The sequence below is a fragment of the Sturnira hondurensis genome, unplaced genomic scaffold (assembly GCF_014824575.4).
Source record: "Sturnira hondurensis isolate 20B ecotype Veracruz unplaced genomic scaffold, ASM1482457v3 Scaffold0021795, whole genome shotgun sequence".
NCBI classification, from domain to species: domain Eukaryota; kingdom Metazoa; phylum Chordata; class Mammalia; order Chiroptera; family Phyllostomidae; genus Sturnira; species Sturnira hondurensis.
In genome coordinates this window covers 2,788,524-2,932,702 of record NW_028094426.1, presented here as the reverse complement: position 1 = coordinate 2,932,702, position 144,179 = coordinate 2,788,524, and the positions used below count along the sequence as shown (strand labels likewise).

The 144,179-nt window shown below is 39.3% G+C and overlaps 1 protein-coding gene across 1 annotated transcript; it reads right to left on the bottom strand.

Annotated features, from left to right (window-relative positions):
* Nucleotides 1-33,684: 33,684 nt before the first annotated feature.
* Nucleotides 33,685-126,301, bottom strand: LMNTD1 (lamin tail domain containing 1). Its single transcript, XM_037033856.1, has 9 exons — nt 126,187-126,301; nt 123,276-123,502; nt 120,163-120,367; nt 113,479-113,659; nt 112,808-112,927; nt 109,433-109,647; nt 108,624-108,791; nt 38,032-38,170; nt 33,685-34,095 (listed from the first exon to the last, which is right to left on the bottom strand). The coding sequence occupies exons 1-9, from the start codon at nt 126,273-126,275 to the stop codon at nt 33,685-33,687; spliced, it is 1,755 nt and encodes a 584-aa protein (XP_036889751.1). The 5' UTR covers nt 126,276-126,301.
* Nucleotides 126,302-144,179: the final 17,878 nt, after the last annotated feature.

The window sequence follows — 144,179 nt, the reverse complement described above, 5'->3', positions numbered from 1 at the left end:
GTGACACAACTGCTGCAGAGACATGTTCAAGAGACTGTTTAGTGTTCTATTTAGTTAACGAGCATTTATTGAACTCTTTTATGTGCAAAGGCATAAGGTCCCTCTCTACATGAAAAGGGAGACACAAAAATGAACAAATGTTGGTTCCTGCCCTGAAGGAATTTTTAGAAAACAAAAAAGACTTTGTGTGACATTTAGGTCAGTTTCTACTGAAAATAATACTGTGATGAAATCCTCGTGGTTGAATCTTTTGCCCATCCATAAATATTTCCTTGGGATACATTTTAGAAGGGGATTTGTAAGGTGTCACTTTGATGATCTCAGAACTTATGATGAAATAACCAGACAAATACATGAGACATAGGTAAAATTCAATGGATTATTAGTTTAATATCTGTATAAGAGTTAGGTGATTCTAAGACATTAAAAATATATGAAAAGAATGAAAGAGTTTGATGCAAAAGACATTTAAATATCTCAAAAGCCAAAGAAATACAAAGTCCAATCATATAAGGAAATTTCAAGAGTGGCTGTTACGGGTCTTAATGTGACTTGAAAATTAGGTAATAAAATGACTCACCCCTAAGGTCTGTGGCTATATGACCGCTGTGTGTTTTAAACTATGAACTCTCTGACAGAGGCTATAAATAGGTCTCTGTGGCAGAATGCCACTTCGGCGTCACCAACAAGGATCCAGTGTTACCTGTACCATGTGGTCCTCATGAAGCTTCAGCATGCTGAAAGGCGATATAAAAATCACGTGGGAAGGGAATCCCCCAAACTGTGACATATGACAGAATGACTTCCTTAGTGGCTAAGTATCTTTCAATTCTATGGTTTAGAAAGTTTTTCATGATGTTAACATATTTGTATTAGGAAATCTATGTCTCCTTAATAATTTGGGTACTTTCAGTGCCTGGAATTTGGCCTATTAGAGTTAACAGATCAGTTTTGTAGTTACAGTTAAAACATGAAATATGTAATTCATTTAGACTTGTGATTTAATTTGAAATCTTATTGAGTTGATATACATATAAGAATAGTTTAGAGATCTTCTAAGTTTATTGTACTTAGAAGTTTATTTTATTAGATTTATGGTCTACATCTAATATGGGGTTGATAGCCTACATTTATAAAGAACTTACAAAACTCAACACCCAAAATATCCAATTAAGAAATGGACAAAGGGCCTGAGTAGACACTTCTCCAAAGAGGGCATACAGATGGCCAATAGACATATGAAAAGATACTCAACATCACTAATCAAATACAAATTAAAAACACAATGAGATATTACGTCATACCTGTCAGAATGGCTATCATCAATAAATCAACAAACAACAAGTGCTGGAAAGGATGTGAAAAAAAAAGAATCCTTGTGTACTTTTGGTGGGAACACAGGTTGGTGTAGTCACTGTGGAAAGTAGTGTGGAGTTTTCTCAAAAAATTAAAAATGGAACTGCCTCATGACCCAGCAATTCCACTTATGGGAGTACATCCAAAGAAACCCAAAACACTAATTTGAAAGAATATATGCATCTTCATGTTCATTGCCACATTACTTACAATAGCTGAGATTTGAAAGCAGCCCAAGTGTCCATCAGTAGATGAGGATAAAAAGGTTGTGCTACATGATCATAATGGAATACTACTCAGCCATAAAAAGAAGAAAATCTTTCCCTTTGCAACAGCCTGGATGGACCTGGAGAACATTATGCTGAGTGAAAGAAGCCAGTCAGAGAAAGACAAATACCATATGATCTCACTCTTCTGTGGAATCTAATGAACAAAATAAATTAATGAGCAAAATAGAGGCAGACTCATAGAGAGCAGGCTGACAGCTGTCAGGGGCAGGGAGGTTGGGGGACTGGGTGGAGGTATGTGACAAGGAGCAAAAAAGAAAAAGAAAACAACTCACAGACATGGTCAACAGTGTGATGACTGTTGGGAAGGTGGGTAGAGGAAGGAGGAGGTACAGGGGCCATAAATGGTGATGGAAGGAGACTTGACTTGGGTGGTGAGCACACGATACAGCGTACAAATGATGTGTTGTGGAATTGTGCACCCGAAACCCGTATCATTTTGTTAACCACTGTCACCCCAATAAATTCAATAAAAAGAAAAAAAGATTTATAGTCTATTTGGTACCAGAACTGTTTTCTTTGTTAAATCAGAAAATTATAGTATTAAAAGAAAATGAATGTTTTACATTTATAAATATAGTTTCATATGTTCAAAGGAGTTCCTTTAACTGTAAATGAGAGAAAATATTAATTGATGGCCCTTAAATATGATTGAAAATATTTACCAAACATAGAATATTATTTGTAAATGGAATCTAACACCTTTATACAAAACTACTATTTAGAATTTGTATTTAATTTTGAAAGTTCTGAATAGTCTTTTCTACACATAAAATCCTCCCTCAAAGATAATTTTTAAAAAACTGAGTTTTAACACAGGATTAATATCCTAGACTTTTGATAACTATTGGGTTGTTTATGTTTTCTTCTTAAATTTTTTCTTTTTAAAATTTTCTTTCATAAGGGGTGTTTATGCTCAAAGTTTCAAATTCTTTATCCCTAATTAACCATATATAGTTATTCCTACTATACATTTAAAATATTTCTTTCTGTTTTCACTTCATTTTTCTTATTTAACTGAGTTTTGAACATTCTTGGTCACACATTTTGACATCAGTTGACTGACATAACAGATTATAGGTAAAAATCATAAATTATTTAAAGATACACAATTTTCTACTGCAAGTATATAAATGCATGTTTAGAATTCAGAGACTGAGAAGAAATCTACTGGTTGGAAAGTTTTCATATTATTAGGGAGAAAAAAAAGAAATGAGATGACTTTATGCAAGAACCAACAAAGCTAATTAAAGGCTTGTGAAATGGGCCCCATAGGAAAAAGCTTAAAGGTCTGAAATGTTTTAACTGAAGAGAACTGAGGTGAAGTGTCTAAACAAAGTGGTTTGGCTAAATTTGGCTTATAAATACTGGTTGCAGTCCTTGCGATGAACTCTCTCTCACCCTAAGCAAATCGAGCTGAACTTCCTTTTACTCTTCAGCTGGCCTGATGAGTACAGAATTTGAGGGTCTCTGAAAATCGAAATAGATATTCCATGAATTAAATGCTAAACAGACATTTTCTTTGCATTAGAGGTAGTGCAAAGAACAAACTAGCTAAAGCTTAAACTATAAAAAGATTATAGGTGAAGATTAGAAAAATGTTTTAGATCTCAGATGACATTATACAATGAATGTGTTATCTTTTCTTCTGGAAAAAGAAACCAAAATATATAGAGACCATCAGTTCTTGGATGGTAGAGACGACTATGAAAGGGTGCTAAGAAAACAAAGATGAACGGAAAGGAAGCGAGTATATGCAGCCCTCAGACATAGCAAGTCTGAGGCAAACATTGTAAACATCAAAGTCAGCCATGCTTCCTACATCCTCACCTCATATCCAGGTCCCAGGAAACCCGCTCCTCAGGACCCTCCATTTCACTGTTGCTGCTCTGAGCCATCCTCTCTACTCCAACGTGTCCCCATACCTCACAGCTTTGTTTTTGATTAGATAAAAACCTGCTCATCTGACAATTAGTAATTATTCAAGTGTTAATGGTACCCCTTGGCTAGGGTTATCTTTGCCCAAAAGCACATTTAGTTTATAATCAGATTCCCCTGAGTATATATAACTTACGTTACTCAAAGCAATGCCTTTAACAGCAGAACTCTGGAACCTTGTTAGGTCTGGGTAAGGTAAGCAGATTTTTAAGGACCTAAATGCTTCACGTATGTTCACTCATTCAACAAATAATTATTAAGCACTTCCTATATTCTAGACACTGTTCTGGGTATGATGACAACTGAGAACAAGATATGCAAGGTCCCTTTCTAATAGCATTGTATCCTGGTGGGATTTGTGGTGGGCAAACTATAATGCTGTCCAATGATAAGTGCTATGAAGAAAAGACAATAGGGTGACGAGTTAGTGACTGGGCAGGGTTGCGTGTGATGGAGGATGGGAGTGCGGGAATGGTGGGGAGAGCTGGGGCTACCTCAGCATTTTCCTATGACCCAAAGAGGGCAGCTTGGCTTCAAAGATAACTGGCTACCTATTTTCCACTAGCAACCTCACCCAGAAGACTAAACATTTCCTAGTTCCATCCCAATTAATTTAAAAGACCCTGCGGGAATACACTCAACAATACCGTCTTCGTTTACTGCAGTGGATGCTAGGACATGTGGGTCCTCCCCCAGGGGCAGTGTTTTGATCTATTTCATCTGCTCCGGAGGCCTTCCAGTGCGGCCACGTTTCAGGTGGAGCACGATGGGCTCCAGACAGCACTCAGTCCAGATTATGTCCAGTTCCTTGAGAGGTTATAAATAATGATTTCCTTACTGATAAACGACTTTCCTTTCCCCTAAAATAGGGATATAATAGCTACTTCACAAGATTATTTTGATGAAACAAAGCATCTAATACAGAATTTGGGCAGAGTGTAAAATTCATTTATTTCTTTTTTTCAGATACAATCTTGAAGATATTTTTAAAAAAATTTATGGGATAAAGCCCTGGCTGGTGTAGCTCAGTGGATTGAGCACAGGCCTGTGGACCAAAAGATCACAGTTCGATTCCCTGTCAGGGGACATCCCTGGGCTGCAGGCCAGTTCCCAGCAGGGGCCAGTTCCCAGCAGGGGATGCACGAGAAGCAACCATACATTGATATTTCTCATTGATATTTCTCTCCCTCTCTCCTTCCCTTCACAAGATAAATACATAAAAAAAAGAATTTTATGGGATGAAAGTATAAAGATACATTCCAGAAAAGTCACTCACTTGCACCTGCAATTATATCTTTTTTAAAAAAGAATGTGTGAGAATATTCCAAGCTTATCTTGGAATCATATGAAAAGATCAAATGCCCAACTTTTGTAATGTATAAAGAGGTATTGTAATGCTCTGAATCACCAAAACCAATTTTATGTATGGCTTAAATTGTATCAACAATAATATTAGCTACTTATGTGAATTTTGCAGGCTGGTAATAAAAATCTAGGCTTTTAGAAGAAAAAAAACTTTTCCAACTTCATGTTACATCACACGGGTAACGTGTTTCTTCTTATCTTAAGAAGATAAGCACTTCTTATCCACTGGTTACTACACATCACACACTAAAGGAGGTCCATGTATTCCTTTGACAGCTATTTTTTCAGGGACTGAACATGTACTGGGCAGTTTGTTAGCTCCTGGAAATCTGTTCATGAATACGGCACCACGTGTGCCCTCAAAGGACTCAATGTATGCTCAGACGGAAGAGTAAAGTGAAGTTTGGGCAATTGCATAACAGGAATACATTCAGTGCTTACCACGGGGGGACAAGAGTGCCATGGTTTCCCCCCAAACCTTCACTAACTTATTGGAGATTTCATTGATTGGGGGTCTACCTTCTGAGGTCACAATTCCACTTGACTAGTGGAATTTCAAATACAGGTTTGAAATGGAATACCTCATTATTGTAATTAGAGATTCCTTTTCCCTTTCAACAACCAGAAGTGTGAATATGAATGCCTAGTTCTAATCCAAGTGTGGCCAGCCACAAAAAGAATTGGTATTAATCCTTAATTTTGTATATCAAGCCTGAATAACAGTCTCAATATATAAATAATCGCTCAGCAGAAATTTTGGTAAAGGTGCAAATATATAAATGCTGAAGAACACCAACGCTATTTTTCTTCAGGAAAATCCTACCTCATAAAGGAATTTTTATTTTCTCCTGGACCATTTGCATTCTATGGTTCCCGGAAGCAAAATCTCCAGTTGTACACTTCCTGTGTGTGGTAACCTCTTAAACCATTCCTGCGGTTCTTTTTCTCTTGATTTCCCAGGAAGATTACGAGCCTCCCTTAATACTTATCGCATGCCTACATTTCTGATTTTGGGGGGGGGGGGGTGGTGAAAAATTTGTTAATATTTACCTTGCGCCTTTCTAGACATTGTGAATTCTCTTTGATCAATTTTCAATCAGGGGCCTCTACGATCTTCGTGGAGGCTTACCATTTGATGTTCACTAATGCAAAATAGAAACCATTTTTATAATTCAGTAATACGCCCAAATCACCGGGAAACGATCCACACCTAGTGGAAAGTAACATTACTCAAAATTCCTTGCCTAGTTACTAACACGTAACCTCAGAAAATATCCCTGAAAAAGCCAACAGTTTCTACGTTTGAAAACATTAGAGAATTCAAAAGGTTAAATTACGGTACAAATTTTGAGGAAATATTCATGGGTTTATTTTTTTTCTTCTCTTTTATGTAGATGTATACTCCAGTTTAGTAGGAAATGATTATTACAGTATTTACTTAAAGAAATCTTCTTTTAAAGTTATGCACATACCATGACGAATCATTTATCTTGTGTATGTTCCAATGGAAAATATTACTCTAACACTCACATTCCCCATCCCTTTTGTTGCCTCTTCATGCGCATCGTTGTGTGAGTGCTTATGCATGTTTGAGTGCATTTGCGTTTTGTAGAGAAGGACATACGCTTACAATTATGTTAATAAAGATAAAGCACATGCTAATTAGGTCGATTAGTATTGAAGGCTATGGATAAGAATTGGAATACAAATTAAAAATAAACTTAAAACTCTGGTCATGTATTTCTTTCAGAGATTGCTATGCCTTGGCACGAGACGAGTGCGTAGGATCGCGAAGGCTGGTGGGTAAAATGGGATGCGGACCTCCAAGGCAGCAATACCCTCTATGAGCAAACTAGTCTGAGAGGAGGATTTTTTTTCTGTTTTGGGTGGTTGTTATTTCTAGGACCTGCAATTAACGAACTGAACTGCCACATCCAATAATTTTCAGGGCTAATTGTCTATATAAAAGCCAAATATAGCAAGATTCTCAGAGCAGTGGGTTTTTAGAATAGTTTCGCTTCTTTCCTCTCTCAACAGCGGTGTGTCTGCATGTATGTGTGTGTGTGCTTATCACATCATTATTTATCTATTTTAAAAATTTAAATTTACTTATTGATTTCAGAGAGAGAGGAAGGGAGAAAGAGAGAGAAACACTGATTTGTTGTTCCACTTATTTATGCATTGGTTGGTTGATTCTTGCATGTGCCCTGACCAGGGATCAGACCTATAACCTTGGCATATGGGAACTTATAAAGGTGAGAAAATTGAGAATAATCACTGGAGGAATGAATTTAGCCTGACCTGACTAAAAATGTGAAAACAGAAATGAACCTGTTTTGATGAATCTTCTCTTGTCTCACTTTTAAGACATTAGTTCCATTTGGAAAATTTAAAAAACTTTAATTTAAAAGCTCCCCCCCCAAAACACATAATGTGAGAAGGAAGTATAATAAAGTCATACAATTAATGCAAGCCCTTTTGTTAGTACCAGATCCACATTAATGAACATGAGCTATCATCATGCAGAATCTCTCTCTTTAAAATGTTGGGCTTATTCCATCCTCTTGGCCCAAAGAATGAAACTGGGTGTGAGGGAAAGTCTTTTTAAAACAGCTCCTTTTCCAATTGTCTTCCTTTCATTAATCAGTCAAGTCCATAATTATTTATTGAGTGTTTACTAAGTATTCCCTGCACCAGGGGACACAAAGATGAATAAAAGTGGGTCCATCTTTTCAGCCAACAACAAAAGAGTTACAGCCATATGTAACAAAAGTTGGCTGGATGGGGGAGCCTTGTCACCTGCCAGGAGGAACTGGGGAAGGCTTCCCAGAATCGTCCTTCCAGCTGGATCTGGGAGGTAAAGTTGGAGTGTGGGGGAAGCAGGAAAGAGGGCCGTTGGAAGGAAGGCCCTTCATTTCAGGCTCGGTAGAACCACAGGAAAAAGGGCACAGGCAGCGAAGGACCTTATCTGTTTGGGAAGCGTTTGGAAGGGGCAGAGGTCAGAGAAGTAAACAGCCTTTGGATTTGAAGGCCTGGGGAAGGAATGTGTGCTTTGTTCTTAGACTTTAGACGGCTGCTTCTCAAACTGCTGTGTACGTGCTCACCCACTGGTGTTGGAGGCTTCAGGATAAACATAGTGCAGCTGCCCAGAGTACCAATTTAAGGTGAAGATTTCAGGAGGGGAAACCATTGTTTCTATGTAAAAATAAATGTGTGTATGTTACAGAAAGCAAAATTTGCTGCTTGACACAATTGCTTAGAGCTTTGCCTTAGTTCCTCGGGTTTCTTTTTCCTCCACCTCTTCAACCCTTAGGTGTCCTTCAACAATGTCTGGGAAGTCCTGGGACGTCATCGCTCAGTTGGCATGGAGCCTAGACCTGGGTATGGACACCCAATCCTAATTAAGAGCCCAGCACCATCACACTGGCTCCCCTTCGCCTCCAAAAGAAAACCACTTCTCCATGTTACATGCATTCCATCCTTCCTCCCTTCTGAGGTTTGTATTTGAGTAGGTGTTCAAAGTTTAGGGGAAAGAGTAATAATTATAACACCATTTATTAATACTACTATGTGCCATGCACTTTATATACATTATGACATTTAATCCTTACTCTCCTTCTAGGAATTGTGCTTGTTTTGCATATGAGAAAATTGAGATCTAAGGTCACAGAGTTGGAATCATGGGGTCAGAATTTGAAGTCAGGGTTATCTGACCCCAAAGCCCATTTTCTAAGCCCTTTCGTTTATGCAACTCTGCTTGAGAAAATAAAAATTGGACATAGTCCACCATTGGGGGTGGGTGGGGGCACAAAGTGAGTCCTCATGGTGCCCTAAATCCAGGGAGATAAAGCCATTCCTACAAACATAAGTCTGTGCACTGTGGACTCTCCTTCCTAGTTACCACACCTCTCTCAAAAACACAGGACCCAAAACAAACACTGGGGCTGGGGAGGCGAAATGTGGATGCCTGCAGCGGGGGTGGAGTGTGGACTCCACCACAGCTCCGCAAACTCGGGAGTGTATACATGGGAACTGAAACCAAAACAAAAGAGCTAACCCAAGCAATTTCACTGAGTACCCCTCTAGGCTTCAAAACCTCTGCTTCTCTCTATAAAGCCAGTGGGGTTCATTGGCGGATGTATGTAAATTGCACCTACTATCCTAGTTGATCCATGTTTGTTCTGCACTTTGTACTCACCCTACTGTAGAAAGCTTTTTATCTGGCAAAGTGTTAATTCACTAGAAACGTGCCCTTTGTTTTACAGAAACTTACAAATCACTTTACAAAACAGATATTTTCAGCATCTTACCTGCTTTTCTATTTTTGGATGAAAAAATTAGTAGTTGAAGGGCAAGGGAAATTAAATATATGACCAGAACCCCAAGTCTGGGATTTTAGTCTGGCTGAAGGGTTGCCTGGGAAGTTAGTTCAATGTCAGTTCTGAGTCCCACCCTCAGGATTCTGAGTTAGTACTTCTGGAGAGCCCATGAACTAGCAGAGTTAACAAGCAACCAGTAGATTCTGAAGCAGAAATAGGGTTCTGAAATAAGGTTCTGGAACACCATATAATCACTTTACTTGTTTTCTGTGGAAGAATAAAAAAGGTGGCTTCTCTGGAAAGTAACCTCACAGGGTGATCGGATCATAAATTCCTAACTGGGCAGGTAATTGTGGGTAGTCATGCCCCAGGCCTATACAACTTCTCCACTGAGAGGCTTCCAAGCCAGCCCTGTCCATTGTTCTTGAGCATCTAGGTTAATACACCTTCAAAATGCCAGAAGTAATTAGTACCCCTTGAATACTCACCATCAAGAGAGTACAGTCTTGTTAACTATCCCATAACCCAATTTCTGCCTTGCTTTCTCCCACTTTCACCTACAGTCCCTTCTTAATTTTAGATGCATAAAAGAAGCTGCAAAACTTATTCTCTGGAGCATTTCAGATCTCACTTCCCAGCACATGTCATCAGTTTGGCTCAAAAACACTCATAAAAATCCTCTATAGGTTTGGATGTTTCTTACATTTCTAGCTTTACCAGTTTTGAGAATATGTTATTTTTGTAATCAGAACCAAGCATCTAGTTTTGGCAGTAACAACAAAATCATTCCAGCTACTGCCTTAGGCTACCATAAATACTTTGCAAAATTCCCACCATATCCCAGGATGTCTTATAAAATTTTAGTCACTAAAAGGTATGCAACAGGCAGGTATGCAACTAGGAGCTGAGAGTTATGAGGAAATCACTGAATTCTAACTTATTAGTAATAAAACGGCAATGCTGTGTAAACACTTCATCAAGAACTAGGAGCAGAGCTCCGAGGGAGAGACCTAGAAGGGACAAGGATGTCTGCTGTGTCAGCCAGCACACAGGTCACACAAATCGGGATGGACAGAGCTTACTTTTCAGGCCTCCACACCTCCCAGTTTTCTCTAGGGACCCCTGCCCCCACCCCAAGGTTCCTGTGTTTTAGGGTTTATGGTTCCCAGGTTAAAAGTCCTGGACCAGCCTGTTGAGGTAGTTTGGGAAACTACCTCATCATCCAGGTATTTGCTGTCCTCCCAGGATTAAAAAAACAGAACAAACAAAGAAAAAACAACAAAACTCTGTCCTGAAAAGAGCTGGCCCAGTTTCAGGGACTCTGTGGAGAGACTCCGTAGCTCTGTGCAGGCCACCAGAGGTACGAGTGGGGCAGCAGGACTTCATATTTGATGAGCACCTGAACTCCAGACGAGATACTAAGGGGGAGCATTGTTTCCTCCCCCCCCAGATATGTTTTTATTGGGATAGTGATTGTTTTAAACTGATTAATTTTAAGAAACAAGAGACTCAGAAAGAACCTTTGACCTCCCCCTAACTGTCTGGAAGAATTTAGACAAGGATCTGCTCCAGGAAAGGACCTATCCCCAAAGGCAACTATAGTTTAACACAAGGTACGTGTGAGACGCTGGGAGGAACCAAGCAGAGTCTGCTTGTTCTCCTCTGGGATGCCCCGTGCTTTCTGGGTAGCCAGGCAAGAACCTGTTTACCACATACTTGTTCTTTCCGATGGACCTGTGGATTGCCTCCTTCCCTCTCAAGTCCAAACCACACCCCCTGTCCCCTTAGCTTGAGATGGCATGTGAGCCTCAACTGCCTTGAGGTTCCATATTTGATTTGTCCTTGGGTCCCATGTTCTTATGGAACTATCATTTGCGCACACATAATTCAATTTGGTTATTTTCTCTTGTTAATCTGCCTCTGTCAATTTATCAGACCAGCTATATTAACTAAGAGGGAAAAGAGGGGAGATTCCCCCCTCTTCCAGAATATTGTGTTAGGCTTTCACATATGTAGTCTCATGTAATTTTATCTAAATCTCCCAGTTACCCTACATCTTAGAAATGAGGCTTATTTAGGTTAACAACCCTCCCAAATTCACACAGCTGATAAGTGGTGTGTCCTAGTTTCAAATGATGACTCTCTGACTTCCAAGCCCAGAAGGCCTCACATCCATGGGGCTCTCAGGAAAAACCCGGAGTAAGATCTCACAAGGCACAAAAAATAATCTGGGGATGTTACAATCTTTGAGGCCCCCATAACACAGCACGGGGCAAATGAGAGACTGGGGAACTTGAGGAATGATGATGTGTGCTACAAGGTGAGTTCCAACTTTTTACTTTTGGACACTATGAAGCCTATTTGAAAGGATAGCTTGCACCCATCAAAGCTATGATGGAAAACATATTGAGGGAAGGAAGAAGGATTTATGCATATAGTTTCTAAGTAAAACTATGTAGTCAGCACCATCAGCAGCTGCATTAAGAAAAGAAGACGATTAAGGGGCAGATTTTCAATTAGGAAGAGCATTATTCAAAATCAGCTTAACTGATACCTGTTCTGCCATACTGAAAACATACAACTGCGGTACTGCGTTGTTTATAGAGAGCTTATATACAGGGAAAGATTTGTCCCATGTTGTTACATATTTAAATCATAAGTCTATAAAAAGTTGTGCTGGATAAGCAATGAAGAGATAGTAAATGTGTGTCTCCAAAAGCCTTTCCCTGACCAAGTCATCCCCATTGCCATACCAGTTTCTTTCATTATATGGGCCTGAATCCTTTTCTTCAGAGCACTTGGTACTACTGGAAATTATCTTATATGCTAATTGGGTCTTATCTGTGTCCTAGGATATAATCTCCACGAGAGCTGTCTGCTTCATCACTGTATACCCCGAGTACCCCATCTGTGCTCGGAACACTGTAGGGGCTTGTGACAAAGTCAAGGTGCTTGTGTCAGGGATTTTAAAAAGTGATACTGGCTGTTTATTTTTGGACCTGGTAGTAGAAGAATAGTTGTTGTATCTGAAACTGTTACCCCATTATTTGGATTTTTACTTACTATTCTGTATTTTTGAACAGAGTACCCTGAAAAAACGATATACTATGTATAAAATATACGTTACATATAAAAACCTACATTTATTGTGTGCTCAGTATGTGCCAGACACTGGTTAGCAACTCCTTTAATTTTGCTACAACACCATTAGCTGGGGCAGTGTCTTCATTCTGTAAATTTCAGAGATGATGAAATCGACACACAAGAAGCAAGGTAACATGCCAAGCTTTCCATCAGGAAAATGGTGGAACAGGGGTTCGAGCCCAAGGCATCCAACTCCAGAGTCAACAGACTCAATCATTACATTCTATTGGCTTTCTACTATGTATCAGTGTTGTGCCTGGGTATATTATATTTCACAACAAATATGGCAGAAGGTATTATATACTTAGGGAAAAATTAACTCTATGATGGTCCTGACATGTGAGGCAAACACTGGTTCCCCATAGATTGTGTATTAGTCACGAGGGGAAAGCCACAACTACACAGGGGAGCAAAAGGATTACGTTTTAACCATATACCCCCAAACCAAATTGTCAGTGAGAAGAAGAGGGAGGGACATCACACGCCCATCACGAATGGAATACCTTGAGAAGGACGTGGCATCACTTACGTAGTGATGTATAACCTGAATCTAATAACGAGAAAACACAAGACCAGGCAGAGGAATAGCCCGTACAAAAGGACAGCAGTACAACAATATCAACACAGCGACAGACAAAGGCAGGCGGGGGTGCCTGCTTCAGATTAGAGGAGAATGAGGAGAAGTGGTCACTAGACGCGATGCATGATCTTGGACAAAATCCTCTGCAGACGAGAAAAGAGCTATATAGCTCAGGATTGAATAAACTGACAAAATTTGAACCCGGGCTGTAGATTGAAGTATTCTAGCAGTATTGATTTCCTCCATCCGATAACTGTACTGTAATTCTTGTTCATAGGAAATACACATTGAAGCATAAATACAGACGATATATGCCACCCACTATTAAGATGTTCAAAAATAATGGAGTTAGGGAAGACTGGGTGCTCTCGGAGAGAGACAAGTGTGCCTCATCAGCCTCACCTGGGCTGGGGGAATAGCCCCTCAAGACTGGCTTCCTCCCCTGTTGCATTTCTTTTCCTCACTAAGTTCCCTTCGGTGTGTGGTTGCTCCAAGGGAGGGAATGCACTGAGCAGCGAGCTGGAAATTCTGTTCCATCTGTCAGCTATATTTCTCATTTAAATGAAAAATTTGTGACGCTGTTTAACACAGCAATCTCTCGCCAGTTTAGTTAGCAATATGAGACTCCTTGTTCCGTTGGTGCCTCGGCCGACTCTTCAAAGCTGGAGATCGGTATCTGAAAAGCCATGACCACGACCACGCCAGCCTGCTGTTGGAATAAAGGAGCTCCACCCCACAAACTCTCCTAACGTGGCGGTTCTTTCTCACAGCTCTCAAATCGTAATCATTGCAAAATACACCATGCTTCTCATTAACCATGATGAATGTTATCATCCTAGTTCCCCATCCTGCTGGTTTTAATGTTACTCAAAATACATGCAGGGACTGAAGCATGGCACCACCAAGGTGCAAAGGAGTACATCCTAACACCACCCCTCGCCCCCGGCTTCTCAGAGCTGACAGAGACTAGAGGTCTGGGGTGAGCAGTGGGGAGTTGAGGACAGGCTTTATCCGGCGGAATAAGCGCTGGCTTTCTAGGTTGCCAAAGGACCTTAGAAATGTTTTGAAGACCCTCCGGTAGCACAGACTGAGCAAGCCAAGAAGGCTGCAGGGAGTCTGAACTCCTCTTTTCCCACCCACAGGAAGGAGGGTCATCATGACTGCCCGCAACCTATCCTCCAGCAGTGCTCTGCCAGCTATTAATGGTCCCGATCTCACCATCTTTACAATCCTATTGTTTGCTATTAAAACTACATTATCCTCAATGAGGTTAGGCTATCTCATGACAGAGTAACAAAAATACAATTCAATTATTATCCACTGAGGGCCTAATATATGCTGGGCATTGTATTTCACATAATCGAGACTGCAAATTAATTGTTATGGAGTATTGGGTTGGCGAAAAAGTTTGCTTGTTTTTTTTCTGTAAGCTGGCCGCAGTAGCACTTAGCTGTTTTTAACTTCATTAGAAACAGTTTTATTAGATTGTATTGTGACAGCTGTTATATCAGCATGCATTTAAAAAATCTTACCAAAGTTGATGAATTTTTGTGCAGCCATTTTAATATTGAAGATGGAAGAAAATATGCAACACTTTTGGCATATTATGCTTTATTATTTCAAGAAAAATAAAAACACACTGAAACACAAAGATCTGTGCAGTGTGTGGAGAACATGTTGTGAAGTTTCACGCCGGAGATTTCCTCCTGGATGGTGCTCCACGGCCAGATAGACCTGTTGAAGTGGACAGCAATGAAATCAAGACATTAACTGAGAACAATCAATGTTATACCATGTGGGAGATAGCCAACATACTCGAAACATCCAAATCAATAAAGTTATTGGTGAAAATGAAAAATGTGTCTTTTATCTAATGGGGAAAAACAAACTTCTTGGCCCACCCAACACATATATTTAAATTTATTTTTAGGTACTTGAATATATATGCATATATATTTGAGTTTAGAGGCAGATATTAAGGCCTATGAAGATTACGCAACACAGGTCAAAAGTCACAAAGTAGGTAGAAGGACGAGACTGCAATGTACATGGGCCCATGTGCTTCCCCCGGCCCCACACTAGAACTGCACCCTTAGCACACACCCCCTCACCCACCAGAGCCCATCTCATCCTGGACCCAGGCTATTTCTGAGAAGCGTGCCTTAGATGTGCAAAAGTCCCTTCAGGATTTCAGGGATGAGACAGCTTTTCTAACTTAGCTACAGAGATCGCCATCTATGATGAAGATCATGGTGATGCTGCTGAATATTCAAGGGGGGCAAACATAATACTCTGTAAGTTGCCCTCTTTAATGTTTCAACGGTATGCGCTTTTCCCCTTCAGAGGGCTTTATATTTAATGCTATATCTTCCTACACACATGGCAGATATAGCTGATCTACGTCCTCTCAAATGTCCACAATTGTGAACACCGCTTACGTCTTCAAAATTTCAGTTGACTTCAGGGATAAGCTCTCCACTCACAAAAGACTGCAGTGTCCCTGAGCAGGAAACAGACTTCTGGCTGAAGAACTCACACGTCCTGAGAACACAGACCGTGTTTTGTGCCTTGTAAGGGATCTGGAACAAGTTGATGTTTAATAAATACTAATTAATATACCAGTTGAACTTAATTACCATTCAGCGTATCAGGCTAATTTTATACCTTAATGGAATGGATGCCATTTTCATAATAGTACAAAGAAAAGAATTAAAACTGCTACTTTGTAGATGGTATTTATAAGGTATTTAAGGTCTCTCTACCACATCCCTCCACTGTGGTATGTTTAAAACATTATAATATTACCATGTTACTTTCATTTTTTAATGAGAAAAGGAAATCAGAGAGACAACAATTTTTCCAAAGTAATTCAAGAACTGCAGATCAATTAATAGCGTCTGACTTAGTCAACTGTGCTTTTACGTCCCAACTGTTTCCAAGAATGGGTATTGTAACCCATTCCTCACATCATTGAAGATATGAAGATATTTTCGCTCCTGGTCCATGGCAACATAAGAGTAGTTTGCATTAGTATTATTGAAACCTGATGATTTCTAAAGTTTCATATAAATTTGATATTACTGGCACTTCTGGAGGAAAGCATTTAAAACTAAAAGCAAGTATATAATATAGATTAATTTCTTTTCCCATATTATCTGTTTGTTACAAAGACAGATGAACAATACAGAATGGGGAATACAAATATAAAAGTCTGACATCTACTGCCATTCTTAGAGTAATTTCCCTGAGGACCACGTCAGGGCCAGATTCTCTCTCTTTATGAAGAATGGTCCTTCCCCCTCACCCTAGTCATTGCTTCCAGATAGGGACTGCTGTGTTCTCACATGACTCTGCATCCCTGGCCACAGACGGGATCAAGGAGAAAAAGGCACATGAAGCAATTTGGGCAATGATAATACCTACAGAGTGGGCTCCAAAAATTGGTGCAGGAAGGGCATGTGACTGAAGCCAGGCCAATTGGAATCCTTTCCTGAGAGGTTTACTAACTCAAAATAAGGGAAGAAGAGCTTTCTTCTCAGATTGTATGATGCGTCAGCCCAGAATCTACCGGCAATGGCTATGTACCCCCTGGGTGAGAAAAGCAAGCCCACAGTTGAGGAATGAAGCTGAGATCCAGAAACAAAGAGAGAACAGAGTCTGATGGCATTTAGACTCTGGATTTGGGACGTTCCTCAGGCTGGCTTCCCCATGGCCATTCTACAGCTGGAAACAGGACCTAACAAACTCCCATCATTTGTTGCCAAAAAGTCTGATTAATGCATTTGATATAATTAATGTATATAATCTGATATAATTAATGTGTAAAGTTGAAAGTGGAATCCCCTAGTCCCTTCTCAAGAGGTACTAGTTAGAGTTTATGGACAGAAACTTAATTTGATCCATCTTAAACAAACAGAGATTGACTGTATTTTTCAGACTATAAGATGCGGGTTTTTTTACCACATTTTTTGCTTGAAAATTTTTTTCTATTTTCTTCCTCTAAAACCTAGGTGCATCTTATGGTGCGGACCTCAGACGCCCCTAGGTTTTAGAGGAGGAAAATAGGGGGAAAATTCAAAGCAAAAAATGTGGTAAAAAAAAAACAAACTGTGTCTTATGGTCCAAAAAATATGGTATGTGCTCCTATAACCAAGCCTTTGGAAGGACAAGTACATGAGCTGCCCTGAGGACTCTGGAACCAGAGACTTGTGACCAGCTTTGCCTCCGCCTCCATTTTCTGCGTATGCTCACTTTACTCTCTCAGACTAATTCTTCACCACTTGAAATAAAATTGGCCACCAGCAGCTCCAGAATCATCTTGTAACTGGAGAGGAAAGAGGTCTTTTTTCTTCTAAGAGGTCAGGGTTTTTTCTTCTAAAACCCCCAAGGGGCATCCTGACTAGTGTGGCATGGGTCACAGGCTACTCTCTGAACTAATGCCCGTGGCCAGGGCTCTGGGGTAGCACACTGGCCAATTCGCGCAGCCAGAGAGAGAATGGGAAAAGTGCCCGCAGCTTCCATGTGGAACAGTTGACAGAACAAGAAGATGAGAGGTTTACCAGGTAGAGAGGCTTGCTGTTTCAAGAGAAACAAACAAAAAAGATTTAAAGAAGATAAGCGGTTTGATGTATACCTTCTAGACTCTTCACTCTCGTGAACAAATATAGAAAGATAGGCAGGCCCAGGGTGTCTGAGTGTGCTGAGCACACCCCAACATTCAAAACACACCAGGGCTGAAATCCAGAGTCCTCTGTGAAAATGAGACAAGTCATGGTTTATCTGGTGTTCATATACAGGAGGATAAAAAGGTCCCTGTTTCTGGTAGGCCGCATTTTGCTTTCTTTCAAGACCCAAGAGAAAACTAGAATTTCCCCAAAGAACTTGGAGGTACAGGCATAACCCTGATGACTGGGGTTGAATGCCATGCCTAGCTTTTGGCAGAGGATGTCATTCTGAAAAGATGTTACAAAGATATCCTTTGGGTACAATTCTGAGATGACTTTGTCACACCTGCCATATCCCTTAACATAAGTTGGTAGCACAGATCTGGGCACATAGCTTATTCTCAATGAATACATGATTAATTGCCCTGGAATCAGAAATAGGTACGTATTTTCATCAGACTTCTCTCATTCACCGAGGGGATATAAATCTATCAATCTTTCCCCCACGGATTTCTATATTTGAAAAGAAATGAATGCCTTTGCATTTTGGTAAGGCTTAGAAATTTATCTGCAAGGCAATGGTATAAGCTTAAATAGCTAGTCTCTGAGAGGGGCCCCAGGGGTCTCACATCCTGGTGTTTATACCCTCGTGTAGTCTTTTCCACAACAAGTCTAGGCTGATCTGTGTGACCAATAAAGTGAGAAAAAATTGTTCTGAGGTGAGGTGATCTCTGGCTATGCTTGCTTGTCCTCTTGCATTATTCACTCTCGGAGAAGTCGGATTTCACAGCACGGATATTCACGTAGCTCTATGGACAGGCATATGCGAACGAAACGAAGGTTTCCTGGCAACAGCCACCCCCAGCTTTCCAACCATGTGAGTGGTTCATCCTTAGTCCCCAGAAAGCCTTTTCCCCAAAGTCCCCCTCAGGAGACACCTGGGAGAACCTCCTGAGAAGACCAAGCCTGAACCGTGCAGCTGAGCCATCCAATTCCTGGTCTCTGGGTTAATACTGTGGGAAACAACTCATGTGTACTGTTGTTTTACGCCACTGCATGTTGGGGTGGGGAGTATTTGTTACACAGCAATAAATAACTAATGTGTAAACCAACAAAAATAAATTTAACAAATATATCTCAGTACACGTAACAGCAACCTTTTTCTTCTGAAATACTAAGTCAACTTTACAATGTCGAATGAGACCACATTACCACAAATGGAATGAATATCTTTTCTGGTTTCTTCTTCCTGTTGAGTCTACTATTCTGAGAAGTGCATATATCTCTGAAGCACTCTTTTCCTAATAACTAAACATTTGCCTCCAGCCAATGAGATCTTTGTTGCAGACAAAACTGGAAATACTGTTTTCTGTACCAGTAATAAAAATTCAGGGGAGAGCTGAGGTCATTAGTAAAAGAATACAAAGTACCCGTTAGGCAATATCTTTCCACTCCACCCAACAGGTTTTCCTTTAACCGCTAAACAGATTTAAACCTTAAAAAACACACTTAACAAAAGCGCTGCTGTTCGTGTATTTTAAAATTTTTGTTGTTTACTTTTTCTAAGTAACTTGTTGAGAAAATGCATGTTACTGAAATATTTTTAGTTATGTACACTACCCGTTAATTGCTAAAGGAGAGGGCTTTTTGGAACCCCTCGTGCCAATATTTGCTTCCCTGAGCACCAACTGTCCCTTAGCTCCACATTCAAAGGATTCAAAGGAAGAGCTTTAAAAAGTACATCCAAGGAAGGAAGGGAATGATATATCTTTTTTTAAAAGAACTATTTTTAGAAAAATCCAAACTGACCCAGGCATTGTAACAATGGTAACAATGAATTGTCCTAAGTTCATGTCTAAAAAAGAAGAAAATTTTACCCTTTGCAACATCATAGATGGACCTGGAGAACATTATGCTAAGTGAAATAAGCCAGTGAGAGAAAGACAAGTACCCTATGACTTTACTCACATGCGGAATCTAATGAACAAACTGAACTAACAAGGAAAATATGGACAGACTCGTCAAAGCAGAGCTCAGGCAGGGCGGTTAGAGGCTGGAGGGACTGAGCAAAAAGAAAAAAGGACTCATGGATGCAGACACCAGGGTGGGGACTGCAGAGGGAGGAGGCATAAGGGGGACAAATGATAATGGGAAAAAATACAATAAATTTTTACCAATTAAAAAGTAATAAATAAAATCACAGAGTTTAACATAACTAAAATAAAAATGTGGCCTATCTTAAGCGACAGAGTTAAAAAGAAATCCTACCAAGTTAAAAATCATTGTCATTCAGAAAGTAGGTAAATGGTTGGCCTGGGGCTGAGGGTGAGGTTTCTTTTAGGCATGAGGAAAATGTTCTAAAACTAGATTGTGATAATGGTTACACAGCTCAGGAAACATACTCAAAGCCATTGAATCGCACACTAACAAGGGGTAAATTTTATAAAAATTATATCTTAATAAAAGTGTTTTTAAAAATTGTCCCTGATGACTGTGAAAATATTCCAAGGATTAGCAGTACACAAAAAAGTCACCAAAAGAATGGGTCTGCTTCAAATGTTGTTTTCCTCCTACTTCTACAGCTAAAGCTGAAATCAAATTTTAAGAGGCCTCAATCACACATTTAAAAACTTTCTAAAAAGAAATACAACAAATAGGCTTTTTTGTAGCTTAAAGGTAAGCTTCGCCCTGTGTTGGGACCATATAGTCGATAGACTTTGAACTTGCTGTCAGAGTGAACTGAGGAGGTAACAGCTGCAGTTGTTTGCAGTTACTATCAAGGCAAACTCACTGTGCAAAACCGAAACTCTTACCAGTAAGAAATGCAGGCTTTTCATAGACATTTCGGTAACCACAACAAAGTGTACCAGTTATTTTGCATTTTAACTCTTTCGCAAGGTTACAAGGAAATTGTTTTGCTATAGGGTACGTTGCAAATGTCACAGGTGCTCTAAAACATACAAGTGCATTTTTTGTTGTGGACTTCCGTCTTTCACTTCTGGCACTGTAACAACCACCCAAAAATCCTATTACCTAGATTTTGTTAACTGTCTATAGTAGAAAAATTTTCTGAGAGGGACAGTTTCAGTAGTTAAGTAAGGCCAAAGATAATGAACACTCTTTAACTATAATTCTACCTATACATTTTATAAATTAGTTAAAAGCTTATCAAATATCCCAGGCAGAGTTGTATATTTTATTTAAGAATATAAAATTTATAATGAAAGTGTAACATTAAAATAAAATATGATATTTATAAGGAAAGAAACCAGAAACAAAAGACTACGACTGCATGACTGCATTTATATCGTCTTCTGGAAAAACAAAGCCATGGGGACGGAAAACAGACGAATGGTCCCCAGGAGCTGGGGGAGAAGGGGCGCTGACGGTGGTCACGTGAGGGAGCTCTCTGGGCTGATGGAAATGTTCTACATCTTGAGTGTGGTTGTCATTACACAATTTTGTGCCCTTGCCAAACTTATTGAACTGTGCATCAAAAAGGATGAATTTTAACACCAGTGAACTATAGTTTGAAATCTGGTATAATTATATTAGAAATATTAGATTTGACTGTTTTGATCAGAGTATGCTGTTAAAGTTAATGATACAATGCTGAAAATACACTAGGGCATCAAACCAAAAGAAAAAGTGAGTCTATAGTTACTGGAGATTTTATGATTTCCCCAAATTTTTATTTTTACTGTAGGAAACTCGGTGACAAACAGTTTTAAAAATTAGTCTGGATGGAAATTATAAGTCTTTAGACTGGAATTAGCTTCTACAATGCAGATGATCAAATGTTTTATGGTTAACTTCAATTAGCAGTCACTTAATTATTAACTATACTCCCTCATAATTTTTGGAATGCTTTTATTATCACAACGACTTAATAGCTATAATTTAAAGGATCACTAAATTCTAGTCTATCTCTCTCTCTGAAATACTTATAGCAATTAAAAAGAATTCATTTGACTTAGTTCCCTTGATGTAGCACTTCTTTACTATTTGTTGAGGTAGCGGACCACCACATTACAAAGTAATTTTTCTTGATATAGGTACATATATGGCAATGTTATGTGTCTGATACATAGGAAAGATTCGAATCTAAATGTTCTTCAATTGGACAATCTATCTTTTCATATTTATTTCTGTTTCCCACTGTGACACGAGCTGTTTGCAGGACGGGGCAGTGAGATACGGTGTCTGCTCATTCGCAGTCTCTACTGCACCTACGTCGTGTGCTGTGATGCACGTAGCAGATGATCATACATGACTGCATACATTACTGAGCTGATTCACCAACAGTTATCACAGAGAGTTGTATACTACTGTAATATTACATTTTACACCGAAATCTTTTCGGAGGTGTATTTTTACTGGGTTGCAATGAAAGGCTTCTCCTCTTATCAATAACAAAATTAATTTACAATTCATCCTTGAGAATGGTGGTTGTTTCATTTTTTAAAGAGTGTTTCCACTGATGCAAGCCTGGGAGGCATGACTGTTTTCCATTCCGATGAATCTAAGATGCCATTTGATTGTGGTTGCGGTGGCTTTTCTAGATTGGTGCTCAGCATTCTATCATCCTTTTCATGGGTCTGCCTAGTCTGCGGAGGCTGGAAAGTCTCCCAGACTCCTTACAGCTGGGTCCCGGAGTTCATGCAGGCTCAGCCAGTGGTGAGATGCACTTCCATAAGAGCAAAGCAAACGTGTACTGCCTGTGCTGGCAAGCTCTTTGCGGAGGTGCTGGGCTTTTCTGTGGCAGCATCAGTCAAGTAGCCCCACTGCCCAGTCACTAAGTGTGTACCTGTCAAAGGTGGGGGAGTGGGGTGGGGCACTGGACTTGCAGGTTTGGACTGTAACAAGTACCCGTGGGTTCTGAAGGTGACAGCCATGGCAGTAACTCCTTGATTGTGCCAGTGGCGGTGTGTTCTGGACCTGCAACATCCTGACGGGAGGAGGTACTCGCTTGCGTGGTGGTCCCGTTCTATGGTGTGGTTTTGGGAGTTGTCCTGAAAGCTCAACCTTGAGTCTGTTTCTTTAGCCATTTCAAAGTTCTTAAAACCAGGCGATCGTGGTTCGATTCCCAGTCAGGGCACATGCCTGGGTTGCAGGCCAGTTCCCTGCAGGCCAACTCCCAGCAGGGGATGCCGAAAGGCAACCATACATTGATGTTTCTCTCCCTCTCTCCTTCCCTTCCCCTCTAAAGATAAATAAATAAAATATTTAAAAAAAAAGTTCTTAAGCCATTTAATACCCCATAATAAATCCTTTCCTGCTTGAACTATCTTGAGTAGATTTTATTTTCTGCAAATGAACCCTGACCAATATAGAAATAAAATGAATTATGGTCATCTATAGACAAAAATTAAATGGATGAGAGCACAATACCGTCAATCAATATAAGGACTGAAGTAACTCCTAGCCTAGTTAAAAGGAATGGATATATACATTGTAAGTTTAGATGGACATTCTTTGTCTATTGGTAATCTACTAAAGTCCAAACAGAAAGCCAAATATTCTGTGCAAATTAAACATTGCCTGAAATAAAAAGATATTGATCAGCCTCTGTAAATTTATGATATTTCCCTTTTGAAAGCACTATTTAAAAGTGATATTAGGCATGATTAAGTAGAAGTGGGGAGGGAAATAAGTGATTGAATCATGTGAAAAATAATATTTTTAATAGAAACTTTCAAAGATGTGCTGATTTTTTTCAATCATGAGAAGTCTTCCGCAAAGCCTGTGAAAAGTCAAAACCCCACAGAAAGGTGGACCCCCCAGAACGAATGGGAAAAGTATTTGAGAGTCGTGGATGAAAAGGGAAGCCTTCATGAAAAGTTGTGCTTTAGGGTCTAAAACTACACACAGGATAAAAGGTGTACATTTTTACCTGAAACCATGTAATTAATCGGTGCTAGGCAACTTAGTGCAAAGGATTTTGAACGTGTAGAAGGTAAAAGAGCCTTAAATGTAGACTAGGATGATGATGGTCTATTTAGAAGGATATTTCTCTGGAGGGGTGTTTACAGCCACGGTAACGACTGCCATGTTGCTTTAACTTAAAATAGAAGGAAGCCTCAGGGTGCCGGGCGCTCAGGTGACCCCACTGCGTGTGTGTCGGCAATGGGGAACTGCTGCTTGAAAAGGGCTGACGTGATCTTACAGTATGTTCACCGAAACACGACACGCGAAAACCACAAAGCAATTTTCCCAATATACGCAGGGTTGGTCAAGCTCATATTAGAAACTCACATCCAGCCTGACTGAGGTTTCATATTTTAAAAGAATGTGGAGAAACTAGAAAGGGAACAGAACACAGCACAAAGGGCTTATTAAAGAGCTAGAAAGCAGGGCATAAAAATGGTAAGAAAGGAAATTGGTTTTATTTAGCCATAAGAAAGCTAAATGGTCTTAATATGTAACTTAGGGTTCTTTGCTGTAAAAATAAAACACAAGTTACACCTAGAAGGCCTAACCACCCAGATAGTAACAACGTAAGATTAAATAAATAGGAGCATAAGACTTGCAACAATCCCTTAAGTGAGGACTGGTTTTACCTTCTCATTCCCAAAAACCTAGCCCGATCAGCTGAAAGAATCCCCACAATGTGACAGTACCAGGGAAATGGGGCCCCAGGTGAATGACGGAACTCCTGTGGTAAATTGCTACTTAAATATTTCCTTTCAAGAAGAAATACACCAACTACTATTTATTATGGGGAAAACCATTAGTGGGAAGGATAGCATACTGTAACAGCTGCAGAAATTTTCAGACACAGAATAGTTCATTCACATAGGCATCTAGCTAGCTATATTAGCAAGTTATAGCAAGTTTTATGAATAGTTATATGGGACAAACTTAACATGTAGTGACAGATTTGAATCTCCATCAGTAACACTTATGCTTTAAAGCTGGGCTGCATGCCAACAGGAAAAACAAAAGAAACAATTGGCTCTTGGGTCCCCATCTACTTTCTGTGAGGTAGTACAGCATTTTAAAGAATAGTCTAAGTCATTATGCTGGTTTCTAAAATAAACCAGGCTAGGATTAAAGATGGCAAAACAATAGAAGACGTATCAAATGCTACTCTTATTTCTTTAAAACTTAAAATATTTTGATAATAAAATGAGATTGAGAACGAGTGCATTAGTGCTGAATATTCAGTTGCCATAAAAGACAAAAAGAAAAAAATCCTAGCACAGCTGATTGGCAGAAGAGTACCTCAAACCCTGGACCACCGTGATGGCCACTCATTGAGACATGGCCCCGGGGAGGTCTGGATGGGGGTTAACAGGGAGTAGAGAAGTGATGTTACTAGAAAGGTTCTGGATATTTTCTGAAACCCTGATGCTTTAACTCCACCTCTTAAAAAGGCTTAGAATTACACATGTACACACAAAAAGTGTGAAAAAAATGTCTTCTCAGTCCCTGAAAAATTGAATGCACAATTATCCAATGACCTTGAAGTACTTCCAGGATTCTGTTTGTATAACCTGTCAAAATGAGAGTTTCATATGTTCCCTATCATAGAAGTCTGTGCCTTTCTGCTGCCTTATAGGCCCTGCTCTGGGCAACTGCCTCCCTCCGCAGTTCCATGGGGAAGCTGACAGAACCATCAGTCAGACAGCTCAACCTGCCCAACCGCAGGCCTGGGCGCCAGACAACCTCTTCTCTGGACAGTGGTGAGTCCAGGGGGGCTACGGGCATGGCTTTTGGAGAATAGAGGCCACATCTCCTTCTGGGGCCACCAGCTAGCTTGTCCACATAAAACCAGGATAGTAGAATGAGACCATCTTTCTTGTCACCTGGAGAGAGCCCGCACACAAATGAGTCTAAGGCAGAGCTAGAGCCCAAGAGAAAGAAAATGAAACCCGTCCTGATAACCTTTGAGCCACACCCAGCAATGGCAAACACAAAGCGACCCTTGGAGGGTTTTTTTGTTGTTTTTTTAAAGTGAGCAAATAACCTTCTTTTTTGTTTAATCTCTGTGGATTTAGATTTCTCTCACTTGCCACCAAAAGAGTCCTAACGATGCTCCCATTTTGCAGATTGGGAAACAAAAGCACAATAATTGTTAAAACCTATAGGGAATAAGAGGTGAGCAAAACTATTAAAACATTCACTAGTCCATAACCAAGTGGATATACATGGGCACACTTATCCTCTCACAGTTTTATTTATTTGGATATAAACACTGGAATTTGTGACGTTTTACAGTACGGAGGTGAAGGGAGTCAGAAAGTCCCAAAGTCCCAGCCCCTGCTGTCACTCACTGCCTGAGAGGCGTAGGCGGAGAGGGGAAGCAGGGCACGAACCCTCCTAAGTCCAGGGTCCCCCAGTATCTGAACAAAAGTGGACTGCTCCTATGAAATCTTTGGTGAGCTGAAACGGCATAAAGTGAAGAAGCAATTACCATTAATTTATACGGAAAAACTTTTTGAGCAATCCCAGATCCCCAAACTAACCTACCAAATTACATGAAATACCACCTAAAACCTAAAACAACACTAACACATGGCAAAGACAGTGCCGCTGTCACTGCTTGGGGCGTGCGCCGCTCCTGCAACAGCTCGCCAAAAAACAGACCCTGAACTCTCTTTTCAATTTTCTGCAAAAATAATCCTCTTTGGGTTTCTCTTCCTGTTAGCCAAAAATGGGTACAAATCCTTTTTAGGTCTTTCATAAAAGCAAAATGGTGTAATGAGAACTTTCACAGTATCCTTCACCTGTGTTAACTTTCTTATCTATAAAAAAGGATAACAATCCCATAAAACTACTGTAAGGGTTAAATGCAATAGTGTATGCAATCTGTGGTTTGCAAACTCTATGTAACCAAGAGAGATATTGGGCACCAGCATTATAACTGGGGGAGAAAGATTCATGCACTTCAAAGTATTGAGGTGTTTTCCCCCTACATCAAAAGACGCTTGTAGTTACAAAGCTGTTCTGAACATTTATTAAAACTGTTCTTCTAAAATAAATGCTATCTACCAATCCTGTGTGTACACGTAACAATACTGCAATAAGGACGTTTTTAAAAGTCAGATTCTTTTTATCCTTAACTGTCTCTCCTCCCTCACCTCCATCAACCCACCAGCTTCTGAGATTTCCTAATCTCAGGTTCTGACACTACCATCCAACCTCAGTCCAAGTAGGACTGCAGGGAGAGATTAATCTGTGCATTCTCCGTCATCCGCGTGCCTTATTCACTGGACTGTTCACGCTCGATCTGTGTTCTCACCTTCTTCCACTTTGCTCTTCCTGCACAAGGTTAAACACAGCAAAGTATACCTCCCAGGCTTCCTTACCAACCAGCTCCTAGTCAGGCCTGGCCAGTGGAGGTAGCAGTACAGGGGGTGGAGGGAGCATTTCTTCCCTCTCTTTGCTTCGGGCAACCGCATCTCTTTGGTGGTCCAGCTCCTTCTAGGCAGCCTCGGCTCCAGTCCCTTTGGCTCCTATCGTCTTAGGGGTACTAGCTCGGCTCTTCTTAATCTCGGAGTTTCTGTTTTCTATCTGCCCTTTTTCTAACACCCTTTAAAATAGTTCCCCATGTTAAATTTCTTCTATGAAACTTGCTAGCATGGGTTCTACAGGCTCTGGAACAAATAGTACCTTTTTTTATTACAAAATCTTTTAGACATAATCATAAGCATGTGATTCTGTAACATAACAATATCACACTCAAGCATACCATGTGACATTGTAAGTGAAATGTTCAAATTAAAACTAAATTACTTCACTCATGTTATTACCCTACCAACCTCACTCAAGCAGGCCTTCTGCCAGACCCTGTATTTCCCAGATCGAACACTGATTGCTAGAGAGATCCATATCCAATTTGTGGCCACACATTGCTAGTTTGGGCCCTATTTCTCTTCATCCCTTCCTCACCACCCAGCACAGGCCATCACCGCATATGGATAATCTCATACCTCCATCTCCAATATCTCTTGATCTTCAGTCTAGTTCCACCTGAATATATTTTTCACCTTGCTGATAGAGCGAATGTTTTAAAACAGTCACTCTATGGTGACCTTGTGACTAATCTCCTTACGAACTCCCTCAGTGGCTCTTCATCTCGCCCAAGAACTAAGCTCCTTAGTATGACAAAGCTTTTCACAATCTATTGCATTACCCATGACAGTTTCATCTCTGGCTTCTCAATGTTCTAGTAACACAAAATTGCTCATAACATTGGTTCACACATGCACTCACAATATACATGCACACAACCATTCACACACGAACATCCTCTGTCCCACCGCTCAGATCTCCCATCTCAGATACACGGTTTCCTCCTTCCCCATCTACTTTTGGCTGACTTTAACTCTCCTTCAAAACTCAGCTCAAGGATGTCTCCAGAGAGCTTCTGTGAAGACCCAGTCTGGGCTTCCTCTGGGCTTGTGTAGCATCTGGTACACCCTTTTGTGACTGCACTTATTATATCCCATCAACATACCCTGTTTACTGTGAGTCTTTTTCACCTAAGTGGAGTGCCTCACAAGCCTCTACAATCCTTTCTTCACCTTGCTTCTGTACTTCCTACCAAGAGATACTGGTTGACGTAAGTGAACGGAGCTATATCCCCGCGTGCCTTGGCAGCTCAACTCAGGACCTTACACTTCATTTCCTTCTCTCTGACTCCCACATCCAAGTACAGGCATACTTCGAAGGCATGGCAGGTTTGCTTCCACACCACCATAATAAAACGAGCATCACAGTAATTCGAGTTGCCACCTTTTCGCTGGCAGAGGGTTTTGCCTTCGGTTTGTAAACAACACACACAATGCCTGTGAAGTGCAATAAAGCAAAGCTCAGCAAAACAAGGTATGCCTGTAATTAACTAGCCTTAACTTGACCTCAGACATTTCTCTGAGAGAAGTTTCTCCTGGTATCCAAAAGGAGAGTGTTGCTATGAAATCTTTCATAAACCGAAATGGTGTAAAGCAAAGAAGCAATTACTATGAACTAATATAAAAAAGATTTAAGTGTTCCTAGATATCCCCCCAAATAACTAAGTCATACCAAAAATGCTTAATTATGTCCAGTTTTATGCTAAATGCCACACTCTGACTAGCTCTTTTAGGTTTTTCTGATACCATAGGACACATCTTGCCAATGGATGCATAAGATAAATGAAGATAATACACCGAGGCCCACAGACACAGTTCAAAGCCGTGGTGGTCTGATGCTGAGATGCTGAGTGTAGTTCCTGGAACTAGCTTAGCAGGGCCACTCTTGCTGCGCAGGGTGCAGGCTGCCCCTTTAGTAGCTGCTGCAAAAACCTGAATGCCGTTTTTGCTTTTCACCTTTTTGCTGTGTGATGTGTAAAAGTGAAAAATCACTTTGGATTTTTCAGTTAGTGAAAACAGGTACTAATGCAGGTCCTTCGTAGTCATAGAAGTGAAAGGCCAAAGTGAAGTTTGAAGTGTGCCTTGATCCTTCTGTCTCGCCCCATAGCTGATGCTCCCATCTTCTATGTCATTGTTTTTCAGCTTTCTTTGGCCATGACCCATGATAAGAAATACATTTTGCATCATGACCCATGATATACACTCTGAATTTGTACTCAACTCACTTCTAAGACAACTTGCAAAATGCAACCAAGAGGAAACTTACTAAGATTTAATCACTCACTTTTTTCTCATTTCTTTCTTTTATTTTCCAGGTGATAATCCCCATACTCCACTTAATGGCTTCAACCCTGTCACGTGTTGATGCAAAATGATGGTGTTTCTCTTGAAACACAGGGAATTAAATGTGCCAAATTTTAAGTAAATCCATTTTGTTCATTTTGAAGATTTAAACCTATTGTAGGAATGACTCAATTAAAAATTCAAGCTTCCCAGTTTATGCATAACAAGTAAACCAGACAGAAGTTTTATGAAACATTGACCTTTACTGTGGTGGTCTGGAACTGAACCTGCAATATCTTTGAGGTGTGCCTGCACATATTTTATCTAATCCTCACATCCCCAGTCAATTGCACAAGTACAGCCCGAGTGTCTCCTACTTTGGCTCTTACCTTGCCAGGCACGAGGGAAGTGATGGAGCACAGGAAGGAAAGAATCCCTTTCCTTCCTGTTGAGCTGCCAGGTTAGTGCAGCCCTTCTCAGCCTTTCTCCTACCCTAACACACGTGAGAGGTACAGCCCGCCGTTATCAGTACTGGGTGCTCATTGCATCCTGATTTTCAGCGCAGGACATCTCCTGGCAGGTTGGGTGTGGGAGGAACTCCGTCCAGCAGCATGCTTCTCCCGGCCACCATGGACGAGAAATCAATTGTCCCGGATACAATCTTGCTGTTCCGGCAGGAAAGGAGGTGGCGATTTCCTCTAGTGGAGAACGCCTCCAGCCCTTCTCCCAAATGGCTTTCATTGGGAATGGTATGTGTAGGTGTATACAGCATACGTGAATAGTTTATCAATCAATGTCAGAAAGGCTATAATCATACAAAAACAGGTATTATCTATAGATAACAATCAAGGGAACACAGAGATTTGTCACAGGTCAGGGTCTGTTTGTTAGTCATGCTGACGCCAGAGGGTCTTTAAGATGAGTTTCATGAGATAAGGTGTAAACTCCTCATGCCTTGAACTTAAATATCCGTTTTATATCACCAGGGCTGTACAAAACAAAGCAGAGCAAGCTTCAAAGGATACAATGTATTTATCAGGCCTGGTTCCCATGGGAACCCTCATTGTTCCAGTGGGGCCCTGTCTACCACCTGCGTTTTTACCTGATTTTCCGGGGAAACTTATTAGCCCCATTTAGGGCTTGCTCTCACAGGGACCACACAGAGTGGTCCCCAACAGTTGGAATTGTTGAGGGTGGATGGTGTTTGGGGGTGCAGGTTGATGAAGCACCACAAATAATTTTAATGTCTCCCCTTTCCACATGATTAAGGACACAGATTCAGTAAGTTTATAACACACTTAGTGCACAGTATATAAGTGCTATGATGGGAATCCCGTTCCTTGAGCAAGCTGGAGCAACATCTATCGTGGAGTCAGGTGGAGGCCGAAGACCTTTCTGCAGGAAGTGACATACAATGAATGAGAACTGCAGTAGTAGGAGTTGGCAGTCAGAAGAAGGGGTGTGAGGATAAGATGACGTGGTATAACAACATTCTAGGGACAGCCTATGCTACAGCTCAGAGACATGACAAAGAATTTGGAACCACCAAATAAATGAAAGGAATTTAAGAAGGGCTGAAGGGTAGAGTGCAGACAAGAGAACAGTTAGAAACCTAGGCCTGGGCCCAGTTCTGGGTGGCTTTGTTCTGAGGGTGTCAGGAGACACAGAGGGGACTGATAAGGGGATTTAGTTGCACCATGGAAGTTGTAGGGGCTGGAAGAGAGAAGCAGCTAACAGCCTGACCTGTGGTAGGAGTTGGTCATTAATTAGGAGATGGGAGATGAATGACCATCTCCCATTAACCATCTCCCATTGGTTAAAGGGGAGATGAATGACCCAGGCTTTGATTTGAACAGCTAGGGGGTAGATGTATAGAGGCAGGGCTGACCTTTTATGAATGGTAGCTGGAAGATAGATATTGAGTAATTTGGTTTGGAACATCCAAGTTTGAGGTTCCAGGTAAAGTCAGATATATGGATCTGGAGCTCAGGAAAGAGACCTGAGCAAGAGAGAAAACCCTCAAATGGTAACAGGAGATGCAGCCTGGGTAAGATCACCCAGGGAGAGTGTGCTCAGTGACCATGTGTTCAGGCCTAGAAGGGAAATCTGAGAAACCCCAGCATCCAAAGGACTAGAGGAGAAAGAGGGGGCAGCAGAGGAGAATGTCAGGAGCCAGCCTAACAGCAGGTGGGTAGCACGTTTACTCCATTTCACTGATGAGGCAGCTGGGTCTCTCACAGTTCACAGCTCGGGCAGAACTGGGCTTCAACCTCCATCAGGTACTTGGCTTCCAAATCACTTGTTTCCACTATACACAATTATGATTATACAAAAGAGTGCCACACCCTCCTCCTAAATGTTTCCTTATTTGAATTTCCCTTCCCAGACACTCATCACAGTTTTCCGAAACCACAGGCGGTTTCCCTTCCCTGGCTCTCTCTTGCCTAGACGCCAGTGATGGAGGATAAGGCAACCAAAAAGGAAAGCAAAGACAGGAATCATCTTACCTTGAATCAGGCTCCCAACATATTCTGAGCATGGCCTCACCTTTCACTTACATGGTAACTCACTCAGTTCTTTGGGTTCCCAGTATCTTTAATGGGGAGAACAGGATCTTACATTACCCAATGGCCTGAGCTAGGAATGAAGTGCTTTATAAAGTTTAATCCTTATATAACTTTATAAGATACTGTTGCAAACAGGAGCAATAAGAAAATTAGCTGAAGTAACTTGGGTTTTCCTGAACAGTTTCTCTTATGCAAGGGCATTAAACATACTGCTCTCTGACCCTCACTGTGTTTAACCAGGACGAGGTTTATTGTAGCTGACAGGATAGCAGGGATGCATGAAGGCCCTTGCCTCCTTGGTGGGATGTGAGGTGAGCCTGGCTGGCCTTCTGACCAAAGTCATCTCCCCTCCCCCACTGGACAGTGCAGATCCAGAGGTTAACAGTGTGATCTTAGGAGTCAGACTGCCTGGGTTCCTGTTCTCCTAACGGGTGGACCATTGATTTTGAGAAGTTATTTCCTATCTATACGTTATTAAGGAAGATCAAAGCTGACAAAGCCCTCAGCACGCTGCCTACCCAGCACAGAACAGTCAGTAATCATTAGCTATTGTCACCAGCTTTTTTGTGTTAAGCTTTGCCCAGGAGTGGACTGGGGCTCCAGCCTAGAACTGGTTACTACGGTTACCTTGTAATGACCCTGAACCTAGGGTGAGGGAGCAGCAGGGAGAGTGAGGCCAGTGTCAAACTCAGCATTTCCCAAGAGGCAAAATAGACTCATTCCCAGTCTCCTCAGGGTTCACCTTCCTCCTCAAAAGATTTCAAAAAGCAGTGACAAAGCCTATGAGATGGGTCCCTCACAGACAAGTCTGTGACCAAGTCCTTCAATGCTGAGAAATGAGATCGCTGATAAGGTGCTGAGAACTCGTCCAGTCTACACACTGCTATGGTATTTCTCCATTCGCCACCTGCGTTCCTGGGCTTGAAGTGAGCTCCAGCAAAGCGAGACTAGTAGCTGAGCATTTTGTCCGGTTCCCCACCCCTTCTTGGAATTCAGTTAATTCATCAGCGCATGGGATGATCTTTCAAAGGAATTAGTTGTTGCTCCGAAAGAGCTTGTCAGGGAGGGCAACGTGTGGTGGTGGCCCAGGGCTGGCCAGAATCCAGGGAGCTCCGCCTATATGAGAAGCCCTGGAACGCCACGCTGGGGGGCACCCAGCGCAGGGCCCGCAGCCAATGAAGCCTCTTCAAGGAAAAAAAATGGGGGTGGAGGGAGGTTTGAGATAGAAAGAAAGCCAGCCTGCAGATGCAACCGTTGCAATTTGGGTCTCTTTGCCCTCCTGACGTAATGCCAATTTCCTGGTTTCGCATTGCAGGGTGCAGTTCGCTGGCTGCAAAGTCTGAAGATCAATCTCCTAAATGCCAAGATAATCACTGACACTATCTTGCAGTTTACTTTCCACGAATACATTCTAACTGGTCCAACACCCCCGCCCCCAAATTCCATGACTTTTGGCTTTTTAGGCGGTATTGTTCTCCCCTCCCCCCAGGAAGGCCGCCTCTACACTTAGCCCAGCACCAGGAAACGGCATCGGCTGGTGGCTCAAATGTGGGGCTAGGGCGGGGTCGGTTCAAACCTTCTGCTGCCCCCCTACCCTCCCGCCCCAGATGTTTATTTTTAATTTTTTTATTCCAAATCCACAGCTTTGTGTTAAGCACAATCGACTTCGAAGCTGCAGCACTGCCTCCCCCTTTGCAGGCACAGCACTGGGAAGTGGGTAAAAGTCGCTGTGGGATGTGCTCGGACGCTCCCCCACGCCCAATGCCTCCACAGGGACCCGAGGAGCAGCGGCCGCCCCGCCACCACACCACACGCGCGCGCGGGCCTAACAGCAGCAGACCCGCAGCCACCGCGCCACCGCCCAGCCGAGCCGGGGAGACTCCCAAGGGCTCTTTAAATACGATCTATAAATACTACGGGCTCTCAGCGCGTGCGTCATGGCAGAGGCGGCCTCCGATTGGCCACCGTAACCTCGCTCAAGTGCTGAGCCCGATTGCTCAACCAGGCTGCGACCTCGGCCGGGCGCCCCTCCCCCGCAGCCGACGCTGGCTGCGGGGCCGGCGGCGGGGACGTGGGGTGGCTTTCGCGGAGCCGCGGCGGCGTCTGGAGTTGCTTGAACTTGAGAACATTCTAAGCCCTGAGCCCTTGGCAGTCTTTCGGGACGCCGGCGGCCTTTTGTAAGGCTCAGTTTTGGCAAGCCGAAGCCTAGCTCTTTTAGGCTGGATCTTTTTGCTTTCTACAAAACAAAAGGAGAAAAGTTTTAAGGGTTTCACCCCAGCAAACGCTCTGGGTGGCTCGCAGAGGCACCACGTGAGACCTGGACTCGCAGCTAGAGCCCTGTCCAATGACTCGAGACTTGGCATGTTCAAAAAAGTCTTTTGCATGATTGCCAGTAAGACCTCGTTAGCTTGAAAGTGAAACAAGGAGGGTTCGGAAAATGCAAGACGTACCATTCCTCCTGGTTTAAATCTAAGGTTTTTTTTTTTTTAAATACAATAATTAGCCAATATAAAGCGGCGACTTGGAAAAGTTCCTCGTCGAGGTTCTTGTAGCAAGTAAAAATGATCAGCCAGTTGACTCTCCCTAGATTCGCGGAGGGAGGTGGTGGTCGGAGAGGGAGAGAAAGACCGGGCTTTGGGACCGAAAATCGTCCCGATGTTGTGGCGTTGCAGACGCATCTTGAATTTTGTTGAGAATGCCTTAGATTGCTCGCGAGAGAGAAATAAGCAGAATTGTTACACATGAACATTCGGACGTTAAAAGAATAATTTCTCTTGTCGGGATATAAACTTGACAGGGAATGTTTCAGTTGTTTGTTTAAAATATTTTAGATTATCTATAGCACAGTGAATTCTTTTGTGTGGAGTGTGATTAATGTAGTGACTTAATTCTTTCACGTTGTTTTAAAATATTCTGCCCTTAAAGCTCACACAACATACTCTAATGCTCCAAGCCTTCTGGTATCAGGATTTGGGGGTGACTGCTAGAAGGAAGTGTTGGTGTGTTACACCTAGTTGGTCCTCAATAAATCTTAATGGAATGAATGTTAGACAAATATATTTATTCAGAAGAGATTAAGCATTTATTAACATCAAAGATCTTATTAAATTACATTTTATAAAAGTTCTACTTTGACATCCTTCTCTAAATAAAACGAAAAGTCAAAACGGACTTGTGTTATTTGAAAACAATACTTGAACTACGGTTGGGAGCTAGCGGATTTGCAGCCTTAAAAGCTTTTTAAAAAGTACTTCGGATTTTAACAGAAGAGCGCCGCCTGCTGTCAAGTGATTTTTGGACAAAGCAACGGAAATCTAACACTTGGGTTATACCCAAGGGCAAAGCTGGAAATGTGAACTTTAAATATTTTTCACTAACACCTGGTTGTAAGTCATTTTGTAACTCTAGCTATTTTAATCATTACTGGCAAGCAAGTATGATCATTCAGTTGTGAATGCCACCTTAAATATTATTCCCAATCACATGGTAATACAAACCAGTTTATGCTTTTAAAATGATATTAAAACAAAAGATAGACTTGTTTTACAGTCATCATTCTCTGCATTAACAGATACAAATGTAAGAAAAATAGTTTTAGTCATCAAAGGAGTTTTTCTAATAATTTTAGTACTGTGTAGTATGAATCAATCAAAATTGACTGATTTGAATACAGACTATAATAAGTTCTCATTTAACTTCATGAATAGGTTCTTGAAAACTGCAACTTTAAGCAAAATGATGTATAGCAAAACCAATTTTACCATAGGCTAATGAATATAAACCAGATATAAATTTCTATGGCATATTTCTGGTCACAAACACATTATCAAACTTCAAAATAAAAACTCAAAACACTTGTAATATTACTCATTGAAATAAATGTGAGCTATACATACATTTAAGGAAGGTTAATAAAAACAATATGATTATTTTGCAACTTGCTTATTCCAGGCCACAGTTTTGGTTGGCCAGGGTTTTCTCAGAACCTCAGCACACCTAGTGCTAACTTGCCCTGGACAGACACCCTTCCATTGCAGGGGGCATGCATCGCACACACCTATACTCACTCAGACTGGAACAAGGTAGACACACCAATTCACCTGATGTGCACATTTTTGGGATGTGGGAGGAAACCAGAGTCCTCACACAGACAGAGATAGGACATGCAAACGCCACACAGACAGTGGCCCCAGGTGGAACTGATTTTTTTCTCATCACAGTTATAACAAACTGACCTTGAATAAACGAGGTTTTTGAGGCCCTGCTGTATAGCACTTGCAACAATCATACACTGGCCTTTCTCTTCTCAGCTTGCTTCTCTGTCTTAGAGTTTCTAATTTCCGAAGCCAAATATAAACGCACTTAAAACCACAGCCTTCTTGATAATTGTCTCTTTAATACACTTTTATTTTTATTGTGGTATCTGTATATTCATTACATTTTACAGTAATTTTCCTGTTAAGTTTTTAATATTACATTTCTTTTACTAATTCATTTACCTGTTGTCCTTATTAATGTTTAAAGATTTTTTAAAAGTCCTAACTAACCTTGTAAGTTGAAAACTGCACTTCTTGCCTGCTACTTCCATTGGTTCTTATTGTTAGAGATGCTCATCTTGCGGAGTAAAGAGCTGCATTCAGAGGTTAGCTGCTGGTACAGCTTTGAGTCACTAGGAGGTAAGAGGATAACTGGTAAACCACAAAGGACGAGATAAGGGAGGTGCCTGTCTCCCGCTGTAAATGCTAATGTGGGCATTTCAGCTGCACTCTTCGTAATAAGCACTTCACCACCCTTTGTAGAAACATACAGATAATGATCACGAATTATTCTGTGGTTCTCAATTCTCAGTTGCAGAGGCAGAAATGGAAATAGAGTCCATTATTATGCTGAAAAATGTATTGTAAAAACCCTCCAGTCGTCTGTCCTTGTGTAAGCCTGGGGTAACAATCCAGCATTCTTACAGCAGTGCCAAGTGTCCCAGCTGTTCTGTGAATTGGGTTCCCTTTTCCTGGTTGATGGTGCAGGACCACATCTTTTCCACGTGGTTGGCCCTATAGTCACCATACCTCAAGTTAGTTCTAAAGGTGGGAAATGAAGGCTGGATGTTGGTGCCATTAGAGTAAGGCTGGCAATAGGTGTCTCCACCCCCACTCCCATTTATTTAGTGGTATTTACCAACTGTCCTACCTACGGAAGTTGACATGTTTGCTATGGACACAGTGTTGGTAAAAATGTCAAGGTTTAGGGGTGGATTGGATACATGACAAAAGGCTTATGAATTTGCTGAGTTTTACTACAGGTAGGTCAGCGCATCCCTGAGATCCTGGGGTGATTCATAAGTGAATTAATTTGCAGTAGACTGCAACCTTGGCTTTCTGGTGCATTGACTTAGGGATGATCTCTCTACTGGGTCACCAATGCCCTTGCTTGCTGATAGGGAGATTATGTGACCCATGTAACGTGAATATGGGAGTATATGTATTCACTATTGGCAAAAGTATAAAGTATGAACTTATTAAACCTGGGTTTTCCTCCTGTATTGACAAATGACTTGAGTTTTGTATACTTCGAGGAGCGCATAGATTTTGGTTAAATTCAAACTACTTTTATCTTTATAAAAATGAATTTATCACAAAAATCCAGTTGACATATATCTTTATTACACCTTCACAATTATGCTTCCTTACTCAAAACACACCTCCCTCTAAGTAATTTTGCTCTGTACATCAGGTGGCCTAAAGAACATTATTAATAGAATTATCATTTAATGAGAATTTAATAACTATCAAGGACCATGCCAATTATCTATCAAGGACAGACCTAGGAGTGGTAATTCAGAGTCACATAAGTCTCCATCATTTAGTAGGAACATGGCGCCACCCGAACAGGCAATACTTAAGGAAATTAACTGAGCTAAATAGAACATTATGGAAGATTCGAACTAGAGTGAAAGTCACTTTGGTACAGAAATGACCAATTTGTAGCTTAATTGGTTTGTTAGTCATCTGGGGCTACCACAGCAAAAGAGCAGCAACTGCAGAGGGTAAATCACAGGTTTATTTTCTCACAGTTGTGGAAGCTGCAAGTTTGCAGTCAGGATGCCCCACAGTCAATCCCTGCGGACAGCGTTCTCCCTGACATGCAGAGGGAGGCCGTCTTGCTGTGTGCTCACATGGCCTCTTTTCGGTGCGCGCTTGAGGGCGGTGATGGTGAGGGGGAAGGAGGGCAGAGCCAGCTCCCTCGTGACTCCATCGAACTCTAACTCTCCCCAAAGGCCCCATTTCCAAGCACCATCACTTTTGGGGTGAGAGCTTCAATAGCGGATTTGGGGAGAACACCATTCATAGCAACTGGAATCTTATTTCCTCCTTTCCTTTCTATCGGAAGAGGATAAAACGTTGTTCTCTGATGCTTCTTTTAAGCTTTGAATTTGTAAGTTATTTTAAACTTTTTAAAACTTGCAAATGTAAGATAGAGAGTTTCTGTATACCCTTCATCTGGCTTTCTCTAATGTTAATAACATCTTAATCAGGAAACTGCCATAGTTATAATACTATTAACTATTTAAATTTCACCCATTTTTCCCCTAAAGACTTTAAAAAAAAATTTCAGGATGCGATCCAAAATTTGGTTGTCTGTTTAGTCATATCCAATCTACAACAATTCCTCGCTCTTGTCTTCGGTAATGTGACACTGCTGATGAGTATTGGTCAGGTATTTTGGAGAATGCCTCTCATTTGGGGTTTGCCTAATGTTTTCCCAAGATTAGATTGAGAGTCTGTATTTTTGGCCATACCCCAGACATGATCTTAAAACCCTTCTCTGTAGTTTCAGAGGACATGTAATGTTGATACATCTTTTTTACTGGTGATCTTCCCTTGATTATTTGGTAAAGATGTGTACTGCCTGGGTTTATCCAGGGATTATTACTGTTTTTCCCTTGTAGAGAAATATTCTGGAGCAGATCGTTCTCTGATTCTTGACTGTTTAGTGATGCCCTAAAGCAGAAGTAGGGATGGAAAGGAAATGTCCTGCCTGCAATATTCTGTGGACTTTCAGTCTTGGAGACACGCAGAGTGTGAGACCAAGTAACATGAGGTTATTATTCCTATTTGAAAGAGAAGAAAATGACTTTTTTTTTCAGTTTAAGTAATTTGGTCAAGGTTATAGAGCTACTTTGAATGACTGTTGGGTTTTCAGAAGAACTTACAAATATCACACGATTTGTGATAATAGAATCCAAAATTCAAATTTGTTTAATACCAGAACATAATCAGTTTATGTTTATTAAACTGATTATGTTCTGGTATTAGTTTATTAGTTTTCAAGTGCTTGCAATGTGCAGGAATTTATAGTCTTTAAACGCAAATGACAGACCAGTCTGAAGTATTACTTTAAAACCACAGCACATCGTCAAACCTCATTTAAGAAATTAAGTGCTTAATTAAACCTTGAATCAGATTTTATAAGTGCTGTTTAATAATTATGCTCTGGTTTAGGTAAAAATGATAAAAGAACATCCTTTGAAAATGTTGTGGCATGATTTTGGGGGCCAGCCAAAGATTGTTTACTACAGATAAATGATAAATGAATAACTATACTAATAGCAGCATTTTTTAGCTATTTAGCATAAGAATTTGTCAATGAAATCATTGTGAATACCTTCTGAATAGAAGTTAAATTTGAGTGAAAGTGGAAAATGACACATGTTCTAAATGATATTTTTGTTACCACGGATAACTGTGTAACATTGCCCAGAATGATTGGCGCTCCCACACCAAGCCCCCTGCCTTGTCCTGTGCCTGGGGACCCCAGGGACCCTTATGCTATCACCCAGGACTTCTGCCCAGACCCGGCAAGCCTGGCTGAATAAGCCTGCACCTTCGTGCTTGGAGACCTCCTCCACCACTTCCTCTCCTTGCTCTCCTCCTCCCATCTACCTCCACAGACAAACGGACTGCTAAAAAAATTATGCTGGGAAAATTTGATGTTCATAGGCAAACAAACAAACAAAGAGAAGCACCTTGGCCTAAGTCTCACACCTTATACAAAAATTAACTCAAAATGGGCCACAACATGTCAAATGTAAAAAACTATAAAACTTTTTAGAAAACAAGTAAGAGAAAATATTTGTGATTAAGGAGTTCTTAGCCCTTAACTGTTTGGCTAGGCAAAGAGTTCTTCGACTTGAAACCAAAAGAAACATTCATGAAAGGAAAAATTGATAATTGGCCTTTGTTAAAATTTAGAACTTTCCTTGCAAAAAGCCCTGTTAAGAGACTAAAAAGACAAGTTTCAGGGTGTGAGAAAATACGTGTTCATAAAAGTACCAACATCTAGAATATATAGTGAATCTAAAAACTCAACAGTAAGGAAAAAAACACTCAAAAAAGGACATGAAGAGACATTTCATGGACAAGGACATACAGATGCTAAATAAGTGCATAAAAAGCAGTTCAACGTTATTTGCCATTATCAAAATGTAATTTAAACCCACAATGATATCTCATTACAATTTCTATAAAAAATAGAAAGTGCCAAGTACTGGAGAAGATGCCAAGCAATTGGATCACTCATGCATTGTTGGTGAAAATGTGAAATGGTATCGTTTCCCTGGAAAACAATACAGCGATTTCTTACAGATTAAATATGCAGTGACCATATGACCCAGACATTGCAGTCACGGGTGTTTATCCCCAAGAAACAACTTACGTTTACACAAAATACTGTAGACAAATATTTGTGGTAGTTTTATTCTAACAGCCCCAAACTGCAGACAACTTGTAGATGTTCTTCTACAGGTGAATTGTTAAACCACAGTGTCACCACCCCGTGGAATGCTACTCAGACAGAACAAGGAACGCACTATTGACACATGCAACGACATGGATGGAAATCCAGAGAACTATGTGAGTGGGACAAAGCTAGTCCCAAAAGGTTACTTATGTGGGGATCCACTACGTAACATTCTTGAAGTGAGAAAGTTATAGGAGTGGAGAAAAGATTAGTGTTTGCCGAGGGTTAGGAGAGGATGGGTGGCAGAGAGTGACTTTGGCTCTGAATGGGACTCCAGTGGGGATGGGAATGATCTGTATCTTGAGTGTACCAATATCCATATCCTGGTTATGATGTTGTTCTGTACTTTCAGTGGGGAAACGGGGGTAACGAGCACATGAGGTCTCTGTTTTATTTGTTGCAGCTGCATGTGAAGCTACAGTTACCTCAAAATAAAAAGTGTAATTAAAAAAAAAGTGAAAATACTTCTCTCACCCTCCAATCCTACCCTCTCCCCAATTTACTATAAAATATTTTGGTAAGCTTTGTTTCAAATGGTGTGTCAGGACAAAACCACATATTTCAAATAAGAATTCCAAGGCCTTTTAGACCAGGTTATACACATTGGTCTGACATGCTCACCTTCTTCATTTCGAGATAGGTTCCGGACAGTCTACTTCTCCAGGTTGATATATCTCTCTGTCTGTTTTTATGACTTTAAAAGGGTTCATTACAGGCACGCAGAATTCCATTTTCATGATTGATAGACTGTAAAGTTTGTTAAGGGTTGAGTTGTGTCCTCCTTACCATCCCCCCAAAAGATATGTTGAGGTCTTAAACCCTAGTATCTCCAAATGTGATCTTATTCAGAAATAGAGTCTTTACGGAGGTGAACAAATTAAAAGTAGGTAATTAGGGAGAGTCTTAATCTAACGTGACTAGTGTCCTTATAACAAGAGAAAATTTGTATACGAAGACAGACATTCACAGAGGTAAGATGATATGAAGATATACAGAGACAACGCCATGGGAACATGGAAGATTCGGGCGCTGCATCTACAAACCAAGGAATGCCCCAAATTGCCATCAAAGCACTGGAAGCTGGGAAGAGTTAAGAAAGAATTCTCTTACCAGTTTAAGAGAAAATGTTGTCTTGCTGACACTTTGATTTCAGACTTTTAGTTTCCAGAATGATGCGATTACATGTTTCTGTCATTTTGAGCCATCCAGAAATACTTATACATGTTTGTGGTACTTTGTTATAACAGCCACAGGAAACTAAGACAATGATGTCCCTCTTTTTTTGCCATTAGCAATTGCTGCAATGAATGTTCTCACACCCACGCAGCTTCACACATTCTTGTTATTGCTGTAGGGGGGATGCAATTTGTGAATCATAGTATGTGTATGTGATACCTGTTAGTATGTGTGTGAGGCTTATTGGGTTGACATAACAAAATACCATAGGAAACAGAAATCTAGTTTTCACAGTTCCAGAGGCTGGGAAATTAAAATTCAAGGTGGTTAGGTTCCTGGTGAGGGCTTGCACATGGCTGCCTTCTAGGCTGTGTCTTCACATGGAGGAAAGGGAGGCAGCAAACTGTCCTTTCTTCCTAAAGATCACTAATCCTATCAGATTAGGGGCCTAAAGATCTTCCTAGAGATCACTAATCCAGATTAGGGGCCCACGCCCACAACCACATCTAACTCTAATCACTTCCCACAGGTCTCATCTCCAACACTATCACATAGGGGATTTGGGCTTCAACATGTGAATTTGGGGGGCACACAGTTCAGTCCATAGAAGTATGCATATGGCATGGGATGCACTCCGGATTACTCTGTCGAGTTTTTTTTTTTACTGTGTGAAATGAGCAGAAATTTTATCTTTGGGGGAGATTGGGCCTAGAGTTGCAATTTTCATAAGAAGCTACTTCCTTATACAGTAATTATTGTACCCCCCTGACATTTTCATCTCGATTATGTGTGAATGGGGTGTTGGTGTTTATCTGCAAACACTGACGTCTTTTAGAGCACAGGTGGCAAACACAAGCGGACTGAATTCCGCCCTCCACCTTGTCTTATGCAGCCGTTTCTCGTTTCTACTCAGCAGCAGCAGCAGCAGCACCGAGCTCTTGTTTAACAGTTAAGGAGTCGTTACATGTATACAGTCCCCAAATTACATTTGGCCCTTTGAAGGCAACTGCGAGGCTGATGTGGCCCCCAGTGAAAATGAGTTCGACACCCCTGTTTTAGAGCATGGCCACGCATCGGTAGTACCATTCTGTGGATTCAGTAGCAAGGACAAAACAAAACAAATAAAACAGAGTCTTCTCCTTGCCTGGTCTCCTGCGCCCTTTCTGCTGGCCCTTCACAAGCTCCTCCTCCTCTTTCCTGTCTTCCCCATCCTCACACACATCAAAATTTGTTTTCTGAGGAGACTACAGTATCAATAATTTATACAACTTTAAAGATTTAACTGAATGTGCCTTTTCTTCCACAAAATTTGCTTTCTAAGCCTGGAATTTTAGGCATTCCTGAGCAGCCAAAGAGCAGGTTTGGAAAAATGAAAGATCGATCTGGGTGCACCTAAAACTGAGAGGCAGGGGACCTCCAGTCCTGTATGAGCCTGGTCAGCACAGGGTTCCCTACTTTGCTTCCATTTCCTAGCCCTTAGGCTGGGCTTGCATGCAATGTGCTTAGGGTGATGGTCCAGTCTTCAGGCATCTCTGCGCTCCCCACCACCCTGCCACTCTGTTCAGCAAGAGAGCCAGGAAAGGGGCATGAAGACAATGGTTCCACATGGAGAAGGTGAGTGGACAAGGGGCTGAGCAACTTACCTAATTCTCACCTCAGGTTAAACCTTTATTCTCCTGCTGCTTTTTTGGAATGTAGGAGGCAACCTGTAGGTTCTGTACGGAGAAAATTCGTAGAGGACAAACTATAAATAGATGTTGAAGCTCAAACTCGGCTTCAAAGAAGGCCTCACATCTTTTCCTCCTCTTCCTCCTTGCCCAACCCCTCCCTTCTCAGGGTTTCTCATCTGCTTTGTCTTTCCTGGTCCTCAGGTTTTTCTCGTTTGCTGTTGACGACATAAACTGTGAATTGAGTACGAGCTCGGCTGGACTTTGAAGTGAAGCTAAAGCGCAGCTGTTTCCTTTCCCTGGTGCTTTTCTCTCCTCTCCATCATTTTTTCCTTCAAGTTTGGACATTTGATATTTTAGAAAACTAGCCAAATATCTGTATTTTATAACCCAAATTGGTTATTGAAAACATCAGTCTCATTTTTTCTTTATTAAAGCATTGACATGACTGACTGTTCCAGGGCGCTGGCCACTTGCTGTTAAAGAAAAATGATTGTTGGGCTATTTTGGATGGGAGTGTATTTGTGGTATAGTTTTTTTTTCCCTTTCCTTTGCACACACCTCAGGAAGGAAAAAACAGAAACACCCTTTAGACCACTCTGTGAGAAGTACATTTTAAGCTCATAATAAGCCCAGACAAGCAAAACCTTTGTGTTTCCGAGAGCGGGTCTGGAGGAGGAGAGGATGTTTAAAACGACGGAACATTGGGCTCTTCTCAGGAAGAAATTCTGTGCTTTTAGTGTCTCCTAGAGCTGTTTACCAAGGGAAAGGACGGTAGAAAATGTACCCGTTGCAGCGGTTGTTTGAATCTCTAAATCTGACTTCAGTTTCTATGATGAATGATCTGTGTAAATAAAACTAAAATTACCTCAGCTTTCCGTATGCGATATTTTTCCTCTTTTTTTTTTTTGTTTGTGGTTAACACTCTAGTTTGGGATGAGTTTGTAAATAAAGTACCATGTTTTTAGACAGTAAATACTTCCAGAACGAACCAGGTCTTTTATGCTTCCAGGCTCATCAACTCACAACACCTACGTGGAAATAAGTCTGCATTTGGGGAAGCAACAGAGGTTCGACATTTAGAAAGACATTAGTCCCACAGAGCACTGGACTCTGTGCCTCATGGTATTCCCATATCTACAACTGTCTGTTACACATTTTCTAACTTCTTGCCTTGTCATGATTTCAGATTCATTCAGTCTAAAACCAATTTATCAGCCTTCTCTAGTCCCCAACCCAGTTTATTCATTTATCCAGGAAAATAATAATGAGTACTTTCTATAGGCGAGGCAATGGGCAAGGTGCTAGGACTACCCTGGGGACCGAGACAGTAATTCTCAGCCCCTTTGGAGTTTACCTTTTAGCAGAAGAGATCAGAGAGTAGCAATAATTATCTTAATCATTACACAGTTCCAACAAAGACAAATGTGCTGGAGGAGATGCACAGGTGCTTTGAATGAGTTTAACTCGGGGAATCTTATCTACTCTGGAGAGTCGAGGAAAAAACTCCATTTAGGAAGGAGCCACCCAGCTGAGCTCTGGAAATGACTGGACAGCCCCTGAGGGGAAAGCTGTGGGTGTGTCCAGGGAAATCAACAGCCTGGGGAAAGGCCCTGAATTTTGAGGAAATGTAAAAAAACCCTTTGGTTTCTGGAATAGACAATGAAGAAAGAGTGACATGAAATGTAGTCTGGTTAGGTAGGGTTAGAACATAAAGGTCTTTGACCCGTCTGGGAGATTTTCAATTTTATTTTAAGGGTAATAGAAAGCCATGGGAAGATTTGGAGCAAGAGAAAAATTCAGGCTAACAAGATTTAACTTAAAAAGAGTAAAGCAACGTAACTCTGGCTGTTATGAAGAGAATTGAAATGAACTCTGGTAGTTAGAATTTTTGGTTATCTAGCGCGTTTTCCCTTTCCTTCCACGTCTGGTGATAGAACCCCCGCCGGTGGGAACCCCTTCCCTGTGATTTGGGTGCGGCTGACTCTCCTTCATCTCCCAGCATAGGGATGGGCACACGATGGGCATGATACAACTAACCAGAGTTCCCTGTTCTCCTGGCCTCAGTGGGTGGTTCAGAGGTGGGCACGTGACTCAAGTTACGCTAACCAGGACTTCTGCTCAAACACTCAGGAAAGATAATCCCTTTCTCTCTCGGACAGCTAGCCAGCCATTGCTAGCTGTCATATCACCAAGGACAAGAGCAGCAACATTTTCTAGCATTTGAGGAGAGAAGTTTGATAATAAAATAAACACAAAGGAAAGGGTAACTATGACATGGAGAGAGAGGTAGATTCCTGAATAAATTAGGCAAATCCGTAGATATAGTCATGTCTAGTTTACTGTGTTTGGGTTATATGATCCATAAATATCCAGAAACTTTCTTCATATTCTAGAAAATTTAATGTCTATCTGGCTAACCTTTGGTAAGCCAGACCTCCCACAATGAAATCTTGGTTTCCTCAGTTAGTTCATCATATATTTACCAGAGATGATGCTCAGCCCTGAAGACATGATGAAGGGAAGTTCTTACATTCAAACAATTATAATGCGGTAGGTCAAGCAAAGGTGTAGAGTCAGGAGATGTAGATTGAGACCTGCTTTATCACTTACTCTGACCTTAGCCAGGTTGGTTAAAGAGTCTTTGAACTTCAGCATCCTCATTTATCAAAATTACATAATGATGGTAGTAGTAGTAATAATAATACTCAGCTCATAGAGTTGTAGTAACTAAAATAATATTTGTGAGGAAAAAGGTAGTTTTTAGATTGCTGCACAAATACTAGTTACTGTTCTCAATAAGAATTTACTAAGACAGGCAACAATGGGTGTCATTATCTGGAACCTTTGTAGCTTTGGAAACCACTGTCTGAAATAATGAAGGGCCCTGTGCAGAATCACGCAGCCGGTTATGGGTGGCACTCCTGTCAGAACACAGGTCTTTGCTTTCTGTTGTTTCCACCCCCCGCACTGCAAGAACTGCAAGAATCTGCAGCACTCCTGTTTATAAGAGCAGCCTGTCTATTTTTAAAATTATTCTGGGACACATCTGAAAAGCCATAACATGAGATTAAAGAAAACAAAACCCCTGTTTTGCAGTTTTCTTGGCCGCTTGGGGAGAACATATTTTTCTGTGCATGTTTGGAAGTGGATGACAGTTTTGGACTTTTATCCATATCCTCCAGACTTTCTTTGGGACTCTTTCCGAGATTATCTCTGTGATTCAGAAAAGTATAATGTCATTTTATTTTTCAAATCCTCAGGGTTTTAGGAGTTTCGGGTTTTATTTTCCTGTCTGCCTTTTCATTGTTGCTATTATTTTTATATGTCATATTCATAATTCATTTTGTTGATTTAATTTTATGTATATATGCCAATAAATATGCATGACTATTAGGAAAGGGGAGAAAAATGTCTGAGCTGTGAGTGCTGGCACGTATTACAGGGCATAGCGGTGTAAAGTAGGCTGTGGGGATTACGTCATCATGCTCCTCTGTATGAACTCCATGGCGGAGAAGAAAATAGGGATCATCTTCTGTGGAAATTCATAATAGAAACATCTTTGAAACATATTGGAAATGGATGATAAAATTAAAAGAACGCGGTTTATTTTACTTGGAAGAGTTCTGGCTTTGTTCAATATTCCCCAGCGCGTTGGGTGGCTTGGAAAAGTGATTTAAATTCACTCTTTGAAAACTGAAATGATCATAGTTCATAACACTGTGCTTTGCACTTGGGAGTTAACTATATTAATGGCCAATGTTTATTATATGATTAATATGTGGTAGGCCATATGCTAAAGACTATTAGCTGTAACTCATTTAATCCTCTCCATACTCTGGGAAGTATGTAAAATTATTGTTTTCATTTTATAGATAAGAAGACTAGGTAGGCATTTTTCAGGGTATTATAACTATCTGTGTACATGTCGGCCTCTCCCCCTAGACCTGAATTTACGAGGGTGGGCATGGGACCCTCACAGCATCTGTCTCCCATGCTTAGCACAGACTCTCGTTCCTAGGCAGTCGGCAAAGAGGGTTTAATCTGTGCTTCTGAAAGCCAGTGTGGGTAGCATGAACTAAAGTGTGGAAAGATGAAGTAAGGAAAGAGTTGAGACTACTCTAATTGTTTAGGCAAAATCAAATAAAGACTTATATTTATATTAAAAAAATAGAACAAGAAGGGGAGGGGTATGAGAGGATAATTAGTAAGTGCTAAAAGATTTTAAGTAAAAGTAGCTATTATAAGCTATCTCTAAAAGAGCTATTTAGAATTATGTCAATGGGTCAAAGAACATGTATACTGATTAATAAAAATGTCATTGACTATTTGAGCTTTGAGCAGTGGTTTGAAGAAGAGATGCAGTAAAACAGTAATAGGATGATATAAGCTGCATTAGGCTATTCTTGGCATTCGTCCTGTCACAATCCTAGTCTGCGCCTGTGGCAGACATCACTAATCCATAGCAGAATTCTTCCTTCATGAGCCTGGACTTGGCGTGAGAATCCTTCTCAACTGAGTGCTTCTAGTTCCTGCCAACAATAGATTTGAATAGGCACACAAGTTGAAAATATTTGCCATTTCAGGTTCATTACATGGGACTTCTCAAGTTCAGATGCAGGAAAGTGTCGAGTGAGGGGGTAACAAAAATGCTGGCATATCACATGTCATGATATTTTTGGAAGGAATTTAAAAATGTATTTTGTTGGAAATGCATTTTATATATTTCTAAAGCAACTTTTATTTTTGGTATAGTTTCAAACTTTTAGGAAAATTGCAAAAATGATACAAAGGATTGCTTTCTACCTTTTATCCAAATTCACCAATTTATACATTTTGCCCTATTTGCTACATAGTATTCTAACTATCCATGTCTATCTCTATATTTTTCTGAACCATTTGAGAGAAAGTTGTAGCCAACATGGTTCTTTATCCTCCTACTTAAAGTATTAATATTATTGTTATTAAGAAAATACATTTAGTAGCATGAACTCTTTTTGCCTTTTGGGGCATGTGCCAATCTGTAGGATCCTTTTTGGTCTTCTCTGAGACCCCAAGCGCAACTGTGTCAGGACCTTCTGTAGCATCCACAGGTCCTTTCATCTCTGTTTATAAAAGAATATTTTTAAACCTCTATTGTTCAGATGGGATAATTTTACTGATAGCTAGAAGTTCATTTAGTGAGCCCATCTAATAAGTTTTTTATTCCAGTCACTGTATTTTTTAAGCTATAACATTTTTTTTTATACCTTGTTTCTCTCCCGAGACTTTCTCCCTTTCCATTTGTTTCAAGAGTTTTAACATTTACTCATTAGAGAATGATTTTAATAGCTGTTTAAAAGTGTTTGTCTAATTTCAACATCTATATTTGTGGCTGTTGATTGCCTTTTCTCTTGAGAAATGTCAAGATTTTCTTGGTTCTTGGTGTGTGAATAATTTTGAATTCTATCTTGGGCATTTTGGATATTATGTTATGGGACTCTAAGTCTTATTTAAATCCTATGGAGAATGTTTGCTTGTTCCCTTGACTTGGCAGGCGATTGAGTCTACCTTCTGTTGGCTGCAACTTAAAGGTCAGTTTGGTTTTCAAGGCGTTTGCTGCGTTCCTTGGGTCTGTCCCCGTGTGTAACACCCAGTGACTAGTCGGAGACATGAGCAGTCACCCACCCTGTAGGGTCAGATCTTTGGATGCACAGCTCAGGAACGAGTACAGGAGTTCATAAATAGTTTTGTGGTATCAGTTTCTTGAACTTCTTTCTCTTTATGATTTCCCACAGGGAAACCTTTCCTGCTCCCAGGCCCCCTCTTCCTGGTCTTCCTGACTTGAGTTGCCCTGGTCTGTTATGACTTTCTTCAGCTGTGTGTTACCTGGACCAAGTAGCAAGAGGCCAGAGAGAAAACAGCAACAGGGGTTCCTCTCACTCTTGGATCCACAGTTCCTCCGGTCGGAGAGAAGGGTTCTCTTTCCTCTCAATTTTAGGCATTTGCTTAGCTATTGTCTGTTGCCTCTGTGCCAAGGTGGCATTGCCCAGAGGCTGGGCCAAGAGAGGGGGAAAAATCCCCAAGGGATTTCCTCTGATCTTTCTGACCCACGACAGGCCATTTTCATGCTTCTTAGACAGGAAAGAGCGGGCTTCTCTGAAAGCATATTCTCTCAGCACCTGCTCCATACCTCTGAACTTCAGGTTGCCTTTGAGTTCAGCTGGGAAACATTCAATTTAAAGGAGAGGGAAGCTCACCGTCAGTTTAGTGGTTCTCAGGGTCTGCTTGTCTTCCCCAATGTACCTGCTGCCTTTCATTTTAAAAGACCTGGGGTATCTCCATACATCTTCTCCAAGTGTTTAGCTGTGTTCAGTGGAAGGCATGCTTTTTCCATATTATTCAGAACCCAGAGACCGCTCCTTTACTCTTAAATACTTCAATGCAATATCTCCTAAGATGAAGGACTTTCTCTTGTATGACTGTCTTATAACAGGCAAAATCAAGAAACATTTTCCTAATACTGTTTTCTAAACCATAGTCTATATTCAAATTTTATCAACTGCCTTAATAACTTCCTGTAGAGTTACTCTTTTCCCTGATCAAGGATTTATTCAAGGATCATGCATTGAATTTATAGTTGTCATGTCTCTTTAGTTTCCTTTAATCTGGTAAAGTTGTTTCTTTTTTTTTTCTGACCTTGACGTATAAAAACACAGACCAGTTATTTTATAGGATATCCTTAAGTTTGTATTTGTTTGTTCCCTAATGATTGCATCCAGGTTATGTATTGTTGGCAGGAATAGTGCATGTAAGATGTTGTATTCTTTGTAATACATACTAGAGGAGGTATATGATGTTTATTTGGACTATTAGTAGGGTTGTTATCTTTGCTCACTTGGTTAAGGTGTTTCTTAACAGTTTTTTTCCTACTATAAGTTACTATTTTTGTGAGTGGTTTAAGGGCTGAAGTTTGAATATGACTGCAAGATTATAAGGAAAATTATCAACTACTGTTGTCTAGCAGAACTCTGTGAAATGATAAAAATATCCTGTTCAATATGGTGGCCATTGTCACATGTGACTATTGAGCAACTGAAAGACAGCTAACACAACTGAGGAAATTTAAGGGGTATACTTTGAATCTGAAAAATTCTAGAGAACATCCTATCCCATGTGGATGAACAGGAGCCATACACCAAACCTGACAAGCTCAGGCGAGGCCTGCATGGCAGCCTTAGCAACTCCGGGACCTAAAGTAACCACATACAGGCTGGTCTGAAATGAAAACTTCCTAACTGAACACAAGTATGGCAGCATCTCCCAGCATCTTCCTTGACAAAGGCCAGTCTTTAGCTCAACTGAGCCTGTCTATTGTCTTTGGAATGGGAGAGTGATTTTCTTTATCTAGACCCCCCAGGGCACAGTCTCCCACAAGAGCAGGAGACCACAGAACCCCTCACTGTCATCTTGCTCTCCTGCATACCATCTCTCTGTGCTGTCCATGTTGTTAACTATCCTATACCCACCGCTGTAACAGAAGTATGTCTCTATCCCACTTACTTTTTATCCCATCTCAGAGATTTCCCTGCTTTGCTTTCTCCTTCTGCCTTAATCTACCACCAGTGGATTTCGTGTAACCTACTGACATCTTCTCCTTTGATTCTGATGTATAAAATCAGCGGGAAAACTGCCATTTTTCCAGAACATTTTCTCAATCCATTGAGATTTTGCTCATGGGCAATTGTTGTCAGTTTGGTTCAAATAAACTCATAAAAATTCACCATAGCTCAGCACATTCCTTACATTGACAACCATATCCCACAAAGTTTTAAATACCCCTGTTTCTGAAGTGCTCTGAGAAAATAAAAGTTCCATGGTCAAATAAGTTAGGGATCATTCTAGATAGCATACTTTATGGAATACAATACCATATGCTACCATCTTGGATTTACACATTTTTTTTTCATTTGTCTGAGTGTAGGTGAAACTGTCAGCTGATTACTCTGTGAGTCCCCCTAAAACTCCTTAACTCATTTATGTAGATGACTTACTGAGCAACTCAGACAGATCATCTGACTGCAAAACCTGAGGTATTTCTGGCACAAGAGAGGTGGTAATGGAGAAAGTGGTATTGAAGTTTAGGTTTCCTCATGAATTTTGTCTAATGTTGATGGAGTTCTTGGAAGATTTATTACTTAGTATTTGGATGCAATTTTAGGAGTGCAAGACCAGGAAATGGTTAGCAGTCACAGAATGCGGTCATCTCAGGATTTCTAAGGGAACTGCTATTAATATTAATGGCTCTTGTCAACTTACAGCATAGCTATCTGAAGATGTGTTTCTATTTAAATAGATGAATTCCTGGAACAGAGTAATATTTTAATGCCTTAGGCAAAGTTATTCAGAGTGAATAGTCTAATACAAATATAGTTACTGTAAACGAGTCTTAAGTGTCTCTCAAAATCACACACATAATCCGTTACTGAAGAAAATATAGGATGGTTAGAAAGTATGAGAGAAGGAGGCTTAGAGGGGAGAGAAAGGAGAACATTTGCGGAGACAAAGACGTCCTGAGCCAGAGACTAGAGCCTGGTTTGAATTAAAGGGGTGTGAGCTGCGTGCATTGTCTTCTTTCTTTTCCTTCAGCTGAAGTTCCTTTGGGAAGCTCTTTGCTGAGCCAGGGTTGGAGAAATTCCATACCTGTAACTGTAACTGTTGTTGTGACTGGCTTACTCCCCTGGTTGGGAGCTGCAGTTTGAAGAATTTTTAAGCAAAGGGACTTTGTCCAGTTGATGAGTTCAGAATTCAGATAAGATCTTGAAAGTGGTAACAAGAGTCATTACTGTTGTCTGAAACGATAATTCTTGAAGGTAATTAGGTTTAAAAGCAGAAGTATTTGGAAGATTGATTTCATCCTCAATAAAAGTAGATTTTATTTTTCGTAAGGTACATGGTAGAAGTTGTGACCCCAAAATGCCTCTGTAAGACATTGCAGATGGTTATTTTCATGTGCTGCTTGGCATATGTTCAGGAAAAACCACAAGGGAAAATTGGCTTTGAAATGCTCGTGCTTTAAGGTATATGCTGAGATACTTTGCAAAGATTTATTTTCTTGCCAAATATAACATTCAATTACCAACTGGAAGTGTAAAAGTTCATATTTTCATAAAAATCGTAGCAATGAGTTTAACAGGCTTGCTTAATTATGTTTCATTTTTTTCCATTCTTCAGCGCCTACCTAGTCTACCACTAGAGGGCACTGTTGGCAGTGATATCAAGAGAAAGCAAAAGAAGGAATTTTGCCTAATTTATTTACTTTTGAGATCTTTTCCAACTTATATTTCAGTTGGTAAATAATTATGTATTTTTAAAAGCTACTTTTGTATTTTTGTTCTTGTATTTCATACTCCAAATACTTAACTTATAGATTTTTGTTTTGGTTTATTAATTTAAACTTTTGTTCCAGATTTTTAATTAATTCTAAATCTAGGATTGTTTATTTTTTCCCCTACAATGGGGAATTTGTTCTTGCACATCTTCTTTTGGAATGTTATTAAGCACTTGGAAACTCATCATTTTTTATTTTCCAACTGGTGGAACAATTTTGTTTTCCCATTTATACCTTTCCTGTTAGTTGCCAGAGGGTCTTAGGGTGGGAAGGGGCTCATTTATAATAATAAAGTCTCTTTTGCACCTTGTTGAGGGGCTGTCTAAATCTCTAAACAATAAGGAAGTTCTCTGTATTTTGGGAACAACTATATTATTTATTGGAAATTCTTCATGTAAATATAAAAGTTTGCCCCTTTAGAATTTATTGTATTAAACAAGATCTTTTAGTTGCAAGCAACAGAAACCAAATCAGGCATGCTTATGCGCAAAGGTGGGGGGGGACTTATTGTCAGGAAGCAGTTATCTCATGGGCTGTGGCTGACGTGAGAACCGAAAACTAGAGCTCTGTCAGGACACAACCTGTTCCATTCCCTTGTGTCTGCTTCTCTCTACATCATTACTTCGTTTTGTTTTCTCTGCATATCAATATTCTCCACTTCTTTTATCCCCATGGCAAAAATACCATTGGAATGAATAAAAATGACAAAAGGGTTTTTTGTTACCTAAGGATAGGCTATTCTGCCATTCTGTGATGCCAGCTACCTCTGGACAGTGCAAATGTGAAGTGATCATTGGTTCTCGTGGCCATGGGCTCACTCCCACACTGCCTTCACAGTGAGGTAGGTCTCCTGGTTAGATTCCATATTGTGGAATCTACCAGGCCTCTACCAGGCCTGCGGCTCAGGCACTCTCTAAGCTCTGAATAGTGGTGTTAGTAGAGGAGAGGCAGGCTCATACCCAGAACATGTGCCTTTCTCGGGAGGAGGCAGGGCTGGCCTTCCCAAGATGGAGGGATTCCATATAGTCAGCTTGTTGCTGGTTGGTGGCTGTTTGGTTTCCTCCAGGAATAATGCGGTATTGGAAGTTTGGTGTGGTCCCTGTTGCAAACAAGTTGGATATTTAAAGGCAGCTTGATATGCTAGCTATCAGAGAGATGCAAATTAAAACCACAATGAGATACCACTCAACACCAGTCAGAATGGCCATCATAAACAAAGAAGCAAACAACAAGTGTTGGAGAGGTTGTGGGTTAAAGGGGACCCTAGTTCACTGTTGGTGGGATTGAAGACTGGTACAACCACTATGGAAAACAGTATGGAATTTTCTAAGAAAACTAAAAATGAACGTGCCTTTTGACCCAAAAATTCCACTATTAGGAGCATATCCTAAGAACCCTGAAGCACCAATCCAAAAGAACCTATGCACCCCAATGTTCATAGCAGCACAATTTACGATAGCCAAGAGTTGGAAGCAACCTAGATGCCCATCGGTAAATGAGTGGATCAAAAAACTATGGTACATTTACACAATGGAATTCTATGCTGCAGAAAGGAAGAAGGAGCTCCTACCCTTTGCAACATCATGGATGGAACTGGAAAGCACTATGCTGAGTGAAATAAGCCAGGCGGTGAAAGACAAATACCATATGATATCACCTTTAACAGGAATCTAAACAACAAAACAAACAAGCAAGCAAAATATGACCAAAGACACTCAAATACAGAACAGGCTGACAGGGACCAGAGGGGAGAGGGGAGAGAATCAGAGGGGGAAAGGGGATGGACTCACATGAACAAGTATAAAGGACACATGGACAATAACTAAGGTGGGGGGTGGAAATGGGAGGGAGGTGGGGAACACTGTGGGGGGCAGGGCTGGGAATACAAGACAGAAAACTGTACTTGAACAAGAATTAAATAAAAAAAAACTTAAAAAAAGGCAGCAGTAGCTACAATGGCATTGTTAAATGGGGTCCATAATCTTGGGCTCACACGTAGCTTGTTTCTGCCACCATGTCCACTGTGTTTATGTGTCCATCATGTCTACACTGGGTAACTAATGATGAAGACTGGCTAATGTCAAGTCTATTTTGTCTCCTTGGTTGTTGAGGACTTTTGCCACGGTAGACACTTTCTGGTCAGTATCCACATGTAATACACAAGTCTTCACACTTCATGCTGTCACCCACATGTCTGTCTATAGACCTCCTTATCCCTGATCTTCCAGTTCTCCTTCCAGTCTCCTAATCAGACAATCAGGGCTTTGGCCACTACCCAGTAATTGATATACATTCTCTCTTTGGGTCACTTTTCCCTCCTCCCAAAGTGAATGACGCACACTTCACCATCCACAGCTCTACCATTGGGAAGATTTCTCTCTCCAAGCTTTAGTTTGCATTAAAATCATCTGGAGGGTGGTTTTTTTTCATTTTTATTTTTTAAGATTTCACTTATTTTTAGAGGGAGGGGAGGGAGGGAAAACTCAATGTGAGAGAGAAACAGATCTGTCGCCTCCTGCATGAGCCCTGACCAGGGACTGAACCTGCAACCCACGCATGTGCCCTGACCAGGAGTCAACCAGTGACCTTTTGCTTTGCGGAACAATGCCCGACCAACAGAGCCACATCAGTCAGGGCTGGAGGGCTTTACAAAACACAAATGGCTGGGCTCAACCCCCAGAGTTTCTGATTTAGTAGGTCTGGGATAGCAACCAGGACTTTGTAGTTCTAACAAGTTTCTAGGTGACGCTGATGCTTCTGATCCGAGGACTGTCCTTTGAAAACCACTACTCTAGAGATTACAATAAGCATCATTAACTTACCACAGTCTTTAAGTAATATTTTACCACTTTGTAGACAACGTAAAAAGTTTCTCTCATTTTTCTTATTTATTACAGCGCATCTGTGTGGTTATTGTCACATATTTAACTTCTACCCATCTTATAAACTCTAATACATTTTATTGTTTTTATTATTTTCATTGTTTTAAATGGTTGCTAGTCTTCTAAAAAGTTGTAAATGAATTAGCATTTACATTTATTCTTGTTTATCCTTTCTGAAGCTCCTCATTCCTTTTTAAAAATTCCACATTTCCATGGGGGATCATTTTCTTTCATCCTGAGGCACTTCTCTTAGAACTTTTTTTGTATGGTAGATCTGCTGGTGAGAAATTCCCTCAGCTTTGGTTTGTTTGGAAATGCATTTCACTTTCACTTGTGAAAGATATTTTCACTTAGTAAAAAATGCTAGGTTAACAATTTTATGTTTTTCTAGTACTTTATAAAGATGTCATTTAAGGCTGGGTGAAGGTGGGAAAAGGGAGAAAAAGTGGGTAAACTAATTGCTTAAATAATAAAAATAAGATGTCATAATATTTTTTGACTTCCACCATTCACATAATTGTTCCCTTGAAGATGTGTGTTTTTTCTCTGGCCATTTTAAATATTTTCCTTTATTTAGTCTTTACTAATTAACTATGACGTTCTTAGGGGTTTTTTCTTTGTATTTCTGCTATTTGAGGTTCATTGAGCTTCTTGTGTCTGTAGTAATGTCTTTCAACAGCTGTGAAAAAAATTCATTGTCATTATCATTTCAAGTATTTTTCCCCCATTTTTTCTCCTCTTTTTCTAGGACTCCAGTCATGCATATGTTAGACCATCAGCAATGTCTTTATTTTTTAAAATTTCTTTTCCTTAGTTGTTTTATTATACAATGGAATACATCCCAGCCATAAAAAAAAGAAGAAAATGTTTTGTCCTTTACAATAGTATAGAGGGACCTGGAGAACATCATGTTCGGTGAAATAAGCCAGTCAGAGAAAGCCAAATACCATGTGATTTCACTCATATATGGAGTCTAGTGAACAAGCTGAACTGACAAGGAAAATGGGGACAGACTCATAGCAGAAGAACAGGAAGGGGCCAAGGGACTGAGCAAGAAGGAAAGGACTCATGCACATGGACAGCAGTGTGGTGATTACTGGGGGAAGGCAGGCATAAGGAGACTAAATGGTAATGGAAAAAATACAATAAAGTTTAAATTCAAAACAAAAACAGAACAAAAAATTTCTTTTCCTATCTGTGCTTCATTTTGAATAATTTATTTTGAGCTGTCTTTGAATTCACTGACTCATTCTAAGACATCTTATTTTTATACTGTATAGTTCTAGAAAGTTCATTTGGTTCTTTTTAGAGGTATTTATCCACCTTTTGATTATTTTACTTAATATATTTATAAGTTATTTTGATATGACCATTAATTCCAACCTCTGGATCATCTATACCCTTGCTTCTATTATTTTCTTCATTAAAAGTCATATTTTCCTGCTTCTTTGTATATTCTTTTTAATTTATGATTTTTAATATTTTATGCTGGACATTGTATAAGACCACCGGTGGCTATTGATATAGATATATTTTTCTCCAAGTAGGGCACACTTTTCCCCCTGCCAGGGAGCAAGATTGAGGGGCTAGTCACTTCAGTATCACCAAGAACTGAGTTGGAATGGGAATGGGTTACAATTGTAGGTTGCTTTGGTTCTCATCTGCTTTCAAACGTGTCCTATGTCTAACACGGCTGTTTTCTCTCTCTGACTTTGGGGTATAATCACTATGAGACTGGGAGATCTCTCTCCACCTTTCCAACCTGGTGCTCCAGCTTCACAAACTGGTTATCATTCAGGAAAAGCTTCTGGGTGAAGACCAATCGATGTGGAGGGCTGCTTATTCTCAGAGGTTCCCCTGTAGTCCAAGACATCACTCATGCTCATGTGGCTATTTCACTGTTAGGTTTTCCTTTCCTTCAGAAGAAGAATCCCTTTTCTTATGGCAAGGTCCATCAATTACCAAATTATCAAGCAAATGTTACCAGGGAAGAAAAGGCTCTTCCCTATCTGGAATGTCATTCCTTTAGATTTCTTATTTATTTATCCTACTTGTTTTGTTTTGTTTTGTTTTTTTGTTTTGAGCTATAGGTCTGCTATAACCTTTTACATCATAACTAAAACATAACTCATCTAAACTATTTGTCATCCTATGAAAACCATGCAAAATAGGTATTTTAATTTTTATTTTGCAGAGTAAGGTGAAGCTTAAAGTAGATCACTTGCTTAACCTCATCCTAATTTGCAAGTGACAGAATCAGAATTTCAGTGCAGGTTAAACTTTCCATACCTTCAAACATGTGCTCACCTCCCCTCCCCAACCTGCCCCCTTTGCTCTTTCCATTATAAATGCAGTGCTGAAAGGTGACTTAGGGGAAAAAAAGGATTTTGTGGTTAAACCAGTCTAAGAAATGCTATAGGCTCTCTCTCCTTCTTTAAGATTCATAATATGCCAGCATGATTAAAGTCCTCCAGTAAGAACTTATTTAGTACAATGTTTTCTAAACTTATTTGACCTCAGTACTTTCTCCCACCTCAGCAAACAAGATCTATTAAAACTTCACAGAACTTGAGTTATGTGGAACACATTTTTCACAAAACAGCACTACATAATGTTGCCTTCCAATTCTTCTGGTGTGCCATCCTAAAAGGTCATTTACGCATTATCTTATGATAATTCACCAATGCATTTGACAAAAGACCACACTGCTCAATTTATTAATTTTATCATTCCCTATAGAAGAAACACACACTAACTGAATATTTAGAATACATTTATTTTAAGCCATGTCTTTAAAAAAAAAGAAAAATGGTAAATGCAGGAGAGACTAAATGAAGTTAACATAATAAAATATATTGTTTTCTTTAGAAGATATTTTATTACCTAAATTATGAAGCAAGTTGCTGTACCCATACCAGTAATAAATCATTTAGCACAACAACAAAAAAGCTACTTGAGAAATATTTTATACAAAAAGAATAAGGAAGTTCAACAACTGAGAAAGAGGTTATAGAAGCATAAGCATTTTCTCTATAGGGCAGAGTCATTGGATATCACTATTTTTACCTGTATTTAACTTAAAGGTTAAAATAAAACCTATAAAATATATATGTTGCAGGCAAAGTATTACAGCATGTTCATTTAGGTAAGATGCATGATATCAAATTTCTGACAGACTAAAAATCAAGTTGACTTCCACTCAATTTTCTAGAATGCCTATCAAAATCCAGAATAAATGAACATCCTCGTTGCCTGAGATAGAAGTAGTCCTTTGTCTGGGCTGAAAGCACCATGACCATGATCTGATGAGTGGGAAAGTACCTCCTTGGTCCCGAATACCAAATGTTTACTGGGAAACATGTGACTACCTCTGACCAAAATAATCACACTTCATTTATCATCCCAATGTTTCATGAATAAATAAATGCTGATCAGTGCTTCCTATTATTAGGAATATGAAGCCACAGCTTTTTCCTCAGAAAAATACAGTGACTTCCTGCCACAGACACACTCTCAGCTTAATCGATTATCACCACTTGGCCAATCTTGTTTTGTCTGTATTTGCTCCCACCTCTCACCATCCTCAACCTCTCCAGCCCCAACTGATTATTTTATGGCAAGTCCTGGGTAACTTACTTTAGAACGATTCTCCAAGAATTTTTTGTTTTCTGTATATTACTTTAAACAATTATTTTTGGAAGTGTTTTAGGTTTACAGAAAATTTGCAGGTAGCACAGTGTTTTTCATATGTCCTATACTCAGTTCCCCTATTATTAATATTTTGCATTAGTATGGTGCATTTGCCACAATTAGTGAAGTAATGCTGATACATTGTTATTAACTAGAGTCTATAGTTTGTATTCAATTTCCCTTTGCTTTTACCTAACGTCCATTTTCTGTTCTAGGATCTTATCCAGGACCCCACATTATGTTTAGTTATCGTGTCTGCCTAGATCTCTCTGGCTGCAGCACTTTCTCAGACTTTGTTTTTTTTTTTTATGGGAAGCACTGAGTAATGATGTACTTCATCTTTGCTGGAAGGCTAAGTGATTTTCCTGATGCCACTTAGCAAGTGAGTGGTGAGGCTGGGGACAGAGTATAGGTCTCAGCACTATGGATTCAGTGTCCTTTCCATCCACCCCTGACGTCACCCTGCTTTTTGTGTTCTTTGGCATTCAGTCAAAAGACACAATTCCATCATTTATTTGGCAGTCTGGAAAGATACAGGATTCAACTATTGAAGAGATAGGCAAACTCGCTAAATCAGCAATCTGCTTTGCTTCACAGAGAGAAGAGGTGATCTCTACCTGCTGGTAAGAGGAAAGTTTCCGTCTGGCAGGGGGTCACTCCATGCTCTTCCCTGATTTGGTCACCTGGGATGAGAGCCCAGTGAAGCACTGATTTATTTGTTTTTAGCCCTAAGAAAAAATGGTGACTGGAGTAAAAGAACTGCGTATCTGACCTTTACAAAGTAAAGGCATTCCAGATGTTGTCTTGGCCTTTGAACTATTTCCACTTCTTTCTCTGCTAGGTCCTGTACCACAGAAGCTACGAGACTGTGATACTCATCTCCCACTGTCCTTTTGCAGCAGTTTTGCACTCAGTGTATGTAAAGGTAATAAGATTCACTCACGAGAGGCATAGAAGGAATGTTCTTTTTTTAAAAAAAATATTTTATTATTTATTTATCCTCAGAGGGGAAAGGAAGGAGAGGGGAAGGAAACATCAATGTATGGTTGCTTCTCGTGCATCCCCTGCAGGGAACTGGCCCCTGCTGGAAACTGGCCTGCAACCCAAGCATGTGCCCTGACTGGGAATCGAACCCCGATCATCTGGTTTGCAGGCCCACGCTCAATCCACTGAGCTACACCAGCCAGGGCCTAGAAGGAATGTTCTTTAGGTATCAGTGGCAGGTGTGTAGACGGCAGCATTTGTGGGTAGATGCAGTTGTCTGCTGGGCTCCCCACAGGTGCCCCTCTCGGAGCTGCAGGGCAGCTGTGACTTGTCAGTGTTGTCTGCAGCCTCCTGACCACTGGGCAGCTGCAGGAGCTTCCAGATTCTCCAGGCCTCACCCTGGCAATTTTTGTCCCTAGGCTCTTCCAAAGGTTTTGAAAGTATCTGCTTCTACATGTACTAATCTTGTTTTGTCTAAAATACATCAAGTACTTTCTGATTTTCTAATTGAACTTTGGCTTAAAAGTTGTAATCAGTGTCTGAAGTTCATATGATTGGGTCTATTTATATGTCTAATAGTAAAAAAAAAGGGGGGGGGAGGGAAGGCCAAAGTAAATTGTAAAGCAAACGAAACACATATTTTTATTTCAAAATAAAAAGTACGGAAAAGTCATAGAGACAACATTTTGCTATGTCTTTTTTTAAACCGTAAAGGTAAAGCTAAGCCTACTGTAAACTGCATGCTCCCCGCATATCATTTCCCAATTCCTTCTCTGCCTCCCAGAGCAATCACTATATTGAGTTGGTTTATACACTTCTAATCCATGTTTTATGTATAACATAAATAATTGTTATATAGAGACTTCTGGCCCAGACAGAGGAGTGGGTAGATACACCATGCCTCTTTGCACAACCGAAGGAAGGACAACAAATTTAAAAACTAAAAACAACCAAAACTGACGAAATAGAACTGTATGGAAGTCTGACAACCAAGGAATTAAAGAAGAAACACTCACCCAGACCGGCAGGAGGGGCAGAGATGGGCAGAGAGAACTCGTGGCAAAGTGGTGGCTGGAGGACCAGGGAGGTGGCAGCTGGTGGAATAGGCGAGGCAGCAGCTTGTGACCCAGTGGCCCCACATTCACATGTACATAAACCAGGAGGAAAAACTAGGGAGCGAGGCAACCCACACAACCTGGGGCCCCAGCACTGGGAAATAAAGCCTCAAAGCCTCTGACTGAAAACACCTGTAGGAGTTGAGGCAGCGGTGGGAGAAACTCTCAGCTTCACAGGAGAGTTTGTAGGAGAGACCCACAGGGTGCCAGAATGTACACAAGCCAACCCACCCAGGAACCAGCATCACAAGGGCCCAATTTGCTTTTGGGAAGCATCGGAAATGACTGAGAACTGACAGAGGGCCAAGCACTGTTCCCTCTTGGACCTCTCCCCCACAAACAGCATCACAACACAACAGCATGGGTTGCCCCACCCTAGTGAAAACCTAAGGCTCTGCCCCTTACTACATAACAGGTGTGACGAGACAGAAAAAAAAATGTCCTAAATGAAAGAACAGATCAGAGCTCCAGAAAAAATACAACTAAGCAACAAAGAGATAGCAAGTCTATCAGATTCAAAGTTTAAAACACTGGTAATCAGGATGCTCACAGAATTGGTTGAATATGGTTACAAATGTGATGAAAAAATGAAGGCTATTAAAGTGAAATAAAGGAAGATGTACAGAGAACCAACAGTGAAGGGAAGGAAATGGGGACTCAACTCAACAGTTTGGACCAGAAGGAAGAAAGAAACATTCAACTGGAACAGAATGAAGAAACAGAAATTCGAAAAAAATGAGGAGAGGCTTAGGACATCTTTAAATGTTCCAACATCCAAATTATAGGGGTGCTAGAAGGAGAAGAGGAAGAATAAGAAATTAAAAACTTATTTGAAAAAATAATGATGGAGAAGTTCCCCAATTTGGCAAAGGAAATAGACTTCCAGGAAGTCCAGGAAACTCAGAGAGTCCCAAAGAAGTTGGATCCAAGGAGGAACACCCCAAGGCACATCATAATTACATTAGTGAAGATTAAAGATAAGGAGAGAATCTTAAAAGCAGCAAGAGAAAAGGAGACAGTTATGTATGAAGGATTTCCCATGAGACTATCAACTGATTTTTCAAAAGAAATCTTGCAAGCAAGAACAGGTTGGAAAGAAGTATTTGAAGTCATGAAAGGTAAGGACTTCATCCAAGATTACTCTATCCAGCAAAGCTATCATTTATAATTGAAGGGCAGATAAAGTGTTTCCCAGATAAGGTCAGGTTAAAGGAGTTCATCTTCACCAAGCTCTTATTATATGAAATGTTAAAGGGACTTGTCTAAGAAAAAGAAGATAAAAAATATGAACAGTAAAATGACAACAAATTCACAGCTATTAACAACCAAACATAAAACAAAACAAAACTAAGCAAACAACTAGAACAGGAACAGAATCACAGAAATGGAGATCACATGAAGGGTTATCAGTGGGAGAATGGGAGGAGGAGAGGGTGGTAAAGGTACAGGGAATGAGTAGCATAAACGGTAGGTAGAAAATAGACAGGAGGAGGTTAAGAATAGTATAGAAAATGTAGAAGCCAAAGAACTTATATGTATAACCCATGGGCATGAACTAAAGGGGGAGAATGTGGGTGGGAGGGGGTGTACAGGGTGGAGGGGAATAAAGGGGGAAATTTCATTATATACATTTACTATATTGTATATAGTAAACATTTTATATATTTAATATACATATTAATATCAAATAATTACTTGCATCATGTACATATTCTGAAACTTGCATGTTTCCTTAATATCACATTTTAGAGGTTGGTCCATGTTAATATACATAGATCTAGTTCAATTGTTTCAGGTCCTTCATAGTGTTTCCTGATGATTGGTTATTCTACATTGTATTAATATATTCCCCTGTTGATGGGCATTTAGGTTTATTCTAACTTTTATGCTATCATTAAAACAATGATATAATAAACTCCTCATTTTGAATGCCTTTCTGCAGCATTCATGACTTTCTGAGTCTTGAAGTTTAGGGAAGCCAAGACAATAGAAATATTTTAAAAATATCTCTAATTCATTGGTATTTTCTTATAAGACACCTACTTAATAGTGATAGGGTCCATACTCTTCAAAAACTGAGAAAAGTCTGATTTTACACGATAAAACAAAAGAGATAGTTTAGATGAACAGGCTTTTCTCAAAACCTCCACCCCTTCTGACTCTATGAAGTTATAGAGACAGAAAAGAATCATCAGTGTTAACAAGTATTTGTGAGTGTTTGGTTTTTAAATTGTGCTATTGCAGTATCTGCCTTATAGTAACGTTTTGGGCTGACATCAAAAAGTAGAAGTATGAGACTCCTTGTCTCATTTGGACTTTGCTCACCTATACCTTTTGCTTAGGTTCAGTATCCATTTCTTGCTCCCTGTCAAATTCCCTGACAGTAAAGAAATCAAGGGTGGAGCACAGAATCTAGTAAGTGTGAGAATTATCCTTAGTGATTGTCTGATATAGTCCTTAATTAGAGTTTTAGTCACTCATTCAAAGGCCTGTTTCATGCAGAGAGATATTCTTTGCAGAGATGCGCTTCCAAGAGGATTGATATGAGTCACAGTAGTTGATTAGTCTACACTGTTGATGAGTCACAGGAACCAAAACACTTTACAAAATGCTCTGTGTTGAACTACCGAGTTATGACATTTTAGAAAATGGGAAGAAAATTGTGATAACTTACTACCTCCCCATGGAACGTGTTTGTCGGATGCCTAGTGGAATGTTTTTGTTTTTGCAATTACTGCTCTCCCAACTTGGAACACCCCCTCCAATGCCACCTCTCTGACCGGCAAATTCCTATTATTCATCTTTCTAGATCCATTTCAGATCTGAAGTGTTTCCTGAGACACAGTTACTCACTCCTATCAGAGTCCCACAGCTGTTGGGTAGACCATCTGTCACATGATACTGTAATTTACCTGTCCCTATATTTATCTTCTTTATCACTGCTCTGGGGCAGAGACCCTGTCTTGAAGTTCTTATGCATATGACACATAGGATGGCTCAATTCACTTTTGTTACTTTGTTAAATGAATGTACTTGTCTATGCAGGCACTACGAGGTGCTAATAATTATGACAATAATAGCGAACACTTACAGAGTCTACTTGTTCTAGGAGTTTTATGCTCTTAGGTCTGTGTTTAACTCTTTAACCATTTGAGTTAATTTTTGTGTATGACGTATGATAGTGGTCCAGTTTCATTCTTTGGCATGTTGCTATTCGGTTTTCACAACATCACTGACCAAAGAAATTGTCTTTTCTCCATTGTATATTCTTGGCTTCTCTGTTGTAAATTAATTGACCATATATGTGTGGATTTATTTCGGGGCTCTCTATTTTGTTCTATTGATCTCTGTGTCTGGGCTTTTTATGCCAATATAAACCATACTATCTTGATTATTACAGCTTTGTGGTATAGTTTGAAATCACAGAGCACAATAGCTCCAACTTTCTTCTTCCAAGTGCTTCTTATGTGCCATGCACATAGAATCGTATTATGTTAACTCATTTAATGCACCATCACCATCCAGGAGGCCAGCACTACCGGTCCTTTTACAGATAAGGATGCTGAAGCACAGAGAGGTGAAGAAAAATGTTCTAAGTCATATAGCTTCTAAGTGGTGGAGTTAGGAACTACATTCAAGCATTCGGAGACTGAATGTTTAAGCACTGTGCTATATTGCCTCTATTTTTTGTTAGAAAGAGAATCTAAAGATAATTGTTGATAAAGAATAATAATATTTTTACAAAGAAAAAAATTTGCAGTCACCAAAAGAGGATGTCTCAGGATTAATTTGAAGGCTATTCTTGAATGAGGTAAAGCTACACGTATTTGCCTGGGTGGAACTCTCCGCTCTACAGTCCAAAAACCAAATTGTAGAGTAACTGTGTGATGTAATTCCTTGTGAATAACAAGAATATGGCAGAAGGCGCACATGGCCTGGAACTTTTTCTTTCACATCTGACTCCATCCTTACAAAACATACAGTACATGTAAGCCAGGCTATAAATTCTGGCTTATGACACAGAAGGGGACTAAGTAGGGAGGTGAGCTTATTAATTTTCCTTTTGTGCATTATTTCACTAGTTTCAGTGGCCAAATGTTACTCTTAATATATGAAGAGGAATTTAATGAGGAAAATTATTAAAGATTAATAAAGTAAAATTCTAGGGAGAAATTTCAGAGGTGGCCTTAATTCAGAAGTTAAGTCAACTTAATCCAAAACAATGTTCATATTAGAAATAGTAGTTTCATTCTTGAGGACTGTAGGAAATGATGAAATTATGGCCTGAGGCCGGACCGGTTCTAGTGGAGTATACCATACTAATTTAGGCATTTCCATGACTCACTGGGCCCCACTTGCCCCTCAGGCCTTGGCAACTTGCTCAGTGAGGGGCCCTGGCCACTTGCCCCCACCCGCTATCTCATCCTGTCCTGGGTGAGGGCCATTCGCACATCCCTACGTGGCCAAGTCTCTCTCAGAGGCTCTGGCTCCCGTGGCCATTTCTGGGCGCAGAGGAAGTGCATACGGCCAGATGGAGATCTGGCTGCCCAGCGGCTGCCCCAGCAGCTGCCGCATCAAGCTGGGAAACACAACCCAGAAAACAGGGGAGGTGCTGTGCAGCCCTCTTGGAAAGAAAACAGAAGAAAGCCTGAACATAAATCTTTCTCTCATCCTCCCATTGATCTTCTGAGGCTCAGTGGTCCCATGTGGCCTTTTCAGAGGTGACTGTGTGGCCAAGCAACACACCATGGAGCCAGGCCAGCTCCGAAATGTACCAGGAAGCCTGTGCCTGAATTTCTCCAGAGGTCACCTGATGTGACTCTTTTCTTTGCCTGTTCTGCTGTGTGTTGTTGTGCTATAGTAAACCATGGCTGTGATTACGCTGCCTCGGTGGTGATGAGTCCTACAAGCTATAAGCCCTTCTTGTGAGTCACCCAACATGTGGGTGGTCCTGGGACACTCCAAATACCATCCACTGTAATTTTTATGTCATAAAGTTTAATTTGATTTTTTTCATATCACCCATGTCTCCTTGTAATGAGCTCAATCTTTTATCTACCATCTGGGACATAGGGAACATATTTATTATAATTTCATTATAATTGTTTTAATGTCCATGTCTACTAATTCTATCATATGTGTCTTTTCTGTGACTGTTTCTCTTGAAAGATTTTTTTCTCTTCTTCTGGAGAGAAGCACATGAATTATAAAACCTTACATCATTGTAAAGTCACTACCTAAGTACACAAAACAACAGCCTTTTGTGGCAGGTGTGGTAATTTTCTATTGGATGCCATACATAGTATTGGGTTGGCCAAAGATTCATTTGTTTTTTTTTCTGTAAGATGGCTCTAGTAGTGCTCGTCTTTAACTTCTTTTGAAACAATTTTGTTAGGCTGTATTGTGACAGCTGTCATATCTGTGTGCATTAAAAACTTATTAAAATTGAATTTTTGTATAGCCATTTTAATATTAAAGATGGAATAAAATATTTTCAGCATATCATGTTTTATTATTTCAAGAAAGGTAAAAACACAACTGAAATGCAAAAAAACCACTTGTGCAGTGTATGGAGAAGGTGCTGTGACTGAGGGAACAAGTCAAAAGTGGTTTGTGACGTTTCATGTTGGAGATTTTTCACAGGACGATGCTCCATGGTGAGCAGACCAGTTGAAGCTGATAGAGATCAAATTGAGACATTAATTGAGAACAATAGACATTAGTCTAAATGTACCCATTATTCCATGTGGGAGGGAGCCCACATCCTCAAACTATCCAAATCAATAATATTGATGGTGAAAATGAAAAACTTGTCTTCTATTTTACAGAAAAAAACATATGGACTTTTTTGGGCAACCCAGTAAGATTTACCCTATTGGTCATTGAATACTATAATATTCATTGAAATATTTTTGAGCCTTTTTCTGCAGTTCACAGAAAATAGATCCATTTGAGGCTTGCTCTGGAGACTTGTTAGGTAAGGCCAGAGCAGCCTATACACCCACGATCGAGGAAGGACTCTGGTCTTCCCTGCATATTATGAGGTGTTTCCTCTGACCGGTGGTAACACAGGACTCCTCCAGTCCTGTGTGAATCCCACGATTTTCCTGCCTGTATCTTGGAGTGGTCCTTTCTTGGCTTTGTTTCTTAACAGTTCCTTCCCAGGCAGGCATTAAGCAGTGCTCAGCTTAAGAGTCCAGAGGAACTCTCAAGAAATCTCCAGAAACTTCTCTCAGTGCAACTCCTTCCTCTCCACTCAGCTCTCTCTTCTCCAGAGCTCTGCCCTGTGACTCATAGCTGGCTTGGCCTCCCCAAATTCTCAGCTCTGCCTCTTCACCAGCAAGACTGTGGGACTTGTTTGGGTTCTCTATCCCTGAGCTGAGCCTGGAAACCAGGCAATGAGTAGGGACTCCATAGGACTCCCCTTGTTTGCTTCATTCTTTAAGGGATCACTGCCCTCCGCTGCCTGTTGTCCAGTATCTAAAAAACATTGTTATAAATATTTTTTGTTACTTTTTAGTCTTTCCAGCTTATGACTCCTTCCTGGTCAAAGGCAAACATCCATACTTCCACACTATTCCTTGAATGATGAAGTCAAGGGACTTGACTTCTTCCCTGTAGGGACAATGTCCGGCACACAGTAGATCATCAAACACTACTGTTGAATGATTAAAGGAATAACTGGTCCTCCTAACTTTAACATAAAACTAAAGATATAGTATTATTCTTCATTCCCCAAACTGAATACACATTAGTAGAACTTAGAAAAATATTTAGATCTATGCCTGCTTGAGGGAAAAATCTTTGTCACTTAGTCACTGTCCGACCCTATGGCCTTTTTCTTTCTGAGGATACCATGTACCTTGCAGGGCATGAGAACGAAGGGTGGTGTATGCAAAACCTGCAGTCAATTCTCAGTGAAAATGGGAGCTCTTGCAGTTGTTCTTGATGTGCTTACACAGCAACCTTACGTTCACATAAGGTTTTATTACTCATGTGCTTTCCATATGCGTATGTTGTATAATCCCAATAACATATTTTTCTCCCCAATAATTACTTAGGTTTTATATAAAGCAAACAGAAGTTCCAAGGATCTTATGGAAGAAGAAAAAGAAATAAAGTAAGCTAATATTTGAGTATTTGGAGACTTGAGAGCAGAGCTCTGCTTCTCTGGAAGGCTCTTGAACATCACACTCTTTTTCTGGCTTTGAAGAGCAACATCCGGATTTGCATGATAGACTTTGTCTCTCAAGTTCTCAACCTGCTTTCATCTGGCTGTGTATGCCAAAGGCTGTTTTTGACAGACTCCCCTTTGTACTCACTGTCTGTGGTGTAAGCCCTAAAATTAATACTACAGGCTGCTTCGACAACTGGTGAAATTGGGAGGGTAGTGAGTGGCCTAAACGCAAGCCCCCCCTCCCCACCCCGCCCCATGAGGCTCTCATGGATAAGGCCCCCTAGCCAAATAACCATCCTTATCAGGAGGGACCAGGCGCAGTTTCTGCTTATCTCTCACTAATGGGTTTTAGCTCCCTGCCGGCCTGTGGAGTTGCTCAGACAAGCCAATCACGTCTTCCTGGGGGAGCCAGGGCGCACCCCTCCCTTTCGATACCACAAAGCCTGCTCCCCACAGTCCCTGGTTATTCACTCTGCTGCTGAGGGCAGCTCTCTGTGGGGTGCTCTGTCCTCCTCACCTAGGCTGACAGCGGATGTGACTAATAAATGCTATTGATCACAGCTGTCCAATGTGGGGTGGCATGTGTCTGGCAATCCTTGTAACTCTAGGAAAGAACTGCTCCCTTGACGATGGGGTGACCATGGGGTGACTAAAATGCCATCCACGTCATTCACTTGCGTGGCCTCTCCTAATCCCTCGGTGCTGGCCGGCAAATGTGAAGGCGGTGCCTCAGAGAAGGGGGAAGAAGGCAGGGAGAATGAAGGCATTGAAAAGTGTGTTTGCCAGTCCCCTGAAAACTCTGGGAGGTTAGAGACACAGGGAGGGGCAACAGGGAGCCACACCCTGGCCTCGCACACACCGAGAGAGGGTAACATGGTTATGGCAGGACAGGGCGCCCCTCCTGTGCACTCGCGGAGTCCCTTCACGCTCACCCCCGATGGGGAAGGAGTCTTTCCCTCTGACTGAACAGCCAAGTTTTGCTGCGAGAGGTGGTCAATATCACGAGGAGGAAGGCTTGCTTCTCTAATAACTTCTTCCGTCGGGTATCCTACTGGGGGTGTTGGAAGCCACCGTCACATCCCCACACACAACCAGAAACAACGGTCTGGCTTTGGAGAGATGGGGGTGAGGAGGAGGGAGCCAAGCCGCCCAGAAGGCCGAGCATGGGAAAGAGGAGGGTCTGTCCTGTTGGAACGGACATGTTTCGAAGCATAAAACGTCATTTCTCCCAACCTTTAGGACAAGAACATTATTAAATGAAAGAAAAAAGAAATAATCTGATGTGGTTCTGACTATAGTTTATTTCCCCTAGAACATTCCTAACTTTTAGACACATTAAATTCAGTAAGTTGCAGAGCCAAAAGTTAATTTCATTTAAAAGGAGAATTTGATGACCATTTTTCATGGGAGGTTGATTTTAAAATCTTCCTCCTAACTGGTCACTATGTGACTGTTTTAGCTGGAAGATACCTCTTTCTATGTCAACTGAGTCAGAATGGTCTCTCCTAAGACAGTCGAAGAATCTTTGAATGGTCTGGGAACAACACAAATAATACACCAGGCTCTATTCTGAGCACCTGCTTGTAGCCATTAACTCATTTAGTCCCCAGAATCCCCCTATCAGGTAGGTGCTTCCACTGTTTGAGTGGCTTCCGGCAAGTGATCTGACCTCTCTGAGACTGCTCAGTAAAATGGGTGGAGTCACAACGCCCATCTCCGAGAGCGTTTCTGTACAGAATCACGGTAGCACTCAGCCCAGTTCCTCGTCCACACTAACTGTGAAAGAGGACAGACCACGCCACCCCCCAAATACGCCTCTTTGGCACAGGGATTATTTTGAGAAAATGCAGACACAGGAGAATCTCTGAAAACCCAGTAAAAGGGAACTTTACAGCAGAAAGGGGTCTGTACCAGGAACAGAGCTCCTGTCAGATAACTCTATCACCAAGAGACCTATCTGCGATGGAAGGCAACCTTTGTTTCCCAGACATCTCCTCTTCACCTCTTGGAGCCCTGGGTGGTCCCTTGGCCCCTTCCTCAGCTCATGATGTGTAAGTCTCAGCTGTCTGGTTGCCGTTTGAGTCTCATATCTTTATGAGGCTCTTGTACACATATGCTTAAAACTGTTTTTTCCTCTCTCTCCTGCTAATCTGTCTTTTTATAACAGGGGCATCTTAGCCACAGAACCTAGAACAATAGGCAGAAAATTGTTCTTTCTGCCCTACAATTGCTAAAAGCATTGGCTGTTAAAAAGTGATATTTTTTTTATCCTCACCTGAGGACATTTTTTTCTTCATTGCTTTTAGTGAGAGAGGAAGGGAGAGAAACATTGATGTGAGACAGAAGCATTGATTGGTTCCCTCCCTTATGTGCCCTGACTGGGAATCGAACCTGCAACCCGTCGCTTATGGTGAGGCAGGACACTAAGAAGAAAATTCTTCAGCAAGTGGAAAGGGGAAACTGAGACAAATAGCTGAACAAACTGGCTGAGAAATCTGTAGCCAGGTGTAGATGGTCAGCAGGGGGAAGGCCCCCTAATGCCTGGAAGGGGGCAAACTGGGAAAACAAGGACCTTGCCCCCAGGGTAACCTCTTCTTCCTGGGCCTTGTCTCCCTGGAGACAACATCTAGGCCTCAGCTGTATTTTAGCTTCAGGCTGAGAAAACCAGCAAAATCAAGTGGGTCAGGCTAGAACCAGCTGCAATGACTAAAGACCCCCTGCCTTGTCACTGACCAAACAGTGGAGACCCTGAAATGGCACACCTGGAGGACTGATGAATATTCTACTGAAACCCCCTCCTGAGACCTCCCCTAAGATTCTCTGCCTTCCAAAAGAGATAAAAGCCGCAACACAAAGCATCCAGCCAGTGTTTTCCCTCTGGGAACAGCCCTCACCTTTCCTTCCACTTCTTCGCACACTTCCTTCTTCACAGGCAAGCATCTCCTAAACTCTAAGGCCATGGGAAGCTGGCAGTTTGTTCCAGGCTGGTCCCCTGAACTGCCCCCAAAGCTGCCTTTTCTCTGACCTCCCAGTGAGCTCAGGCAGCCCAGCCCAGGCTCTTCTGTGGCTTCTTCTGTGCTAAGCCCTTTCTTGTTTTACTGTTTCCATCTTTAAGAAATGCATCCTCACAGTTGCCTGGACTTGTGGTGTGAAGCCTTTCCTACATGAACCCAAGAACCCACACTCTACAGCTGGCCCTAGGCCAACCCGCTCAGGGCCAGGTCCCGGTCCAGAAACAATGGGATACCCGTCCAACCAAGTAAGCCATACCAGCCAGGGCAAAAGCAGCACTACATTTTTATCCCTCATCATTCAAGGGAAGTGTTTATAGGCTATGGATGATAACATATTTGAAATTTCAGAAGCACACATTCCATCATTGGGCTGTGATTCGAGTGCACTTGGACCAGCGCAGGAAGCAGGCCTGTTGCGGCCAGACCATCTCTCGGACCACCAGCTGTGTTTGCACCTTCTGGCCCAAGGCACACCAAGGCAGTGCAGTGTGACACAGCACAGTCGCTAAGGCATGAACTACAGAGCTAGGTTGCCTGTATTCTAACCCCAGTCCTGCCATTTAGTAGCTGTGTGTCCTTGGGCATTTAGTTAACCTCCCTGTGCCTTAGTTTTTTCATCTGTCAAGTGGGGAGAACAGTGGCACTTGCCTCGGAGGACTGTCCTGAGGATTACAGGAGGCAGTGCTGCAGGTAAGGTATGTCTGGGGTGTAGTGAGCACAGGGATGGCAGCTGGGACACCTCAACAGATGGCATTTTAGCAGAGGACTCCTTGGAGGAGACCCCAATACAAAATACTAACAAGTTATTAACTGGGAATTTTCATTCCTGTCATGTGGGGAATGTTCTTGCTGTTTAAACTGCTAACATGTATTAAGTATCATTTGCAAGGCACTGTGCTAAGCTAAGCATTTTACCTGTGTTAACTTATTTAATACTCACAATAATGCTGTAAGATAGACACCATTGTTCTTTCCATTTTACAGATGAGAAAACTGAGGCACAGACAAGCTAAGCACCCATTGCTTGAAGCAGGAGGACAGACTTACTGTTGAAGGACAAGGTGGTTGTGGTTTGGGCAGAGAGCTCACTCACACGGTGTTTACATGCTTGGCTGTAGATCAGAAGGCGGCAGCCGGCCTGGGAGGGGAGATGTCGTTTCTAGGTTGCTGAACCTTTGCAAGTCCCCTTACTGTTTGCAGAGGGGGCAGAAGGTTGGTGGTGCTGGTGAGACCCCACGAGGCACATTTCTTGAACCCCTCACCTGGAAGCCACTGCTACCTCACTGTGCCCTTTACCAGGGAAGGCTGCAGAGAAATGGTTTCCCAAACCTCAGGCACCAGGCGTCCCTGGGAACTGATAAAATCAAAGGAGAGAGGGATGGAGCCGGTTTGTGGGGCAACATGCTTCTTACTACAGCACCGAAATGAGGCAAAGATGGGTCATTTCTGCCCAGACACATCCATCCTGCCACCAGCCTGAAAACCTCACTTTTTGATTTCCCCATCTACAAAGGGAAGGACACCAGGGACGTGTTAAGCTCTATTCACGTAACACCAGTGAATCCCTTGGAGTCACTACTTTATGTGTATTTGTTGAAAAGATTTTAAAAGTTGAATTTAATGTCATCCAGCTGAAAGCAAGAAAGGGAAGAAGAGGAAGCCAGATGGGGTGCGTGGTTGGGCTTGGGCTGGGGTGGCAGAAGGGAAGCGGGGGATGGGGGCTATGAGAGCAAAACTGTTTGGGTACCAGACAGTTCTGCTGCTTCCAATTTGTCTTAAGCCAGTGTTGGACATGCCATTTGGGAGGACTCACAAGGACTTTTTGGCATGGATGGTGTCTAATGCTGACCTTGGGAGACAGCATACAGGAAGAGTGTCTCTTTCACCCTCAAAAACGCTTTACTTTCCATTCAGCAGCTGTCTTATTGTAACTTAAGTTCCCATCAGTCAAGTAGACATTAATTGGCTCCTTATATAAATACTTACAGAGTTCTAACTTTGCAAGGGCCTCTGAAAAGTATTCTACCTCTTTTAAGTTCTTTAAAGTTTTCTTTTGGCTTCGGCAAGTGTGTACAGATACAGCCAGAGGTGGCAACCGCTCCTGTGCAAATGAACTCCACAAGCATGAAGCTCTGTAAAAGCTACACCCGCAACACCCACGGCTGGCGCAACCCCACGGTCATCTCCAGGTGATGTGCTCGGGAAATTGCTCTTGCTCTTAATTACTGCCCTCGTTTAGAATGGGAACATTAAGAAGTTAGAAATTACTTAGAAGCGTGATAGACAGATGGATATGGGTACCTGAACTGAAGAAAATAAAAACCACTTGGAAGTGCAATACTGAGACAACTGCCCTTAACAGTTTTTGATCAGAGTGTGTCTGTATCTCTATCGTTGTCTCTACGGAGCTGCCCGTTGACCTATGGCCACAGTAATATTTTAGGATGTTAACCCATTCTTATAACATCTATTGAAGTATGATATACAGACAAAAACTACACGTATTATGTGTGCTTATCACAAATCGATGTGTTTCTGTAAGGGGAACACACCTCTATGCCTGACACCAGCTCCAGAAACGGAGAGTTATCAGACCCGGATGTGCTCCCGCTGCAGCTCCTTGGACGCTGAGGCCCTTTCTCTATGTCAAGAGGCTCAAGTTTTCCACCCTCACGTCCTGGGGAAAATGGGGTCAGCAGACCACCGAGGAACACAACTTTACTTTTGGATGGAGATCCAAGAATATGATGAGAGATTTTTAAGTGCGTGACCCAGTTTGAATGGATTTTTCTAGCCCTAGGTCTCGACAAAGGATTCTTGAATGGGGAAGAGAAAAGGCAGTGGGCAGATAGAGCATAACCAGTGGTGGGTCTCTTCGAGGGCCATTGGCCCTGCTCCAAGCTCAGAAACTCCATCAGAGAAACAGCGGATGGGAATTTTGACCCACGTGGAAATGTTTTCAGATCCAGCAGCATCCTGCTTTCAGCCCTATGAAGGCCCTTGTTTGCCTCACTGAAGCAGCCCCCGTGTCCTGTTTCTCAGCGGACATGTCCATGACCCAACATGTGCATCTCAGATGCACAGGTGATTGTGATGCTCATGGTCCTTGGTCCCCATTTTCAGGAACACGTGTAGGTTTTGTGGAGGCCGTGATCATGGTTGCCAGACTTGTCTGTGCATCAGAATTACCCAGGAACCTTGTTAAATACACAAATTCCCAGGACCCAATACTGAATTTAATCAGGCCTGGCAATCTCAAATCTGACCAAACTCCCCCAATTGTTATTATGCACCCAGTTTGGTATTCACTGGAGAAATAGATTTGGGAAGTGTTCTTCCAGTGGCTTGTGAACTGTACCATCTTACGGGGACAAAGATGCAGTGCAGGGGGGTCAGGTGACCCAAGAGAGTCCATTTATAAGCTGTCGATGGGAGGGAGCAGCTCCAGGGGAGGGGGTCCTCTTCAACCAGACCAATGCCTTCTGCCTAAATGTTGCTGCATAAAGGATTCCAAGGTCAAGAAAGACTTGCAATCCACTCCCTACACCACAGCATCAACTAGTATCAACCGCGTCTTTTACTCTGTCATTTATTTTGTTAGCAGAGAAATGTATGTGAGGATTGGGTAGCCCTGGGGAGAACTTGGCAGGCCAACGTCCTGTCCTCATCCCCTGAAAAAGGGACAATGCAGCTGATCCACTGTGGCCTGTCTTGAGTGCCCTGTGCCAGTGCCCTGGGGCTGCTGAGAGATGCTGCTGTGGATGAAATTATGTCCTTCTGACTAGAGGGTATGCTGAGTCAGGCCAGGGGGACTTTTAGAATTCTGTTCTCCATTACTAAAAGCATGGCAAGGGGACAGGAAACATTTACAGTAACAACAACCACAACAGTAATAATGGCCTTTAAAAGCCAAGACTACAACAAACTCATTCTTTTTAACTGCTCTAGATGATCTAACCCGAAGCGACAGCTCCAGGTGTAGTAACCTGCCAGGATAATGTAGGTACCGTTGATCTGTCAGGTCTCTAACATGTACTTCTAAAGCCACACCTGTCACCACCTGTGGCTGCACAGATATTTCTCAGGCTGCTGCTAATGGGGACGACAGTACAGCTGAGGCTCTCTGTCGGCCATTGGAAGCAGATGGGAAAAATGGGAAAAGAAGACGCAGGATGGGAAGGAACCTAGAATTTGAGTTCCCTCAGATAATCCTCCACAATGTGACGCCAAAGGAGAAGTTAGAAGGGATACAAAAGGATCTGTAGAAACCAGGTGATTTTCCTTCAAAACACGATCATCCAAGAAAAACAAAGGATGGGGAAGGGGCACTCACTGCGTCACTCAAAATCCTAGTGCTGGCTTCCAGGCACTATGGAGAAAGTTCTACCTTCTCAACTACATTCAGGAAGCAAAGATGGGAAAGTTGGAGTCAGGTTGTTTTTACAAAATTTGCTTTGAAGTATGTCTAACACCCACAGAAGCACACAGGCGTAAATAGCCAGGTGAAATTTTATGAAGTAAACTTACCACTTTTGCACCGCGCACACAGGATGAAGAGACAGAACGTTAACAGTTCCCTGGAAGCCCCATCTTGCCTCCTAGTCACTGGTTCTCATGCATGAAGCCACTATCCTAACCACTAGCATGAGGATTAGTTTTGCCTACTTTTGAACTTGACATATCTGGCTGCATATGGTATGTACTCTTCTGTATCTGGCTTCTTTTGTGTTTGTGAATTCACCATTGTATTTGTGTGTGGCTGCCCATTTTTATTATTATATGTGCTCCGTCATGTGGACATACCACAGATTCTCTATTCTGTCAGACCATTTAGGTTATTTTCAGTTCTTTGCTGGTGGATATAATGCTGCCATTGTACAAACTTGTTTGTATGCTTTTAAAGCAATCTTTTATATTATTATAAAAAGAATTGGACAATTTTTATTTAAGAAAAACACATTGAAATATAAGGCAAAATATGGTCCTGGAATTACAAATTACACTGCAGCACTACAGTGGTGTTGACAGTTATTTTGACACATGGAGAAGACTAGGGGTGTGGTTGATCTCAAGGGAAGAAGGCAACCGAGGAAAAGACTAAAGACGTGGAGGAAAATAGTCAATAGAGCATCATTTTAATGGAGATTGGTGAGGATAACATCAAGATCACAGGCTGTGGTAGAAAGTAGCAGGGAAAAGAGGAACAATGTTTTTTCCCCCTCCTCTTGTTTCCCTAAGAGCAGAGGAACAATGGTGAAGATAGGGAATAATGAGTTAGAAGAAAGAAAAGTTGAAAGACAAGTTATGGATTAAAGGTAAGAGTTCAGGGATGACATTGGGGATAGCAGAAAAGTCAATGGGTTTTGCTAAAGCTGTCTTGGGGGATGCAAGCAGCCCAGAGGTCCAGCAAGCATGGGAGAATGAGGATTTGTTGTGGAACCCATGAATGTAGTCGTGAGATTTTTTTTCCTGGTTATTTTGATCAGTCTCAGATTAGAAAAAGCATTCCTGCCTTGCCTTATCCATAACTTCTCCTCCACGCAAGTGCACGGCTGCCACGCATGGTTGTACAGTGCACAGCCTGAGGATGTGCTGCCATTGGAGGTGGACTGCATGCATTTTATCCTGACTTTCTGGCAGATGGCAGTAAAGCATCTTGTTTTCACAAAATCAGTATGCTACAACTCCCTAACAGATGGAAGTCGAACGTCTTGAAGAGGGAGAGCCTTGCTCGAGTTGGCAGGAAGGTGCGGTGTGATCTAGCATAGTTCCCTGTGTTGAGGGGTAACAGAAGTAAGGTGGGGGGTGATAGGATGCACAGAGGCTCTCGGGCCCTTCTCTGCATCAGAGAGATCAGGCCTCCATGCTTCTCTGCTTAACCTAATGCAGAAATGTCCCACTTGGTGCTGCCCTTTTCCAAATCCCAAGGGTTGGTGAAAATCTAATCGCATTTCCCTCTTCTCCTCAAATCCTTTCCTGATTTCAATGCCTGGTTTCTTCTTGCTGTAGTCTGTTTGTCAGCACCTTGCCTGCTACTCACGACACTACCTTGTTATGACTACATTTTTAGATGCACGTGTCTTCATAGTACCTAAATGATTTGAAATCTACAAATAGGAGCTAAGTTATAGTGAGCCACTGAGGTGCCTTTGGTGCATGCTGGACAACCATGGGCTAGGGAGCCCCTACCTCACAACCTGTCCACCTTGTTGCCCAGAGATCTGAGGCTTGTGCCACTCATTAAAATCAAGAATTCTCAGAAATCAAGTTAATTTATTCTGTAAGGCTCTATGGACTTGCCACCCCTTTGCCCCTGTGACATGACATAGTACCCCCCTCCCATGCACACCAGTTTCAGTCATGCCTCCTTCCTCTTGCCTACACACACCAGGCACACCCCTGCCCCAGAGTCTCTGTGCCTGCCATCCCTATTGCTGAAACTCTCTGTACTCCACGTGTCCAGGTGGCTTGTTCCCCATCTTCCTTAGAATGGGCTGATGTGTCACCTTAGTGATATCTTCCCTGTGCAAGCTATTTAAAATCGCTATAAACCCACTCCAGCCTTCCCTTATCATCCTACCCTGTTTTGTTTTTCAGCACAGTTATCACCTCCTAACAGGTTATATTCATTACTTAATGTGTTCATTGTTAGTTCCCCACCACTAAAATATAAGCTCCATGGAGGCAGATATTTTTGTCTGTTTCCTGGCCCCTGCCTGGGTCTGGGATACCCACAGCATTAAGAACAATGACAATGACAAGGACAGAGCAGGCACTTGAGCATCCTATGGTGAAATAATGCTTGTAAATAGCTTTAAGTATTACTCTAGTAGAGCAAGTATACAATGACCAAAGTACTTTGTAAACCAAAAATTGATCTGACATATGTCACTTCCAGATTTCTGTGCAAGCCAGGATGTAGAGTTTGAGCTCTAATGTTTCATTTTGGGGGGAGGCACTTGATGATTCAAAGAAAATAGGACAGTGATTTGAAATCAAGATGGTCCTGTAAAATCAAGACCTCATCATGGCTAAACTTGCCTAGATAAACAATAGTGAAATCCCAACAGAAATCCTTTAAACCCTAAAAAGCTATCTGGAAATCCTTTAAACCCTAAAAAGCTATCTGGTTTGACAGTAGAGGGATTCTTAGCAGTCAGATTTCTGAAAAGTTCTTCAAATCAAAACTTAAGTGACCACCCTAATTTACTTAACATGTCAGTGAATACATACGTAAGTGACCAATGTATGAGGTCTGTCCAGAAGGTATTAGCTGTACAACATGAAAAATAGAGATATTTATTGAAGAAAATACAAGAAACATTGTACATAGGACAATGATGCCTCAGTCCCCCCCTAAGTAGGCATCTTGGGACCTCACACAGTTCTCCCAATCTCCATCAGCTGCCCCATCATATTTTCCTGAATCTCACTGATGGTCTCTTGAAATCTCTCTTGAAATCTCTTACCTTTCACAGATGATTTTAGTTTTTGGAAAAGCCAGAAGTCACAGGGTGCCAGATCTGGGTCACCTGGGTGATTTAATGTCTCACCAAAAACTTTTTCATGAGACGTGATGCATGAGCAGGCATGTTATTGTGACAAACCTGCCAATTACCAGTTGCCCTTAGCTGTGACTTTCTAAATCATCTGAATAGTTTCCATGGAGGAATTTCCAAGCTTAATGTAAAATTTGATGGAGATTCACTGCTCTACTTGCTCAGTCATTTTGAATGCAATGGCCACACAGCACGCATGCTCACTCAGTGGCATCTACCACCCTCACTGATTAGTACAGTGAAGTCAGCATTGTTCACGCATGTGCATTCCAGTCTACTCTCCTTGGCTACCAGGTTATACTGATGTTGTGCAAAACATTCTCATTATATTAACAATGGCTGAACATTTTCCAGGTGGACCTCAGTATTTAATAGATTGTTTCTTCTTATCTACCTACTTATCTAAAGATTGAAAGTAAATATCTTTGGGTTTTTATTTAAAGGTCCTAAGTCAAGAAATAATTTTTTCTAGAAGCCCTAATCTCCTCATTGGTAGTTTCCCTTATGGTAATAGAGGATAGCTTGTTTTAGAAGGTTATGTGGAAGTGAAATAATTTGGAAAACAATTCAAAATAAGTATGAGAATACGATGGAAGCAAAACTGAGCAACAAAAAAGAATTCCTGCTGTGGCTGGTATGGCTCAGAAGATTGACTGCCAGCTGGCGAAGCAAAAGGTCACCAGTTCAATTCCCAGTCAGGGCATGTCTGGGTTAAGGGCCTGGTTTCCAGTTGGGGGTGTGCAAGAGGCAACCACTCAGCATTCTCTCCCTCTCTTTTTTCCTACCTTCCCCTCTCTCTAAAAAATAAATAAATAAGATCCTAAAAAATAAAATAAAATAAAATAATTCCTCATACTTTAAACTTGAGGCTATAAAATATCTGTTGTCAACAGTAAATATCACTTTTACATGTAAATTGATAAACTGGCCAAGTTTGATTAGAATCAAAAGAAAGTAACCTTTTCAGACTAAATAACTTACTGCATATTGATCCCCAAACCACATTAGCCTCAACAGTGTCCATCGTCTTCAACTTTAAATTTCCTAGTAATTATTTTATAGTTGTCAGAGATTATTAATCTTGAAGTTCTAAGGCAATCTACTTTCATGGAAAAAAATTAAAACCCAGGACATAACACAGATTTCACTGCTCCAATAAGGAGCTGTAATATGTAGCTGTTGACTCGTGCTACTTTTTGACAATGGGTTGGGGTTATCCCTTTTCCTTATGAACAAAACCAATCTAATTTTTGACAGATCTTTTGCGAATGTTCCCAAGTAAGAATTGATCATAAAATTCAAGAGGTAGAGACAAGTGTCTCCTTCTAAAGTGAAGGAACAGGAAGTAAAGTGGAATGTATCACTATTTCAATTTTTCCAGAAGACAACCCTCTCACGTCTCCAGAGCAAGCGTAGTGTATTCACCACACTCCTGTCCTCCTGGTGCTCTGGCTGGATGAGTGCGCTTATGTTCAGCCCCCTCACTTGAGGAGGCAGAGGCTTAGGACACAGCTGTTCACAGCGAAATTAATGATCATTTGTCAGCAGCCCACTGAGGCCCAGAAGTCCGTGGAAGTGGATTCTGCCAGACCACAGTGCACCTCAGAAGGTCTTTACTTTCAATCTTACATTATCCATCTAGATGGGTAGTGTCTTTAAGGTTTTCGAAGCAGCAAAATATCTTTGTATAACTATTGCCACATAATTCACTGATCTTCTTTTCTTAACTTCAGAGCATTTGTTTGTTCATCATTTGTTTGAGAATGTTTCCACCACTTAAAATGAAAGACAAACAGCAGAAAATAAAGTGGGTATAAGAAATAATCAGTGTGGTCCTCTAAGAATGAATAATTGATGGGAGAAGCTCGAGTTCCTTGGTAGTAACGCTGCACAATTTACAAATTAAAATTCTAACCATTTAACCTCATGGTTAAAACATCTCTTTGCTGATGTAAATAGGCTGAAGGCTAAATAGGACTGTCACTGGGCTGACTAATGTTAAAGCTGGTATTTCTCCACACAGAGTGAAAGTTCAGCCAGGAAAGGGATTAACCTCAAATTCACCAGGTAACAGGAAAAAAATAAAGTATTTAAGTTACTGGCATAGTTACTTTTGGGGTTTTTTCCGGGAAATTAAAAAAAAATTGGGAGTTGAGAATGGGAGTCAAATTTAGAAAATATTTGTGTGTTTTCAATTAGTTTCTTTTCCTTCTTCTTCCTCTTTTTCTCTCTCTTTCCCTTCTTCCTTTCCTCCCTCCCTCCTTCTTCTCTCCCTCCCTTCCTTCTTCTTCTCATCCAATAATATTTTTTCATTGCTTTTAGAGAGAGAGGAAGAGAGAGAGAGAAACATCGATGCAAGAGAGAAGCATTGAATGGCTGCATCCCATCTGTGCTGAGACTGGGGATTGAACTCGCAACCTAGGTATGTGCCCTGATCGGGAATAAAATTTGCAACATTTCAGTTACAGGACATTTCAGTTGGTTGCTCCAACCAACTGTGAGCCGTGTCAGCCAGGGCTATGTTTCTTTTGTTTGATTTTGTTTTTCAACTACAGTTTACATTCAATATTATTTTGTACTGGTTTCAGGTATACAGCTAATGGTTGGACAGTCACGTACAGTACTTTACAAAGTGTTTCCCCCAATATTTCCGTTACTCACCTGGTACCATACCTAGTTATTACAATATTATTGGCTATATTCCCTGTGTTGTACTTCACACCCCCATGACTATTTGATAGCTACCCATTCTGAATATATTTCTTGAAGCACTGTTTATAAATAAAACATTTAGAAAATATAAATGTCCCATAGGTGAATAGACAAATAATGAGATTTGACCCAATGCCTATTTTAAGTAGTTACGAAGACTCTGAAGCAACACGCGCAATGCTTATGGTAAAACTACAAAAGAAAACTGAATGACAGTATTAAGTGATAAAAAGGAGAAGAAAACAGGGTAGAAAGACTGCATGTACTAATTTTAAGCATATTTGTTTCTGTGGCTTTCAAAATCTTTAAGATGAGGCTATAAATTTATTAGTTTAATTTGAAGGAACATATTAGAAATATTTATTTTTACACCAAAGAGACTGTAAAAACCTTGGTGATAAAATCTAAAGAAAACTGAAAAGTTAGGTTTCTTTTTAAACTATTTGAGCTCCATAATCCCCCAACGTCCAATTTGTTCAGCATTGAAGGATTTTAAATAGGCCTATAACATGTAATTTATTCTTCTGTAACACTCTCTTGTCTTCTTTCCTAATCTCTCTCTTTCAGGTATTGAGAAATAAGCAAACAAATCTACAGCTAGCAAAGAAACATGGATAACCACAGACATGTATAGTGTTTTTTGTTACCTGCAGAACTAGCAAAAACTCCATTTGGCAAGTTCAAAGAGGGTTTATATTCATAAAATTTTCCTGCGTAAGTGAAGTTTAAACTACACTATCTCCTTCAAGGACATCATCTCTGAAAATACTTGGCATTTACAAATCTTAACAACGTGTATATTCTTTAGTTGTCAATGAACAAACATAATAAATCTATTACCTATATGGAGTCAATAAATTCATAAAAGTTAAAAGTGAAGCATTCGCACTTAAAAGAAAACCTTATTTTATGGGGATCTAAGGGGGAACTCCAAACATGAAAATCACCTTTTAAGTTTTTGCGAACAAAATTCAGAACTAAAGCTTTGCTTTTCTTTTGACTTTTGCACCAGTAAACTATTATGCTTTTCTTCTAGGGACACAGGATCACCGGTCTCCTCTTACGCTGAGCCAGCAATCCTACTTGAACACAGAACTTAATGGACAAGTAGTTGTGAAGCTTCTGGGATTTAGTAACATCCTGACTAGTCTAGCGCTTCTTTTTGATGTGCCTACCAACCACTTAGCACCTAGGAATTAAAAATGTGGATTCTAGTTCAGTAGGTATGTGATGGATTCTCAGGCGATGGATTTCTAAGAAGCTCCCAGGTAATGCAATGCAACTGGCCCAGAGATTCATTTCTGAGTAGCCCTACTCCAGGGTACCAAAAGGCAGAGGTGCATGGCTTTGTGAAAGTGAAACAGACAGGTGGCCAAAGTGAACCACAGTCTTGGCAGGATGTAAACGGAGTGGCTGTGACTGAGCTCTAGCTATGGGCTGGGGTTAGGGTCCCAGTGTTGCCTGAGGATTAAAGGAAAACTTAAAGTATCCAATGCGGTGGCTGGTACAAGGTAGGCGAGGTGCTCAATAACTTTTTCCCTCTTCTTTCTATGAAAATAATTTCCAAATGAACCTATTAGGGAACATGACCAAATAACATGTCAGCATTTTATACTGATAAAGTCAAATGCTGGTTAGACAAGAAGCCAATGGGTATAAGGTAATGTGCAGATGATATTACTTAATACATCTAAACTCACTGTTTCTTTTGGAAGATTCACTTTTCATAACAGAAGTAACTGGAAAGACAAATGTAGTGGGGAGTGGGGGTGGGTGGAGAGTTGGAACTGAACTGTGAAGCTAAGAAAATAGGGTTAAGAAGGAAGATGGATAGAGCCCCATCCTTTTATGGGCAAAAAGTCCTTGAGAGGTTCCCAGAGATGTGAGTGTCTGAGAGAGTTCAGAACAAAGGTGTTACACATTCAGTTCCGAGTTTTTTGTTATGCTGCAGACCAAAGGGTGTAAATCTTCTCTACTGCCCTAAGGCAATATGTGTTGGACGCACACAGCCTTGTGTAGAAAGTCCTTTGAGATATGGAAGATTCTGGATGGTAATGTGATGTAGAGAAAGGAGAGTACATGCAGAAGGCAAGACAAAAAATGGCCCTGGCTGGTGTGACTCAGTGAATTGAGTGCCAGCCTGAGAACCAAAGGGTTGCTACTTTGATTCGCAGTCAGGGCACATGCCTGGGTTGTGGGCCAGGTCCCCAGTAGAGGGCGCATAAGAGGCAACCATGCATCTATGTTTCTCTCCCTCTCTTTCTCCCTTCCCTCTCTAAAACTAAATAAATAAAATCTTAAAAAAAAAAAAAAGAATGGCCCATGGAGAATTCAGCAGGTTGCTAGTGACAATCCACAGAGATACTGGGAGACTTTGAAGATCTCCCATGATAACAGTACAACTGGAGTCTTTAGGAACTTTTAGGGAGTTCACAATTTATGTAAAAATAAGTTGCTAATGGAGGCACTAATTATAATATAGGAGAGACATAATGGGACCAGGTATCAACCAGAAGACTCACACCTTGGAATTCAGTTTAGATTTCAAACTGTAGGGAGTACGAGTGATTGCTGGATTTCAAGCAGTAAGGAATGTGAGCTCAGTGGTGCAGATTTCCACTTTGGCAAAACCAACAGGATAGGTTCAGAAAAACATATTGATTAATCTCATTAGGGCATTTTTTCTAAAGTTTTTAAAATGGGAATATCTGTTCATCCCTTGAGAATATCTTGCCTAGAATTTTTATAACAAGGGGTTCACATCTCCAAACATTCCCCTTAACAGGATAGCTTCCTCACTTCCTGACACAGCTCTTAGAACACGGCAATTTCTCAATAGCACATAATGGAGATTGAAGAATACGTCATTTGTTAACTAGGTAACATGAGTTACACTGGACAGATTGGTATTGGCTTAACAGTGAATTTTGAGCAGGGTATGGGGAACCTATTACATTAACCATGGCTGCCTCCTTTGACTGTATGCTTTGTTCTAACAGTTTTGATGATAAAGATTTATTTACTTTTCTTAGAGGGGAAGGGAAGGAGAGAGAGAGAGAGAGAGAAATATCAATGTATGGTTGCCTCTCTTTCGTCCCCTGCCGGGAACGGGGAACTGGCCTGCAACCCAGGCATGTGCCCTGACTGGGAATCGAACCTCGATTGTGTGGTTCGCAGGCCCGCACTCAATCCACTGAGCTACACCAGCCAGGGCATAAAGGTAATAATTTTAAGCGGCTGATATAACAAAGACAGAACTTTACTTAAAAGCTGAAGCTAGATGTGATCAAATACTGTATTTGCTCAAAGATTTTTAGGTGTTACAACTACATGTATAGTTAGAAATGCTACTCCTTTTTTTCCCCATTGAAGTTTTTTAAAAATAAGTTTTATAAAAAACAAGTTTGGAAAAGTTGAGGTTTCTTAGAAAACTAACCACATTATAATGAAACAAATTCTATCTTCATCTCTTGCTATCTAATCAATGTACTGTCAGACTCCAAAGGAGAATCTGGAATTACTATTTCCCTTCTATAATGTATGGGGGGCAAGTTCAAACACTTGGCCTCAGAATACAAAACTCATAATTTGGCCTAATCTATCGTTCTAGTCCCAGTTCCTTCTTTCATTCTGTAGCTAATCATGCCAATATAAATGACCATTTCTCACAACCATCCAGGCTTCTCATTTATTTGTTACATGGGCTCTCAGCCTTTCTTTTCTCCATTTGCCTGAAGCACCTTAACCTTTCTCTTAAAATCAGCACCTATCTGGCATTCTTCATTCTCTGAAAGCCCCACAGGACTTTGTATCTAGCTTTATTGTAATATTTTTTTGATTATTTTGCTACAAGTAGGTTTCCCACTGGTCTTTGACTCCCATGAAGGCACCAACCATGTATTTTTAAAATTCTAATGCTTAGCATATAATAACAGATGATCAAAAAATATTTGGCGATTAAGTATGCACGGCAGGGAAAACGAAGTTTGTAAAATGTAAACTGAACAGACAAGTACAAGCTCTTCAAAATAAATCTCCAGGTAATCCCCCCAAATTTTAGTAACTTAAGGAAGGGGGAAATATGTTGAGGGGCATTAGAAAGGTGGTACGAGGAATTAAGAGGTAGTTTATGATCTGCAAAGCCAATCATTTCTTTAGGGCAGTATTTCAAATGGCTTTCCTTTACTTTAATTACACTCACAATACGTTCCAAATAAAGATAAGGAGGTCAGAGTTTCTTGCTTGTTAAGCTGTGATTCTTTGAAATATCAGAATTCAATGGGTCCATCAGCTGAACTTAGGGATATATTTTATTTTCCAAAATTGGCACAGACATCCCCAGCTGAGACTAAAAGCTCTATAGCAGTATGTACTTTCCTGGTAATTTACCAGGAAAATAGTGGTGATTTGAAAACAAAGCCACAACATTCGTTCATAGGTGTCCTATAGAGAAGTGGGAATCGGTGTTCCCTCCCCTTGAATCTAGGCTCTATACCTGCTCGACTCATAGAACAGGGCAGAGTGATGCTATGACCTTCAACATACACAAACTGTCTTTAGGCTAAAAAAATAAAAACATTAAGTAATGGCTGGGTGGCTCAGTTGGTTGGAGCATTGCCCTATACATCAAAAGGTTGAGGGTTTGATTCCCAGTCAGGGCACATACCTAGTTGCAGATTTAAGCCCTGGTCGGGGCATGTATGGGAGGCAATTGATGTTTCTTTCTGATATTGATGTTTCTCTCTGTCTCCCTCCCTTCCTCTCTCTAAAATCAAGAAACATGTCCTCAGGTGAGGATTAAAAAAAAGTAAAACATTAAGAAAATAAAACTCTTCTAACAATAAAACAAAATTTCTACTTTTTATCTTCTTTTTCTTATAATGTATTCCAAAAAATATAAATGTTTTATAAATGTATCTATTTAAGTGTATTTCAAGTCATTATTTTTATAAGCATAGATAATTGAGTGGTAATTTATATTATTCTTATGCATAAATTCTTATAAGCACTACACACTTTAAACTTACTAAGATGGGTAGATGGTAATCCCTACTCCACTTAGCTTTGGGGTAAAGTGACAAGCACGGGGGGGTGGGGGTTCACCCCTTGAAAGAAGTTTTGCCCTGATGCTGATCTGTAGATTTGGATTCCTCTTCAAAGCTCTCTGACAATTAACCAAAAACACTTCATCATCAGAACAATGTTTATCCTTTCACAATATCTTTCACTATTTCCTGACAAAATGGTAAAGTGTGTGTGTGTGTGTGTGTGTGTGTGTGTATGTGTGAGAGAGAGAGAGAGAATAAATATGCACGGGTAGGGCTTAAAATGTTTACCTCTTTTAGGCAGTATTCAGCAGTAGGTAAAGTTTGGGATTTCAGTTGCATTGTAATTCATCTAGTTCATCTATCTGTAGATGATTTTGTTTCCCTGAACAGTGACTGGCATTTAACAAGGCTCATTACTCAAATGCTTCGTGAAAAGATCCTCACAGTTCCTGTAAGGTCGTTTTCAAGAGTGTTGCTGCTAACTTGCAGAGGGTACTAGTCAAGTGTCAGATTTCTGGAACCATAAGCAAGGGTTATTGCTCCCTAAGGCTGCTGAAGCCTACAGGATCAAGCTTATCACTTCTATTCACAGAAACTTAGGAAAACAAAGTACTTCAAACCCACATTCGTTCTTTGTAATTCCTGAATAGTGTTGATTGAGTATTATCTTTTATGCAGGTAATAATTTATACCAGCAGAGATGGGTCCATCTTTTCCCAGCTGGGCCATCCTAGAGAGAGGCTGACAGTCCTTGAGGAGAAAGATAGTTGGAAGCATTGTGCTAGGACCTCAGAGGTGATGTAACTGACCAGGAATCTACTACAAATCCCAGCAGTGAGCATTTACTTCTCTCACTCTTTCTCTCTTTTTTTGCAAGGGCAAAAGGTTACACACTTTCTAAGAGTGCATTTCACAAAAGCAAGCATTACTGAAGTGAACCATACTTTCGACCACCCAAAGAGGCAATGATCATGGAGAAGAGCTCAGAGGAAATATTATGTGATTGATGAAGTGTCAGTGAATCATAGATATGTAGATGAAATTCTCCTGAAACTATACAATCTTCAAATGGAAGGAACAGGACTTGAGCTGAAATATGTTTTGGATTTAGGAAACCTCTGCTCATGACAGAAATAATTGGAAACACCTGAACCATATATGCCATTTCTTCATGTGTTTCTATTACAGATCTTTGAGGGAAGGAGGTTGGGAGAGAAGTCAGTCCCGGGTGAGATTGTTTATTGGCTATGGTTACCAGAGTCCTTTCGGTTGTATGTTTATATTCCCAACGTGAACATGGTAATCACAAATGGGAGACAGCTGGAAGAAATTATAAACTGTGGAACAAGTTAACTTTTATTGTACACTCTCAGATGCCCTTGTAGTCTCCTTACAACACCATGACTACAGTTTCTATAGTAACTATGAAAAAACCAGAACAGCCTACAGGATTTAGCCAACTTGTGATCCAAAGATCACACTTAATGGTTCAAAGTGGCATAAGGTGTTATTCACAGTTTTCCGAAAGTGTGCAAGTCTACTCCTAAGTGTCCAGAGAAGAGAAATACTGTGATCAGCAGGGCCTGATGACTAGAAAATATTTATGCTACATTATCATGTAGGAATTAATGTGAATAATTTTTATATAAAATCAGAAATTATATGACAAACTATTTTGTCAAGCAATGTATATATTCTAATATGCTTCAGACTACATATAACTTTTTTAAATTTCAAACATATCAATCAGAGGTTATTGGGATTTGTTCCTACTATTTTAACTATTTTTAAGTGTACAATTCAGCAGCATTAAGTACATTCACAATGTTGTGTAACCACCATCACTTGCTATAACCAGAACTTTTTCATCATCCTGAAAAGAGATTCTGTACCCATTAAAGGATAACTTCCTATTTCACCTCTTCCAGCCCCTAGTAAATTCTACTACCCTTTCCATTTCTATGGTTTTGTCTATTCTGGCTACCTCAGAGAAATGGAATCATAGACTTTTTGTTATGCTGTGTCTGGCTTATTTCTCTAAGTATAATGTTCTCAAGTATAATCCATGCTGTAACATATATTAACATTTTACTTTTTAATGGATGAGTAATATTCTGTTATATGTATATGCCACATTTTAAAAATCCATTCATCTGCTGATAAACAGTCGGGTTGTTTCCACCTTTTGGCTATTGTGAAATAATGCTGCTGTGAACACCGGTATACAAGTGTATGTTTGCGTCTCTTGACACACCACTTTTTAAAAATAATCTTTCGGCCCTGGCTGGTGTAGCTCAGTGGATTGAGCGTGGGCCTGTGAACCACACAATTGCGGTTCGATTCCCAGTCAGGGCACATGCCTGGGTTTCAGGCCAGTTCCCAGCAGGGGACTCATGAGAGGCAACCATACATGATATTTCTCTCCTCTCCTTCCCTCTAAAGAGAAATAATAAATAAATAAAATCCTTTAAAAATAATAATCTTTCACTCTTGATGTTTTTATCTATTAAAAAACGTTCAATGGTCAATGCTACTTTTGCAATTAATTTGCTTTTTTATTTTTAAAACTAGATTTTGGGGAAAAAGTCTCACTTTTCTCATCCTCACATTTCAAGACTATATATGCGCCATCTTCCTGCATATGCTATATAAATACACATCAATTAAGTTAAATTAAATTAAGCAAAGCTATAAGATATAGAAAGTATTTGTTCTCAAAAACTGAAGCAATCATACCTTCTGACTACAGAAAGGGTCAGCATGAAGAACGAGCATATTTTGTTATTTTCTCAACTCCTATACTCTTGATAAGCATAGAATAAACTAAAAATAAGAAATGAGAATGCTTTTTAAAAGAAACTATCAGATTACTTAATTAAAACATTCTCGGACTTCTGGCATTCATTTCTTATCCATGGGGAAAATCCTACGTATCACAACCAGGAAGATGAGATTAACTTGGCTGGATTTGAAGTAAGTGTAGGCAGGTTTAAAAACGCCCAACTAGTTATTCCTTAGAAACTTTGCATATTAGTGCCAGTCATTAGGAAGCTAAATTAACCCATGCATTAAGGAGACAGAATCCAAGCATAGTGAATCATCAGACCACAAGATTTAGAATTTCTGTAAAAGGTGCTTTTGGAAAGTACATCTGTAGAAATGACAGAAGTTGTAGACCTAATAGTTGGGTAAAATATAAAAGACTGAAATTATTGATTGGGAAACGTCATGTGAACAGAATAAAGACTGCTAGTTTTGCTTTAGACCAATTTTTTTTTCTTAACAGCCTAAAAAAAAACCAAATATTTTACCTTGTCCACAAACTCTATCACCTTCCTTAAGAAATGGTTATAGTCAAATCCTGAGGAATTATCTTTTCTAAAAGAAGCCACTTTCTTTCTTGCTGCTGGCTTCCCCTCCCATGTGATGAAGGCTGGCTGCAATTTGTCAGACATCCTTATGTTCTCTAGATTTGGGTATCATTGTCCTGAACAAAAAAATAAAATGGCAATGCATGGTAAAATATAATGCAGACTGCTAATATGGTGAAATTGTATTGTTATAGCAGCACAAAGTAAAGATGTGCAGAGTCTTTCCACCACACTGATCTTAAATTAAGACCTGGAAATAGTAGAGCTTGAACATACATATGCACAACTATAACAGGAGGGGAAAGTTGACTGTGATACCTCAACTTTGGCCAAGGTAAAGTAATTATTCATTTTTTAAATCCTTCCAACTCAACTCTATAACATGTGTACTTGTTTAGATCGAGGTTTTAATGGTGGTTTATGATGGGGTGAGCTCTTTGACTTTTATGGATACTGTCGACTTTTGTGGGGTTTGTTTTTTAAAAATTTTTATTTAATTCTTGTTCAAGTACAGTTTTCTTTCTTGTATTCCCAGCCCTGTGCCCCCCCCCAGTGCTCCCCCCTCCCTCCCATCTCCACCCCTCACCTTAGTTATTGTCCATGTGTCCTTTATACTTGTTTATGTGAGTCCTTCCCCTTTTCCCCTGTGATTCTTTCCCCTCTCCCCTCTGGACCCTGTCAGCACCTTCTGTATTACAGTGTCTTTGGTTACATTTTGCTTGCTTGTTTGTTTTGTTGTTTAGAATCCTGTTAAAGGTGATATCATATGGTATTTGTCTTTCACCGCCTGGCTTATTTCGCTCAGCATAATGTTTTCCAGTTCCATCCATGATGTTGCAAAGGGTAGGAGCTCCTTCTTCCTTTCTGCAGCATAGAATTCCATTGTGTAAATGTACCATAGTTTTTTGATCCAGTCATTGACTGATGGGCATCTAGGTTGCTTCCAACTCTTGGCTATCGTAAATTGTGCTGCTATGAACATTGGAGTGCATAGGTTCTGTTGGATTGGTGCTTCAGGGTTCTTAGGATATACTCCTAACAGTGGAATTGTTGGGTCAAAAGGCACGTTCATTTTTAGCTTTCTTAGAAAATTCCACACTGTTTTCCATAGTGGTTGTACCAGTCTTCAATCCCACCAACAGTGAACTAGGGTCCCCTTTTCCCCATAACCTCTCTAACACTTGTTGTTTGTTTCTTTGTTTATGGTAGCCATTCTGACTGGTGTTAAGTGGTATCTCATTGTGGTTTTGATTTGCATCTCTCTGATAGCTAGAGATATCAAGCATCTTTTCATGTGTCTCTGGATCTTCTGTATGTCCTCCTTGGAGAAATGTCTGTTCAAGTCCTCTGCCCATTTTTTAATTGGGTTGCTTGTCTTCTTTGAGTGGAGTTGTGTGAGTTCTTTGTATATTTTGGAGATTAAACCTTTGTCTGAAGTATCATTGGCAAATATGTTTTCCCAAAAAGTTGCTTCTCTTTTTATCTTGATATTGTTTTCCTTAGCCATGCAGAAGCTTTTAATTTTTATGAGATCCCATTTGTTTATTCTTTCCTTTATGTCCCTTGCTCTGGGGGATGTATGAGTAAAAATATTGCTGCATGGAATATCTGAGATTTTCCTGCCAATGCTCTCCTCTAGGGCTTTAATGGTTTCACGGCTTATATTTAAGTCTTTTATCCAACTTGAATGTATTTTGGTGTATGGTGTAAGTTGGTGCTCGAGTTTCATTTTTTTGCATGTAGCTGTCCAGTTCTCCCAACACCATTTGCTGAAGAGGCTATCTTTACTCCATTTTATGTTACTGCCCCCTTTGTCCAATATTACTTGACTGTAGAGATTTGGGTTTGTTTCTGGGCTCTCTGTTCTATTAACTTTTGTTTTTAAATATACAGATCAAAACGGTTCTGAGGCAACCAGTTTAATGACCAGTTTCTAAACATTGATACCCTTCGTCTCCTTCTTTAAAAAAAAAACTATTTCTATCTCCCTGCATTCCTCCCCTTTGGCAAACATCAGCTTGTTCTCTATATCTATAGGTCTATTTCTATTTCATTTATTTATTTGTTTTTTTTTAGATTCCACATATAGGTAAAATCATACAGTACTGGTCTTTGTCTTATTTCACTCAGCTAATGTTATTGGGTTTTCCATGTTGTCACAAATGGTAAGATTTCATTATTATTACTAATATTCCATTGTGTATATATGCAAGTGTGTTTGACATCTTCTTTATCCATTTGTCTATTGAACATCTATTTTGCTTCCATATCTTAGCTACTACTAGTTGCAATGAACATCGGGATGTGTATATCTTTTCAAGTTAGTGTATTGGTTTTCCTCAGATCAATCCCTAGAGGTGGAATTGCTGGATCATACGGCAGCTCTAGTTTTTAATTTTTTGAGGAATCTCTACTTTGTTTGTCATACTGACTGTACTAATTTGCAATCCCACCAACAGTGCACAAGGGTTTTCTTTGTTCACATCCTCAATTACATTTGCCATTTGTTGTCTTTTTGATAATAGCCATTCTGTAAGGGGTAAGGTGATGTCTCATTGTGATTTTAATTTGCATTTCCCTCATTATAAGTGATGTTGAGCATGGCTTCATGTGTCTATTGGCCATCTGTACTTTGGAGAAGTGTCTGTTAAGGTCCTCTGCCTATTTTTCAATTGGATTTTTTGTTTTATTTATATTAAATTGTATGAGTTGCTTTTATATTTTGGATATTAACCCTCTACTGGATGTATCATTTATGAATATCTTCTTCCATTCAGTAGGTGGTCTTTTTGTTTCGTTGATGGTTTTCCTTAACTCTGTAAAAACTTTTTAGTTTGATACAGTCACATTTGTTTATTTTCTCTCCTGTTGCCCTTGTCCGGGGAGAAATATTTAAAAAGATACTGCTAAGAGAGATGTCAAAGAGATTACTGCCTATCTTTTCTTCTAAGAATTTTGTTGTTTCAGGTCTTACTTTTAAGTCTTTAACCCATTTTGGATTTATTTTTGTATATTCTGAAGAAAGTGGTCTAATTTCATTTTTGAATGTGTCTGTTTTTCACAACACTGCTTATTAAAGACACTGTCATTATCCCATTGTATGTCCTTCCTTCCTTTGTTGTATATTAACCATGCAAACGAGGATTCATTTCTGGGCTTTCTATTCTATTTCATTAATCTCTGTATCTGCTTTTCTGCCAGTACCATACTGTTTTGATTATTATAACTTTGAAGTATAGCTTGATGTCAAGACATGTGATACCTTCTACTTTATTCCTTCTCAAGGTTTATTATAGTCTTGGTCTTGGCTAATCATGGTCTTTTGTGGTTTCATATAAATGGTAGGACTTGGTATTCTAATTTTTAGAAGAATGCCATTGGTATTTACTAGGGATTGCATTAAATTTGTATATTGATTTAAGTAGTAAGGATATTTTAACAATATTAATCCTCCCGATCCATTAGCAAGGTATATCATTCCATTTTTATATCTTCTTCAATTTCTTTCCTCAATGTCCTATAATTTTCATAGTACAGATCTTTCACCTCTTGGGTTGAATTGATTCCTAGGTATTTTATTTTTTTTGATATAATTATAAATGGGGTTGTTTTCTTAATTTCTCTTTTTGATCATTTGTTACTGCTATATAGAAACACAACAGATTTCTGTATATTGATTGTATATTCTGAAACTTTATTGAATTCATTTATTAGTTCTAAGAGCTTATTTCAGTGGAATCCTTAAGGTTTTCTCTATGTAGTAGCATGCCATCTGCAAGTAGAGTTTTACTTCTTCCTTTCTAATTTGGTTGTATTTTCTTTTCTTTCTTTGTTTATTTGTATGATTGCTGTGGCTAGGACTTCTATACTATGATAAATAGCAGTGGTGGTAGTGGGCATTCCTGTTTTGTTTCTGATCTTAGAGAAAAACCTTCCAGATTTTCATCATTGAGCATGATCTTAGTTGTGGGTTTGTCACACGTAGCTTTTATTATGTTGAAATATCTTGCTTCTATACACCCTTTGTTGAGAATTTTTATCATGAAAGGATGTTGAATTTTGCCAAAGATTTTTCTGCATCTAGTGACATGATCATGTGGTGTTCTATGCTTTTTTTGTTGTTGTTAAGGTGGTGTATCATGTTCATTGATTTATGGATATTGCACCATCCTTGCATCTCTGGGATGAATCCCACTTGGTCATTATGTGTAATCCTTTCAATGTACTGCTGAATCCAGTTGGTTAATATTTATTGAAAATTTTTGCATATTTGTTCATCAAGGATATTAGCTTATACTTTTCTTTGTCTGGCTTTGGTACCAGGGTAATGCTGGCTTCATAGAATGAGTTTGGAAATGTTCCTTCAGTTTCTTGAAATAGTTTTTTGAAACAGTTTAAGGAGGATAAGTATTAATTCTTCTTTAAATGTTAGAATTTGCCTATGAAGCCATCTGGTTCTGAAATTTTGTTTGGAGATTTTTTATTACTGCTTCAAATTCATTGCTCATAATTAGTCTGTTTAGATTTTGTATTTCTCCCTGGTTCAGTATTTCATTTCCTTCTTGGTGATTCTTAAGTACTATCTAATTATCTTTTCCACTAAATATCTAAGATATACCCTGGATTTAAAATATAACAGGTAACACAGATAAAAATGTAATAAAAATTTACATTTTCTGTGGGCAACTGGCTTGAGTCCTCTCTAAGGTTGTTTAGGAGGAGGTCTCATGGTTGGAGATGTCTTTGTTCTACAGCTCCTCTGTGGAAGTGAAGCGAGAGACATTATGGAGGCATTTAGTTTTCTGTAAACAATGGACTACCTCTGACCAGCAGGGTGGGGAGTCTGGACTTTACGTCTTTTTACTCCTTCCAATACAACCTAAGAGGGATACAGTAAGGGTGAGGCTGGGGAGTCAGAGAGCAGGGTGGCTGATGAACTTCATAGGAATTAGACTGTGGAAAACAAATATGAAAAAGCAACTGCCTAAAAAATTTTGAAAATATCATTTTGAGAGCTGAGAGGAAAAAGATATTAGTACTCAGACTGAAGGAATATACAACGAAGTACAAATAGAAAGTGCTGACACCAGAAAACTTAACCCAAAGACTTTCAAAACTCCTTTAGTGATGTTTCATATTAAAGAGCATTAAATATCAATCCTTCTTTCTAAGCTATTAAATACTGACTTTTCATTCACACACACAAAAAATGACCTCAGGAGAGATAGTTATGGGAAGTTCTTGTTAGAGTCCCAAGAAGCTAGAAGGACACCACATGTCTGGATTATCCAGTTTGGACCATCGACAACAGTAAGAGATGTGTGAACGCAGCTCAGTTCATGGCAGGACTCCATCCCCAGCACTTTATTGACAGTGCCTACTACAACTCACGGGAATGCCTCCTAGGCCTTAAAACCTGTACTGACTCTGAACTTAATAGCCTGTGTTTGCAATTTCAGTGCTTTCACACCAGTATGAAATTGCATACTCTTAAGGACAGTGGTGATGATATGCCACAAGTCCCACTTTGTCCCTGATCTTTCTTCGCTCTTTATAATCTGTCTTAGATGTCTCAGTGTCTCCTTGCAAGCCTGAGAGCCCACAGGACAGGTAGCAGGCACAGAGGGAAACGACCTGGATTTTTCAGAGTTCTCTTAACTCTAACTTGGAGAAAGTCCTGTTTCTGCAGCATTCTGTGGCACCAATCACCTACAATGCATTCATCACACAGCCAAGCTCCCACATATTCCTTGCAAATTACTGAGCAAAGACAGAATTTCAGAGCTGTGACTCCAAGTACAACTGCATGGTTTTAATCATTGTAGCACAGAAACACGATTAGCTGTCAAAGACCCTAGGGATTGAATTTCAATTTTTTTTCTTTGTACCAATAATTGCCACTCCATTAAATTAGCAATTTTGGCATTAGGACCTGAATATATTTTGCTGTTTGGAACAGTCTTAAGATTCTCATGGTAGCCAAGGCATTTCTCTTTGTGAATGATAATATCTTTTCCTAGCCTGACTTTTAAATGTGTGGTGTTTTTCTTTTCAGGCAAGTTGGGAGTGAAGCAACAAAGACAAACACAAGCAAATGCCAGTGTTTGATTGACAGAGCGGTGTGGAAGAACATTGGCTTTAAGCTAGACTTTGTCTTAATTCTGCCATTTACCATTTAAGTGATTTTAGTTGAGTCACTGAGTATCTCTGAGATAAAGTGTCTTCAACCATAACATGGAGATAATAGCAGCTGCACCTACCTTATGGGCTCAGACAAGATAATGTGAAAACCATGAAATGCTATGTAAGTGCACAATATGACAAATCACAAGGGAATGGTCATGAATTCCAATGAGAAGTGAATGATGACTTAATCTCAACGATTTTTCAGTGAACAGATACAACAGACTTAGGAGCTGACTGCAATATAGAAGTCATTCACTGACAGACAAAGTAAAATTCTTTTCTCAGTAAAGGCTTAGGAAATATTCTGAGGGCAGATTGATGACCAGTCCTAAACATACCACCAGATGGGGATGGAAGGTCTGAGAATGCAGAAGTAAGTCATTTCAAGAGTCCTGGAACTTTTCAAAACAGGCTGAATTAAAAACAAAAAAGCAAATCTACCAAAGAATATCCCACAGAGGGGATCAGTGAGCAAATTTGTGACCACGGAGTTAAGTAAAATAATAACCGAGGAAACCAACAAAGGCTAAAAATCTTTGCCACAATTATGTTATTCAATACTTAATGAGAGGATTTAAAACATTTTCCAATGTAAACCAACAACAACAACAAAAATACTTTTTTGCATGTAATAAAATAACACTTTTCCAACTCATATCCAGATTAGGTATTGGGTATAATACCCTTCTGACTACAGAAAGTGAAGGGTAATTGAACTGGACAGTGTTGGTTGCTAATGTCTGTGGCAGGTTTCAGATACCATTCTTTGCATTTCAACCACACCCTGCTCAGGGCAATTCCAAACTGGAGGCAATGGGTCCCAGTGCAGATACAACTCTAAGACCTCGGAGAGCAGGGATTGTATCAGTGCAGGGCAAGGCAGGGTCCTCTAACTCTGCAGCTGAAAGACCTTGGGTTTTGTTTTGGCTTCGTGGTTGATTACTGGGTGAATTTTGGTAACTGGTCTCTATAGACTTCAGTTTCTTTTGCTGTGAAATGATGTGGTTGGAATAAATCCCTTTACAGCCCCAATATCCTATTAAGAAGTATCTGAGAAAAAAGGCTTCTCAGAAGAATAGGGAGGTTGAGACCATCACATTTTTAGGAAGTTGGGAGCTAAAGTACAAATGGGGAGAGTGAAATTGTAAAAGAGTAGGTGACCTTCAGAAAAACAGAAGATGATGATTAGGGAAAACTCTAGTAAAAGATGAGCTGAAAAAAGTAGAAATCTGAACAATCTGAGAAAAACTGAAAGGCTGGTTGGTATACAAATGTGGGTGGCAGGGACCATGGAAGGCCAGCAGGCTCTGTGGAATAGTCACATTAAATCACTCACGACAGAAGAGTCTGAAATATGAACAAGTTAGAGATTAGATGGCTGTAGTTTTATTCTTAAACCAAGGAATAAACCTAAAGCCCAGCAAGAAAAAAAAAAGAAAACATAAAATAGGTAAGTCATGACCTTGACTGATCAGCTCATCATGAAAAAAAAAATGAGGCAATGTAGAAAGTGACTAGTTAATGCGAGAAGGCCATTTACCAACTAAATAGCAGAAGCCAGATTTCCTCATCTTCCCTTTCATTGCCACTTAAAGAACATGCAAATACTGTTTGTCCACAGTCTCTTTAACCAGAATAATTTCTACTGTGCTATAAATAATGTTGCTCATAGGAATTAATATGTATTGGTATAGTTGCAGAATTGTGTTTCTGAGCATTTGAAGTGACTCTGGATTTCATGCACTCTTACCTATCATCAAGGATGGGGTGAGAGTATAGGGCAAAAAGCAAAGATATGATATTTCCTTGTTTCCCAGTCTTAGCAAGTTTATCAGGAAAGATAAAAACTGGAAATAAATATTTCCAGTTTATCGGGAAAGATAAAAACTGTTAATAAATATTTAACAGAAAATGAATGACTGTAGGCTATATGAGAACAATCCACATTTTTTCTGATGGCTCTTAAAGACGCGTCTTTGAATTATTTCAGGTTCATAATTATTTTTTCTGCAGAGACGGAAAATTGGCAGTATTGTTACTACCTTTAAAGGTTGAGGTGACTGCCTATTGTTTTGTAATTCAGATGCTTGTTTTCCTTGGTCCATGCCACATCCCCTCCCAAAAGAAGGACATAGGGGACATGCAGGAATTTTGTCCAGCAAGTCTAGCACTGATTTTTCACACTGAAACCAATACTGGAATAAACTATCAATAAAAGGATTTCCTTTCATTTGAAGAAATTTTCAGCTTAAGAATATTATTTAATGGTAACTCGAACCAAGAGGCTTAAAAACCCCTTGCAAAGTATTGTTTGATTATTAAGTCTAAGTTTTCAGTAAATTAATTTTTTAAAAAACTTGTATTTCAAGACATAATCAAAACTTTGGGAGAAAAAGTTTCCATTTAGAAGATGTATTTTGGAATCGAGGTTACAGCATAAACTTTACCAACACAATTCCTTAAATGCTCTCTACTTCTGCATTATAGCTGCCATAATAATGGAATGGCTAGTAGCGAGAGGCGCGGGAACGGGGCTGCCTCAGGGGCGCAGCACAAGGCAGTGTGTGGACAAGGGCAGGTGCTGCTTAGCCTGCCCTTTCAGCCGACTCCACCCTGGTGATGAACTAAATGACAGAAGTGGTGGCCTCCCTCACCTCTATGTACATAAGTAAGGATTGAAAGTCACTGTGTTTAAATATAATTCCTACACAGAAAACTAGTGCATCAAACTGAAGTCATGCTCAGTCAAATGCTCCCCAGTATGAATTACTTATACCCCAGAAAATAGATGGTCTTTTATTATTCCTATAAAATAAAAGATAGGAAAGCAAAACAATATCCTCGGTATGGAGTGCAATGAGCTCCTCTGGCACTGGGTGGGGAGGGGGTGGGACAAGGAGAGGGGCAGATGACTACTGGAACAGCTTCTCAGGCAAACCTAACCCCTTCTTTTTCTCTGCAAGGTCAGAGAAAAAAATATCAAATTAAACTATCGGTATTTGATTACAGAGAAACAATTATCTGGAAGCTGGATATAAAAATGTGATGTGCAAGAAAGATGAACAAAAATGCAAGGTGTTTCTGGTTAACACAGTTATTTCTTAGCCACTAATGGGTTTCTGAGTCCAGTGAATCAGGATGCTGTTTGGCACATCAGAGTATAAACTTTCTGAAGAGTGAGTTATGCACCTGGAATACAAGTAGGCCTCTAAGATACTTTGTTACCACAAGCAATGGCTTAGATATAATACGTATCTAGCACATAACTTCCCATCTTCTGGAGCAATTCGCTGGCATGGAACAGACCTTGTAAATATTTGATGTATGTCCTTTCAGACTGACTTGCCTGAGGGTGAAGGTTTTGAATTACACCCTGAAAACTTGTTCTACAGCAAAGTACTATATTTAAAGCTAATAATATTTACAAAAGATTGCCATCTATAATTTCTTGAAATTTAATGACAGGATTAGTAGAAGTGGTGTTTGTTTCGATGCCAGAGGGTGATGGCAATTCCTTGGGTGATTTGAGCCTGAAACATTCAACACCCAGTAACATGGATGTGAATACTCTGACTTCCTGAATAGCATTTCTTACTTGTGTGAAGATCATTAATTATATACATTTCTAAAAATGAGGTTGTAATCTTTCATAACTAAAGGGCAATTAATTTAAAATACTTATGTTTTATCATGTTGAAGTGTTTTGAAATAAAAGATCTAGTCATAAAGTTATCCAATCATTCTGTCATTGGGACCAATATCTTGGAATTCTTCGTTTGGTCATTAAAAACACCTGCATTGCAGCTGTAAGACAGACAGACAAAAGGTTTTCATTTGTTTATTCTTTACAGAAAAAAGTCTTCAAAAATATGGGGGTATTATTATCTAAATTTTCTGAAAGAAAGCAACAGAAGAGAAAAATTTTTATCCTTAAATACACGATGTAATACAATTTTCTTTATAGAAATATTCCTGCCTTTTTGTTGCTATTTTTTAATAACTGATGTACAGAAACCCTTGGCAATTTTTAGTGCTTCTTCAAGTAATTATTTTCCATTCTATCTGATTGTAAGAGGTCCAAATAATTGATCTTTTCTAAGGATAGTCAGGTTTTTTAAAATTTCTAAATATCAATTTAGATAATTTCTATTTATAATATTACTGATAACTAAAATTTTACCTCATCATAAATATGTGACATTCCAATACTTAATCTGATAAATTTAACAGTATAATACCAGTATAAACATCAATAAACAGAACAAATACTAATGTGGAGGACACATAAAAAGAATTGATTCCTAACTTGTATTTTTTTTGTTTCCATTATGGATTGGAAACATATTCTTATGGGGAAAAAAATACTTTGATCCCAGCACACATAAGCCATTATCTACTGTACTCTGATGAGTAACTGACCACAGTCTAGTTAATGTAAAATTCCATAAATGGGGTCTTAAGAGTGAGTGTACATTGATGGAATTTTAAATGTTTCATCCCTGCATAATGTTATCTATGTTCTAGTTTCATTTATTTTTTTTAACAGGTTGGCTTTCATAGAGTGGCTGTGCAGTCCTCAGAAACGAACATTATTTAACATCATTACTATAGTGACATTTGCACGGAAGACAGTAGCAACTATAGAGTCACAGTTAAATTGAATCCCACGCAGTGTGCACTATGGATCACGGATGATGGGCTAAGTGCATTAGTGTGCAAATAAGGTGCACTAAACAGTGCACACACCACAGTGCGAGTTTAAAACAATGTCTTTAAATGCTATCTTCAGACGACTGGTAATTTCTGTCACTTAACTTGAGTTACAGAAGAAGATTAACAAAGTTACCAAAATCTGTAAACTAATCTCAGCAAGAAGAAAGCACATTCTCTCCAGGTCTAGGAACAAGAGAGGCAACACGGCGCAGACACGTCTGCTCTGGGCACGGGCTTCAGCCTCCCTAGGAGCCCCCTCTCCTCTGTGCGCAAGTGACTCCAAGTGCGTACTACACACACGCTGTCAAAAGATATCTTCCTGCTTTATCTTTTCCAATGTTTTATTGTAAAAAATGTCAAGCATACGGAAAATATGAAAGAAAAGTACAGCCAAATCTGTACACCTATCACCCAGATTCAATAATTAGTATTTTGCCCTATTTGCATCATCTACCATGGTTATATCACTAAACCACTAGAAGTTAAGTAAAGATTTCTTTATAAATCTAAGAACAACCAATATAACTACAGCACAATCAACATACCTAAGAAACAAACTTGACTCATCAATATCTAATATCTATTCTATATTCGGATTTACCTAATTATCTTAAAAACGTTCTTTCTAGCTGAGATTTTTGTTTTCTCTTTAACCAGGAACCTATTAAGTGAAACTAAATGACATTGATCCTGTGTGGGCCATCTGGTTCAGACACAACTTAATAACGGCTTGAACATTATTTCTCTCTCACTTAACGGCCTGGAGACGCGCCAACACAGGCCATGTAGAATGTCTTTTTCATCCTCAACACATGGCTTCGTCTCTGGGGTAAAAGATGGCAGCTCCAGCTCCTGTTATCATGGCACGGAGGAGACACAGGGGAGCACACACGCCAAGGGCATGATCAGATGCTGTACACACGATTTCTGTTCGCATCCCGCTGTGCGGAATATAGACGTGTTGCCCTGCCTCACTGCAGGAGAGACTGAGAAAATCAGGCTTCACACTTGGCTGCCATGTGTCCGGGTTTCCCGGGACCTGCTGGTCTTGTGTCTAAAGGAACAATGACTTAGGGCCAGTAATTAGCCACCTCTGCCACAAGCTGTGCCTGGGAATGACTGAGCTATGATGAACTCTATTAAAATTGATTTCCAATGCACTGCAATATAATGATTGGCTCAGACTCATCTCAGGTAAGACTATTTTTCTCCTGTGCCAAAGAAGCCTCATATTATTAACATTCATGTTGAGTTCATTCATTTATTTTTTCAGGTTTTCCTTCTCCTTCCTTTATAGGGTATAAGCTGTCAGCGCTCATTACTACGACTGTGCTGTCTTCCCTTTCTAATTTTCCTTTTCTTGTTATCATGTCTCTAAAAATAAGCTTTTATTTACATCTAACGTACAGGCAGAGAAGATCACAAGTCTTAACTGCACAGCGCAATGAACACAGTGATTCACATGATCACCACCCAGATCAAGCAATGGAACACTGCCAGTGCCCAGAAGCAGTTTTTGTGTGACCTCCAAAGGCTGCTTCCTTCCTTCTCCCAGAGAAGGCTACTAGTCTCGCCTTTAACACCATGATTTTATATGTTTTTGAATTTCATGTAGATAGAAACATACAATGTGCAATCCTTTTTGTTTGGCATCTTTTGCTCAGCATGATGTTTATGAGATTCATTGATGTTGCTGCACGTAATAGTACTTCATTTTCACTGCTTATGGGGTTGTCCTAATGCATCACATAACTTACTTCTCTATTGTACTGCCAGCAACAATTGGATTGCTTCTAGTTTTTGGCTATTACAGAGACAGTTGCTATGATCCTTACTGTATTTGTCTCATTCATATATGTGTGTGTGTGTGTGTGTGCATACGTTGTGTGTGTGTGTGTGTGTGTATATATATATATATGCATACATATTTTTAGACATATATAATTCCTTGGAATAAAATTGCTCGATTATGGGGTAATGGAATATTTATATACTCATTTTTTTGCCTTATTTCCTCAGAATTCTAGTTCAATGCTGAAGAGAAGTCATCATATAGAGAATTGTTGTCCTTATCTGGATCTCAAGGGGAAAATGTTCATTACTTCACCATTAAATACGATAGTTTAGTTTAGGATTTTTTGTGGATACCATTTGTCAGATTAAGGTAATTTTTTCAAATACTAATTTTGTAAGGATCTCTCTTTATGGGTAGGTATTAAATTTTATCAAGTGTTTTTTCTATATCTATTGAGACAGTTACATAATTTTCCTTTTTCTTCTCTTATGACAAGTTTAATTTTCAAAGCTTAAACCAATTTTTCATTCCTGAAATAGACCCACTTTTTCATGATATATTATTCCCAAAGAACCCATGTATCAAAGAAGATCATGTTGGAAATCAGAATATATTTTATACTGAGTGATAAGGAAGATATGATATATATCATGAATATGACATCTGTATACTATATTTTAGTGTCTATCCTAGATTCCATGTGTATATCCTGATTTAATAAAGACTAACGTTAATTGTTACTTTTGCAAATTACTGGAAAAGTTGTGACATTTTGAGTACTTTATCTCCACTCACTCCCCTCCCAACTTTTGTGCTATTGCTGTTGTTTCGGGTTAAATTGTGTCCCTGCCAAAATATAGTTTGAAGTCTTAACTCTTTGAAACAGTGAATGTGACCTTATTTGGAAATTGGGTCTTTGCAGATGTATTCCAGTGAAGATGAGGTCACACTAAATTAGCGGGGGAGGGGGGCGGATTCTAATTCAGTCATTGGCATTATAAAAAAAGAGGGAAATAGGGAAACACCCAGAGGAGGAAAGGAGGAGAGATTACAGTGATGCATCTACAAACCCAGAAACACTAAGGAATGCCAGCAATAGGCAGGAGCTAGGAAGAGGCAGGAGAGGATAATCCCCTCCAGCCTCCAGCCAGAGGGCGGCCCTGCCCACACCTTGGTGTCAGACTTCCCGTCTCCAGAACCCTGAGAGAATACACTTCTGATGTGTTAAGTCACCAAGTTTGAGGTACTCTGTCACAGTAACCCTGGTAAACTAATGCAGGTGTCATGGATGTAAATTCTATCTAAATTTTAAACCCTGCAAGCGAATATTAGTATTATTTTGTGCAGTGACTATTCATGTTTATCCATGTTTTGCCTCTGCATCTCTCTAGGATCACTTTATTTCTACTTGAAATATTTCCTTAGTATTCTTTGTTGTTTGAATTTCCTTAGCTTTCATTTGCCTGAAAAATGTCTTTATTTCACTTTCTCTTTTTCCAGCACATTTTTCCTTGGTGGAGAACTCAAGGTTAGCAGTCCTCTTAGCACACAAGCACATTGAAGATATGATTCTATTGTCTTCTGACTTCTATTATTTGGTTTTCTGAATTTTTATTATAATATACATTAGTGTAGTTTCCTTTGGATTCATGTTACCTGAGGTTTATTCTTAATTCTATAGCTTGATTTTTTGGTCAGTTTTTGAAAATTTTTGTCATTACTTCTGCACCAATCTCTCTCTCCCCTGTCCTCTGGAACTCAAGTTACAATTCCACAGAAGCAACTTGTCCTCAATCTCTTTTCCAAACACGCTTTGATCTTCTTTTCCTTTTATCTCCTCTCCTATTTTACCTTTTCTTCTTTCTTTCCTCCTGGATTTTGGAGTACTTCCCAGTCCACTTCACTGTCAACCCTGCTTCACAATTCACTTTAAAATACAGATTAACTCAATGGGATGCCTGCTTAAAAACCTTCAGGGTCTCCTTCCTTGTCTGTGTTTCATCAGACATGTGTTTGAAAACTATTATGGGCCATGCACTGCATTTATTGCCACTTATGTGATTAAAAACATCAATTATACCACATATACAAACTTTGTCTGGAAAAAGTCCAGCCATTGTTAATATGATGAGAACAGTTTGCGTGACATCAGTGTAACCTGGCAGCCAAGGAGAGTAGACTGGAATGCACATGCATGAACAATGACAACTTCATTGTACTAGTCAATGGGGGCAGTAGATGCCATTGAGTGAGCATGTGTACTGTGTGGCCATCACATCCAAAATGACTGAGCAAGTAGAGCAATGAATCTGCATCAAGGTTTGCCTTAAGCTTGAACATTCCTCCACGGAAAGTATTTGGATGATTCAGAAGGCTGCAGCTATGGGCAACTGGTGATTGGCAGCTTCATCACAACTATGCATCCGCTCATGCATCATGTCTCATGCAGAGCTTTTTTTGTGAAACACCAAGCCACCCAGCTGATTCAGCCCCGCTACTGCTCAGATTTGGTGCCTTGTGACTTCTGGCTTTTCCCAGAACTAAAATCACCTTTGAAAGGGAAGAGATTTCAGACTGTCAATGCAATTCAGGAAAATAAAAGGGGGTAGCTGATGGTGATTGGAAGACCTGTGTGAGGTCCCAAGGTACCTACTTTGAAGGCATAAAAGTAGGCATCAATGTTCTGTGTACAATATTTCTCATATCTTCTTCAATAAAAGCCACCATTTTTCATGTTCCATGGCTGCATACCTTGCAGACAGACCTCGTGTTTTATTGATTCATGTATAGAAAATTAAAATATAAAAATGAGGACCAGAATGATTTTTTCCAATTTCATATCAGAATGAAAAGAAGAGCAAAGGTGATTTCAAATTTAAAGGTTCCTTTCTTGGTAATATGAGAAAATGTTAACATTAATTTTTGAATGATTAGTACATGGGTGCTTTTAACATTATCTTCTATACTTTCTGTATTTTAACATTTCTAAAAACACACGTTTCGTTGGTATCAATTAGGCATAGGCTTCTTTGAAACTCTCTTCACTGTTAGGTCTCTAGGCTCCTCTGTAGTCTAGTTCGGAGGCACAGTTAAAAGCAAGGCAACTGCACCAGGCAGAAGAGACACATGTGACTGAGATTCTTCCTCCCGTAACTCAGCAAATTAGTGCATTTCCTAGTGTAGGGGAAAGGAGCAGCATTGAAGAGACACTGAGTAAAATTGATGGATTTTTGTTTTATCTCTTTTTCCTTGGTCAGTTATTACTGAGAAGTGTGCTAATGACAACAAACAGTCCAATGGGAGGCAAATTAAAAAGACACTGGATAATTAACCAACTAGGTAACTTTCTCTTGAAGGGTCATGTTGTACATTCTTTCAAGGAAATGAACTGATGATTCATGGATTGCTGTAATTCAATGAATCATCAGTTGCTCCTGAAGTCTGTCTCTGAGGCCATTTTTACAGTTTATATGAAAGAAAAGTTCTTACAATTCTGATGTGTATCTGTTCATATTAAAAATTTATTAAACAAAATCAAAAAGGTATACATCGATGAACAGAGGCCCTTAAAGTATTGAAGCAACTATCTTTTGGATTATTATTATAAATTATAGGATATACACATAGAAAAATTATCTTATGTTAATATAAAAATCATTGAATAATCTATGTCAGTTGCCACCACTATACAAAGGTGAATCAAGGAAATTTGAATACAAAATAATATTGAATGTAAACTGCAATTGAAAAATAACATTAACAGAAAATTTGAAGTCAAATTTCTGTGGAACACTTCTCCAGAGTGAATAAAATATTGAAGGCTATCATTAATTGAAAAAAAGGATTAATATACTTTTTGAAAGTCTCAAATTTAAGTCATAGTGTATTAAAGGTATGTATGTGTGTATAAAACAATATACATTACATATATATATTATATATATATAATAGGAATATAAAGCTTATTGCTGAAAGCTTTTTAAAATTTATACCTGAATCTCTTACTTTACCAGTGAAGAAACTCAGGTACAAAGATATAGGATACTTAATTTTTTGAAATAGATTGTATTCAGAAATTTACAAAATTTCGATCATTCCACTTCTGAAAGGTGTTATTGTGGGGTGGTATCTCCCAACGATGTGTTAGCATACTAACAATGGATTTTATACTCTTGTGGACAGAATCCTGTGATTCCAGAGAAAGGGGGGGAGAAAACTGATATAATGAGAATCACTGTCCCCCTCTTCCACCTGGCCAGATTTGCTTTTACCCATTTACACATTGGAATTCTACCCAATATTTCATTTAAAAAAAGCATTCCTGCCCTGGCTGGCATAGCTCAGTGGATTGAGCTCAGGCCTGTGAAGCAGAGGATCATGGTTGGATTCCCAGTTCAGGGCACATGCCTGGGCTGCAGGCCAGTTCTCAGTGGGGGACACATGAGAGGCAACCACACATTGATATTTCTCTCCCTCTCTCCTTCCCTTCCCCTCTCTCTGAAAATAAATAAATAAAATATTTTTTTTAAAAAGCATTCCTCTGCTAAATAAAAGTTTGCAAGTCATTACAACTTCACAAGGACCTAGCTACAGTATGAGACAGCCTTTCTCCACACTTAGGATTTGCCGTTGTGTTCCTCTAATCAGTTCTGAAACATCTGAGGGCATCTCATGAACCTCATAGACTCTCTCCTCTGAAAAATGACATTGGCACACATTTTTGTACCAAATTTAGCAGCTTCATGGACTTTCTGAAATCCATTCACAGATTCTGGGTTAATAACATCGATTCTAAAAACTTTATTGAGAGGAATTAAATAAGAAATTTCTAGTTGAAAAAATAAGATTGGGGGTAATATTAGAGTATGTTTGGAAAAGATGAATATTTTTAGCATAATAGAACTTCTAGGACCAGTTTATCCTGCCTAATAGAAAATAAAATATCCTTTTCACCAAACCTTTCAGTCAGGACCTATGTATTTTTGCTGGCCACACTGTTTTGCTGTTCTTTTTTTTTTTTTTAGATCCTCACCCAAGGATATGTTTTTATTGATTTTAGAGAGAGAAGAACAATGGGGGGGGGGGCAGGGAGTGATTTAACCCATAACCTAGCTATGTACCCCGACTGTGTACCCATTGTGTACCCTGTACATAACTTTTTTGGTGAACAGGACAATGCTTCAACCAACTGAGCCACCTGGCCAGGGCTTTTTTGCTACTCTTTTGGTTCATTAATTCATTCAACAGATATCTAACAAAAACAGTAAGGACACTGTGGTAGAGAGGTAAGTGAATGGTTTACAGTAATTCCTTTAGGAGCCATCTACTTTTTAAGGAACCACCTATTTTTGAGGAAATGAATAGTTTTTAATAGTGTGTTTTACCACTTAACCCCTTCTTACCTGTTCTACACACACGCACCCAATACTGTCCTACACCCACACGCACACACATGCACACATATGCATACCCCTTGCCCTCTGCTGGAATAAGTACCCATTTGACTCACCAGGGCAGAATGGGGCCTGGCTGAGGCCTGCGTGGTCCAGGTAAGCTGCATCCAGCTGTGTTGGCATCGTGAGGCTCAATCAGAGGACAGTAGGGATGAGCAGGGGTGTTGGGACTGTCACACCAAGGGCTGCGACTGGGGAAAAGAGTTGGTGGCACTTCTTTTTCTCTGTAAAATATAATGAAATAAAATAATAAAATAAAGCCAAAATTGAACTCTAAGGCATTCCATGCAGTGGCATTAGTGACAAGGCTCAGTTAAAGACAGAGCATGTTTTAAGACCAGAAAATATGGGTTTTCTAGACTTTGGGGGAAGCACTTTTACTATAATATCAGAAACATTTGCCTGCAACTGAGTAACATAGTAACATTAACAAACGAATAACAAATTCTGTACCTTTAGCCACAGCCAGCTCTTGACCCCAGATAAACTCCCCAGACGCTGCACCTCTCCCTCGGCCTCATCACTGCTCAAGACACGGGGATGACTTCGCCTCTTCACCCCTCTAACAGCAGTGCCATGAAGAGGCGAAATGGCTGGGGGTGGGGGAGGCTGGGGGTCTTCCATTTCCTTCCATTGCCTGCCTTTATTGTCCTGCTTGCTCTGTGTTTGTATGTTTCAAAACTATTATGGGTTTTATGGTCCTATTCAGAAGGATATTTTTAAAAAGATGGATATTGTTGGTCATTACTGATCACCCATTCATCCCATATTTACTTGTCACCCAGCTGTTCCCACCTGCCCCGTTTTACCAACTGTGAGAAGGGCTCCATTAAAAAAAAAAGGAAAAAAATCAAGCAAATTTTACCTCTTAAGAAATTGTGGAACTGGTTCTATCTGACGGTTTAAGATATGTTTATTGGATTGATCATGTTTTCCTTGAGTTGTAGTTGTAGCTTTTGGCCAGTGGAACACGTGCCTTTGGGATGTTGGACTTACTATTGAGCATCCCTCAAATTCAATGTCATTTTCTAATTTCTCCCATGCTTGCTTCCAGTGAATAGGAGTATACCAGGCAATGGCCTAATAAAAACAATGCATTAATATCAAATACTGTAGGAGGTAGACTTTTAAAATGTCATTGCTTAATGTAATAAAATTTCAAAGTCAACTGTATAATGCCACCTACTTGTAGTGAAACACCTTAAAAATGTGGTAAGACTTCCTGGGCTTAGTTTCCAATTCTGAAAATCTTCAGCTGCATGACCTGGGCAAGTTAGCCACTTGCTGTCCCCCTGCGTCCTCACATACAAAATAGGAAGGCAGGTGGCAGAAAGTCGCTATATGAGGGTATTAAGCTACTAAATTTCATAACTATGAAGAACTGTGCTAACAATAGTTATAATGTTAATAAGTTAAAATGTTAAAGATCTAAGACACTATAATGTGTGTGTATGTATGTATGTGTGTATGTATGTGTGTGTGTGTGTGTGTGTGTGTATCTTATGTGAGATGGGAAGTAGAACCAGGGCCAGAGCCAAGGAGAGGAGGCCACATTCTCCAGCCTGGATCACAAGTGGGACCATTAAGGAGACCCATGATGACTAAAGCTGGAGCTTATTTTGGTTTCTTGAGTATGTGGCAGGAAAATCATGTGTAAAAACTAACAATTATGGCTTTGTTCAACATGATAAAATTAAAGACTAAAGTGTGCCCTAATACTCTATTTGTTCTCAAGATCTGTTTTTGGTTTATAAAATCAGGAGTTTTGGGTTTATGCTATCATCATTGAAAAACTGATTGGATTTATAGGATTGCTCTGATTGGACTGACAAATTAAGCAGACATAAAGGCAAATTCAGCTAGGTGAGGTCAATGCAAAGAAAGAAAGATGAAATCTTTTCTAAAAGAATCAATTTCATGGATCACAACAGGAAAACACTTTTGCTTTAGGTCATCAGTTAAGGATCCTCCCTTTTTTTGCAGCTTACACAGACACATTTTTGTTGAAAATATGTTATGATTTGTTTTTAGTGCAATCTCCCTGAATAAGATTGGAAGATTTTCCTAGACATGAGCAATATTTTACTTCTTCCTATATTATAAGGACTTAAAAATACTTGATGACAATAATAATATGATAAAATAAAAATGATGTGGTTTTAATTACGCCTCTGGAATGTTGGCCATATGAACCTTGTAGGCTATCTTTAGTACAATAGAAAAATTCTTGGAGTTAGAATGTCTGGTTTTATTTTAGTTCTGCCATTTTCAAATCACATGACCTTCAGCAAGGCATATAACTTTCTGAGCCCCATTTGCCTCATTTGTACATATTCAATTTCAGAATCAAATGAGATAATGCACCTAAAAACATCTCTTCAATGAGCTCCTACAGCACAGAGGCATTCTGTCCCATATCTGAACCTTTAATGCAAAATAGTATATTGGGAAGTTCCCAGGCATTGAATAAACATAAGATGGCTATTGATTTTTTGACATGCAAAGAGGCTACAAATCCTATAGTAAAACAATGTAACTGGTGGGAAAAAATCCAGCACTGTTTGCAGACCCATAGTATCTTAGTGATTATATTGTATAAGCCCTTATGTCATATATTAGAAAATACAAGAAAGATCACATAGTTATTAACTCATGGCAGAGCAGAACTAAATCTGCCTTTATATTACATTTGTAGCTACACTGAATCTGTTGCCATATTAGTGATGACTAAAGAGTAATCTGTCACACTTTATCCTAGGTTTCATTTTTTTTAATGACCCATAACCAATAATATAACTTCTTTACTCAAGTCCAGAAACAGAACCTATTCTAATTTGTATGACTGGCTACAGGTTTAGGCAGAAGATTGCAGGCTCTGAAACTGTTTCTACAAGATATGAGATAGTTTCTTTATACCAGATATATAAATTGAAAGACATGTAGAGTCACGATAAAACCTGGGGTCGCCCTGTGTTCTGGCATGTCTATGGGAACGTAGCAACCCATCTCTGCATGGAAAATCTGTCTGACAGCTGCAGGGAGTGAGTTTCAGTGTCCCTGAGGTGAGGAGGGAAATACACTTGCTGTTAAAAGAGGAGTGAGGGAGAACCCTATGCTTACCTTAGGGTTTCAGTTTGACATAAAGTCACGTTTTAGTGTATTTAATGGAAGATATTTTCTATTTGAATTAAATAATGCTGATTACTTTACTACTGGGTGGGAATCCCAATAGGTCCTCAATTATTACATCCCTTAGAATAGAAAAGAATCTTGAGGCTTCCACTCAAGATGTCTGAGTAGGCAGATGTGGCTTGCCTCTTTGCACAACCACATCAAAATTACAACTAAAACATAGATCATCACTCAAAACTGTCAGAATCAAGTTCAATGGAAGCCTGATAATTACAAAATTAAAGAAACCACATCCATCCAGACTGGTAGGAGGGGCATAGGTGAGGAATGGGCTAGTCCCACACTCATGGTGTGATGGATAAAAATTTGGGAGGGATATCTCCAGAGCGAGGAGTCCCAGCCCCATAGATGGCCTCCCAGCCCAGGGTTCCAGAGCCAGAAATATAAATCTCCACAATTTTGGCTGCAAAAAGTAGTGGGGATTGAGTCAGTGGAAGAAACTGCTAGAGTCCCGAGTAGTTTCTCTTAAAGAACCTACACATGGACTCATCTGTTTAGACTTACTCCTTCTGAGCTCCAGCACTACGGCAGCAGCCAGCCTAGATACACAGCTTGGCTTTGCCTGGGAATCTCCAAGCCCAGCATTAGTAGAAGCTATCTTCTAAGATGGCTTGCTCTAAAGCTCAGGCAGGGTGGCCCAGGCAAAACAAAGGTGGGGGCTGACCTTGGCCGGGATCACCTGGGAAACCCCAGAGCCAGCACTCCCAGTGATCAGCTATAGACCACACTGAAGAATCACCACCCTTCCCCTGCACCGCTGATCTTCCACAGAGGGTGGACATTGGTGGTGAGTGGTCACAGCCAGCCCTTGCAGCTGACTGGCCGGGTAAACCCTTCCCACTGATTTGCCAGCAGCAACCAAGGCTCAACTACGAGAGGAGGGTATGCTCAGCCCACACAAAGGGCACACCTTTGTGCTGATTTGTTGTGAGAGTCAATGGTGGCTCTATGTCAGATTTTAGGGACAGAAAAATAGTTGAGTGAGCTAAGGGTAGAAGGAGAACATAGGAGACTGTTGAAAAACTATTGTTAAGAACCAGATACTGACCTCACCATTAGGTTTGCACAGAATTGTTGTACAATTTGGGCTTGTGCTAAACTTGTTTTCTTCCTTCCAAAGAAAATCTGATGGTGGCTGATGGTTTGCTTTGGATGCTGCTGTCCAGACCTGTGAGAAATAGTTTGTTAATAACAAAGATCTCTGGAGTTCAACAATGTTGTAAATGTCACAGGGTGATTGCAACATCGTGTTTCTCAACCTAACGAGGTTTTAAAATATAATGACTAAGTAATACATAACGTCAAGCTGCGTAATACTTTGTGCAGTTTAAAAGAAACCACAAAACAGAGGAACCCGCCCCCCCCCCCCCGCCCCCAGTTATCAACTAATTCTCAATTCTCTAGGCTAACAATCTCTTTACTTTTCTTTTAAGGATTATGTTTGCTTAATTTTAGGAACTTAGGTATTTTATTTTAATAGTTCAATCGTAACCTAAAAGGTATTGTACAACAAATGGCAGAGAACTATGGCAATTTAATTACAGGTATTCATTTACATACAGAATTGGACAATGTGGTGCAATTAGCCACCACCAACAAAACTCCACAGTTTGCACTGAGATCTAGTGATGAAGAAACCATTGGTGCTGAGCCACAGTCTGACCTGGGTGAGATTATCCTGTACAATTTTACCTGGCAGTATTGACATCTTATACTCACTGTCACTGTGGAAGTGGCGTGCATTACGGTGTTTGGAGGGAAACGGAACAAAGAGACTGCTTGTCCATTCACATTTTGCTGGAGAATATGATTTCCAATCTCGATTTCTTTGTCAATGGAAGAGTTAGTGAGTTTCACATATAAATCCTTCACTTCTACGATTTTAATATCTCCAAAAGCACTAAAAATACATAAAGATTATAAGGTGTCTTTAATTCACTTTAGAATCCAATAGTAAGTATGCTTTGGAAGTTGTTCCTAAACTGTCTACTCTATTGGATAAACTGTATTGGACAAATTCTATTGTAGAGAGAGTGTATTTTGTGATCTAAGACAAATGCCTGATCACTTACTTCTATTTGTTTATCTGTGCAATAAGATAATCTTTTTCACATAAAATAATTTAAAATAAACTTAAAAAGTGCTTTAGGTGTCAAGGTATAAATGCCATAGGTGCAAGTATCATTATTTAAGCACAACTGTTTGTAAAACCACAGTGATATCAAACTCTAGTAGATCAAAAGGAAAGTTAAACTAATTTCTGATAAAGTTGTTGTGAAGATGACTAGCAACTATGTACTTAAAAGAATTCTGCAAACAAAATACTACACAAAGATAAGATGGTATTTTTTCCTACTAACATGTAAAGAGCCTTAGTATGTACCAGAGACCAGGCTAAATATAGGAATATATATATTTATATTTATGTGTCTAATGTATTTATATATTATTTTCACATTTTTCAGACTGTCACAATCCCTCTGGTGGGTTAGGGATATCATTTAAAAAATGAAACATACTCCTACCAATAATAACCAATACTTATATACCAGGCACTCTTTAAAGATTGTATCTATATCCATAATTCTTTCAATTACAGTTCACAGTCAGTATCACTCTGTATTAGTTTCAGGTGTGCAGCACAGTGGTTAGACAGTCATCTACTTCACCAAGCGTTGCCCTCCGTATTTCCACTACCCACCCGGCACCACACCTAGTTACTACAATAGTACTGACTGTGTCCCCTATGTTGGCTGTCCAGCCCTGTGACTATTTGGTAAGTACCCATTTGTTGTATAACTATCAATAATCCTTTACATTATTTATCCAGATTCCCAGCCTCCTCCCCTCTGGCAACAATCAATCCAATCTCTGTGCTTCCATATATTAGCCATTGTAAATAGCACTGCAGTGAACACAGGGGTGCTTATATTCTTTCAAATTAGTGTTTCATGTTTGGATACATTCCCAGAAGTGGAATCGCTGGGTCATGAGGCAGTTCCATTTTTAATTTTTTGATGACCCTTCATACTGTTTTCAATAGTGGCTGCACCAATCTGCATTCCCACCAACAGTGCACAAGGGTTCCCTTCTCTCCACATCCTCAACAATACTTGTTATTTCTTTTTTAAAAAAATATTTTATTTATTTATCTTTAGAGGGGAAGGGAAGGAGAGAGGAAGAGAAACATCAATGTATGGTTTCTTCTTGTGCATCCCCTGCTGGGAACTGGCCTGCAACCCAGGAATGTGCCCTGACTGGGAATTGAACCGCGACTGTCTGGTTCACAGGCCCGCACTCAATCCACTGAGCTACACCAGCCAGGGCTTATTTCTTGATTTATTGATAATAGTCATTCTAACAGGCATGCAGTGATATCTCATTGTGGTTTTAATTTACATTTCTGTAATGATTATTGACATTGAGCATCTTTTCATATGTCTATTGGCCATCTGTATGTTCAATAGACAGTGTTTGTTCAAATCCTTGGCCTGTTTTTAATTGGTTTGTTTTTCTGATGCCAAGTAGTAAGAATTCTTNTTGTATAACTACCAATAATCCTTTACATTATTTATCCAGATTCCCAGCCTCCTCCCCTCTGGCAACAATCAGTCCAATCTCTGTACTTCCATATATTAGCCATTGTAAATAGCACTGCAGTGAACACAGGGGTGCTTATATTCTTTCAAATTAGTGTTTCATGTTTGGATACATTCCCAGAAGTGGAATCACTGGGTCATGAGGCAGTTCCATTTTTAATTTTTTGATGACCCTTCATACTGTTTTCAATACTGGCTCCACCAATCTGCATTCCCACCAACAGTGCACAAGGGTTCCCTTCTCTCCACATCCTCAACAATACTTGTTATTTCTTTTTTTAAAAAATATTTTATTTATTTATCTTTAGAGGGGAAGGGAAGGAGAGAGGAAGAGAAACATCAATGTATGGTTTCTTCTTGTGCATCCCCTGCTGGGAACTGGCCTGCAACCCAGGAATGTGCCCTGACTGGGAATTGAACCGCGACTGTCTGGTTCACAGGCCCGCACTCAATCCACTGAGCTACACCAGCCAGGGCTTATTTCTTGATTTATTGATAATAGTCATTCTAACAGGCATGCAGTGATATCTCATTGTGGTTTTAATTTACATTTCTGTAATGATTATTGACATTGAGCATCTTTTCATATGTCTATTGGCCATCTGTATGTTCAATAGACAGTGTTTGTTCAAATCCTTGGCCTGTTTTTAATTGGTTTGTTTTTCTAATGCCAAGTAGTAAGAATTCTTTATAAATCTGGACAGTAACCCCTTATCAAATGTCTCACTAATGAACATCCTCCCCCATTCAGTATGTTGCCTTTTTGTTTTGTTGATGGTTTTCTTTGTTACGCAAAACCTTTTTAGTTTGATGTAGATCCATTGGTTTATTATTTTTGTTTGCTTCCCTTGCTTGAGGAGATGTATCAGAGAATATACTGCTAAGAAAAATGTAAGAGATTTTACTGCCTATGTTTTCTTCCAGGATGCTTATGGTTTTGAGTCTTACACAGAAGTTTAGAATCCATTTTGAGTTTATTTTTGTATATGGTGTACGAAGGTGGTCTAGTTTCATTTTTTTCATGTATTTGTCCAGTCTTCCCAATATTATTTATTCAATAGACTATCTTTACCCCATTGTATGTTCTTACCTCCTTTATCATATATTTACTGACCATATAGGTGTGGGTTTATTTCTGGGCTCTCTATTCAATGCCAGTGATTTATGTGTCTGTTTTTATACCAATACCATGCGTTTTGATTACTAGAGCCTTGTAGAATAGTACAATATCAGGTACTGTGATACCTCTTACTTTGTTCTTTCTCAAGCTTGCTGTGGCTATTTGATATCTTTTGTGGTTCCATATAAATTTTTGGATTATTTGTTCTAGTTCTGTGAAATAGGTCATTGGTATCTTGATGGATTTTCATTGAATTTATAGATTGCTTTGGGTAGTATGGATATTTTAATGATGTTCATTTTTCCTTTCCATGAACATGGTATATACTTCCATTTATTTGTGTCTTCTTTGATTACTTCCTTCATTGTCCTATAATTATCCAAAGTGAAACCTCGGTTCTTGAATATCTTGGTTCTTGAACAATTTGGTTCTTAACCAAGTTGTTCATGGAAAAAAATGTCTCAGTTGTCAAACAAAATGTTAGTTCTCAATTCTCAACCCAACATTTTCATACTGATACTATTGTCAGTCATGTATCTCTCAGGCAACACAGAGATTTGGTAATAAGATAAATAACTTTTGGGGATCTAATGTAAAGTTAACAATACTATATTATATATTTGAATATTGCTAATTTAAATGTTCTTGCCTAAATAAAAGGTAATTATTTGAGGTAATGAATGTGTTAACTAATCCTAATATGGTAAATCTTTCAGAATATATACATGCATGTCAAATCATCATGTTCTATCCTTTAAACTCATACAAGGTTACATGAAAATATCAAAAAAAGAAAACAAATCAAGTTCTACATCTTTAATATACCCAACTTTTATGTCAATGATATCTCAGTAAAACTGTTAAGAACTGAAGGAAGAATTCATCACAAGTAAATCCATAATACAAGAAATATTAAAAGGGTTTTAAAAGGAAGTTTTCTCAGATAGTAGGGTAATTATACTTAGTAAAAACATGACTTACATACATATGAAGTGAAAGGTAGTGAAAACATAAGGAAGGTAAATATAAAGTATATTTTTCTTATTATTTTAAATTTCTTTTAAAAGTTGATTATTTAAAGGAGCATACTTATGAAGTACGGGATTTTTAACATATATGTACAAGTAAAATATGTAACAGTACAAATACAATGGCCAGGAGGAGAGAGATGAAAATAGTATTGTAAGGCTCTTTATACTTTATGAAGTGGTATGACATCACTTCAAGGCAGTCTGTGATAGGCTCAAGATGTATTCTATAAACCTGGAAGGAACTACCAAAATTAAAGCTAATCAGCCAACAATGGGGATAAAATCATTAATAACAATTAATTAAAAGTAGAACACAGAATAGTTGAAACAAACAGAAAAGAAACAGCAGGCCCTGGCTGATGTAGCCCGGTGGGTTGAGCGCAGGCCTGCGAACCAGAGGATCGCAGTTCGATTCCCAGTCAGGGCACGTGCCTGGGTTGCAGGCCAGTTCCGGGCAGGGGACACACGATACATTGTGTGTCCTTGGCAGAGGCAACCATACATTGATATTTCTCTCCCTCTCTCCTTCCCTTCCCCTCTATAGATAAATAAATAAAATATTAAAAAAAAAGAAAAAAAAAAGAAACAGCAGGACAGTAGACTTAACCCTAACCATGTTAACAATTACTGTACATGTAAATGGTTTAAATGCTCAGATTAAAAGACAGACTTTTCAGGTTGAATAAAAGAGCAAGTTCCAACTACAAGCTACATACAAAACATGCACTTTAAAGATAAGGGTGCAAAAAGGTTTAAAAAAAGATATACCACGCCAACACCAGTAATAAGAAAGCCGGGGTGGCTATAACGGTATTAGACATGGAGTTCTGGGCAAAGTAATGGCAGAGATGAGGAAGGTGACTTCATAATGATATAGAGACCAATTCATCAAGAAAACGTAACAACCCTAAATGTTTGTGCACCTAGTAACAGAGCTTCAAAATACACGAAGCTGATAGAACTGCAAGGAAAAATCAACGAGTCCACAGTTATAGTCAGAGATTTTAATACCTTTTTCTCAATAACTGAAAGGACAAGTAGATATAAAATCAGCAAAAAGACAGACTTAACACAATCAATTCATTTGACCTGATTAACATTTATGAAACACTACACTCAACAACAGCAGAATATGCATTCTTTGTAAGTGTATCCAAAAAATTTGCCAGGATAGACAATACCCTGGCTATAAAACAAGTCTCAATATGTTTAGAAGGACTCAAGTCAAACAAAGTATGTTCTTTGATCATCATGGAATTAATTAGAAGTCAATAAGACTTCAAATCAATATTTGAAGAGGCATTGAAATGGAAAACTCTGTAAAATATTACGTCTTAGTACACAAGGATTAAAGAAATGCAAGTGAAAATTACAAAGTATTTTGAAGCAAATTAAAATGAAAATACAACATACCAAAATTTGTGGGATGCCATTAAGTCTTTACCTAGGGGAAACTTATAGTACTACTACATGCTTATATTAAAAGATAAAAAGGCATCAAATCAATGATCTTACTTTCACTTTGAGAAACTAGAAGAAGAAAAGCAAATAAAACCTACAATGGGGTTTCAAATATAAAAATATAAAATAGGCAGAAGAAAGGGAATACAGATCAGAATGGAAATCAATGAAATTAAAAACAAAGAAAACAAAAATAGAGAAAATCAATGAGTCACACACTGGTTCCTTGAGGCTCATAAAACTGGTAACTTCACTGATCAGGAAAAAGAGAGAAGACCCATGTGATCAGTATCAGCAGTAAGAAATGGGGACATTACTATAGATTCTATAGACACTAAAAGGATTATAAAGCAATAATTATGCACAACTTTATGACAATAAATATGACAGATAAAATTTCTTGAAAGATACCCAACTACTCAAGTTCTCAAGAAGAAACAACCCAAATATCCTTTTATCCGTTTTAAAGAAAAAGAATTTGTACATAAGATCCTACCCACAAAGAAACTCCAGGTTCAGATGGCTTCACTGATGAATTCTACAAAACATTTTTAAAAAAGAAATACTAGTTCTACACAAACTCTTCTAGAAAATAAAACAGGAGGGAATATATCCAACTCATCCTATGAAGCAAGCATGTCCTTGATACCAAAGTAGACAGAGACATTACAGAAAAAAAACACGTGTATTACTAACAACTTATAATTCATAGTTCAATCTGTTGTTCATGCAACAAGAAGAGCAGGATTAAGTATAGATGAATCAGCTTTTATTTTAGCTCAAATATCAACTGTCTTCCATGTAAGTTCTTTTGCCTTAGATACTAACAATCATTAAAATGAATCAACAAGTTAAAAGTCCACTTCTCCCCTTCTGTATTGAAGTCAACATCCTAGTAGAAAAAAAAGATACCAATTTAATCTGAATTACTTGCTAATAATGAAACAAAGTCCTTGAATAATTGACTTGAATTTATTTGTAGAGATTATCTAGTGTTGTTTTCTCTGGCATCTTTGAAGAATTAACATTCATTATTGGGTTCCTTAGGAAGTTATATTGATTCCTTTTAATTGTTCAGAACATGAAATGGTTATTTTTCACCTAATTTCTTAGATGAAATTACAGCAGCACAACAGATTAGAACTTTGCATCCTACTTCCAAGAGAGGATACTAAATAATTGGAATATGTACCTGGATCTACAATGGCCCACTTCTTCAAGAATCATAGAGAAGTGCTTCCAACTCCTACTGGTATGGAATGAGTGTGTGGTGAGTTTCTTTGAATCACCAAACAGAGACAGGAAATAATCCTCCCCGTCACCAGTCACGGCTAGCTCAGAGGCCTGGGTGGACAGAGTTTGAGTCTTTTTCTTTGGAACTATAAACCTGTTGACTCCTTTCAAAGAAATCAAAGAGGGAAGCAACGAAGAAATAAGTAAATAAACAAAAGGACATTTAAAAAAAGAAAACCCAAAGCCACTGTTTTTATTCTTTGCTTTTATAAAACCATACTCTGTATACATTTTTACTCTCACTGTCAAACCTAAACCAAATTCTACAAAATACCCAGTAAGTGATTATTTTCAGTAACACTCAATTCTTAGAGATTATTTCAGTTATCTTAAACCATCAGTTATATCATTAGTATAATGACAATTGAACTGATTATTTAGTTGTACTAGAAGCATGGTAAGTTGTTGACTAGTTAAAACATTTGAGTCTCTCAAATTTGGATATGTCATATATAAGTACAACTTTATTCTATTTATATCAGCTATTCTCTCCAAATTGATACCCATACATTAAACCTTTAAATGTGTCCTTTCTTAACAATGGTTAATATTTTTGCCAGGTAAAGACTTAAGTTTCCTCTTATCAACTAAAATACTTGATCAGGAAGATAAAGTAATGCTTAATTAGATTCTAGCATCCCCTTGGAAGTCTGCTCCTTTAAAATTCTCACTACTCAGACTCAAACACAAAATAGGTTTCACGATTTTGCATAGAAAGAACTGCGCTGCACAAATCAAATAATGTGAGTGCAAAGAGAAAACACCATAGAGAGGCATCATGAAGTGGACAGAGCCATGTCTCGGATTCAGGCAGACCTGCAATTGGACCCCATCTCTGCCACCTTACTAAGCCAACTGATTTAAACTATCCAATTCTCCATTTTCCTAAACATAAAATGAAAATAATACTACCTTGTTAAGGAGACATGAGTACTGAAGGTAATGTAGGTACAGTGTCTAGCAGGGTCTGGTATTTAGCAGGTACTCAATAAATGACATTTATTATTGTAGCCCTGGTTCCAAAATCACCAAAGGGTTCACACAACTCAGTGTTTGCTTTGTATTTGCATTTTTTTTTAACAAAAGCTAGAGTGAAGTGAAGGCTGGAAAGGAATAAACTGATAGTTCCTAAAGAGGTTCCTCAAAGTATTTCGTTTAGAAGAAATGTTTGAAATGGAATTAATTTATTCCCAGTCAAGTGAGTTTTGACTTAATCCTTTATTTACTTTGGGGACAGAGAATACACAGCAGCTCTTTTCATAGCTTATCCTGAGGATGAAAACCTTTGAACTCTAGAAGGGAAAAAGACATTAATTTGAGTCCCAGTCATTATTTCATGTGGAGGAACAGACAGGAATGAGCCAAATGCAACAAGTCACAGCCAACTCAGACATCTATCAACAGAGGCAGAATCTACAGCGACTGAAGGAGACCACATCCTAGCTCAGCGCTCACCTGGCATGGGGAAGCCACTCTGTTTTGTTTTCCTCCCACAGATACGAGGAGCTTTCACAGTTTAACTCAAATATAGAACATATGCCACGATGAAAGAGTGCCAAAGGGTAGAGAACATTCCCTCCCTATGTCTAAAACCTGTGTTTTCGCATTTAAGCGTATGGATTTGGTCACTGCTAAAGGCCAGGGTGAACTCAGGAGGCTTCTTTGAAAAATGTGTCTTAGGTGCACAAAAGAATGAGGCAGAGGAAACAGGACAATGATGGCAGTAGGTCAGAATCCTAGATAACAGTGTGTCAAAGGCGTAGGAAAATCCCAGATATAAACCAAATACAGGGAAGGCTGTACAGGCTGCCAGGCTGTACATGTCCACAGAACGGCAGGGGGAAATGGAGGCATCAGGCAGTTGGGAGTGTGTTTGTGCTACCAGTTGTGAAACTTGCAGTTGACTGGTCAGTGACACACAGACCCCAATCTAGCCCATTCTATGAGACAGTGTCTAGAGAGATACGTTCAGATTCAAAGCAAATTTTTATTGAGTACAGACCATTTGCTTGGTGGTTTTCATAAACATCTTACTTAATCCTTAGGATAGCCCTGTGAAATCGATATTTTAATCCCCATTTTGCAGTTGTGGAATATGGAACTCAGGAATGCTAAATACCTTACCTAATGTCTCACACTGTGGGGAGTAAAAAGATAGCTTGAACCTCGGTTCTCTGTTTCCAAGGGCAGTGAGTGGTCTTTCCAGGAAACTATGAAAACACACCCTCCAAATTCCCCTCCGTGGTGAGGAATAAACACCCGGCCACATGGGTATTGCTGAGTGCATTGTTGGCAACGGTTAAAACTCTACTTCTTCCTACTACAGTACTGTTTTATTCTTTCTCCCTTTTCCCTCCACTATTTTACCCACTTTATTTTTCTTCTTTCTCTCATCAACCTGTCTTTTCCTTACCAAAGCCCTCAATCTCCTACAGGCTCAAAGTACAGAAGACATTGCTTAATCTTTCTGGTAGCATGAAAAGGAAGGACAGTTAATATTATACATTATTTTTAAAAATTCTTTAGCAATTCTAGAACATTTAAGCAGTATCCCCATGAAACTTTAATCATGGGGATGAATGATATCCTTGGCCACATACATTTATGTGATCAGAATATGACTTCCGTGCTGGGATCACAGGGAGCACAGTCAAGTTACCCTTGGCATTATGACATTAAGAAATTAGTATTATTCAACGCAAATAATAAAATACCAGTCCAGCTTCTAGACACATAGAGAATTTACCAAACTATGTAACTTAAAAATAGTATGGTGATTACCAGAGGGAAAGGTGGTAGGGGACGATAAAGGGGGTTAAATAGTGACGAGAGGAGACTTGACTTGGGGTGGTGAACACATGATACAATAGACAGATGATGTGTTATAGACTTGTACACATGAAACCTATATAATTTTATTAACCAATGTCACCCCAATACATTCAATACAGTTAAAAATAATAAAACAAAGAATAAAAATATTCTATAAAAATCATTACATGTTCTTCTTACCTAAGTTGGTTTCTGATTGGAAGTGGCTCAGCAAGGTGGATTTAGAAGACTTTGGTGCAGCAGTCACCCCACCAATCGGATGGCCGGGCGGGCTGTGACGGGGAGGCATTTCACTGGACGATGACCATAACAATGACAGCGTTGTGGAATCTGAATGTATAAAACCTGGGAGAAAATGTACTGAAGATTGCTGTGCCCTTGAGAGGTCAGCATGTGCATCTTCTCGTCTGTGTACAAAAGTCAGTATAATGAACAAAGTAAGAAAGTCAAAATGAACAGACTTTGAACACAAGAAGCATGAACGGTTATTACTACCCAGAGTTCTATCTTTCAGAGTCGTTATGCATCTGTCATAAGCACAAGCACATCTTATGTTTCCAGTTTTAGCAATCTAAGTAGAACACTTTAGTGTCAAGTTAAGATATGTTTTTTTCTATTTAAAAATCAATAAATTCTCATTGTATATGGTTTTGAAAAAGTGTAAAAGTAGAAAAAAGTAAAAAGCAAGCCCAAATCATACCATTTTCAGACTTTTAAATGCATTTTTATACAAAACCGTGGTTCTATAAACCATTTATATGCCAAATTTATCACTCATTTCATCATATTTCCCCTTCTATTCATGTAAAATATATCGTTCACTATATCTTTTTCCTCTAACTTCTGCTGCTCAATTAACTTTCTGTATTTATAAAGACCCTAGAGTAAATGTTTGCTTTCAAATGCACTGTGAACTAGCAAGGGTAAACACAGTGCACATGTGCTTGTGTGTGAGTGTGAGTGCATGTGGATGTTGAAGGAAATAGCAGGAGAAGAAAGATTTCATTTCCAGGGACTATTTTTATAAGCAAACCCTACTACGAACAAAGATTTTCCTTTCTTTTTTCATAAATATAAAGGCATTGGTTAACTAATACACAGTCATCTTTAAAAGTCCTTAAACTGAAGTACAATTATTTTACAAGTAGAACAATATTCTCAAGGCATGATCATGAAAAGGCGTGTGACAACTCCATTTCATGAGTCACACTGAGACTTTTCTCAACAAACTAAAAACAATGCATGTACGTGCACTCGTGCATGCATGTGTGTGTGTGTGTGTGTGTGTGTGTGTGTGTGTGTGTGTGTATGTTTAATGCTTGAGTTGTGAATGAAATTCTGGGGCCCAAAATCTTTTAAATCTCTGAAACACTGGATAGAGGACTACCCGCTTAGACACTGTGTTTCTGGGGCACATGTGCACTGTAATTAGAAACTTTGTATCTCACCTCCATGGATTGTTTCTACTTTGATCTGTTTGTTTTCCAGAGTTCCTATAAAGTAATGTTAGCCAGCTTTCTGTTGTTCTTGTTTTTTTTCTCTCCAAATGTTTCCATAAGGGAGCAGGTGCCTGGAGTTTCCTAATCAGTCTCAATCTGTTTACCAAGAGGTGTTCACAATTCTTTTGTTTTATAATTTGTAAGTTCCCTTGTCAGAAATATTATTCTGGAAAGCTCTTACTCAAAAGCAGACTTCTCTAAATGTTCCTTCAGAAGGCACAGGCATCTTAAGCAAACTACTTTTTATAAGTGAATGGCACTGGCTTTGAAAACTGCATTATTATTGTCCCACTGCTTATGACACTTGAGCAGTGCCATTGTGCTGACACTCCAAGCATTTGTTTTTTTCTGAAAAGCTCAAACCCACACTCCTGACTATGACAGTGATGGCAGTGGGACGGAGACCACAGAACTCGATGGCCAAATTACAAATATTTTTACCGCTGTCCAACCCGAGACAGGCTCATATGAGTGATTTCTCCCTGACACTGGCTACAATCAGCAGGAAAAGTACTTTTCTCTTTCAAAGTTCCTTACATCTGGGTTTCATTACAGACAAACTGGCTATATCTTTCAGCATGTTCATTTTATAAGCTCTGATTTTTTTTCTTCCTCCAGTAAAACAATAGCATTCCCCAACAAATTTAATTCCACAGAAGATTCCCAATAAGCCTGGGAAATGTTGTAATCAAAGAAATCTGGCCCAGGGCCATAGGGTGTTTTTATTTTCGTATTTGAATAAGAAACTTCTCATGGCTGCGCACACCTTCGGAAGAGCTGAACTTTTTCGGCCAGAGACGTGCAGGACACATCCACCCTCGGAAAGCCCTGCCCTTGTAGACCTGCCAGACTCCTTCTGGGAGGTGAGAGGCTTGCCCCAGTGCTTAGTTAGCGTTCTCTAATGCTTAGCATGTGGGATTTTCCGGGCCCCTTCTTGGTATTTCGCTCCCTCTGTAGTTGATTAGCATAATACCAGAGGCAGTTGTAAAAGTTCAATTCCAGCATCTCAATGTTATTTTGGGAGATGTTGCACTGGTAATACTGGCCACATATTTTAAAAATGGACTTGAACTGAACAATAAACACAGAACATCTAGGTCCAAAGTAACATTAGTTTTAAATCGCAAATATTCAACATAATAGGCGATTATTTTGGAAAAAAACAATGTTAATGCTTTAGTTCATGGAAAGATTTACCATGGTAGTAAAAGTAGTGAGTTGTAATTTTTTTATTTATCATCCTCACAGACATTTCCTAAACCAAAATTCCTTAGCGAGTCTTTGTCCCCAGGTCAGTAAAGTGGTTCTAAGAATATTACCTGCCAGTTCCTTAACATGTTAGATATGAGCTTTGGATCCTCAACCAGATCTGATGAAGGAGGTCTTTCTAGTTGCATTTTTATATTACTCAAGGACTTAACCTTATAAAACAGGGGTTGGGAAATAGTTGTATGCTACAGTTAATTTTAGAAAATGTGTGGAATCAATTCTAGTTCTACTTCAGTAGACATTTTGAAACAAGAGGTCAAATACTCCATCATTATCTTTTAAAACTCAGGCCCTCTCTCCTCTCGTATTTGTGCCATTCTTACTGGGTTTTTTTCTCGGTCTTCTCTTCCTGCTCAGGGACTTGACTTCGCAGGGCTGCCGATGCATCGTGAGTGCCTTGAATGTCTTTCATCTTGGCTAGAAGAGAAGTCTATTTTCTTTCCTGGGAAAACAGATCATGACATTAAGCAAGGCATTATAGCTGAGGTTCAAACCAGATTTTCTTTTTCAAGTGACCTCACCTATTAATCTAACTACTGTAAAGCACTTTCCAGGTTTAATGCTTTATTTACCAAGCCAGTGTCAGGACCAGGATTCTAATGGGAACATATAAGTTCTGATATAGCCAATATTGATAATGGCTAAGGCTAGTAGACAAATCAAGGTGCAGGTGTGAAGCATTGACTGGAAGCCACTCCAGAGGCAGGGTGGTCACCCAGCATAGCTACCTTCACCACGAAAATGCTTGCAATCTAGCCAATGCTGCCTGCTAGAACACGGTGAAGTAATGTCTCCATAGCTACACAGTTCCAGTCTCAGAACAATTACTACATTGTTGTTGCGCCTGTTTTGCTGTTTGTACCCATGAAACAAGGCAATTCGCTTTTAGGACAGCCAGATCTCTCACCACACAAACTTGGTCGCCAAAATTTTGATATCCGATTTTGGATTTCTGAGAGTCAAGGGTAATATGTAATAAATATTGGGGAGTTAATCGCTGTTTTTAAATGTTGATTTTAGACAATTTTTGTATTGTTTTTTGTTTTGCTTTGACAACTATTCTTTGAACACTTGGAAAGAGCTAGGCAGCAGAAACAGAAAACCTACTTCTAAGGAAAAAATAAGCCTACTCATAGAAATAATAAAATTAAATCCAGAAGACCTAAATTCTTCTCCTAGTTATGCCAGCCATATGATTTAAAAGAAATCACTGCATTTAGACTCTTCTTTGAGTAAAAGATCCACACTTAATTTTTCATAATGAGGGCATGAGAAATAAAATTAACACATATGAAAGTATATCACTGTATGCAGTGATACAATGAATTAATGATAATGGTTATTGGATGAGTAAGTTAATTTAAAATATATTTAAATAAGCATCTACTATGAACCAGGAACCAGCAAGGTACTATGAATAAACAATTCCTGCTTCAAGAAATAATGATAAAACATCTTCCAATTTAGATTAGAAAATGATTTCTATCTTAGCATTATAAACAGTATTTAGACACAGAGGAAAATGAACAAAGTAACTAATAAATCAGAAGAAAGAAATATATCACATCATGAGGCAAGTAGCTACAGGACAGTAAACATTTGGCTACATTTTCTCCTCAGAGATAAAGTATAATTTCTTATTACTGTTAAGGCCCAATTATGTAAATATAGCAGAAAGAGATTTATAGTAAACTGTAATTAAAAAATAAATAAAAAGAAAAGCAAAAATAAAATTAAGAGATTTATAAATTTGTATTTATGCTTAGAAAAGAATTTAAATAGAATTTATTCTATCTTGCCACTATCCCAGTTTCCCTAAACTCTACCTGTCTGGATGGTTTCCTAGCTGCTAAAATTTCTGTATTTGAACTGTATATATTAGCCTGAAGTCATTATGACCACATGTGTTTTATTCACATTTTCCAACATAGTTTGGAGAAACAACATAGTCTGTCAACTGAGAAAAACTTTGGAAAGCTTTAAATTCAAGAATGTTTCAATAGTCATTCCCCATACAGGATATTTTCCTTATTTTTCCCCTGAAATTATAGCATATAAGTAACTAAAACCAATTTCCTCTTTTCCTGTTACTTGAACGAAGCCAGTGTTTTTCAACAGGGGATGAAGGGACCCATAGGGTGCATTTTGTCAATATGAGGAAACATTAATAGTGCTCATAAAGATTTGGTGGGGTGCTATTGGAATTTAACGGACAGGAGCCAGAGATGCTAGGTTTCTGCAATGTGGCAGATAATCTTCCTTGGTAAAGAATTTTCTCATGTATCCCTTAATTTGCCAGAGAGTCATACAGAGTAAGTGAAAGCTATACTGCCCTTGTCCCAGGACCAGTTTGGAATTACAACTAAATTTAGATTTTTCTAAATTATAGAAAAATCATCCTGAATAACCCACTGAACACTAGCTGGAAGGACGCCTGACAAGCACGGACAGGGAGAAGAAACCACTTTGTCACAACAGGACTGGAAGGGAGTATGAAGGAGGCATGAGAGGCTGGCTGGGCTCTCATGAGTGGCAGCTGCAGTTCCAGAGGGATATTACAGCAGCTGGGCGTTTCTGCTGAGAAGTGTGGGGTCTAAAACCCAAGGCGGGCTCCCTCGTGTACAGAACGAGAGCCAGGAAAGGAACCCAGACAACACCCAGATGTGAAAAGCAGCAGGGTTTCTGTCTGCCAGGGAGAGAAGGCTCAGAGAGCCTCTTAAAGGGCCAATGCATAAAATTTCCTTCACAGCCACTTGTCCTGGGCTCCAGCAGAGGGAGGGAAGAATGAACTAGATAGAGATGCTTGAGGAGAGCTAGGATTGGTGGCTCTGGGGAGACCACTGAAGGAACAGCTGCCAGGAGAACTTCAGAAACATTTTGGACAACATGAAGCATAACAACATCTGCTGCATCATGAGGATACCAGAGGAAGAAGAGAGCAAACAAGGGATCGAGAACCTATTTGAAGACATAATGCCAAAAAACTTCCTCAATCTGGCGAAGGAAAAAGACACGCAAATCCAGGAAGCTCAGAGAGCCCAAAACAAGTTGGATTCCAAGAGGCCTACACTGAGACTACACAGAGATGAGGCCTACATATTATGATTATAATGACAAGACTTAAAGACAAGGAAAAAATACTAAGAGCTGCAAGAAAAAAATGGGTAGTTACAGACAGCACCAATTAGACTGTCATCGGATTTCCCAACAGAAACATTTCAGGCCAGAAGGGAGTGGTATGAAATATTCAAGATGATGAAAAGCAAGGACCTATATAACCAAGGCTACTTTACCCAGCAAGACTATCATTTAAAATCAGAGGAGAAGTAAGGAGCTTCACAGACAAGAACAAGCTGAAGGAGTTTGTTAACCCCAAACCAGTAATGCAACAAAGTTAAAGGGCAAGGGTCCCCAGTATCCCTCCTCCCAGTCAGTGGACACCACTGACATTGCTGCCTGAGCTCCATCTCCTGTCTCCCCCCCAACACTCTGGTCCACGGAAAAATTGTGTTCCATGAAACTGGAACACAATTAGTCCCCTGTCATTAGTCCCCTGACAATTTGAAGTATAAGCAAATTGAAATTGGTCAGTTAAATGAAACTGGTCCCTGGCACCAAAAAGGTTGGGGACCACTGTTAAAGGGCTCACAGGAAGAAGGAGAAGGGGGAGGAGAAGGAGAAGAAAACAAAAAAAGTCTAACAATTAAATAGCACTAAATACTTATCTATCAATAACCACTTTAAATGTAAATGGCTTAAATGCTAAAACCAAAAGACAGAGGGTAGCTAAACGAACAAGTAAACAAGACCCACAGATATGCTGCCTCCAAGAGACCCATCTCAGATCAAAAGATACAATCTAAAGGCAAAGGGATGGAAAAACTATTTCATTCAAAGGGAAAAAAAAGCTGGGGTAGCAGTACTTATATCCAACAAATAGACTTTAAAATCAAGGCTACAGTAATAAACAAAGAAGGACGCTACATGATGATAAAGGAAACCATCCAACAAGAGAATAGAACCCCAGTAAACATGTATGTACCTACCAAAGGAGCACCTAAATATGTGAAGCATATCTTGATGGACATCAAGGGAGAGACTGACAGAGATATAGTCATAGTTGGAGATTTTAACACCCCACTGACTTTAGTGGATAGATCCTCCAGGCAGAAAATCCACAAGGAGGTGGTGGCTTTAAAAAACACAGTAGATGAAATGGACTTAACAGATATTTTCAGAGCATTTCCCCCTAAAGCAGCAAAATACATACTTTTCAAGTGCACATAGAATATTTTCTAGGATAGACCACAAGTTAGGACACAAAACAAGTCTCAATAAATTTAAGAAGACTGAAATCATACCAAGCATCTTTGCTTACCCCAATGCTTAGAAACTAGAAATCAATCACAAGATGAACATTAAAAAACATGCAAAGTCATGTAATCTAAATACATGTTTAATAACAAAGAATGGGTCAAAAACAAGATCAAAGCAAATTGAGGTATCAAAACATATCTTGAAACAAATGAAAATGAGGACACAAGAATCCAATCTGTGGAACACTGGGAAAGCAATCCTAAAAGGGAAATTTATAGCATTATAGGCCTACCTCAAAAAAAGAAAAAAAAAACAAGAAAAAGCTCAAATAAACAATCTAACTTTACATTTAAAAGGACTTGAAAAAGAATAACAAACAAAGCCCAAAGTAAGTAGAAGGATGGAAGCAATAAAGATCAGAACAGAAATAAAAAAAATTGAGTCTAAAATATGATATAAAAGATCAGTGAATCCAAGAGTTCGTTCACTGAAAAGATAAACAAGATTCACCTTTAACCAAACTCATCCAGAAAAAAAATAAGGACCCAAATAAATAATATCAGAAATGAAAAGGGAGAAGTAACAACTGACACCAAAGAAATACAAAAGATTGTAAGAAAATATTATGAACTACTATATGCCAACAAACTGGACAACCTGGATAAAATGGATAAATTCCTAGAAATACACAATCTTTCAAAAATAAATCAGGAGGAACCAGAGAATCTGAATAGACAGATTATACCTAGTGAAATTGAAGCAGTAACCAAAAACTCTCAACAAACTAAAGCCCTGGACTGGATGGCTTCACAGGTGCATTTTACCAAACATTTCAAGAAGACCTAACACTTCTCCATCTCACACTATTTGATAAAATTCAAGAAGAAGGTAGGCTCCCAAACTCCTTTTACAAGCCCGCTACTATCCTAATTCCAAAAACCAGATAAAAACACTACAATGAAAGACAATTATAGGCCAATATCTCTGATGAACATAGATGCTAAAATCCTCAACAAAATATTAGCAAACCGAACACAGCAATGCATCAAACAGATCATACACCATGATCAAGTGGGATTTATTCACCAAGTGCAAGATTGGTACAACATTTGCAAATCAATAAATGTGATTCATGTCATCAACAAAATGAAAGGTAAAAACCACATGATCATATCAATACATATACAAAAAGCTTTTCATAAAATACAACACCAAGTATGATTTTAAAAAAATTCTCATCAAAGTGGGCGTAGAAGGAACACACCTAAACAGAATAAAGACCATATATGACAAACCCACTGCTGGAATCACACTCAATGGGTAAAAACTACAAGCATTTCCCCTTAAGATTTGGGAACAAGACAGGGATGTCCACTTTCACCTCTCTTAATTTAACACACTACTGGAATGCCTAGCCAGAGCAATCAGGCAAGAAGAAAAAATAAAAAGCATCCAAATTGGAAAGGAAGAAGTAAAACTGTCCTTATTTGCAGGTGATATGATACTGTACATAGGGAATCCCCAAAATTCCACCAATAAACTACTGGAATTTATAAATGAATTCAGCAAAGTAGCAGGATACAAAATTAACACCCAGAAATCAGTTTTTACAAAATTAATACCCAGAAATGCATATAAAAATACACTTTATATGCCACTAACTAACTAACAGAAAGGAAAATTAAGACAACAATTTAATTCACAATTGCTTCAAAATGAATAAAGCACCTAAGCATAAACCTAACCAAGTATATAAAAAATCTGTATTCAGAAAATTCTAAGACACTGAACAAAGAAGTTGAAGAAAACACAAATAAGTGGAAGCACATACTGTATTCACGGATAAGAAAAATAAACATCACTAAAATGTCCATACTACCCAAAGCAATCTACAAACTTTACTGAATTGTTATCAAGATTCCAATTTTGTATTTCATAAAAGTAGATTGAATATTTCAAAAATTTATAGGGAACAAGAAAAAGCCCTGCATAGCAACAGCGATCCTCAGAAAGAACAAACTTGGAGGAATCATGCTACCTAATATCAAACTATATTATAAGACCATAGTAATCAAAACAGACTGATACCTGCAGGAAAACAGACATAGATCAATGGAACAGAAATAAACCTACACCAGTATAGTCAATGAGTATTCAACAGAGGAAGCAAGCACATACAATGGGCTACAGATAGTTTATCCAATAAACAATTTGGGGAAAAGTGGACAGATACATGCAAAAAAAAGAAACTGGACCACCTTCTTACACCACACACAAGAATAAATTCAAAATGGATCAAAGACTTAAATGTTAGACCTAAAACTATAAAAATCCTAGGAGAAAACATAGGCAGAAAAATCTTGGACATTTCCCATAGCAATATTTTATTGGATATATCTCCCAGGCAAGGGAAACAAAAGAAAAAAATAAGCAAATGGGACTAATCAAACTAAAAAGTTTATGCACAGCAAAGGACATCATTAACAAAATAAACATACAACCCACAGAATTGGAGAACATATTCACCAATACATCTGATAAGAGTATTGATAAGAGGTTCATATCCAAAATTTATAATGAACTTACAAAATTCAACACCAATAAACAAACAACCCAGTTAAAAACTGGGCAAAGGACCTGAATCGACACTTCTTTAAAGAGTACAGACAAATGGCCAACAGACATATGAAAAGATGTTCAACATCATTAATCACCAGAGAAATGCAAATTAAAACCACAGTGAGATATTATTTCACATCTGTCAGATTGATAACATCAATAAATCAACAAAAAACAAGTGCTGGGGAGGATGTGGAGAAAGGGGGACCCTTTTGCACTGTTGGTGGGAATGCAGATTGGTGCAGCCACTGTGGAAAGCATCATGGAGTTACCTCAAAAAATTAAAAATAGATCTGCCTTTCGACCCAGCGATCTCACTTCTGGGAATACATCCAAAGAAACCCAAAACACTAATTTGAAATAACATAAGCACTTGTATGTTCATTGCAGCATTATTTACAATCATCAAGATATGGAAGCAGCCAAGTGTCCATCAGTAGATGAGTGAATAAAACATCTATGAGACATTTACACAATGGGATACTACTTGGCCATAAAATAGAAGAAAATTCTACCCTTTGCAACAGTATGGGTAGACCTGGAGAACATTATGCTAAGTGAAATAAGCCAGTGAAGGAAAGGCAAACACCATATGATTTCATTCATATGTGGAATCTAATGAACAAACTATATGAACAAAGAAAACAGAGACAGACTCATAGATGGAGAACAGAATGACAGCTGCTGTGGGACGGGGGAGATTAGGGGTTGAGGGATTGAGCAGTGGATAAAGGACATGGACAAGGACAGCAGTGTGGTGATTGTTGGGGGAGGGGGCACAATGGAACTAGATGGTAATGGAAAGACAATACAATAAAGATTTTTTTAAGCCTAACTCTGTATTGTCTATAAATACAATATATTTTTGCAAACCATTTACCCACCAATTTTTCAGGAAATAACTATTTACTGTTTACATTGAAAGAAGATTACATATTGGTTTGTTTAGACCTTTTCAAGAGTTGTTCCTCAGTTTGGAAAAATTACACCAATACCACTGGTGTGTATTAATGTGGTTGATGTAACTTCCCTGGTATGGGTAACAACATGAGCAACAAAAGCAACAACAAAATCAATCTGAGTCTGATGAATCCTCTAACTTACATAAATTACATCAAACAGAAGAGCACGTTATCTAGCTAACGGGAATCAGAGATTTAAAATACAGACTTTGTAATCTGTGGATATAATTTGTATGCTAATTCAAGTAAACTATAAAAAAATGTATAAGACATTGGAAACAAGCCACTGGATATTTAACAGTATTAAGGAATAACTGTTAAATATTTTAGGTGTGTTGTGGCATCACCTATTTTTTAAAAAAGAGGATCCTTATTGGAACATACTGGAACATTTATAGATAAAATGATACAATATATGGATTTGCTTCAGAATAATACAGAAGGTAGGGAGTGGATGTAGATTAAAAAATAATGGGCAGTGACTTACAATTTTTGAAGCTGGGTAATGTGTACCTAGAGGTGTGTTATATATTATGTCTATTTTTTCTGTAGATGTTTGAAATTCTGCACCGTAAAAAGGCTAAGAAAGGGGGGATCGGTATGGGATGTGCAGACTTCCAACATTGAGAGCATCGTCCTCGTGGCTGTCTCTAGCTCAGGAAAGATAAGGTAAACAAGAGCTGAAAGGGAAAGGCAGAAACACTATTTAGGGGATGCAATAGCCATTACACAGGTTCTTTCAACACAGTTCTGGAACATTGGAATTTCCCCATTTTCCCAAATGAGGAAATGGAGGTTCAGAGAGATAAATACCTCTTTCAAGGTTATATAGCCAGGGATTTGGTCTCACATCCATTTATTATGAAGATGCCTTCACTGCGCTCTGTTTCTCTGCTATAATTCCTGCCCAATGTCTTCCTAATTTCTTCCATGGTAACTGCCTAACCACATTTCCACTCCTGACCCAGCTTTGTCCTGATCTTTCTCTCTACTCTCTCTCAAATCCCTCTCTCCCCCAGTTTCTGGACCTGTGTCAGTGTTCTGTTTGACCTTCCCTCTGTTGGGAAAACACCAGAATGTTTCTTGAGAAATTGAAGCCCCATAAGAGTAGATAAAGGATCAGACAGGATTCTGAAAACTGACTTTTATATTGTAATCTTTTACCTTGACGAAGAAAAAGGTTAAAGTGGCAAAATACCACATTCAGCGGTTTTTAAAAAGAAGGCAAAACATTACATGTACATAATTTTTTAAAAGCTGAAAAAAACCACAAAGAACTGGCTTTATGCATTCTAGTCCTCTGTCTCCACATATGGAGAACATTTGCTCACTGGGGGATTTTATTAAATCAGTAATATAAATAAAATGTCTTGTGTGAATGAGGGCTATATATATAAATAGAATTTTCCTTCCCTCTCAGGCCATGGGTGGGAGTTTCCAAATTGAGTAATATGCAGTTGAAGATTACAATTTAAAACATGACACATTCCACTATCTAAGAATCAAAGAGTGTGTATATATAGGAATATAGTTTCCTAATTGTACCCACATAAACATAGCATATATTCCTATTGTAAAGTGTCTTGCTAGTTTTAAAATGTACTGGGTTCATTCATTTCCTTCACACAGACCCACATGTAACTAACACCACCTCAAACATAGATGTTGTTATTTTACCTTGAAGTCAGGGTCACGTTAAGGTCCTACTGGAGGTGTCCACAAGGAGAATAAAAGACCATTTATTGGGAGGTTTAAGTGTCAGATGGTTTGGCCAAATACCTTCACCAGACTTCCCAATCAAAAATTCTACAACACAATGCTAAGATCTCAGGTTTACATATATGATAGCAAATGTCAAACAGGAGTTTGAATCCTCAGACATTTATATCAATTGTAGCAATGGTTCATAAATAACTGCATAGTTACTTTAAACATAGGGGACATGTACTTTAGACTTAGCCTTTATCTACCAGTCTTTTCTATCCATGTTCTTTAGAAGAATAATAGTGTGTATTAGTCTAAGATGAGGCATCCCAGGTTTGTTCAGGATGGAGAAATCCAGAACGCATGGTCTCATTTGAAGAGTTCTATATCCTTGTAAAATACTGTTAAAAATACAAATAACATATGTTTATCTCATCTACACACTATTTTTATGTATTTTGCTAACAAAAAATCCACTTTTTATTATCTAGACACCATATAACCTCACAACCAACATCACACATCTTAACTCAAAATAAAACACCCAACAAACTGTTGAACCAAGAACAAATGTTTGGTTTTTGGTTTCCCTATTGATATGAATTTGAAATTTCATTTTTTTCTGTCATCTGCTGGGTACCTTTAAAAGAAATGTGGTGTCTGGAGCCAAAGACTTGTAAAAAATTACTGGAGAAAAATTTGAATTAAGAAAATATTATCCACTACCTTTTTTTCCCCTCTGCAAACAGGGTAAAGGCGATCATTATTCAAAATTATAGTTGAAAGTTCCCTTTCTACAGCTCTTGGAACTTTAAAGTCACATAGGAACACTGTGTATGACAAGCACTGGATTAGAGGAATATGAGCAAGAGTTATGAGAAGCCTGGACATGAGCCTTGCCCATGTCGGCAGGAACAGATATAAGAGTGTATGGACTTCTGGTCAAGATGAAGGTATATATAGACATGCTCTGCTTTTTACGCAGCCACATAAAGAATTACAACTAACCTCAACAGAAAAAACACCCAGAACTGTAAGAAAATTGAACTACATGGAAGTCCAACAACCAAGGATTTAAAGAAGCCATATGCATTCAGACAGGTGGAAGGGATGGAGTCTGGACAGAATGGACGTAGTGTGGCACGGAGAGGCAGTAGTTCTGGCAGTGGAGTGGTAGTCCTATATTCACACATGGTGGATGAAAATCGGGAGGGATACCTTGGGAACAAGTGATTCCAGCCCTAGGCCAGGCAGCACAGCCCAGAGTTCCAATGCCGGGAAGATAAAGGCTTATAACTTCTGGCTATAAAACCAGTGGGGGTTGGGGCAGCAGGATAAACTGCTGGTTTCTCAGGAAAGTCCATTTAAAGGGCCCACATTGACTAAGAATGTTTGCAAGCCCACCCACTGTGGCATTCACCACCAGGGCAATGGCTGGAAGGGAGCTAGTCACATATGGGAAGTAGGTGAAGTGACTGGAAATGGGGTCAGTGCCAGGCAAACCTCCAGAAGCCAGATATCATCACTGTCCCCTCTCTGAGCCCCCAACCCCCACAGAGCCAGAAAGCATTAAATCAGGTTGCCCCACCCTGGTGAATACCTAAGGCTCCATCCCATATAACTTACTGGATTCACTAAGATGGGGAGTCAAAGCAGCTCTACCTAATACACATAAACAAACATAAGGAGGCTTCAAAATTGAGGAGACAAAGAAATACAGCCTAAATGGAAGAACAGAAAAAAAAAGAACTAAATGAAATTGAGATGGCCAACCTATTAGATACAGAGTTGAAAAGACTGCTGCTCAGGATGCTCAGAGAACTCATTGAGCATGGAAAAAACATAAGGAAAGAAAAGAATGTTACACTGAAGTGAAATAAAGAAAAATCTACAGGGAACCAATCATGAAAGGAAGGAAGCCGGGATTCAAATCAATGATTTTGAACATGAGGAAGAAATAAATATACAACCAGAACAGAAAGAAGAAACAAGAATTTTTAAAAATGAGGAGAGTATAAGAAGACTCTGGGGTACCTACAAATGTGCCAATATCTGAATCATAGGAATGCCAGGGAAGAGGAAGAGCAAGAAATTGGAAATCTATTTGAAAAAGTAATGAAAAAAACTTTCCTCATTTGGTGAGGGAAATAGACATACAAGTCCAGGAAGCACAGAGAGTTCCAAACAAGTTGGACCCTAAAAGGACCACACCAAGACATATCATAATTCATAATTCAAATGCTAAAAAGAATAAAGATAAGGAGAGAATCCTAAAAGCAGCAAAAGAAAAGAAGACTTATCTACAAAGGAGTTCCCATAAGATTATCAGCTGATTTCTTTTAAAAAAACCCCACAGAAACAACTTTGCAGGTAAGAAGGAACTGGCAAGAAGATTCAAAGTGATGAAAAGCAAGGACCTACACCCAAGATTACTCTCTCCATCAAAGCCATTATTAAGAATGGAAGGGCAGATAAAGTGCTTCCTAGATAAGGTCAAGTTAAAGAAGTTCGTCATCACCAAGTCTGTATTATATGAAACACTGAAGGGACTTATCTAAGAAAAAGATCAAAAGTATGAACAGTAAAATGACAACAAACTCACAACTATCAACAACTGAACCTAACCCCCCCCCCAAAAAAAAAAAAACTAAGGAAACAACTAGGACAGGAACAGAATCACAGAAATGGAGATCATATGGCCGGTTATCAGCTGTGAGGGGGAAGGGGGAAAATGGGTAAAAAGGTGCAGGGATTAAGAAGCATAATTGGTAGGTACAAAATATTCAGGAAGATGTTAAAAACAGTATAGAAAATTAAGAAGCCAAAGAATTTATAGGTACAACCCATGGTCATGAACTAAGATGGGGGGCATTGCTGGAGGGAATGGGGGTACTGGGCAAAGGGGGGCAAAGGGGGAAAATTGGGACAATTGTAATAGCATAATCAATAAAATATACTTTTAAAAAAAGTGTATGGAGCCCAACCAAGTTCAACATGGAAGCACAAAAGGCAAGGAGAAGGCTAAGCCCTTCTTCTCTTCCTTTCTTATCACTGCGCATGTAAATTTAATCACTGGTAGTTACTGTTAACATTATTCATTATTTAGGATGACAGTGGATGACAATGGGGGTATAGTTCTCAAAGGGTGGGTTACTTTATTGTTGGGAAACCTCAGGACACTATCTACATAAATGAAGCTGTTTTCATTAGTCCCCTGACAATTTGAAGTATAAGCAAATTGAAATTGGTCAATTAAATTTGAGTTGGTTAGCAGCTTTCCCCCTCATTTCCTAATGAGAGAACAGAAGAAACCGAAAGGTTTCTTAGGCTATTAAGAACCCCAAGTCTCAAGTTCTGTCTTTTGCAGAAGGATACCTCTAACCTTCACTAGGAACAGAAAAGAAACCACTGGGGTGGGTCATGCTGTGTCTGAAATAGCTTTGTGTTATTCGTTTGAGACTGTATTTCAGAAGGAGGTGAGAAACCAGACATCTGTGATGGGATGAGAAAATTCATGCAGTGTTGGGAAACAGAATTCTGTGAACGGCCTTTGATCACGTGTATATTAGTCTATAGTAGAAGAAAGACAAGCTGGACATTTTTATATGCTTCAGATTTTCTGTATCTATTGCAGTACTTTAGTTCTGTTGTTCTGTGTTCATGTTTGCTTCTCCCGTAGGTTTCTGGGTAAATGCTTTTACAATTCAGAGTCAGCCATAATCAATAGTGAACTCTACTACCACTACTAGCTGTCAGTTACCACATTTCCTGTTTAAGTACTCTGTATATTATGCGATTTCATCCTTTTAAGGTTGTATTTTTTAAGATTTTATTTATTTATCTTTAGAGGGGAAGGGAAAGAGAGAGGGAGAGAAATATCAATGTATGGTTGCTTCTCGCGTGTCCCCTGCTGGGAACTGGCCTGCAACCCAGGCATGTGCCCTGACTGGGAAGAGAACTGTGATCCTTTGGTTCCCAGGCCCACGCTCAATCCACTGAGCTACACCAGCCAGAGCTTAAGGTTGTATTTTTATCTGCCTTTCACAGGTGAGGAAATTGATGCCTATAAGCATTCAGGTAATTGTCCAGAGCCAGACATCTCTAAAGTGACAGAACCAGGGCCAGAGTTCAGTTCTGTCTGACTTTAGAGATTGCATTTGTCCATCACACTCTACCATCTCCTGAAAAATACTGAACACCACTATTCACGAGTCAATTGAACAGATACCTCTCTAATATAAACAGGTGTCAGGCATGTTCCTTGCTTTTCGGGTATTTATTCTTTTGATGGGATAGCAGTATCTATGCATATGAAAAAATCACGCATGATAGAATATGACCAGAATAAAAGGAATAGTTCTGTTAAGAGTTAGAGTAACTCAGGAAAAAATGACTTTTGCTATTAGGGTAGGAAAGCCTAACCTTTTGTAACAAAAGAGGTGATAGGTGGGTAGACCTCAAAGGACAGACAGGGTTTCAAAAGGCAGAGAACAGGAAGGAAAGCATTTACTAACTTTTTCTTTTATACATGCATTTTACTCATCAAGTGACTATTAATTGTCTGTTGTGGCTAACCAGCGTTGAATATACTTTTCTGGTAAGCATGACAATGCAGGGGCAGTAGACATGGCGGAGGTATGTCAAATGGCTGAGGCAGAGAGACGAGCCAGGTGCGCAGTGGGAGGGACAGGCAGACAGACGGGAGGCCAGACTGGACAGAGCCTTGAACCCAGGCCAAGGAGTGGAATGTATTCTCAGTATGCACTATGTAGCCATTTATTTAATCCTAATGGATCAGTAACTAGATTAATTACAGGACACTGCAGGAGTTTCTTGTTTCTATGTTTATGTGTGTGGGGGGTTCTTTATTTATTCATAGGGATTTTTTTATATACCCCAAAGTTCTTTGCTGGATTTGTGTATTACAAATATATTCTCCCACACTGTGGTTTGTCTGTTTACTGTCTGATGATACATTTTATGAGTAGAGGTTCTTCATTTTAATGAAATCCAGTTTATCATTTTTTTACTTAATGATTATATGTCCTCTTTAAAAAATATGTATCTATCTTGCACTCATAAAAATTTAGACTATTTTTTCTCCTAGAAGTTTTACTGTTTTTAATCTCTCACATTTATGATTCAACTTAAATTAGTTTTTATGTAGGGTATACTGAAAGATTCAAGGTTTAGTTCTTTTCCACATGGTTATCCTATAGATAATGGGTTTCTCCCAATGAAAGATGATTGTAAATCATGCGACCATATGTATGGGTCTCTATTCCCTCTATCTTTATGCCATTATCACAGCACTGTCTTAAATAATGTAACTATAGAGTATAGTATAGATCTTACAAATTTGTTCTTTTTCAGTGCAGCATGGGGCAAAAGTAGATTTACAGTCATGAGTATGCAAAACTCAGAGTTTATTATTATTATTATTTATTAATTATTGTATCATTTCCCATACTAACAACTGTAAACATACTTTTGCCTTACCCTGTATTATCATGACTATTCTAGACTCTTTGGTTTCCATGTGAATTTCATAATCCTCTTGACAATGAAAAAGAAGCAGTTTGCATTTTGATTGAAATTTCACTGAATCTACAGATCAACTTGGAAAGACTGGATTATCTATAATCTTCCTTTCTGGTAATAACCTTGTCAAGTTTTGGTATAGAGATTATGCTGGTCTCATAAAACAAGTTTGTAAATGTTTTCTTTTTTACCATCATCTGGAAAAAATTGTGAATGATTCACATTATTACTTCCTTATATCCCAGGTAGAAGTTACTGGTGAAATATTCTGGTTCTGGACTTTACTTTCTTGGAACTTCTAAAGTTCAATTTCTTTTGTAGTTAGAGGGCTGATCATATTTTCTATTTCTTCTTTGTCAGTTTTTGATAAGCTGTGTTTTTATTCCAACTTTTTCAAAACATTTTCTTAATGTCTTTTTTTAAAATTTAATCTTTATTATATTTTTTCCATTACCATTTAGTGTCTTTTTAATGCTGGTGGCATCTGTGATATCATCTATTCCTTTTCTTTACTGATATTGGTTATTTGTCTCTTTGATGTTTTTTCTCCATTGATTTTATCAATCTTTTAAAAGAACCAACCATGGCTTTTGATCCCCTTTATTATGTGATTGTTTGTATATTTCCACTTTATTATACTTCTTTTTTACTTTCTTGGGGTTCAATTTGTAGTTCTTTTTGTGAATACTGGAGATGGACACTTGGACAATTTTTTCTAGCCTATTTATATTCCCTAATATAGGCAATTAAGGCTATACCTTTCCCACTAGGCATGGCTTTAGTTCTTATTTTATAAGTTATTTCTATACATTTTTAAATTTACATAGTTTTCAAAAGATAGTTATTGGTTAATTTCCAAACATATGAACATTTTCTGGTTATTGTTAGTGATTTTTAGCTAAATTCTTCTGTGGTCAGAAAACATACTCTGAATAATTTACGCTCTTTGAAATTTATTGAATTTATTTCATGGCCAGCATATGGTCCATTTAGTATATTTTTCATGCATTTTTTAAGAGTACATACTCAGAATTTGTTGAGTATAGTATTTTATATATCTCATTAGATTAATCATGAAAGCTGTGTTATTCAGACCATTTGTATCCTTATTAACTTTTTCTTACTTATTATAAAAACCAGAGAGATGTATATTAAAATCCATCATTTTGACTGTAGGGTTTGCCTATATTTTACATTCCCACCAACAGTATACAGGGTTCTCTTTTCTCCACATCCCCATGGATACTTATTTCTTGTCTTTTGGATAAAAGCCCTCTTAACAAGTGTGAGATGATATTGTGATTTTGATTTACATTTCCCTGATAATTAGTGATGCTGAGCATCTTTTCATGTACCTGTTGGCCATTTAATTTTCTGTGAGGTTTTTTGCTATTGAATTGTATGAGTTGTTATGTCTTATTTCTGTCCCTCTTCAAGCACTTGTCATGTTTCCTCACGTTTCTGAGTACTCTTGACTGCATACCAAGTGTAATTTATGAAAATGATATAGACACAATTTAGGCCTAAAGTGATGTATATTCCTTCAGAAAATATATTGTAGGCAGCTAGGGTCATTAGAAGGTCCATATGAACTTAATTAATTCAATCAAAATGGGAAGAATCCTGGTTAAAGGTCAACCTTGTACCCTAGGGAATGGCTAATTAGCAATGGGACAGAACAGGTTTAAATCAATTCTTTTAGCCTAAACCAATCCTTTTCTTTGTGGGTCATTTTTTTCCTCTCAGCCTCTCTCATTGGTCCCTGAAAGAGCTTCCCTTAGTCTTCACCTAGGACATGAGTCACCATGGTTCACACTATGAGGATCACCTTTGGTCCATCGTGGTACCTCCCTGAGCTGCATGGGGGTTTGAAGCACCCGGGTCTAAGACTACCCCTCCAGGAACACTGTCCTTGACTTTCAAAACTTTATGAACCTACCACCATTGGTTACATCTCATATCTTGCTTGGCCCTTCTCCCAACCCCCTTCTCTACCAGCACAGAGCCAGTAGTTTTATAATTAAGCTCATTAGGACAGAATCTCTATGTCCAATATTCTCTTGTATTTGCTATTTCTTCTTCCAGCATCACTTATCCCCAAACCATTTCTTCATCTTTGACAAATCTTCCTCTTATGTTACCCCACAATAATCCATCTGCCAGGTTATTTTATTCTATCTCCACAACAACTTCTATATATTCCTCCATTACCTAGTTAAAACAAAATATTCAGTTTTATCTCCTCTTACTTGCCTATACACATCCAGTGCTCCAACCAAATTAAACCATGTACTATTGTATTGTATTTTTGTAGGAGCCCCTTGCTTTTCCACATTCATGACTTCATTCTATTTCCACTAATGAGCCCTTCCCCACACTGTTGCTGCCTCAAAAAAATCTATCCATTCTCCACAACCAGTACACTCTTCTATAAAATGGAATTAATATCTATTTAATAAAGGATTAAGGAAAATAATACAAGTAAAGCATTTTAAATGCTGGTTATTATTATTGTTATTACCCATATTTTCCATAAAGTAGCTTTTTATTTTCCCCAAAGTAGAAATGATCTTTTCTCCCCTCAGTACCCACGGGGCACATTTTCCGCTCCTTCTCTCCTTCTCACTTTCTACATTGCATTGCAGTTGCTGTGCACATGACTTACCCGATCATAACAGACTCTAGCTCCCTGAGGTTAGGGATCATTCCTTGGACACCTTTGTACTTCCTCAGGGCACAGGATAGGTACCTTGTAAGTATTTGCAAAAGCAATGAATAAAATCACCATAGTGGCAATTATAGCTTTATCATAATTTTTACTCACAAATTACATCTTGATGAAATCATAAATTAACAAATCCCATTACACCTACAAATTGCCTAGTGAATCATTCATCTGGAAGGTGATTACCTGGCTCTTTTTCAAAGGTGGTGGCAGACTTGGAGAGACAAGCAAAGACCTGAACAAGGCAGCATTGCTGCTCAGAAGTAGGAAATGGTAGATTTTTTTTGTTCCTAGTGAACCTTTCCAATTCCAATATCAAATTTATCAAATCCTTTTGGCTGTAAGATACAGCATTATTTCATCAACTACCAAGGGAAGAGTGCCCAGATGGGGAATCTGATAAGAGATCCTGGCATAGAGTGGGGATCCCCAAGGGACAACTTACATT

Excerpts from the sequence above, each read along its gene's own strand:
- LMNTD1 (XM_037033856.1), bottom strand. The coding sequence starts at position 126,275 with ATGAAAGACATTCAAGGCACTCACGATGCATCGGCAGCCCTGCGAAGT. Across the intron at positions 123,503-126,186 it reads AAGACCGAGAAAAAAACCCA|ACGAGAAGATGCACATGCTG; the intron begins GTAAGAATGGCA and ends TTTTGTACACAG. Across the intron at positions 38,171-108,623 it reads CCAGGCCCCATTCTGCCCTG|CTCTCACCCCAAAAGTGATG; the intron begins GTGAGTCAAATG and ends CCGCTATTGAAG.